Below are 120000 nucleotides of genomic sequence, written 5' to 3'. Positions count from 1 at the left end.
TGTTCCTCCTGTTTAAACCAAAGCCTGCTGATACGTGAATGGTCGACACGGACTACAAATGCACTACAAAACAGAGTCACATATTGTGGCTCCAAGTCAACACAAATCCAGAGTCCTCCCCAATATATGTTGTATACATACTGTACATTTTACAATTACTTAAAAGTCGACAGACTGACTGAATCCGTCAGTGAAAATAAAATCTTTCAGTTAAGTTTTAATTATTTTTATTTTTGATCAACTTAAATGAACTGTAAACATTTAAAATGAAGTGATGTTTCAAAGCTTCCAGTCCAGTGTGATTTCAGTGTTAAGATAAATTAAAGATAAAGTAACCTCTAGTTTCTTCTAAACAAAAAACACACAGAAATAAATTAGACTTTGAAAAAGTTTTATTTTCATTATTACAAAACACACGAATATAAAACATGTGTGTCTGTTTGGTAAAAAATAAAAGTTAATGGATTAACCACTCTGAGGACACATCTGAAGTTCAAAAAAACGTATAGAATAAAACTTAATAGAGAAAGGCATTCGAAGGTGTAGCGCAAATCCCTGATGGTGTTGACAGATGAACAATGTGAAATAGTTTAGAAAAAACAAAACATCCAGAATACATTTAAAGGCTTAATATGTGATTTTTCACTTAAATGTAATATAAATCAAGTATATCCTCTGAAAATAACTCTTGAGTCATGACTGTCTACAATGGGTGTAACACCCGAGTCCCACTGTCTGTGATGTTTTCAGAGTTTTCAGAGTCCTATCTTCACTTTGTTTACATCGCCAGGACGGCCGGCTGACTCCTCCCCTCGTGTATAAAAGTTGTTTAATTGAGGGACTAGAGAAAAGAAGAATAACATACTGTACTCACTGCTTAACTGTGTTTCTAGATCACGCTCATTTCAGGTAAATTTACATGCAGTGTGAAGATACCAGCATAATAAAGATCGCTATTTGGTTTCATGCTGGTGCTCAAGGGCGAAAAAAAAAAAAATCACATATAAAGCCTTTAAATGTTGATGTTTAGAGTCTATATTAGGATAACCTGCAAACAAACCCTCAGACTGCTTTAAACTCTGATCCAGTATCAGTTTCTGGAGAACCCCCTCCTGAACAGCGCCCGTCTCTGGGTGCTCTATAATGTCCGCTTTGCCACCCTGGTGTGCAGAGCCCGTCTCTGGGGTCTCTTACAGTGCCCCCCTGTGCCACCCTGGTAAACAGTGCATGTCTCTAGGGGTCTCTTACAGCGTCCCCTCTGCCACCCTGGCGAACAGCGCCTTCCTCTGGGGGGCCGTCATGGTCTCACAGCTCTGCAGCAGGTTGGCAATGATAAGGGTCCGCTGGGTGCTGGAGGAGCGGACCCACAGGCGGCCGTTCATCCCGACCACCAGCTCACAGGGGAACAGCTTCTGCAGGTCCTGCATGAGGTCACTTTGGGGGGACAGCAGTCTGAAGGGGAGGGGGGGGGGGCAGATTGGGGGTTATTAGGGGGTCTATTAGGGAGGCAGAGACAAATGTTTGAGTGTGATTTTTACCTTCTGACGAGTCCCAGAGAGACGGTGAAGAGCAGACCTCCTCCTCCAAACACCCCCATCCCATTGGCCCGACCCCCGCTGTCCACGCACACCAGCTCCGGCTCCATGTCCTTATTGGCCACCACGAACTGAGCGAACACCAGGTCCCCTACCTGCAACACACAGAGGGGAGGGAAGTGTTACATAAACAGGGTGAGGGAGGGAGCGGTACACCCCCTCTCACATTGTGTCCTTCACTGTCTCACCTGGACATTGGGGCGGTTCCTCTTGGTTGCTCCCTCAAACGCCAGGTAGGACAGAGACGCCTGCTCACTTCCTCCAAAGTCCACCTTGAAGATGTCTCCTGATTTGACTGTCACAATGCCGATGACTGTTTCTCCTTTAACCGGGACGTACTGAGGGCACACACACACACACACACACACTCAACTCCCAGCATGCACTACTCCCAACACCTGTCCAGAAAATTCCCCTTCAGGGTCCTCATCGCCTCACATCATCTGCTGAGGTCGTGCATGTTGTGCCAGTCGTTGTATTCCTCAGTAAACATGTCTTTGGTGTTGTGTGTTGTGTGTGCAGACTCACCCTCCTCTGCTGTGAGTCCATCCAGAACATGTTGGGAGCTTTGTGTCGCAGGACGCCGCTTTTACACACCTGCAGTCGGTCTCCGCTCCGCCTCAGACCCGGACCACACACCACCTTCTCCGGCTTCACGGGAGTCGTGAGGGAGATGGTGTCCTCGGTGTCAAAGGTGAATTCATCTCCTGGCAACAAAACCTGCCCGACTTTGTCTTTTAGAGAGGAAAACATCTCCGCTCTCCGGCAAGCTCCACTCACATGTGTTGTTGTTCGTGACGGACTGAAATCAATGTGACACCACACAGGAAACTGGAATCTTAGCTTACAGCGCCCCCTGGTGAGCTGGAGGAACAAAAAAAACTACAACTATTTTTATTTTTATTTTTATTTTTATTTTTATTTTTATTTTTATTTTTATTTTTATTTTTATTTTTATTTTTATTTTTATTTTTATTTTTATTTTTATTTTTATTTTTATTTTTATTTTTATTGACAAATTTAAACAATACAAAAAATGTTCATACAAATTCTTATAGAGGATGAACATACAACAGCAAAATACACAGGAACACGTTAATTCAAACTACAACAGTATTATGCCCTTAATATTTACAGTCTATGATTTTCCCTTTCTAAAGCAGACTGATTTCAATACTTAAGAATTTTTATAATTATAAAGAAAATAATTAAATTTAGTTCAGATCCTTGTATAATGTTTTTGTCTTTGCCATAGACGAACTGTATCAGAACAAACAAAATAATAATTAATGTGATAACTGAGAAACTTTTTCTATTAATTCTTGCACGTGTTTTTTCTTAATTAATTCTTCTGTCAATTGAATCTCAGTTCCAGCCCCGAAAGTCCCAACAAGTGCAACATATTTTGTATTTTGTGTGCGGAAAAAAAAAAAAAAAAAGATATCGGGGTAGGATTAGATAAATTTGAACTTCTTTCTACTCCTTTTCTGGCTAATAATGTTGTGTTTAGATTTTATTTTATTTGTTTTATTCAACATATTTTTAATTACAGCATTTCTTTGTTTGATTTTTTGTTTTTGTTATTTTTTTGTAAATAAAATAAATAAATAAATCGATATTAACTTGTCTGTACATATTCAGACATTGTTCAGACATAAAACAGAATTTTAAGACAGAAACAAAAGCTGGCGAGTTCTTTCACAATCATCAACAGATTTTTTTTTTTAATCTAGTGCGATGACTCCCTCTGAGCAGCAGGTGGCGCTCTGATGCCACCAAACGGAGCAGAACACTAACTATCTGTTTGAAATCATATTGATGAATATTTGATTTTGTTCGAACACGGTATGAATAAAGATTTGTTTTTTTGTGGGTCTCAGAGACTCCACGCGTCACAACACATTTCAGCAGCTTCAATCGGAGGTTTGGTTGGAGTTTTAAAAAAGGCATTTCACATAGTTCAGTTTATTTGAGAACAATATGGTTCCCATTTCAAACACAAGATGTTTTAAATTGAGTCAAATATTTCCTCAACCCTCACAGTATGACCAGTCAGCAGTGTGAGGCAGTGATATGAAATATTCAAACCAACACTGTGGGAACTTCAGGAACTTTTTTCTCTTCTGCACTCTGTTCATCATCTCAGTTTATTCAGAACATCCTATGATCCTTTTACTTAAAGTGGATTTAAAAAAAAGCAGGAGTTTTATGGGTAATGTATTCTTTTATATCGCAGAATTGCAACTTATAAGTAAAAGTTAAAATTACTTTACCCCTCATCTGCAGACTTTTTTTGTTCTAAAAGTTGCGATTAAACAGCCCTCTCCATAACTCTTTAATTGATGGAGAGTTTCTACAATAATTTGAATAAAATGCAGAAGTTCAAAATGGTTTACATTTGATATTTTTTTGCAGCCAGAACAATCAGCACCAAGTTGATTTAAATGTTGCAGAAGTTCAAATGTTCCTATGACTAAAGCTCGGTACTGTCTTTGTACCATCTCTATACTGTCTCTGTGTCTCTGTTTCCTGGTCAGAGTCAGATTTACGTCCTGCAGTGAGCAGCATCTGTGCTTGATTATCTGCTGCTGTCAATCATCTCTGCACAAACACAGGAGGAGAGCAGGAGCAGCAGCTCTGCAGCTGAAAGCGGCTCTGCATTAAACAGCTGCAGCTGAGAATCAAACAGACATCAGACTGACAGGCTGTCAGGAAATCTGCTCCCATGTTCTTGTTAAATAAAACGAGATGATTTAATAAAGACAGAAACTGAACATGTTTCTTTAAGCTGAAGTTACAATAAAAGAGAAGCTCAGAAATCTAATAATTCAAGAGATGATAGATCTGGAGTCAGTCAGCGTCAGCGTCTGCTCTTTTTCATTTAAATGTTGTTTTCGCACAAAGACATTGAAATCATCACCAAACCACTTTAAACGTGACATTGGTTATAAAAGCTCTTTGCCCTGTAGGCCCGTTTCAGTTTGTTCCAATCAGAAAATGTATATTTAAAAACAAGCAACAGACAAAAACACAGTCTGTAACAAAGCAAGAATATGTCTGCAATGAAGTCTGAGTATTTATCCAGCAGACATCAGTGATCTTCAGTTTCAGTTCATTCAGTCCAAACGGCTCTGGCAGCTTCTAAAGGAAATCTTGTAATCAATAAAGGTGATTGTGAGAGAGTTCAAGCCAAAATATTAAAAAAACAGGAATCAAATGAATTCTGTTCCTTTTACTTTCTAGCCTCCGATGCGTAGTTATTTATTGAATGGCACTTGATGAAGGCAGAGATGTTTAGTTGAAGTGGTGGTGGATGGCAGGAGCTGAGAACACGGCCGGGTGAGGCTCAGGACTTGAGATTCTGGATGAAAGATGATCCCGAGACAGGGAACGAAAAAAGTTAGTTTGCAGCAAAAAAAGATCCAAAACTTAAGAATTAGATTTACCACAGCAAAGTCACCACGAGGTGAACTGAACTCAGGCAAAGACTGGTGTGTAGAGCCGGGTATATATTCACACTGCAGAAGCTTGATGAGTGGATGGGTTCAAGGTGTGCAGCAGGAGTGAGTATCACACCCAGACACAGAAACAAACAGGGAAACAACCACACACACAAAGGAGGAGTAAAACAACAGAGGAGGAGGCACAGTTTGCACCTCTTACTTAAAAGAATGACTTGTCAATAATTCCTTTTTACACCATGTTTTGAGTGATAACAGATCCTGCATCCCAACTTGTTGACTATGTATATACAGTGAATGTTTGAATGTCCAAAGTTCTGATTGATCTTAAACCCATGTGTTGTTAATCTTTCTCTTAAATGGAGATCATTTCTGTTCTGACCTCCTGTCTTAAACTTCTTCTATTACACCAACGTTTTTATCACCTCCAAAATATATACAAAGCAAGAGGCTTCCTGTCAACAGTCAGATTCTAAATAGCTAGTTAATGCTTTATTTCTAGTCGTTACACACGGGAAATAAACTTTTCAGAATTCTGCAGTAAAAATTTGAACACAAACCAAAAGATCTGAACATATCATCCCTGTTTTAAGAAGTCTTTCCTCACAAGCGCTTTGTTAGGTTTTAATTAAGTGATTAATGGGACAACTACTATCCCATTTTTAAATATTTGTTGTTGTTGTTGTAATATTGTAGTGTTTTATCTTTGATCTCATGTTCTGTATCTATAGTATATGTCTTCTTATTGCATGGTTTTACATGATTATCATTACAGTATGTGTTCTTTGCCTTTTATCTTTCTGCTTGAAGCACATTGAGTCTACGCCTGTCGTATGAAATGTGCTGTATAAATAAAGTTATGTGTGAGATATGCTGTGAAATGATGCTCTTTCTCTGAGACGTGAAAGCATTGTAAAAATGAAACAGATGATCAAAACTGACTCGTGTGCATCCTGTTTCATAAGCTGCTCAGTTTTTAGTGTAACGCCTTCATCTGTAGACCTCCAGCGGACTGATGGAGGAACAGAAGCAGCGAACAGAAAGTGATGCTGTGTAAACACTGATTTTATTTTCATGCTTCGTTGTGTTTGCTTCATTTCTTCCTCAAATGTTGTTTTGTTCTACAGGTCTGGTTCGAGTTTAAACTCCTCTCCTCTGTTTTTTATTCACGATGAAGCCTGAAACACTTTCACACATCGTTAACGAGAGTTGGAACCGAAATCTGCTGCATGGATTTCTAATAAAAAAAGTTTTACTTCAATGTCGGCCTGTGTGTGACTGTGAATGAACCTTGAGTGTGTGTGTGTGTGTGTGTGTGTGTGTTGGAGGGAGGGAGGGAGGGGGGGGATTTATTTTTCCCTCCAGAGAACACTGAAGGTTCCCTTTGTGAGGTGTTCACTGCCTGACATTAAAACTCTGTAAAGTGAATCTGTGTTTCTGTTGGACTGCTCTGCTGTTGGTCTCACCTGGACCACATTAATATTTCATAACTCTGATCCTCCTCGATCGTGCTGAGGGAGTGTGCACATTCAGGAAACGTGCACGTGCAGGAAACGTGCACGGGATCACACATGATTTAAGTTGGCATGACGGCTGTGACGCGTGGACGCTCTGCAGCCTTTTTACAAAACCCAAAGAAAGAGAGAGATGTGAACCCAGGCTGAACCCCTAGGCCTTTATGTGGACACACACACACACACACACACACACACACACACACACACACACACACACACACACACACACACACACACACACACACAGACTCGATCACATTTCAGAGCTCATGTTCTGCTTTATTTTTTTACAAAAATCCTAAAAAAAAAACGTCAGCTCAGGTTCTACTTTGTTGGTTTGGAGCTCAGTCCTGCGACATGCTGCAGGAACACAACAATCAAGAGTACACAAACAACAACACACTTTACAAAAGTTTTACATGAGAAAAAGTTCAAACTTCAGAAGGTGACATTTAGTCAAAACTAATGTTTCTTTACAGTACACAAAAACAGTAAAAATATAAAATGTTTTTTTCTCATTTCTCCACAGACTAAACAATCCTCCTCAGATCCTCCAAGACTGAATCACATAATGAATACCAAGTTTACTACATTTCCCAGAATGCATTTCAACAATCCCCAGAGATGCTAAATGTTTGGTTTGACTAAAAAAAGCAGTTAAAGACACAGATGAATTTGTTTCCTGCAGTAATAAACATGTTTGTCAGTGTAACAAATGGACACTTGTGTTTTTTATGAATGAACTTTAGACTATGATCATGAACTGTGTATTCCACTGATGTTCTGTTTTAATCACACACCAATCAGCAGGTCAGAGCAGCCTGCATGAGCCTGAGCGCCTCCATGAATCACTGATGAGTTTACATTTGAAGTTTCAGAATGAAAATGTTCATCAAACACTGAACAGAGGTCGGCAGTGTTGGAGGATTTCAGGGGGATTGTTAGACATCTTGTACTTGTGACCTTTGACACTTTGTGATGAGCACAATGCTGTGTTCTTTGGTTTCCTCAGATGTTCTGTGCGACTTTTTCTTCTCTGTAGATTTACTGACTTTTGTTCATCGTCCTGCTGGAGCGACTCCGGACCACCTTCTGGAAAAGATCGTCTGAAAAAAATAAACCCACATACCCAAAAAACAATCATTAGAAACCTAACAGTCTGCCAGCTTTGATTCTTAAAGGTTTGCATTCATAACAAACTATGTGCACTACACACAGAGAGCAGGTCAAGACAATATCTGCTATTTAAAAAAACACTTAAAACATTTAAAAACTATGACAAACTCACCATTCCTGAAGCCCTTTGAGTCAGCCTGAGAGACCAAAGAAGGGAAAATTCATTAAAAACCAGAAATAAAAGCACTTAGATTAGTTTAATTTTCAGAGTTTTAAATGTGTGTGTGTGTGTGTGTGTGTGTGTGTGTGTGTGTGTGTGTTCTCACCCTGGAGGAAGCAGCTGTTCTGAGTGGAGCTGCGGGTCCGTCAGCCTGTTCTCGCTCCACCTTAGGAGCTGCATACGCACAAACACACAAACAAAAGCACACACACATTCAGCCAGTGTTCTGCAGAGAGCATGCACTTCAAACTTTGGAAGTATAAATAAATAATATAAATAATATAAATATCTGTTCCAAAGGTTAGATTTATACAGCTATAGCGCTCAGGAGGCAGCAGGATGTGGCGCTGTGACTCACGCAGAGGTTTGATGATACTGTTGACGGCGTGGACGACTCCGTTAGTCGCCATCAGATCTGCGTCAACAACGGGGACCCTGTTGACATATACGGTGTAGTTCCTCTGAAACACAGACAGGGCAGGTTAGGCAGTGTGTGTGTGTGTGTGTGTGTGTGTGTGTGTGTGTGTGTGTGTGTGTGTGTGTGTGTGTGTGTGTGTGTGTGCGTGTGTGTGTGTGTGTCTGTGTGTGAGGACTGACCACGCCCAGCTCCAGTCTCTCTCCCTGCAGAGGTTTCTGTCTGGTGTGAGAGCTCACTCCCCCACTGACCAGCATGCCGTCCCCCAGGTGATACCTGAGCAAAGCTGACAGCTCCTGACGGTTACCTAGGAGACAGAGATGATCCCATTCAGAGTCACAGAGACCAAAAAGCAGGGGCGGCGTTAGGGCGGGGCTACCGGTGACTGACAAGGTGAACTGAAAAAATGTTGCTGAGGGTTTTCAGCTGTACTAAAAGAAGCTCTGTTTATGTTTTCAGTAAGAACATATTGTCCAAGGAAGTGAACATATTTAAGTCAAGTGGGTGAAGCTGGAGAGGAGTAAGGGTTCTCCCACTTGACCAAATATGGTCACTTCCTGGTCCCAAAACAAAACAAAAAAACATGGCAGCGACCAACTTGTCAAACTTGATGCTTCAAAGCTCAGGTCCACAAACCAATGGGTGATGTCACTGAGGTCACGCCCATTTCTAATAAATAGTCTATTGCATAAATGGAATTAACAATACAATACTGTAAAAAAAAAAAAATGATCTGAGTAATTTTAGTTTATTATTTAAAATGTTGCTGACCTCTTAACAGCCCTGTGCCTGTTTTTATTATCCCTGTGCACACACTTTAAATAAACCTGATTAAATCATTCAGTCTGAGTCACATAAACAAAATGTTTCCGAGCGATCAGACCAAACAAGGTGCTGCAGGAGACACACACACGCACACACACACACACACACACACACACACACACACACACACACACACACACACACACACACACACACATGTCTTCCTGAAGAGAAAAATAAAAGTCTTAAACTGTTCTTCAAACCCTCCAGCTGTGAATCCATACACATTAGTTTCACTCTGAAGGGTTTTCATTGTACCAGAATTTTAAATATTTGGGATATGATTCTAATAATAAGCAGATGATATTGATACCTGTTTTGATACCATGGCAACAAAAAAAATAAGTCCTGAGCACCCAACATTAGGTCATTTCTTGTTGAGAGAAAAATTGCGGCAAATCCCTGCACACTGTCTAAATTGATAGATGATGCTATGCCAGTGTTTATGTACAGTGTAGACTCATCCAGATTCATCCCTCTCCCACACACCTGACCTCTTTTTAAAGGTTTGGTACTTTTTGATACTATCGATCATTGAAATAACAGAGATTGCATCGTTCTAAAAAACACGTCTCAAAAAACGATGTAATTATCAAACATTCAAAAATTCACACATAAACTCACGCATCAGCTTGTTGCGTTCAGGCGGAGACATGGCGCTGAAGGCGGCGTTGGTTGGAGCGAAGAAGGTGAGCGCCCCCTGCTGGTTCAGCAGCTCGGTCATCCCCGCGGTCTGGATGGCTCCGACCAGGACGCTGAAACCAGAGGAGGACGGTTTGACTCGTACATCGCTGAGAGGAAAACTTCATCGATAAATACAGCCGCCATTTAAAGAATAATACGATCCATCCCGTTTGTGTTGGTAACTGTTAAAATACACACACTTTGAATTTCACTCTTTACAAAAACATCCATAAAATTCAGGGACGCTGTCTCGAACTCTAAACATTCACAGTTAGAATAAAGATCTGCTTCCAATGCAAGAACTTCAGATTTCATATGCTGTCTCTATGAGATGAATGAATTTATTAATTAATCAAAAATAAGATATTTAGTCGCTGCAGTTAAACATTTGCTTGTCTCAGATTATTCCACGGTGGACTGAATATTTTGGGGTTTTTCTTACTGTTGTTGGAACTGAAGACGTCACCTTGGACTCTTTAGACATAACACTTCATTTATTCAACTTGAATTTCCTCCCTCGGCTGACAGCCTTCACCAACCACTCCTGCATCAGTTTCCATCCATCAGAGTTTCCACAGAATGACCGAGCGGCAGTGGGAGATATTTCTCCGCTACAACTATTTCAAAGAACTAAACAGCAGCGCAAGTACACCATCATTATGAAGTACCTCCAGCCCACCTAAATCACAGCTGGAAGCTTGATCATCACTCTGAGAGCCATTAGTGGGACGAGGAGGAGGTAGTGTTGGAGTCTGTTTAATCCATCACAGCTGAACTCTCCGAGTGCTCATCACTAATCCCAAAACCTTCTGTAGGTCCTAAACATGCTGACTCATCCGTTTCTGTTTGATTCTCTCACAGTCTGCAGGACGCCTCGGTTAGAAACTCTCTCACATGTTCTTCAGAGTTCAGCAGGAACACAAGCAGCTGTGACAGTATTCAGTCAGGCCGACATGAACTCACCTGAAGCGGTCATCGGCCTTCAGCACATCCATCACCGTCCCCATCGGGGGGGTGAGGACTTTGTCCACGGTGAACAAGGTGGCGTACCGGCCCGTCTTATCGTGAGCGGCGATGCAGGCGTTCTCGATGCACAGGTTCTACAAACACACAGAGGGAAGAAAAACCATGAGACCGGAGAGGATACAGAGAGAGAGGAGGACCATCAGCCATCAGGTCGAGAAGACAAACGGCTCATTAAATGTAACGTCTTCCACTAGCTACTTTCACTCAGAGCTACATATGTCACAGGCACAGAGGCTGAAGTCTCCCTGACAGCTGAGCCAACACATTAAAACTGTCATTTCTGAGCCAATCACAACTCATCACAACTCTGTGATCGACTGGTCTGTCCTTCAGCTCCCACGTGAGACACATTTGTCCAACGACTCTGGTTCTGTCTGAGGTCTCTGCCTTTCAAGTGGAAGTGTTTCTGTCAGTATTCTCTACATCTGAACTCCATTGAAAGTGTTTTTTTTTCAATGAGACGTGAAACAGGAGTGATATTTCTCTGGTGGGATGATGAAGAAGAAAAAAAATGGAACTTTTTGTTTCTTTGAGTAAATTCAGAAACAAAGAATCAGTGTGTGTCTGCTCGTCTGCTTAGCATTCAGCTTTAATGGAAAACATGAAGTCATGAGAGATGGAACAAAGAGATCATCAGAACGACATCATGATGTGACACACACACACACGACACACATGGACACACACACACACACACACACACACACACGACACACATGGACACACACACACACACACACAGTCTGGAAAGATTTAGCAGCCGTGGGAAGCAGGAAGCTTCTTGTGGTCTGCAGAGTTCATCACTGAGCAGAAATATGAACCACCCACAAGTCCGGGTCCAGGACCTGAAACATGTGGAGCCACGGGGGGGGAGAGGGGAGGGGGGAGACAGAGGAAGACCAGTAGTGCACCAAACCTTCATGAGCTGCATGTGTGAATGAGAACAGCTGAATTTACCCTGACTCTTTCCTGCTAGGGTGAAGTCGGCAGGAGCTGAAGTGAGAACGTTCTTTTAAACCTGTAAGTTCAGCTTTATAAGTGTTTGTTTACCTTCGTTGTTATGGAAATATCCTGATTAGCTTGGTGTCATCCCTTTAAGGTAAAACACGTGTTAGCTCCAGGAGTGGACACACACACACACACACACACAAACGTTCATGTCAGCTTGTACTGCCGTTAGTTTTTGATTCATGCCATGTTCATATTTTCAGTAAATATTCCCACCTAACGGAACTTTAACTCTCCTGCTCGTCTCTGCAGCCATCTCTCATTCCGACCATCGGATGACATCATCTGATGACATCATGCGGTGGCAGTAATGATCCTCTCAGTCATTCAGTCACCACATCTCATGCTGTCACGCTTTCATTTAAAAAAAATGCTTCTTAATTAAATAAAGTTTGATGTTTCCTCTTTAAACTCTCAGATGTGATTCACAGATTTATCCTCAAACTGAGACTGTTAAAGTTATTCACGACAAAACAGACAGAAACTCGTTGACCTCATGGAATCCCCACTGAGTAGGCAGAGACCACATTCATGACCAATGAGGACGGACCATCCTCCTTGTCTGCCTGGTAACAAGACAGACACAGTAACTGATTTGTTCTCACACAGCGCACAAGCAGCTGCTTTAACGAACTGACAGAAACGCATCAGAATCAGACTTTAATAACGTGGAGACAGTCTGATAGTCTGTGGGAAAATATCTCAAGTTACAGACCACTAAAGTGTTCTTATTCCAGGAAGCAGAAATCACTGTCTCATTATAAAACGAAAGCTGGTTTCATTTGTCGGGAAACCTCGACCAAACAGCTTCAAAACACACGCGAAAAATAATGAAAACCAAAATTAGACGCTGAAACCAAATCCGCTGCAGACGACCTAATCGTCTCTGCGATTCAGAGAGCAGTTTGAGTGACTAATGAGCCTGATGTTTGTTCAGCTTAGAGGGAAAATAAAGAACAAATAAACATATAAGTATCCTCACGTTTCTGTAGACGAACACTCTCAACTTGAGTCCTCCGAGCGTCTCCAGCTCCTGACCATGATACAGCGCTTTAGACGACAGCTGCTCCTTCAGGATGTGATTGGTCATCAGCAGCCTCATGCTGGGATTCATTGTCACGCTGCCTGTTACACACACACACACACACACACACACACACACACACACACACACACAGGTTTGTACTAACAGGTGAATAGCTGCAGATTATGTCGCCTGCATACAATGACAATAAAGTATCTAATCTTATCTGCAACAAGTAATCAATTAATTTGTCAATAAAAATAAATCACAAAATATGAATAATTTTTTTTTTAATCAAAAATGTCAAAAGATTCGCAGCAGGTCGGGGGAGGAGTCTGTTTACCTTTGAAGGCATCGTCCAGAGGAGCCAGCAGGGTTAGAGCCTCGGAGCCCGTCAGCTGGGGGCTCAGGCCTGCCTCAACAAACAGCTTGGTTGCCGTGGCAACGGAGGAACCTTCAGCCAGCTCCAGCAGAACCTTAGCTGCAAAAAAAAAAGTTAAACACAAAAATATGACAGGTACACACTACGATTACTAACGTTGACGGTTACATTTTTAGGTTTTATATTTTTAAAAAGGTACTTTGTGTTTGAATGCAGTAGAGGTGGTATAATGAGAAAGAGAGTGTGTAGTGTAATGACTGCACACTCATTTAAAGGTATCTAGTTTTTTTCAGTCGGGGATGAGCAGCTTGTTGATGTTTTGCTGTGTTTATTTTAACAGCAGTACTGTTTGTATTAGATGCAGCTCTGCAGTTTCAGTAGTATTTGTTTGTAGTAATAGTATATAATAGTATAAGTATTATTACCTGAGTCAGGGATGAGCAGCTCGTTGATGTAGTGGACGACTCCGTTTGTTCCCAGCTGGTCTTTCTTGGTGATGACGGCCTTCCCGTTCAGGGTCATCTGGTCTCCGTCACAGCCGACCTCCAGCGTGGTCCCCTGCAGAGTCTCCATGGGAGTCCCCGTCACGATGGACTCGGCACACTGAATGGTCTTCAGGATGTGGTAGTTCAGCAGGTCTGAGAGGAGCGGAGACAGGACAGGAGGAGAATCAGAGTCATGTCATCAGATTAAATAACAGAAATAAACAGAGTCAGGGCTAGTCACCTCTCAGAGCTATGGGGTCTCCCAGGATCCTGGTCAGGGTCTCCTGAGGAATCTTCTCAAAGGCCTCGTTGGTGGGAGCAAAGACGGTGTACTGACCCTCGTTCTCCAACATGGCGGTTAGACCCGCAGCCGCCATCGCCGTCTAACCAGAACAATAGACCAGGAAGTGAGTTTCTGCAGGTTATCATCGGCGGGGTGTGGATGTGGGCAAATTGATCGACGGGTTTACTCACTCGCAGTGTCTCCAGGTCATCGTCGACGTCGATGAGCGTGTTCACGTTGTTGGAAATGGCGGTGATGACGCGGTCCACCACGTGCACGATGCCATTGGTGGCGTGTTGGTCAGTTTTGATCAGACGAGCGCAGTTAACCGTCACGATCTGAGGAGAGGAGAGACAATCTGTGAACCATCAGCTCACACAAAGTGTTCGGTGTGTCACAGCGTGTAGCGAGTTGTTTTTTTTTACAGTGTGTTACAGTTTGCAAATTTTATGACACAGGCCTGATTGAGTTGGTGATTTTTTTTAGTGTGTTATAGTGTTTGTCAGTGTGTTACAATAGTAGTGCATGTTAAATATGTTGTTCCACTTTCTTGCAGATTTGAAATTGCCCATAGTATGTGTCTGTGACCCTGAAATGCAGAGTGTAACAGTATTCACTAGTGTGTATATATTGTGTTACTGATCCTGTGGCGGCTGTGGTGGATGTGCAGTGTTTTACAACGTGTGTGTGTGTTTCAGTGTTTTAAAGTGTGTTACAGTGTGTTGCATTAATAATAATAATAATAACTTTATTTCTATAGCACCTTTTAAAAACACAGGTTTACAAAGTGCTTTGACAAACAGCAAAACAAGAACAAACTAAACCAAACACAGAAGAACAAAACAAATGCAAAATACTAAAAATAATTAAATACAATTCAACAGAAAAGAACCCAAAGTGCACGATACCCAACAGACATATATAACCCGACCATCATAAGAACCATCACAAGAAACATCATAAGAACCATCATAAGAACCATCATAAGAACCCAGGCAACACGAGCTGAGACCAAGAGGACCAAAGATTTAAAAAGATGTAAGAAACTAAAAGAGGTAAAAGCAAATCAAAAGAGAACAGCAATAAGAAGGTAAGAGCAGAAAAAGAAATAGAAACAAGTGAATAAAGGATAAAAAAAATAAAAACTATAATATTAATAAAAATAAAAAGTAAATATAAAACATAAATAGACAAAGTAAGTAAGATAATAAATGATTGTGTTAATGCGCGTTGTAGTGTGTTACAGTGTGTATATATTGTGTTACTGACCCCGTTGGGGTAGTGGTGGATGTGGACGTCGAAGTCCTGGTACATGGAGGCGAAGGTCGATCCGTGTTTGAGCTCCTCGGATGTCAGGCGGCGGTTCACCATGTGGTAATGAAGAGCGTTCAGCAACTCAATGTTCACATTGCTCACCAAAGCATCCAGGATCTCCTGCAACACAACAACCACAACAACAACAACAAAAACACCAGAGAGAGTTTTAGTAGGAGGTTTAGAGAGTTTTTCCAACAGCTCAAGTGTGTGTGGGTGTATTTGATTGTGTGTGTGTGTGTGTGTGTGTATGTGTGTGTGTGTATTTGATTGTGTGTGTGTGTGTGTGTGTGTGTGTGTGTGTGTGTGTGTGTGTATTTGATTGTGTGTGTGTGGTCGTTCTGACCGTGGGCAGGGCAGCCCAGGCCTCATTGCTCGGGGCGAAGAAGGTGAAACTCCCTGGACCTTCAATCTCCTCCTTCAGTTTGGCCCGTTCAGAGTACATCTGAGTGGTGGAGGCTCCGACCACGCCCAGAGTGTTGTAGATGTTCACCAGAGGCAATGCTGCACACACACACACACACACACACACACACACACACACACACACACACACACACACACACACACACGCACACAAAAACACACACCAAATAATCATAATCAACAAACAAAGCACCGTCTGCTACAGCTAAAATAAACCATAATGGTCCTCCTGTTTGTCTGCACAGCTTCATCAACAACAAACTATTAGAGCAGAACACCCACAATGCATCTGTGACAGGCCTGTATGCAGGGGAAGGGTCAGACACAGCAGGACAGTTCTCAGCTCTTCTTTCTGTTTTTTTTTTTTATCTCTTCTATATTTCATTCATGAGCTGTAACACATCCATCAGTATGTTCACTCTACAAAAACAGTTTTCAGTATTATTGATGCAGTGATTTGCAGTTTCTGCTTGAGATGATGCAGACAGGCTCAGTACTAGAGTAATAGATGCGTTGTGTGTCAGTTGTGTAGACTCTTTGATGGGGTCAGAGGTCGTACCAGCAGGACAGCCCTTCTCTCCAGCAATCCTCTCATAACCAGGACAGCACTCGTAGGTGATCACCCTGCAGCAGGAGAGGACACATGAGGGGTCATTTTCTGTTCCTGACTTTGTCAAACGCTCATCAGAAATTCTTCATAACACCCCCCTCCTCTTCTTATTCAGCTCCTGGGTCTTCCTATGTGCAAAGAACAGAACCCTCCTCAGACCGGCTCTCTGCAGACTCCCACAGCGTCATGTCCTGCACATTTCAGCCTCAGGAGGAAAACGCTCGTCTGTCTATAAAACTTCTGTTTCCACCTGAGCGGCTCGTAACTGCTCACTAATATTTCTGCAGCAGACAGACACATAAATTCCTGTCTGCGTAATGATGCTAATAAAAGTGATTCTGCACAATAAGAACAGACTGTGGGAATCTGCAGGTACATTCCAACTGTTTCCATGACAACATAAACATGCAGTGTTTACATGAACAGTGAATGTTGTTTAATTAACCAGAGAACTGTGTCCCCACAGCTCTGACAAAAGTCTGGATCTGAACTCAGGGCAGCTTAAATTCACATTTTACCAGATGTAAGGTGCACACTTTGGTTATTCACTGACTTTCCATCCAATAACATTTAACAGAACATTTGTTTATGCATTCACCATTTTCATGATATCCTCACAGAGTCAATAGTGGGGCTGCAGACATTTACATGTTTGGAACCAAAGTTATATTCAACAATGATGTTTCTGCACAATCACACACTTCAGCTCCTGACTGGTCAAACTGTTTCTACTTAGAGTCAATAATATCGACTGTTAAGAAACTCTGCCTTTAAAAAAACAAAAAAAACATCTTAATTTCAGTTAGTTTTGTACTTGTGACCATTGTTTCCTGATGATTTATCAAGCTCCACAATGAACTATGCATAAACCTTTGAAGAACTTGCGTCAAATAATTATTTGTGTCAAATAATCTGTCAGTGTTTCAGGAGGACTCTGAGCAGTTGATGCTGTGCGTGTGAACACACCATGGAAATGCAGACTTTATCACTCATTTGATCAATCTAGAAAGCAAAGCAAGAGGTGAAGCTACAACACATCCACCTGTGGGTCAAAGAGGTCACACCCCTAATTGTGCAAATTTATGAATATCCTCTACAATTCATTAATATAATAGGAACAGGTGAGTGATATATAAATTCTGCCCATACAGTTTTCATGAACCAGCCTGTAAACATATTTACTTCTGCGTTAAAGTTGTACATTTTAACACGGGGCTGTATGGGGATTGACTCACTGCAGAAGACAGTGTCTAGTGGACACAAGAGGAACTGCAGTTTTCTGTATTAGCTTCATTTTTAAACACTGGAGGTTGCCGCTTGCCTGACACAGATGTGTGCTGGAACTTGTGCGTTTGTGCTGAAAAGTGTATGTGTGCTGTTGACACACACACATGTGTTTGCTGAAATGAAGCATGCATACCGAGCAGAGCCCTTTCTGACTTCCTGTAGAGATTTCCATAATAAAACTGTGTGAGTCGTCTGGGCTCATAAAGCTCATTTCCTCTGAGAGAAGAAAAATCTGCTGCCAGACGCTTTTGTTTTTTGGGGGGGGGGGGGGATTGAGTCACCCACTGCCAGATAAAACACCACACCTTTACCAGGCTTAACTTCCTGTTCTCTTCAAAATAAAACATCACAACCTCAGTGAGTAGTAGCTTTAAATTCATGCAGATATAATAGATATAGAAAAGAAACTGCTGAGTCAACATAAGATACATTAATCAGCAAATATAAGAAGACATCAGTGCTTTAACAGGGTCCAAGTTCAGGTCTCTGAGATCTTTAAGGTTTGTTTCTTCTTCTAATAAAACTGAATTTATGTTGTGGAGACAGAAGGTGGAGAAACTCTGATATCACAGGCAGTAAAATATTAACAGATGGAGATCTTTGTATGTGTGTGTGTGTGTGTGTGTGTGTGTGTGTGTGTGTGTGTGTGTGTGTGTGTTTTAATATGGGACTGATTATCAAACCAGATGGAAACTCGACTCCCGTTTGGTCTGCACATAAACAAAGATGGCCGCTGTGGGTTTCTGACTAAATAAACAGAGTGGGGTCGCAGCAATTCAGGCGAGCCGCTCTAGGGAAACGTTCCGGAAACTTCCCGCCAAGAGAAATGGGTGTTCAGGTTCAGTGTGCAGGCGTGTGTCATATGAGAAAAAAAAAAGTCTCTGATTCAGTAAGAGCTGAAAACGCTCCAAAATAAACTGAGAAAGAGTTTAAAGTCTGAAACTGAGATTTAAGGATGTTGAAGTAATCTGAGGGAGAGGAGGAGAGGAGAGGAGAGGAGGAGGGTAGAAAAGGTGAAGAGGAGGAGAAGAAGGAGAAGTAGCAGAGAGACTGAGGAGGAGCAGGAGGAGAGGAGAGTTAGAGGAAGAAAAGGAGAGAACTGAGGAGGAGCAGGAGGAGAGGAGAGTTAGAGGAAGAAAGGAGAGAACTGAGGAGGAGCAGGAGGAGAGGAGAGTTAGAGGAAGAAAAGGAGAGAACTGAGGAGGAGCAGGAGGAGAGAGAATGAGGAGAAGGAGAGAACTGAGGAGGAGCAGGAGGAGAGGAGAGTTAGAGGAAGAAAGGAGAGAACTGAGGAGGAGCAGGAGGAGAGGAGAGTTAGAGGAAGAAAAGGAGAGAACTGAGGAGGAGAGGGGGGAGAGAAACTGTGAAGGAGGAGGAGAAAGTGAGGAAAAAGAGAGAGGCTGAGGAGGTGGAGAGGAGGAGAGAAGTGGAGGATTGGAAAAAATCCTTTATTAACTTTTCCATGAGAAATCAGATCCCTGTCTCATCATTACTTCAGTGAAAAACAAATAAAAACAAAACTCTTAACAGCAAAAACCGCAGTGGTATCAAAACATGTATCAATAATGATTGATTTCTTCTAGAATCATATCAAAGTTAAAAAATCTGGTCTCGTGTCGAACCCAGTAAGGAGCAAATATTCTAGAATTTGAATCCCACCCTGGGGACTAATAAAGTTTTTTAAAATTGAATTTAGAATGAGTTCAGCTTCTGCCTTTAAGCCTTCTGCTTTCAAATCTTGTAGAACGTTAAAAAGTCGTAAAGGCTTTCAGAACTTTTCCATCAGTTTTTCTGTCCTGTTTTGTTTTATCTGAGTTCTAAAGGACTCCTGAGTCTGTCAGTAAAGATGATGATGTCTGAAGTTTAACTGAATGTGAACAAAGTAGCATGTTGGCACCTGTGTGAAACCAAACTGCAGCTTTGAGTCGCACAAACAGCGTTATGAAATGTGCAAGATTTCTGCTGACAGTTCAGTTTTTCAGGAGTGGAGGGCTGAGCTGAAGGGGACTAAGGGGGGGGGGGGGAGGGGTAAACACAACAGGGGGGAGTAAGGGGATGAAGGGGGGAGAAGGTCGGGGGTAGTCAGGGTTGTTGAGTTATGAAGGGAGTTATGAGTCTTCCTTCTGTTGACCTGTAACCTGCTGATACTCCTCCACAGAGACCCACTGACACACAAACAGAGGACACACACACACACACACACACACACACACACACACACACACACACACACACACACACACACACACACACACACACACACACACAGAGTCAGACTTCAAACACCCCCCACACCATGAGTGTAAATCTAATTAACCTGTCAGATAAGAGCTGAGTGTTTCCACAGACCGTACTGTGTGTGTGTATGTGTGTGTGTATGTGTATGTGTGTAAGTGTGTGTAAGTGTGTGTGTCCTCTCACTGCTTCACAAACGTCCTCAGAAACTCTCACTTCCTCTTTTTTTTTTTCCAGTTTCCTGATTCGCTGAAAGAATCTGTTTGTGAGAATTTTGTCTGAACTTTGAGCAACGTTTAAAGCTGCATTTAACATCCTGCACACACACACACACACACACACACACACACACACACACACAAATATGAAAAAATACACAAACTCATGCACTTTAACTGTACAAACAGTCTGAGACATGAAGGCAGGAAAGGGGAAAAAGGAAACTGTGTGTTAAAACCAAAAACAAATCTGTCTCTCAGCAGATTCTGTTGAGATTATGAACTTCTTCATAACTGCTTGTACTACAATTTTTTAACAATAGTCTGTTTTGTATAAATTCGTTTTTGGAAGGATCCGTTGCTCTGTCTAATCAGGAGCAATCAACTGTGTAAACATGAGGTCTCTGTAGCATCACAGGCTAAAATACCTCGTGAACATGAACATTTAAGAGGCGTATAGATCACTTCAGGTAAAATAAAGAAACGTCTGTGTACATAGAGAAACCAGTGTGTTTCAGTCAGTGGTATGAAGTGAGGGAAATACCCAATAATGCTCAATCTAAAAAAGTTTTTCCATTTATATACTAAACTGTTATCAGGATTAAATTTGGTCTTTTGAGGTCAGATGTGTTTTTTTTTAAAATGAAATGTCATTTATTAAGGCTTCATCTTCATTGAATCTAAGTGGACTTCAACAAACCAGAATCACTGATAAAAGTGCTCGTTAAGATTGTGTCCAAAAACACAATAAACATGTGAATGCAAAACATTTCTTAATGTAGAAACAGGGACAGAATACTTCTTGACGCTATGAAATTATAAAAAATCGGAAGTTTTTAAAACATTTTTTTATATTCTAATTTTATGATCAGAGTGCAAAGATCACGTACGTCTTAGAGTATCTATCCTAAAGTGTTCTCTTAAGTAAATGTAATCAAACAATGTTCTCCTGTGTCTGATTCCTGCAGGTTCATGTTCTGTGCATGTGTGAACAGTGCTATGGTTTATACTTCAGTAACTTAAGATAAGGCTGCTTTGAATAAACATCTGTGCAGCACACTCTGAATGTTAAACTGTCGGCTATTGTTGTTCTCAGAGAATTTAAAACTCTTAAATCTTCAGGATGTCAGGGACCTTCATCCCTCATCCTCATCATGTTCACGGCTCTGCAGGGAAACAAGGGAGGAGGTTGTGTGTGTGTCTGTGTGATTTACAGTGCGGTGTGTTTACACAGAGGGAGAGAGAGAGAGAGAGAGGGAGAGAGAGGGAGAGAGAGAGAGAGAGAGAGAGAGTTCCAGGATATAACTTCTCGCCGCAAAAATGACGACAACTTGAAAGAGGAAGATTTCATCTGATTAGTGCATTTACAAGAGGAACACACACACAAACAAACACGAACACACACACACACACACACACACACACACACACACACACACACACACACACACGCACACTAACAGTCTGTGCTTTAATCCTGTTCAGCTCATGCGGAGAGAGATCTGCAACCCAGCTGGCCCACTGCTGCCAGGGCCTCATTAATGTTGTGTGTTTATGTGTGTGTATGTGTGTGTACGTGTGTGTAAGTGTGTGTGTGTGTGTGTGTACGTGTGTGTGTGTGTGTGTGTGTGTGTGTGTGTGTGTGTGTGTGTGTGTGTCTGTTGTTGTGTGTGTGTGTGTGTGTGTGTGTGTGTATCTGCAGCCTTTACACAGTCTGAATCAAATCGTCTCACTCTTTGCTGCAGCCAGTCACAAACAGAAAAACACTAATCTAATTTTCCTGCAGTCGAACCTGAAGAGCAGCACGAAGCTGAGTTCTTGTGTTGGCTTCACTGAGGAACAGCTCTTCTAAACGTTGATATCTTTTGCAGAATAATCAAAAACTTCTGATGGTAACGGTGTTATACAATCAACTCAAAAGACGGGACATCTTAATTTCACAGGTAAAGAATGAGAGATGCACTTTTTTGTTAAAAAAAAGCAGCACGCATAGAAATGATTAAAATAAATCAGAATATTTGATCTTTCCCTGAATGTCTGAATAAATAGAATTACAGGCAGACTGCCCCCGAAATCTTCCTGAGTTGGTGATTCCCACTAGTCCCTCAAGCTGTCAGGTCATCCTCCACTGTAATCCAGAATGTCCAAAGTCACCAACTCATAGGTGATGATGTGGGTTAGATGTCCCCCTAAGGATGAATTCTTATAACTTTTGGAGATCCCCTGACTCTCTTGTAGCGCCATCAACAGAAATTTTAAACTGTCCAACACTTTTGAGTATGAGCAAATATCTGCAGGACTGATGACTGTCCCATCAACCTCAGCAGGTTAAGAGTCTCTCAGCAGTTCAGTCGAGGAGACGTCATGTTACATGTGTGTCATGTTTGTTTCCTGGGTTTGCATTCCTTTCAGTAAGCTATAGTTGTTGATCCAGCACAAGATAGTTTTCAATTTCTGTTTCTTTTTTGTTTACATGAAATTCAGTTTCACGTCATGTCATGCTCATTTCAAAGCTCAGTTTCACATCCTTAAACATTTGAATTCAAGTAAAAGGGAAGGAAATGATCATTTAGTCAGTAATTATGCTGAAAATCATCAATGTTTCAGAGTTTCTCTTGAGCACTTAAATGCAGCACCAGAGGGAGCTTTAAAGTTTCTGTTTACGTCGTTTCATTACACACACTCCCCTCTCAACTCAACTCCCGAAAGTTAAAATCCTGCCCTGTTTACATCTGGGTTTGCTGTTTGAAGTCTTTATTCTCCTCTGTTCCAGCTAGTGAGCAGCATTGAGACAGATACTGTAAGAACCTAATTACTGTACAAAACCAATCCATTAAAGTGTTTTCAGCATACAGCTTAAAAAAAACGCTGCGCTCAAAGGGCTCTCAGTTGAAAATATGTCACTTCTCACTCACCGACTGATCAAAAATCAAGAAGAGGAAGGACTTCTGATTTCAGAGGTGACCATATTTGAGTGTCCTCTAAATGAACCTCCAGGTCGCAGGTTTTCAGGTACACTAACGCTGATGACTCTGCTGCAGATTTTTCTTCTTCTGCGGTTATATAAGAGGCGAGGGGACACCTCCGGAGAGGGACATTCCTCCGTCCTCTAAACACAAACTCTCTCTCCGTCCGGCACGACTCGAGTCACACTGCACACACACTGAACACTCGACAGACTCTCAACAAGTCTTCCAGCACAGGAACACAGACGCTCAAATAAACTCAGGAAATGAAAACTTCAATCTAAAAGTCGTAAATCTTGTACTTACTGTGTTCTGTGTTCTGTATTATAAAAACAGTTTTAAAGTGAATATTAAAAAAAGTTCTTTCAGTCAGACTCACGTGGGTTTTCCGCAGATCTTGCGATGGTACCACTGTTTGCAGTTGGTGAAATATTTCTTGTCGGCACCTTTAATCTGCTGCATGGCACAAACATTTTGCCTGAAAGAGGAACGAGAAAAGAGACGCAGAGGGAAGAGTCAGGAGGATTAAAAACAGCCAAATCAGAAACTAAAAGACAACTTTTAAAATCTTTATTCCGTCTCTAATGACCTCATAATCTTAAAGTTCAGTTTGATTTAATCAACCCTGGGTAAAGTTATTGAAACTTTATATCTGAATATGAGATCATTTCAAAATCTGTTAAAGTTCAGATTGAACAATTATGCCACCCTTAACTGAACATTACTGAAAACATTGAAGAATTCTGATCCTTCGGTAACACATAGAAATCAGTCAAACAAATTGGCTGCTTTATATTAAATAAAAACTTGGGATTCTGCAGAAAAAGAAAACTCTCCCACATGCAGCATCACATCTAAAGTAAAAAAAAAAAACGGTGGACTCCCTGTCAGAAAGAAAGTGTAAACTTCCTGAACATGATGAGGGGTTTAATGTGATGAAGAAAACATGTGTGGTCTTCAATGGTCACATTAAAGCTGCTAAACGTTTGCATGATTCTCAGGTTTTCCCTGAAGGTAAAAGTCTCCACCTTAACATCACTTAAGGAAACATTTAAGGGGTTTTAAGGTGGAATCTTTGAGGAGCGCTTTTATTTAAAAACACAGAAAAAAGACCTTCAATACTCATAGCTGACACCCACAGAGAAACGTCTTCCTGTTGGATTATTATTATATATTAAAGCAACATGTGGTCAGTGCAGCCTGTTAACAGACATGGACAGGTTTAGATTTATGATACCATTTTTTAAACAATAAAATGTCTCTTATTTAATTTTCAATAGCATCAAAAATAACCAAAGCTTTAAAAAACCTACATTTAGGACAGGTGTGAATTCAGAGAGGAATTAATTAATCCAAGAAAGCTCCTGCACACTGTCTACATTTTATAAATATGTTGGTGAAATGTTGCTGGCCAATTTACACTGAAGTGTGCAGGAGTTGTTTTTTTTTTTTTTTGCATTTCTTGATAATCATAAACAACTACATTACCAAATGTGTGTCTAGGATTTATAGTTTTGTTGTTCTGGTATCATTGCAACTGCTGCAAAAGTTCTTTCAAAACATCTAAATATTTCCTGCAACAACATCTCCATAAAGTAATTATGTGTGCAGAATGAAACATGATCACTATTATGACACAAGATAATAACTGTATGTTGAAACTATTTCAATTCCAGTAGATTTCTCGTTGCTTCTTTGACCCGAGCAGAGATTCCTACAGACTCTGAGCTACACTTGAAGACTAAATGTGAAAAGTTGTATTACTTTTTTTGTTTTTTCTAAGAACCAGCAGCAGAAATCATTACAGAATGCACTAATGTTTCTCTAGGATGTTTATAAGTACAATCAAAAGTGAACATTCACAGACTAAGCAGAAATAAATGATTCGTCACTCATCACATCTGAGTTGTAATCAGACAGAAATCGATCAAAAGGTTTGATGAAGTGTCATGGGAGCGTTTCTGCACAGACCCTCTTCTGCAGGACCGACACTGCACGGCTCGGATCAAACTCACCCCTGCATCCGGCCTCTGATCCGGCTGTGCTGCAGGACCGCCTGGTACGGAGAGCGGGCCACACAGACCGTCAGGACCAGGGCAAGACCCAGAACTAGGACCAGGACCTTCATCTTCACTCAAACTGGGAACGCTGCTGCAGCTCGACAACAGCTACTTTTGCTTCTTTTATTCCTAGTTTGCACTTCTTCTGCCTCTTCTTACTCCTTCTCTCTCCGCATGCAGCCCCGCGGTTCCTCCAGGAGTCAGAAGGGACTCGTTTATAAAGCAGAGGGGGGAGGTGGAGGGAGGAGAGGGGAGGGGAGGGGCGAGACATTAGACACCGAAAAGAAGAGAGCTCCTTCAGTTCCATAAAACTTTTCTTTTAAGCTTCAGAGAAGTTTCCAAGTTTGACAAGTTCAAAGAAAGAATAAATTGTCTACATTTTTAATGCAGCAGCCGATTTGTGTCTCACAGTTGGCATGTTTACTTTTACTTTCTGGTTAAAAGGCTTCAAGATGAGGTTAAATATAGGCCTATAAATAGACTATGAAAACGTTATCAAGTCAGCATCTACAGTAGGCTAAAGGATATTTTGATTTGTTGATTGTAGAAGTCTGATGTTTCTTCAAAAATGTTTTGAATCAAGCACTGTAACCATTCAAAGCCTTTTACTTCTCTGCCTTACAGTGCTTTGCTGCAGTGCTCCTTATTAATCACCTGCATGCATCAAAAACAAACAGAGGAGGGATTCTTATGAAGGTTAAAAAACCACTTTGGCTGGGTGTCATTTCAGGTGTATCATCCTCTGAAGGACCCAGCCTTCGTCGCCTGATGTTGACCTCTCACACCTGTTTGTGTCACCAGCTGTACTCATCCTTACCCTGTTTTTTTATTTCAAAGTGCCGCCCCTGTCGCCTAGCAACCTCAACAGCTGTACCAGAACAGGATAACAACACATCACTAAAAAAAATAACTGTGTAAACTGTGATCTTACTGAAGTCCAGCAGTGGCTGACTCCACTGGTTGTCCAAAGCAGTGTCTAGTTTCATGTCTTGTTCATTTTGCAAATGATGGTCCCATTTAGAGTCAAATAGACCAGAAAGCAGAGGAGGAGTTAGGGCAGGGCTACCTGGGATTGACAAATCCTGACTATGGCAACCTGAAAAGTGTTTGGATTGTCCTTAAAGACACCACAGAGTCTGCTGCATGTCTACATTTTGTTTAAAACCTGTTTCATCCAGAATCAGCATCTACATTGTCACCGACAATGTACACCATATACCAAAATGATACCATAATAATAGTGAATGACAGTTTTATCATATATTAGTGTAATTGAACATTTAGTGACCCCTCCCACAGGTGCACACTTCTCGTCACTTCTGACTCTGGAAAAAAAGGAGATGGTGACAACCAAGATTTGGATTGCAAGGCTTTCAAATATTCGTCCACAAACCAATGAGAGACATCGCTGACCCCCAACAGACGAGATCAGACCAAGTGTTCACACAGCGCTCATTATCAACACGCAACCAATGACTGAAGATTTGAGGAGGAAGACGAGGGAATTATAAAGTGTCTTTCAATAATAATAATAATAATAATAATAATAATAATAATAATAATATCAGAGTGATTTTACAGAAAATCATCTCAGAAGAACATTTTAATGAAGTCAGGTAAAAGGAGAGGTTTATTGACACCTTGTGGTGAGGATGCACACAGCAGTTTGACGACCTGTTGTTGCCCTGAGGATTATAATGTTTAATAATAATACATGATAATAAAGTAAGGAACTGACAGAAGCCCTGACTGTAAAAAGAGAAATACTGCCCTTCAGAAACTGAAATCTGAGGTGCATTTGTCTGATTTAACTTTATTGTTTCCACAGCGGGGAAGCAAAGCGAAGCAGGAACACAAAGTGCACACACAGTGCACAATAAACGATTAGACATGTTATTGTTATTGCATTTAAGTATTGGAAAGGTTTTTTGCACATAAATTATAGCAGTGAGATTTTTTTAGTTTGTGAGTGTATAGTCGTCAAAAATGTATTGTCAAAAATATCTTGTTGCACTTATTGCAAGCCACATTCACCTGCCAAGTCCAGATAAACATCCTATTAAGAGATAGAAAATACAAAAAGACCTGAGTTGATTACTAACCGCCAATGCCGCAAGCAACATGTAGTTGTTGAGAGTCTTGAAATGTGATTCACTACTCGAGTCAGTACATGGCATTTCAAGACACTCAACAAGGGATTTATTTTTTAATTTGGCTAAGATTGAAGTTTTTTTTACAGTGTTAAATAAACAAGAATGAGTGAACACTGTCAGATCACAGGAGGGAAATAATGATGAAATAATAAAATACAAAATAAAAAAGGATAACAACTTACTCAATCATCAGGTCCATGTCAAGAGAAGAAAGAAGTATCTCTACCTGTTGGATATTTGTGTTTCTGTTGTCATGTTGTCAAGGATCCTTAAACACAACAAAACAAAAACAAAAACAGTGAAACATCTGGCAAAGAGAGAAACATTTAAAGGAAAAACAATCAGTCACACACACACACATTTGAAGCTGCATTCAAACACTGTTAGCAATCATCCTGCAGGATGTCTGATGATGTCATCGTCCAGGCGATGAGGCATTCAGGGACACAGACATCACTAAACCAGTAATTACAGGCCAGGTGCTGGTTCTTCATAAGGAGAGGTGTGAACCTCTATGAAAGTCCTTCTCATTCATCATAGTGAGCACTTCAGGCACATTCTGGAAAAGCAAGAACAGGCCAGTTTAAAATAGAGAAGTTAACGACCAGTTAAGGATTGGACGAGGAGTGTTGTTGCTCTTTAAGTTCAGATCATTTTTCCCACAGTTTTGAAGTATTTATTGATTTTTTTGCTGGTTATTTCCCTGATAATAATTGTCAACTTTACTGTGATACTTCAGAGAAAACAGCTGTAGCCTCCTTTAACTTTGACCAGAAGCAGATGAAACACTTTCTGTTTTTATTACCTCTGAGAAGTGGAACATATAAGCACTGATAGATTAACTGTTTCTCTTATTTGAGCCGTCAGTTTCCTCACTCCTCCTCCTCCAGCTCCTTCTCCATGTGGAGCTGAAGAAGCTCAGAGACATTCACTCATCCCTTAAAGAAATGGATTTAATTTTGGATTTCAAGGAAAGAGAGGATCTTTTCCCCCTTCTGCCTTCATGTGCCAGCGATAAAATCCGATATCATCTAAATCCCAGCCAGATGTCACACCGTGCTGCCTTCAAGAACATCAAAAACTAAAATGTGAAAGAATAAATTCACATTTAGTGTAATGACAAACACAGAATGAGCCTTGTATGCTTCTCACAGACACACAGAGCTGCTAGTTAGTTCCAACATGTAAATGAAAGAATGTTATAATTGAGCTGGTGGTAAAAGTTGAGCTCAGACTTGTTGGATGGTCTGGTACTACACGGACGTGCACATCAAGACTGATTACTTCTCCAAAATGTTACAGCAGTACAAACTGTTGGCTCTGTTCTAGCACATGGGCTAGATTCAGGGACTGAATTAACTGAGGTGACACCTAATCAAACCAGTCCTTTAATCCAGTCTGAAGACAGTCCTCTGCTGGGACAGGATGATTTTTTGATCAAAGTTCTCACAATCCTACTCGAACGTTAAATGATACAAACTGGAGGATTTTTCAGGACAAGAACCAGGATTAGATTTCCAGATCTTATCGGATAATGTCATCCTTTATTTGCTTATAATAATAATGATAATAATAATAATAATAATAATAATAATAATAATAATAATAATGATAATAATAATAATAATAATAATAATAATAATAATGATAATAATGATAATAATAATAATAATGATAATAATAATAATAATAATAATAATAATAATAATAATAATAATAATAATAGTACTAATGATAATGATAATAATAATAATAATAATAATAATAATAATAATAATAATAATAATAATAATAATATCTTTATTTATATAGCACCTTTAAAAATAAATGTTTACAAAGTGCTGTGACAGACAAAGCAAATACAGCAACACGACAACAGAACAGAGATCAACAGAGAGGGCAAAATTGTAAAAATGCAAATAACAGGAATAAGAGAGATTCAACAGGCAGGTATGGAGAGGCAGTTCAGTACAGTGAAGGAACATTAGTTTAAAATCAATCAGGAGAGAACAAAATGAAAATTGAGGGAGAGTGTGACGACATCACGTCACAGGCTGTAAACACAGAATGAAGATAAAAAGAAGGGATAAACAGGAAATTGGTTAAATGAATAAAGGAACAGAGAGCTGAAGAGTTAAACGATAAAAGGAGTAGGAATTTATAAAGACTAAGAGCAGTAAAATGAATACAAGAAGGGATACATTTAAAGGCTGAAACATTTAAAGAAGAAAAAGATAAAAAGGTTAAAAGCAATAAAATGAATAAAAGGAAGTGATAGATCTTTACAGGAGAAATCACATAAAAGCAAGTCTATAAAAGTGAGTTTTAAGAGGTGATTTAAAAGATGCCACTGATTATGAACAACCTTATTTGATCCTTTTTGACAGTTTTGATTGCTTTTGAACATCTGGGCCTTGGTGTTGCTCTTGCAACAGGGATCAACTCTTTTCTCTGTGTGTCTGTGAGGCAGACAGATGGGTGAAGTGAGGAATGTGTCAGAGTTTAACTTCAGTGTGGACGCTGCACTTTACAGACCATTTTAGCCTTTTTCACACTGTGGTGCTGCTGTGCACACACTGACAGCAGTGTGCATGTGTGAGTGTGCGTCAGAGCTGAAACAGGGTTTAACATTCAGTCTGGACACACAACACAATCACACACGCTTTATACACACACGCAGCTGGAGTCCCTTTCATCAGAATCAATAACTGATCCATCACTCACCTTTAGTTTCTCTCTGCCGCAGCTTGTTTGATCCATTATGGTGCGTTCAAGTCCTTTTAGAAAACTCAGATATTAGAAGGCTGAGATTTTGAAGGTAAGATGAACCAAGCTAGGGCTCTTCATAAAGATGATTACAAATGTTTTTATCTTTTTTGAACAGCAGCCGAAAGTCCACCCATGATGAGAATATACACACATAGTGGCCCATCATATGTTATGTAAGCCAACGGCTAACAGATCAGTGTGACCTGAATGTGTGTGACCTGGATTCTTCCCCCCTCTGACCCTCTGGGACCTTTTCCAGCAGTGAAACGTTTAAGAGGAGGAAAGTATTCCATGTTGACGCTCCTGAACGTCCCGCAGCTGGACGACAAACAGAGGGAGCACAGAGCTGAGTTCATGTACACAGCTTTCAAAATCTGTCTGATTGGTCCTGAAAACACTCAAACACACTCTGATATTAATCCGTTTAATCGTCATGGAGATAAAACTTCAGACCTCCATGCTTTGTTCTTGAGCTCCTCCCGCTCACCTGAACCAGGTCAGCTGGAGTCCGCCTTCACCTGGACCTGAAAATGTGCAATACCTTTGATTCTTTTTGGTACCACAAGTGATAAACCAGCCTCGTGGTTAGTGCGTGCGCTCCATGTATGGAGGCTACAGTCCTCCTGGCGGGCAACCTGGGTTCAAGTCCGACCTCTGGCTCCTTTCCCAACATTTGCATATTTTTGTGCAAGACAGTGTGCAGGAGTTTGCCTGAATTTTTGATTAATTAAAAACAAGTCATTGTCCGATACTGGGTGCCTAGGACTTCTATTTTTGTAATAGATTAATGTCAATGTTTAAAATGTTGGTATTGTGAAAACCCTTCCTGGACCTCTGAGTGTGTGACATTTGAGTGAGACCAATGGCTTGACTTGCTTGGAGTCATGTTGTAGATATGAACTTGGAGATTTCAGAATTGTTTGCATACTGGTAGTTTCATCTTTTGTGTCAATCAAATGGAGATAAAACTAAGACAGACGGAGAAACAGCCCCTCCTGGACATGGGTCAAACTATAAAATCAAAATGAAAGTCTGATACAATTTATTATCTTCATGATAGTTATAACGCAAATCTGTGTTTCTGTCATCTTTCATTTGGAGAGGTTTCTCTTTTGACGTTGTAAATCAGTATTAAATACCATCATTGACAGCTCTGTTGACAACTGGCTCCTGCAGGGCTGTGTGCAGCGGATTATCAGAGAAGAGGAAGGAAACGTTTTGAACGCTAACAAAAAAGACATTGAACTATCCATCAACGTGAATGTCTGCTTCACACCAACACTATAATCTGTTCTGTTGTGGACTACCCACCTCAGGGAAGTTTGACCTTTCATCCAGGGGAGAGAAAGGGGCCAGACAACAATGTTGTGTCTCTTTTAGCCGATCCCTAGTGCATAGGCTGGTTGCAAATTTGCAATTTGACAGCACCCCTCATGGCAATTTCTTTTGGATTCATCCACTTCAATGGAAGGAGGCTGAGGGATGCTGTCAACTTGTATACAGTTGTATACAGCTCAGATCAGAGAGACAGTAAAAAACACAGCAATCTGTTTGAGTCTGTTATTTTTATTATTATTTTTAGGGGTTTGTATCTGCTTATGAAACAGACTAAAATGAATATTGATATATATGTATTAGTTACAAAGACCATCAGCAGGAAGATACATTTTTAATCAATATCTGTTAACACAGGGTCCGTGTGAGGGGAGAAGCCTAACAGAATGAGAAATACTAAAGAAATCCACAAAACAAAGCGACGACACCCAAATAATGAACACAGCCAGCTCATTCAACTGCTGTTTCCAGAGAACAGTGAGTCGCAACTTTTATCTCCTGTTCTGCAGAAACCACGCACTCCAGCTGTGTGTGCGTGCGTGTGTGTGTGTGTGTGTGTGTGTGTGTGTGTGTGTGTGTGTGTGTATGTCACACAGAGCTGCTTTGTATTCTTGCTTAGTTCAGGTTTCCAGCAGATGTTCTCTGAGGTCGAAGGTCAGGAGCAGGAAGGAAAGATGAACACACACACACACACACACACACACACACACACACACACACACACACACTTACACACTCACACACACGTACAATCAAAGTGCAGAGCTCCATCTGCTGGCTGCATAAGCATCATGTGTTTTATTATCAACGTAAAAGGAAACTGGATAACACTTTATATTAAGTTGCTTGTAATAAGCATTAATAACAGGTAATAAGTCATTTATTAGACATTATTAGATTCTTATTAACACAAATAAGTGTTATCTAAGTGTTAATATAGGCATAATTAACACATTTATTATGTTTTAGAAGACACTTATAGGCTCTTATTAGAAACTTATTAACACTTTATATACCGCCATAAACATTAATACGATGTTTATTAACTTTAATAAGACTTCATGAGTGTTAATTAAACTATAGATTAATTTCTAATTGAAATATCTTATATGTCATAATATTGTCATATGCCTATGCTAATCAGTTAGCGTTTGTGTTGTGAAAAATGTAGTATTTATTCAGGCTTTTTGTGATCTGTAAGAGCAAATGTTTGACACCATGAAGGGTGAAAGTAGCTTAGCTTAGCCACAGTATGTAAATGAGTAAGGAATAGTTTAATGCAAGTTATGATGAAAGTTTTTCCTCTTTTGTTAATTTCACTCTCTTTTGTGGAGTCTCTCACACAGAACTTCAGTGTTTCATAGTACAGTTATTACAGTAAAGTATCCTATGTTGCCTAATCAATAAAAAGCTCAACAGTAAATTGATAAAGAAAATCTTTAACCTTTTTTTTGTAGCTGAGCTGTTAATAAGTGCATAATAAAGTATTTATTAATCTTTATAAGCAGTGTTCCCACTTTAGATCCAGTACCTGCAGAGGAGCTTTATTAACTCTTAATAATTGCATAATAAAGTATTTATTCATCTTTATAAGGCATTAATATGAACCTAATAAAGTATTATTAATGTCAATAAACATCTTGTGAATGTTGATAAGTGGTCTATAAACAAGTTTCTTTGTGTTATTTTATATTTTGTTCTGGCAAGCCGTCAACCAACGATCCGGTGGGGAGGGGGTAGGGGAAATATTATTGGAGATATTTTCTAAAGTAAGGAAGTGAACTTTACCTCTGTTCAGAGCTGCAATGATTAATCAAAAAGTGAATTAAACAAAATGAATGTCCAACAATTCTAGTGCAGATGAAAGATGTGAACATCACAGAAAATCTTTTTAAGATTTGAATTTTACTTATTCTTTTTTATTTGTTTAAAAAACATACGCTAAACAACTAAATGTATGTATTTAGCAGTGAATCTCAGACAACACAGTTACACACATTCAAAACCCCACTAGGTGGCAGCAGAGATACTCTCAAAATAAATGTCTGATGTGTCACAGTGGCTCTGAAATAATCATCTGACTTTGAACTACAATAAGACAGTCTCAATGTGTTTGTTTCAATTAAGAGAAAAGCAAATTAAAATGTTAAAATGAAAGATGAAAGATGAGTTCACATTTTGAGGTGCTATTTTAGACTCCCAGCTTAAGTTTGATAGATAAAGAAGACATGCAAAACTATCAACACAAATCTTAACTGTTTTTTTTTCCTTTAATAAGACAATATATTCCTCTAAAAGCAGTTCAGCAGTGTATGCATGCCATGATATTTTCTCATTTATCATACTGTATAATTGTTAGGGGCCCGTTGCCTGTTTATTATATAAACAGGCAATGAAATTGATGGATCAGAAATCAGTTAGATGGCACCATTGGCTTATTCTAAGGGGACACAATATACTTAGTACTTAAACTTATTCTGCAATAATAAATCATGTCATTGAACTTTTTGTAGTTTAAGGTCACAGAGTTGATGTTTTTCTGGAAGCTTCTCTCGTCGTCATTATGAGTTCGTCAAAGTCTCAAAGATGGAAACAAACAGGTGCTGATACCTGATCTGTTCACAAGTCTGACTCCAAAGACTCCACCCACTGTTCCACCTGAACAACAGGTATCATTTACTGATACTGAGGCTTTCAGGAACCGTCCGAAATCCAAAAACTCAGCTCTATACCGGTTCTGTTGTAGTGTCACATTTCTTCTCTCTGTTTGTTAAGAATCAATTGTTCAAGCTTTATTAAAGGTTTTTTAAACATTTCACTTATGAGTTGTTCTCAGGATCCTGATGCCATTTTTTTCAGGAGTACCTGAAGGCATCATTCTGCAAATACAACCTGTTATCAGAGATGGTCTATTCATAAGATGCGTCACTCGGTTAACACAGGTACAGTGACTCCTTTTGTAGTCCACATTTTAGTAGCTGAGAGCTGATCGTTAAACACCTGACCAGTCTGACTAATTATCAGTTTAATGTGTGGTTACACTGCTGAGAGGCAAAAGTGTGAAGAAGTGATCCGCACACTATCTACTTAACTTTGCAGAAGCTGGCATGTGCATGTTAACTTAACCTGAAGGTGTGCTAGTTACCTAAATGAGAGTTCTTCATGCATGCAGCCATTGTTCCATCACTGTTTAACAACTGTAACCCATCGTGACAGCATCTGCTATTGAGGGTGATTTATATATGTATTTATACATTAAAGTAATGGTAGGCCTATGTCTCTAACCTGATGAAAGGTCACTGTTATAATGATAAATGACCTGGAGGGGATTTTATTCCCTGCAATCGGTCTGCATGCGATTAGTACCATCTCTGTGCATGTAATTAAACTGCTGCATTATATTTTCTGTTCACCAGTAAGATCTTCCAGCTCTATGGTTTTCATTGTGATTGCAAATGCAAATATTCTCATCATAGCAGCATATTGCAGACTCTGTTGCTTCGTCCACTTCTCTCATCTGACAGAAATAGTCTCTCACTGTGAAGATTTCAGGAACCAGTACTAGTGGAAATTTTCAGACGTGCATGTGTGAAAACAGTATCTTGACTCATATGGCCATATTTTACTAAATGAACATAATGCTGTATTGAAAGAGACTTACAACTAGAAATTGAGACCATAAACTCGTTTAAAAATGTTTACTGAAGGATATTTTTTTTTAATCATAAACGGCTTCTATCCAACACCTTTTTCTCCTGCTGGACATGTTGTGGACCACTGATGTCGGTTTTAGTTTCCTGGAAGCGGAGTCAGAGTGAGAGCTCTTCGTTTGTGTTCTATCTGTTCAGTAATCAGAGGCCGCAGAGATCCTCAGACAGCAGATCAGAGCTGGTGCTGACAGAGCTCACACACTGTCATTGATTTCATTCAGCATTCGAACTCTTTCCATTTAAAACTCTATATGTGATAATTTAAACCCAGTTAGACCAGCAGCTGTGAGACTGCAGACTGATGTAAACCTGGACCCAAGTTCTTCTTCTTCTTTTTTTCTTATTGTCTTTTTTTTAAATCTACTTTCCGGTTTCGGGCGGAGATGCCGGTCCAGATCCCGGACGATTCGGACTTCTCGTCGTTCAAGGATCAGTGTTTGAGTCCGGACGGATGGGTCAGCCGGTACAGTAAGGGAGGGGTGACGGTGTGGTGCCGCGATGAGGAGAGCCGGAGCGTCCAGAAACTCAAGGTGAGAAAATACAACACCTGAACATCATTCAATCATCGATGAGAGCGGGAGATAAGAAGTGTCACAGCCTGCTATCGGGATAAAAACCACAAGTTCAGAAGAAAGAAAGTAAAGAAAAAGTAGGATACCTTAAACTAGCCTATTAATAAAAAAAAAAAAAAGTGCAATCGAGTGTGAATCAAATTAAAAGTCGACAATTCGTATAAGAATAAAATCTCACCATGGAGAAACTGTAAACTGGATTTTTAAATTAAAAGTCACAAAAATTAGAATGAAACTTTTCCTACATTGAATGTTTTATAGACTAAGAACTTAAAAACAATTTTCATGCTCCAGTTCATTTTTTTAAAACTTTCTTTAATCAGAGCTGTGTCCATGGCAACCCAACTGCAGTCTGATATACAGAAATAAGATTTTAGAAAGCTGACCAATCAGAATCGAGTTTTTTCGACAATCTGTTGAGTAAATTGCAGTCAGATAACACAAAGAAAATCTTGAACGCCATCAACTATTGTGATAAATATTTCAAATGTAGCCAGGTGAGATCAGGTATAGTGACATCTGACACATTGGCAAAGATGTCCTCTCTATCTTCTGGTTATCATCACTCAGTCTGTAACTTGATTTGTCAGATTGGAGTTGAAGTTTAGAGCTGAAATTTATGACCAAAATCTTATCAGAATTCACAACTCATATAGGCTACACATCTGATTATAGGAATGAATCAAAAAGAGCTAAGGTGTTGTCCAATGAAGGCTGATTCTCCAAACTGACCCACCAAAAGACCCCCTAAACAATCTTGTACAGTCTGTGTAGTCGCAAACATAAATCTTCCAATACCAACAAATGCGTCCTTCATCAGTAGATTCTGCATTTAGATATCTGTTCTGACTGTCTTCATGATTCTTTGGTGAACACACTCACATCTGCACTGCTGTAAACTGGAAGTCTAATTCCACCTTCAAAAACAGCAAAGTGAAGCACAGTGTTGCTTTTCCATCCCTCAGGACTGATTGGTCCAGAGAGGATGACAGTTTGGGAAGTCCTGTGCTGTTTTCTTCTGTCTCTGCTATAGCATTATGAGTTATCCACTACTGAGCAGCTTGTCACTGCCGAAGAGAAAACGAGAAGGAAAACATTTCCCTGATGATTTATCGATCAAACAAGGTGACTTATCATAAATACATAGAAAATTAACTTATTCACTTCATTTTACCTGCCTGTCACCATGGCAACAGTTATCAATACCAGCTGCTGATATACAGACAGCTGACAGAGAGGATAGAGACAACAGCTGATCAGAGGTCACAAGCAGCTTATCAGAGGTTGAAAAAAACAGCTGGACAGAGGTTATAATAAGCTGATCAGAAGTCGTAAACAGCTAATTGAGGTCGCAAACAGCTAATCAGTGGATATGAACAGCTGATCGTTGGTCAAAAAACAGCTGATCAAAGGTTACAAACTGATGATAGGAGGTCACAAACTGCTGATCAGACGTTACACACTGATTATAGGAGGTCACAAGCATCTGATCAAAGGTTACACATTGATTATAGGAGGTCACAAACATCTGATCAAAGGTTACACACTGATTATAGGAGGTCACAAGCATCTGATCAAAGGTTACACATTGATGATAGGAGGTCACAAACGTCTGATCAGAGGTTGTTAACATCTGATCAACAGCCACCTCCTACTCCAGAGGAAACAGACCGTTGCCCGGCGTCAGGGTGCTGAAAAATTCAGAGCGGAAAAGAAAAGGTAACAGCTGAAACCTGAGCAGGAGGAGGACTTGGTCCAGCAGAGAGACCTGAACCTGCTCAGACTCCAGACTGGAATCCCTCCAGTTCAGAAACAGAACCTGTAACTCTGACCGGACTTTTCCTCAGCTTCACTTAAATGCAGATGTGAAGCTGAGTTTTTTTAGTTGCACAGGTCAGCGAGTATGTTAACTTCACTCCGTACATGAATACAAAAAATGACCAGAAGTTTTCTAGCCGCCACTGCGATGGCGTTTTCCTCCATCAATTAATGCATTGAATGTGAGCTGTCCCAAGAAGTGAACACGGTACGGTAATAATACTGTATGAGCAAATCTATTGATCAAATTTGATCAGCTTAGAAGAGACAGAGACTCTGTTTTTTTGATAGTAACAGGACAATTTTATTACATTTAAAAACATTTTAGAGAATGATTAGAAAAAAGTTAAATAAGATAACAAAAAACATTAGAGTTTTAGATTTAGATTGTTTTGTGCAAAGTGAAGACATTTTATAGAAAAGTATGACATGCTTGAGAACAGGTTTGGATCTGGTTCAGGTTAATCCTGGACTTGAAGACTGGAGGAGCAGATTTATGAAACTTCAGTTGAAATGAAACTCTGAAATACTCCAGTGATCCCGACAGGAGGAGACAAATGATAAAGAGGCGTAATTCCTTTATGTAAGAGCAGACCGAGGAGATAATGAGCTCTCTGATGGACTCTGTTTTATTTATGACTCTGGCCTGAAGATGCTCACAGCTCTGTCTGTCTCCTCAGGGCGTTCAGTTTGACCCCAGGCTGACCACAGGAAGTGAACTACTGTGGAGAGTGTGTGTGTGTGTGTGTGTGTGTGTGTGTGTGATACAAACACAGAGGGGATGATGAGGATGTTGAAGGCTCTTGTGTTAATAATTCAGGAAGTCTTTGTGGAGCTGCTAGGTGCTTCTTCTCTCACATGAATAATTAAGATCTCCTTGGAGCTGATGGCATTACAGATTCCACAAGAGAGAAATACAAATATATGAAAATAATAAATGTTTTCAGAGTTAAGTTGTCGAAATGTTTAGTAGTTTTTAATACCACTGTTTTTAAACTGAACAGTTATTTTAATTATAAATAGCATCGAATAGTGCCATAGCTTTAAAAATAACAACATCTTTTTCATAACATGTGTGTAGGAGAAGAAAGAATCCATCAAAAAATGCAAACAAACTCCTACACACACTGTCTAAACTGTGTGAAGGAGTTTGCCTCCAATAATTGTTAATTAAAAGAAAGAAATTACCCAATATTGGGTGTCAACGACTTCTATTGTAATGCCGTGGTATCAAACAAGTATCGATATATTTTTTTACTTGAATCATCAACGTTTAAAATTCTGGTATCGTAGAATTCTACCTCAGAGCTGGATTAAACCATTCCTGGGTGAATCATAGTACTTAAACATGTTGAGCTTAGTTTAACACAAAGACCAGCACCAGTGGGAAACTGCGAGCTAAACCTCATCAGACTGAATTGCAAATGATTTTATTAAACCTTAGAGATGCCAATAAGTGTACACTTTGAAGCTCACCAGCTTTCACCTTGCATATCCAGTGTGTTATCTTATTAACAGAGTTATCAGATGAGATGAAGCCTTTGATGAAGAAAAACACTGGAGTACAAAAGCTAGCCTATTTCCATTAAAGGAGAGAAGCTGCAGCAATTTTTGATACTATCATCATTGAAATAACAGCGATAGTATCGTTCTAAAACATGTCTGATAACCTTTAGTAAAGACAGAGTGAAATTAAAGCAAAAAAACAAGAACAAACTCTAAAATAGAACTTTCAATTGGCTCTTGACTCTGATATCAAACGGTGAGATTTCTCTGTACGCCGATGATGTTCTAATCGTATATCCTCAGGCCCAGCTGGTATAAAGAACATACACTTTTTGGAGGGTATAAGATCAATGATATGGAGTATTTGGCATGATCACCTTTACATTTCAGATTTAAATAAATGTTTCTGAAGTAGCTAGGCTAACAGTTCCCCCATGTTTTAGTCTTTGTGTTAAGTTAAAGTAAAAATGTCTCACTTCATCCTTCTTCTCCGACCTAAGATGGGCAGAAACAAGGTGTTTTTTAATGTCCGTCTGTAAGTCAGTGTCATTTTCCTTCCCTCTTATGTTTGGATAATGCAGTGTATACATTTCAAAACGGGTCTAGGTGAAGGTCACAGCGTCGTCGTTCTTTCATGAAACATTTCACACTGACCTGAGGGACTGGGTGGAAGCAGCAGATGTAGAGAGAGCTGCAGAGTGACGGACAGACAAAGACATGAAGCTCAGGACTTTATGAATGATTAACGCAGCAGAGCCATGCTGATTGAGTTACATGGAGCACTTTTTCAGCACTGACCCGCACAATATCTGATGGCCGCCGCTCAGCCAAGCCCTGCGCTCCTGTAAGAATGCAGCAGTGGAAAAAAAGTGACGTTATACAGTAAGCAGCATGTCATGACGTCTAAAACACTGAGGAGAAAAGCCTGCGTCCCGTCTGTTCAGCAAGAGATCTAAAGTGTAAGAAAACTTGGCTGAAATCTGGTGAACAAACCTACCTGTTGTTTGAGAACTAAGGTGAATTCTAGTTTCCCAAAAATAACTTTTTCCAATTTTCAAAGACACTTACAGCAAAGACATTAATATGCAAAAATGGAAATTTCCACATTTTGATTTTAGGTTTAGAGAACGATTGATCACTTGAACACTAAACTGGAAGTTTTGCATTGCTGACTTAATTCCTTTTCCAATATATATTTATATTGAGACTCTACTGATCTTGAAAATATTTGATGTTGAGTAAAAAAAAAAGAAAAGTAAATCAATTGAGCTGTGAGAGAGCAGGAGATCTGCAGAGAGAACGGCTTACCAGGACTAATGACTTCTTCCCCCTGGTCCTGAGAATGAAACAGGAGGTTACAGTAAGAGCACAGAGCTATAAAAATAAATCAAGATTTAATAAAGTGGTGAAATAAATGGTGAGAGCTCTGCAGCAGCAGCTCCTCTGTGTCTGCATGTCAGACCTTGAGCTTCAGATGTTATACAACACGTCCTACACGGCTTCATTTATAACTCTGAATACTCACAGAGATCTCCTCAGAGACTCACTGCAGCTGATTTAATGCTCCATAAATAATTAAATCAATAAATAAAAACCATAAAAAAAACATCTTAACCATTTAAACTACAGCAGCTCAGATATTAAACCATCTTTCTTCACACTGACGGACGTTATCTCACATCTTTTGTGGTGATAAAGATGATCCCCTGAACAGAAACTGCATACTCTAAATGTTCACAACATAAGTTTGAAATGTAATGCAATATGATTATAATATAATATAAAGAGATGTAATGCATGGTTGAATATTTCTCATGATGATGATGATGGGGATGATAATTGACTCTGAAGAAACAGCCTGCTGCAAACTGAAATCCTTCTCAAGGTCTCTCACACAAAACATGTTTGCTTCATTTCTTTAGAAACACTTCGGCTCTTTCAATTCCAGTATGTGTGGAGAGCTGCAGAAAGGAGGAACAACCTCCTGTGTAATGTAATCCTGCGTCCTCGCTGCTATCACCTAACAATAATGTAGCTCTAATTAATCTCAGATATCTAAATGGTTGTGAAAAGCACACTGAGATGTCATATATGAGGTTTAACTCCATTCTAGCTTCTTGTTTGTCAGTCCTCGCTGTTAGTCTTTGTTATGAGTCGTTGGCTGCACCAGAAGCCTCACAATGTTTGTCCATTGCTCTCAGAAGGTGTAACAATCAAGGACCAGCGCTTACAGGAATCCAATGGCCCATTGAGTGCTGCCATCTGGTGGTGGCCACTATGACTGCGCTTGCATCTCAGCATCTGTTGCTGCGTGTCCACGCTCATACAGTGTGTGTTTGTTGTGTTTTTTATTGTACACTTGATTTTTGTCCAAAGTTAAAGTTTGTTTCAACCGTTAGAGCAGCTGAGATCAAACACTACACTGTAACCAAGACGACCAGAGTTTGTAGTCAACTTTTTGATGTAGGAGACTAAACTTACTGCACTTGCTCGCCGTTCTTACCTGATTTATTTATCTGAAATGACACATTTTATTCTGAACCATTTTGTATTTCTGAACACATCCCAGTATTATCACAACACATCATCATACAACAGTTTGTATGATATCTTATGAAAAGATATGTACAATTTTTTAGTGCAAATTCCTCCTCATGTCGTCGATGTAACGGCTGTTAGGGGTTATAATATCATTTTCCTCTTTTACAAGAAGGTCGATCTCTGTAAAGATCCTTTCTGTAATGTGGTCAGACACTTGAAGCTGTCTCTCTGTGTGTGTTTCAGATGCGGATAGTGTGTAAAGACGTGACGGCAGAGACACTGTACGACGTCCTCCATGACACAAGCTACCGCAAGAAGTGGGACTCCAACATGATCGACACGTACGACATCGGCCGGCTGACCGCCAATGCCGACATCGGATATTACTCATGTCAGTTAATCTCTGCTCATCAATAAGACTCTACAGATAACATGCATTTATTTATGTCTGAAGCAGGGATATTTGTGTCTAAACGCATTGTTACTGTTTGTTGAAGGGAGGTGTCCAACTCCACTGAAGAACAGAGACTTTGTCACCATGAGATCTTGGCTTCCTCTCGGCAACGACTACCTGATCATCAACTACTCCGTCAAACACCCGGTAAGCAGTAACGATGGCTTCGACCTTGCTACCAAGAAGCTCTCCACATAAATATTGATGGCAAAATGTTATGTCAACACACCAATGTTTAGCAGGGACCCCAAGAGAGAGCTCAACCCCATTCAAGATACTTGTTCACTAAGTAACTCTCCTGGACAAAAATTCAGAATAAAAGCATTGTGTGAACACACTGGTTACTCATCTCAGACAAAAACAAAATCAGGCTTTTACTTTGAAAAACATACCAGAGCCATGTCCGGTGCATGCTTGGTGCTATCCAACTCGATACCCAGAGCTTGGCAACTCTCGTCAGACCGTGAGCAGTCGTTCTCTGACTCCAGACTGAACTCGCTGCTCACTTTCTCGTTGATGAGTTCCAAATGTACTCGTTCAGTTCACTGTTCACCAAAGACGTGAGCACCTTCAATACGCTCAGGCACAGCACAGTGCTCTGAAAAAAGTGCAGGATGGAGGGACGGATTGCCTCAGAGTGAGGGGGTCCAAATGATTGATTTTAAAAAGTGGTAACCCTAAAGGAGACTTAAAGGCTTTATATGCGAGTTCAAGATCCAGCAGATGTCGCCCTTGAGCACCAGCATGAAACCAAAACAACTTGCGCTGCATTGTTGTGTTAGCATGCTAATGCTACTGATCTTTATTATGCTCGTATCTTCACACTGCATGTAAATTTACCTGAAATGAGCGTGATCTAGAAACACAGTTAAGCAGTGAGTACAGTATGTTATTCTTCTTTTCTCTAGTCCCTCAATTAAACAACTTTTATACACGAGGGGAGGAGTCAGCCGGCCGTCCCGGCGATGTAAACAAAGTGAAGATAGGACTCTGAAAACTCTGAAAACATCACAGACAGTGGGACTCGGGTGTTACACCCATTGTAGACAGTCATGACTCACAGAGTTATTTTCAGAGGATATACTTGATTTATATTATATTTAAGTGTGAAAAATCACATATAAAGACTTTAAAAGATCAAAAATGTTTTTTCTACAAAGCTGTAAACATGTTTATTTCTGCCTTGAAAATTGATATTTTAATATGGGACCTGATGGGGGTTGACTCACTTTTGCAGACAGACTCTAGGGGAAACTCGAGGAACTGAAGTTTTTACTCTTATTTGGACACTGAAGTCAATTAAAATCAAGGTGCCACTAGATGTATGCTCTCACTGAACAACTCCACATCATCATGTATAATTTTCTCTATCTCTCTTGAAAATGTTCTTTATAAATGTTAATAATAATTAAACACCGCTTCATTCAGTAACTCTTCTCTGTGTCCCGTCAGCAACACCCTCCTAAGAAGGACTACGTCCGAGCCGTGTCCCTGCTGACAGGATACCTGATCCAGTCCAACGGAGCCAACTGCTCCACCCTCTACTACCTGACCCAGGTGGACCCCCGAGGTGAACACACACCATATAATGGTCCCTAACAGTAAATAACCAGTAAGCCCAGTACGAAGTCTGTGTTCAGAACAGGAAGAGTGTCTGTTTCCTCCAGCCATAAAAAATGCTGAGAAGCATCCTTTAACAATTTGTTGATGTCAGCTTTCTGGGCACAACATTTCTTTGGGTGTGTCTTTGAGGGATGTGTGTGTTTGATTTGTGCAATCTGCTACATGGCACACATAGATGCGTTACTGCAAACAGCTGTACTTACAGAAAAATGTATGTGTGACTCTTTACAGCACGTTTACATATTCAGACAAAAGTGAAGAAAATTATTATTATTATTATTATTTTATTTATTATGTGTGCTGCTTCCCTCTTGGCTAGGTCACCCTTGTGAAAGAGATCTTGATCTAATTACCTCGTTAAATAAAGAAAGGTTAAATAAAAAAAAAAAAATAGGAGAAGGATTAGAAGAGATATACTTTATTTTCAACCTCGTGTTCATGTACACAACCAGCTGCATCAAGAACGTAATTGTTCACATACTTGACCATGTGAACAAGACATTCAAAGAGGTTACTATAATGTTAATTCTGAGATCAGACCTAACATAATATTAATATCAGTAATCAATAGTGACATCAGATCAGCTCAGCTCAGAACTGTCCTCTGTCTTTCCACAAGTGAAAGTGTTTATAGTATATGCCTAGTATTATTTTATCTCTATTGTAATTTCTTGCTTTATTTAATTAATGTAAATATGTTTGTTTTTCTACTTTTTGCTATTTTTACTAATTATACTACTGTTTTTGAGCTGTTGTAACAAAGAAATTTGCCCCAGTGGGGGATCAATAAAGTTTATCTTTATCTTTGTCTTTATCAGACTGCTGACTGGTGAACAGAACACACAGTCTGCACTCCGTTTCTCCAACATTTCAAATCAAACACACCTCCGACTGAGGTTTCTCCTGTTAGTCCTTCATGTGGTTTAGAGATGTGACTGTGACAAGTTCAGAAAATGACTTTTTATATCTCTGCTTTTCTGTTTTGTTCTCTATAATTGTTGTGCTCCCTCGTGTCATTTGAACAAAAGCGTAACACTTCAGCGGCTCTGCTTCTCTCAGACAGAAAGGTTCTGATTGGATGTTAGCAGACAGCGGTGTGGGTTAGTGATGTGTCCTTCATGTGTCTGCAGGTTCGTTACCAAAGTGGGTGGTGAACAGAGTGTCTCAGTTAGTGGCTCCAAAGGTAAGAAGAACTCTTCATTAAGTTGAATATGAATCATTCTGATCTCTGTAGGCAACACAGTCTCAGCTCGTCCTCTCTGTGTCGTCCCCACAGGCCATGAGGAAGATCTACAAAGCCTCCCTGAAGTATCCCGAGTGGAAGAGGAAGCACAACCCGAGCCTGAAGCCGTGGATGTTTCCGGAGCAGAACACTCTGCCGTGTATCAACGTGTCGGAGCTGACGGTGCAGCGAGCCGATTCCCTGGAGAACATCGACGAGAGCGGGCTGAGCGAAGAGAAGCAGCACAGCGACGACGAAGAGACTTAAACTGCAGAGGGGACTGAAAAAACAACAACAAGATTTATCACTGATTTATTTACTTTGTTTGTTTGTTTGTTTGTCTGAACAATGAGAGCTGCACCGCACAATTCTGACTCATTTTCTGTTCATTTATTCAACGTCTTGTCTAAAAGTTTCTTTAATCCAGTTTCACTTTAGATTAGATCAGTTTAGCTATTAGAACAACCTTCGAAAGGTTTAATCTGGATACAAATATTATCAAAATGAATACACAAGCTTGATCCATGACCTTGATGACTAAGAACCGACACAGACACAATCCAAATAATCCTGATTTGATAAACCACTTTTTTTTTGACCTGACTTACTTGTGTTTTTTTCCCAGAGTTAAACTAGATTAAATATTCCTCATCCAGATCCAGGCTTTAAAGGACTAAATACTTTATCTGGATTATCAGAGCTCTATATTTGATGATACACTTTGTCCACAGGGGGCGCCAAAGTCCACACAAACTGAGAAAGTTCCACAGCTGCTCTAAATGTAATATATATATGTTTGATAATGATACTATCTGGTGAATCTTAATGTCTTGTTTATCCACTAGTTCACTGTTTAAAGGTTTAAGAATTCAGGAATAAAATATAATAAAAGTCTCAAGCGTGGACATCATTGTAGAAGTGTTGTTTTGCTTGACCTAAAAGTTTGATCACATTTAGTCCCTGTAATCCAGTCTGAGTGTGTCCAACACACATTAGCTTATCAAAAGACTTCATCCTCCTGTAATATTTCTTGTATATTTAGATTTAGATTTTATATCATAATTTAGATTATGAAAATAATCCCGTTTTCAGTTCTTCATGATCCTTCAGATTCTCTCTAAACTCTGAACAAAGTCTCACTCAGACTTGAAACTTTTAAGCTTTTAAGAAAATGTTAAACAGATTTAAAGTCTGTTCTGTTTCCCACTGGTCAGTTTGAGTCTGTAGTCTGGTCCTGCTCTTGTTGGGTCGTCTCGTCTCTTTTTCTACACACTCTCAAACCTCGACTCTAAAAAGTATTCAGTGAAGTGTTTGTGTTTGGCTGTAGATTAAAGCTCAGCCTGACTGTAATTTAACAAAATAGTGATCAGAAAACCATCAAGTGAATCTTTGACCTATTAAAACTTTAAACAGACATGTAAAAAAGAGTTAAGTAGAGACAATGTGGAAGGTGTGTGTTTGTAAGCATGTGTGTGTCTGTTTGAACATGAAGTGTGTGAACAGTCTGTAAAGATCCTCCATGTTTGAGGTTTTATATCATGAATCACTTCTGCCTCCTGTTTGTGTTAATTATCTCTTAGATGTGACTTTCGGTATTTAATGCAATGACAAATGAAGTTATGTCAGCTGCTGTGTGTCTGCAGCGCCCCCCAGTGGTCAGAAAACTACACGGCGGCCTGAGAGAGAACAACATGAACAAACAAGTTTCATATTGTCATCTACATTCTGAGACAATCATATTTAACTTGTTTAAGAGAAGATGTTTCAACATTTGTGTGTCAGATACAATCTGTCCTGAACCTGATGTCTGCAGACTGAACCTCAGAGGAGTGGAGCATCATATCCACACAAACAATCTTTGTTCTTTCAAACCGCTTTAATCAATAAAGTTATTTTTCTGTCCCTGAAGCTCTCTTATCTTCTTCATGATCACAACAGATACACTCATTCTGTTTTAACAACAATAAATATTTAACTTTTTGCCCGAGTTTGCCCGTCACCTTGGATATCTTGTGACCACAGTGTTCTTTCTCAGTCATGTCTTTCCTCCTGGGGCCCCTCTTCCTGTCTAACCTGTCTAACAGTGAAAATGTAACAACAGGCAAGATTTCAGGAGCAGTCTGTCTGATATTTTGTGGAAATGTCCAGGAGTATGCGTGAAAACATCATGTATTTTTCAGACCACATGGTGGCGCTGTTGTTAATGTGTAAGGTCAGGAGGGGAGGTCAGGCCTCTGTACAGAGTATAAGAAGGTTTTATCATCGTTGTTCTCTGTGGAGGGAAACAGTTGAGATTAAAACAGAGGAGAGAGAGTCTGAACGAGGATGCTGATGGGATAACTGTTCATGTGTGTGTGTGTGTGTGTGTGTGTGTGTGTGTGTGTGTGTGTGTGTGTGTGTGTGTGTGTGTGTGTGTGTGTGTGTGTGTGTGTGTGTGTGTGTGTGTGTGTATGTGTGTGTTTTAATGCTGCAGGGGTGACTGTGGGGATGTCTTATATGGGAGAAGAAGAAGAAGAAGAAGAAACTGGCCCCCTCTCAGTCTGCAGAGTAAAATGTCTGAATATGAACTTGAGTACGAGCAGAAGTCGACGTCAGAGGCTCTGAATGTGTCGCACTGAGAGTTCCTGTTCTTCTGCTCTGATAAGAAAAACTTTATGTGAGACTGTATCCTCCTCCGAGCCTGAAACATGCAGCGAGCTCCGATCCTCTCTGAGCTCTATTGTCTCAGGCACGTCCTGTTTCCTGTCTGCACGCCGCTGATTGTTGTTTGGGCAGCGAGGAGGAAACGCAGCTTCTTACAGGACGCAGTGTTCACCACCGCTTCCTCACCGCTGTCCACTCGGGGACCTCAAACCAGAGACCAGAGACCCTGAAACCCTGACCACACAGGGGGCAGGAGGCCTTTTTAGACTTTCAGGCCTTAGGATTCTTCTTCTTCATCTTCATCTTCATCTTCTTCAGACACTCGCTGAGCTCACACTCATTCATCTTTAATAAAGTGAACCACACATTGTTCTTTTTTGAGTGACATGGTGCGTTCTGAATGTTTATGGAAGGGGTCTCTGACATCACATCCTGTTTAGCTTCTGTTTCTCATGCTTATGTAATTCACTTGTATTCACATGGCGGACATTTTTTCTTAGAAGCTCAACGCTATCATCAAAATATTCTGTCTTTTACCCATCAAGTTCAGATTTTGACCAATTAATTGAATCACTGATTTCTTAATGATCAGCAACTGAAAGGTATTGAGAAGTGATTCATGTTTTTCTAAAAGGTGCTGTATGAATAAAATTGAGGTGAATTTAATTCTTTTTTTAAGGATTAAGAAACGCTTACATTTGATTTTGATTTGACGTCAGAAGTGATGAAAAAGTTTTATTTTGAAGGTTCAAATTATGAACAATTCTTCAGATTTTTTTTTTCAATCAGTGTACGACCACAAAGGTACCTCGTGATTCAGTGTTGTACTCAGACTTTGTTGACGGTAATGATAATAAATAAAGGTTTATCTTATTTTGATCTTGTCTTGTAGACGATTGGGTCGTCAAATTAGTATTTTTTTCACATTTCCACAATAAATTGTCTTTAAGCTGCTGATAAATAGTGAGTCAGGGTTAGTAATGGTTAGTCAGACTGACTCATTTATTAGATCCATAACAAGGGAGGAAGCTGTTCAACTTTAAAAAGAGCTTCTGAGTATTACTTCCTGTAGTGTGATGTCCATCTGAGGGAAATATCTGCCATGTGAATATGAGGAACTCAGAATGACAGATTATTCTCTTTATTAATAAAACAAACCTGTTACTGAGGTTTGATTAGTTTGTATGTTCTTTACAAAGAACTACAGCTCCCATAAAGTCACACTTCCACCAACACTTCTCTAACTCTTTATGTTCAGTCTCTGCTCTCTCTGAAATAACGACCAAACAAACTCAGGAATACTGAAAGCTCTCTTCACAGTTGAACGTGTCTGATTAAAGACGTGACGGATTATTCCGGCTCGCCTCATTAGACTCTTTCAGAACAGCAGCAGCAGAGTTTATTAAAATCAGACTTCAGGGTTTAGACTCCGATTATAAAACGTTGATGTGTTTAGGATTACAGATTACAGATTAAAACAGCAGCTGACCGGATTCAGAGCAAACCAGCTGGACTCAAACTTTTAGACTGACTGGTTTCTTTAGATTCACATGTTTCATCAGCATGTTTGACTTATTAAAGACAGCCTGATGTGGACTCTAGATGAATTGCAGTGGATTATTTTTTAACAAAAATAGTAATAACAATAATATTAATCAAAATAATAAATGGTACTTGTTTTTTAAAACAGTTACAAAGTGCTTCCTACAGGAGAGATCATCTCAATGCACAGGCATATATAAACTACTTACATATGCATATCTAAAAATAATATTACATTCATCCCATATATCAGAACCTATATATATATATAATACCGCCTTTATGTTCTTTGTTTTACTGCACAAAAAATACCAAGTCTTATTCCTTAAATGGGGAGACATAGCCTACTTGGCATAAACCTGATTGTGATTCATTAAAACCTTGGATATTTGATCAACCTATATTTTTTATTTAATGTAAAATATATTGCGATATTTTGTGTTTCACGTTTGTTTCACTAAAACATATAACCAATACTATTACTGTCGTTTATCACGACTATGGAGGATCAGTCTATAGCCTAAATATGTTTTTTTATTCTGAGGAAAGCGGAAGCAGTACGTGTTCTCCAGATTTATATGCTTTTATTTTGAAGCGGGTAGCCGGAAGCTGTAGAAGGTGTTAATGTGTGACTTCGCAACATTACTGTGTGTTTGTATCCTCCCAGTCAGATCTCCCAGTCTGTCTTTGAGCCGCTCCTGACTGTACGGGAATAATCACTGGGACTGGACCTGCACAGACCGGGACATAGACCAAGACACAGACCGGGAACCGGACCAGGAACGGGTTCAGATCGGACTAAGAATCAGACCAGGAACGGGACCGAATCAAACGGGATCAGAGGTGAGACTCTGTTAACTGCTGGGTATCAAATTGAAACAGAGTTTAGTCCGGTGTATCGGTGTAAAGAGTGACCGTGTTAACTGGTGTCAAACATCCGAGTGACTCTTTGTTTAGTGTTTTATTACAGTGTCAAAAATAAATGAGCAGATATGTCATTCGTTTGGAAACTTTCCGTCTTCAGAAATCTGTCGAGACCACGAGCCACAGACACATTTAACCGAAAGTCACCAGTTAACACGGTCACTTTTTAAACCGTAACACCGGGTCTTTTTCTCGGTCTCTGTGCAGCGTCTGAGTCTGATTGAGTGACGCACTGAGCAACTTTTTGGCGCAAACTGGAGCTCAGACACATCGTGATGAGAGTGTGAGTGTGTGTAGGAGTTGTCCCAATACCAGAATTTGATCAATGGGATGATTCTAGTAAAAATCAAAGAAAAATGGAAGTGTCCTAGACGCTCCATGTCAGGTCATTTATTCTTTGTTTTAAATAACAAAAGCTGCAGGCATACTCCTGCACTGTCTAGATTGCAATAGAACATTTACAATGTTTCGGTACAGAAATGTTGCCAACGGTTTGTGCAATTTTGAGTGTGCAAGAGTTTGACCGCAACTTTTGACAGATTCCTTCTTGTTTCAGACAGATGATTCCTCTTCTACACACCTGTCAGTGAAATAAATGAAGGCCTAGTTTCTTTTTTCAATCTTCTGTATTGGTCATTAAAATAACATATTGTTATGTTTTAAAACATGAGGCATCAAGGAGTATCGTAGTATCAAACTTTTTGGCAACCTTAGTGCAACCTAAGTTTGTAGCAGGTTCAGAGATGTGACAGCTGCAGGTTGTTGGTTCGAGTCCTCGGACTGTCTGGGGGTCCGTATTAAAGATCCTGTGAGGTCATATTGTGTCGATTGAGGCGCCCCCTGTGGACGAAACAGGATCTTGAATAGGACCTAGATACGGATGTTAATTGGGGGTCTGGATTTCGGATCTGTATTTAAGGTTTGATCTGTGGCTCCATGTGGGACTGGTCGTAGTGGTCCCAGCAGGGTGGAAGTTCTCAAACTGAATCTTTTAAGATCTCTTTCAGATCTGCTTTAGTTTTCATTCGCTCATATTTTGTTGATGTTTAGAGACTTAAACTGTTACCTGAACATGTCAGACATCTTTTTCTATCACTCCTCATGTTTATGATCGGGCCTGCAGAAATAAGGAAAGTATGCCAAAACATTGTTCAATATTGTGATAATGATTTAATGTGCTACAGATACCCCAAAAACTCATCTTCTTTCTGCTGTTCTTCATGTGTCTGCAACATCATTCCAAATCTTATTGCAGCTTATTCGTTTATTTTGCTTATTTAGCTTTTGCTTCATCTGACTGCAGAACATTGAATCATTCAAGTCAGGACTACGTCTGGCTGTTAAAATGTGTACATGCCGAGTGAGAAAGGGTTAACTGTTAACATACTTTTCTTATTCATTACATTACATCCAGACATTAGCGATGTGTTTATTGTGGATGCTCTTCTTGAGATTACTGTGCAGAAGATCACACTCTTTCTGCAGAGTTCAGTGCTGGCACTCCCCAATTACTTTGCACTCCTTGTTTTCTTGCACAGTCTATCTTACCATGCTTTTTTTTACCAACGTCCCCCTTCTGCACCTATCCCTGACCTCAGACATTTGTTACCCGCTGTGCATTGATCACACATCTTGGTCAGAGTGCACGCACCTCCTTGGTTCTGTTTATTGACCTGTTCTCTGCGCGTCCATGAGAATAAACCGCAACACCACGCTGACACAGATACATCTGAACAGCTGAATATACTAAAGAGAGTGTGTGAGTCAGACAACCGTTTTCATGTTCTTAGAGGACAACATATGACGACTATCAGAGTTAAAGCTTGTTCATCATTCAGAAACCAAACACCTCTTTGACAATAACGATGGAGTCATGAGTTTAACCATCAGAAACATCTGAGTGCAATGAACATCAGAGTAAAGAGATTATAGAGGTTTATAGACTGTCAGTAAGATGGTCTGATTTCAAATTTTTTAAAGACGTATTTATGATTTATGGATTAAGTGACAACTGATCAACAGCTTTGAAGATAAATGAATATTACTGAGTCATTTTTTAAAGAAAGACAAAGTTACTCTCCTCTGCTTATCAAACTGTGAATAGTGTCAGTCCTCCTCTACGACTGTAAACTGAGATTCTGTGAAACTTTTCATTGCATAAAAATCAGAGCGATTAATTAGCCAGCCGATAATATCCTCCAATATTTGCTTATCCAGTGACTATCATTATCGGCTAATTATTATTGCAGATATGCGCCGATGATTCTAGATTTATTCACCAGTCAAATAGATTTTCATTTGAGTATTATTGTTTAAGATTAGCAGTTTTAGTCAAGCGGTGACACAAGTACATGCACATTTACTCTCCAGTTGAGTGACCATCTTGTCTTCATCATACATCTTTTCCACAAGTGTTTGATAACCGCAATTTGAGCGATCCACGCAAGAAATGTTTACATCTAAATGTACTGTATAATTATCTCAACAGATCAAAGAAAGATCTAAGCAAGATATCAGCCAATATATCGATATCACATTTTCTTCTCTCCCTAATATCGATAGCTGTATCAGACCCAAAAATCCCAAATCGATCGGGCCATAATTTCAAAATAGATTTTTTTCCCCCTGACATTTAAGAACTGAATGAATTAACAAACATATAATGAGAATGAGTTTTTTTATTTTTTACATTTAGCTTCATTATTTTGATGATTTTCATCCAAAGCATTTTTGCTTTAACTTTGAATTGTTGAAAGAAGTTTAAATCATTGATTTTAAATACGTTTGTAAATCAAAAAAGTGAAAAATGAATCATGTGATGAAGAATTAGAATCCGAGTGTGCCGTGTTTTATGAAGACAGTTGGACGTCTGAGCCGAGAAGCGTCGCTCTGTAAAGGTTTGAAACAAGTCAGACGATAATGTTAATAAAAAGTTGATCCTTTACAATAATCTCATTGAACTGGAGAGTAGATATTGTTCTTGGTTCTGTGCTCACATTCGAACACAGTGTTGGTGTGGTCAAACCTGAAACAGTCCTGATGCTGAGAGAGCAGCAGGCGTGGCATTCACAGGCAACACAAACATCCTGTAAAGAGGAAACTCGTCTTCCTGTTACAGCTGAAGCTTTACAATAAGACTGAATAATCCTCAGGAGGAATTCTTTGTCTCTCCTTTACTTCTTCTTTTTTCTCCTCCGTCTTGTTCTTCGTGTTCTTCTTCTCCTTTTGCAGCTTCATTTTGTTTAACTGCAGTTTTTGTGAAGGTTTGTGACTATATCAGAATTTAAATTCAACATGATTCTGATAAAAAAAATCAAACAATATAAATACCTTTTTGATACCATGGCAACAAAAATAAAAGTCCTTGGCACCCAGTAGCGGGTCATTTATTGTTTTTAATGGTCAAAAGCTGCAGGCGAACAAGCTCTTAGCTCAACTTGGACAAAGCATTTGGGTGAAAATATTCCTGAAGCTCTGAAGTTTGAGCCTCTGTACTTATCGTTAAATAAAAGATATTGTATCATTTCATATCAGGTCTCTCTCTCTCAGTCTGAAACAGTCTGTGACGTTCTGATGCTTCTCTGATCTTTGTCTGCTGTAATTTGAGAGAAGAAGTCTACAAAGAAGTACCTCTCAATCTTTCTTTGGCACTAATGTCACCATTCTGAATCCCTTTTCAGTGAAGATCCTCCTGACCCTTTGCTCTCTTTTTCAAGTGGAGATCAAATCTTATTTCAAGAAGTTTAACGCAGCACTGCAGCATCAAGGTCGGATGTCCGGAAAATCAAGTGTGTCACTTAAAACTCTTCAGGTTTTCGTACTTTATCCGGATAATTTGTCCCAACAAAAAGGCACAGAGCCGCTGGAGGATTTAAACAAACATTAGAATGTGTGTTTTGTTTCCTCCTTTTCACCTGCTGCTATGTTTCACCCACAAAACCATTGTCTTTACATTTTCGGTCCCCTACACTTACAGGTTGATTTGCTGCATGTTATAATAACTTTTTAAAATATGAATATTACAGTAAATTTGACATTTTCATGAAGATCAAGCTGTATTCAAACTACAGATTGAGACCATTACGTCATCATGAAAATGTTTACTGAGGGAATAAATCAGCTGACAAGGAGGAACATCAATCATGAATGACTGATTGATGTTTGATTGATTTTTAACATGCGGTTATCCGACACTGCTGCAGGATCTTCTGTGAATTCTTCATCTGTTGTTGTGTTCTGAATCAGTATTTTCACTTCCTCTTGGTGATGTCACTGCGATGATGTCACTGAGGTGACTGATTTTCTGTCTGTTAAGTTCACATCATTAACAGTATAACAGCAGTTACATCACACACACACACACACACACACACACTGTTCTCCTGAACAGTAACAGGATGTGGGACTCTTCTTCTTCTTCTCTCAGAAACAAACCACTGTGAAGTCATCAGCTCAGATTTAAAGGAGCGGCCCGCACAGTTTCTCTGTTCTCGTGGTTTTGTTGTCTTTGGTCATGCAGCAGACGTTGATTGGAGGGTTTTTCTGTGTTTTCTGTATCCAAAGCTCTGAGCTGGAACACTCTGCCTCACTGACCCAGATAAGGAGTTCGTTGGTGTTGAGACATGAAGCAGTGGTTTGTTTGTTTGTTTGTCGGTGGTCTGACAGATGTGTAGATTGTGGCTGCTGTGGTGGTTGAAGCTTGAAATGGTTTACATGGTCGGAAGCACACGGAACGTAGCTTTCTATCGCTGTATGTCATGAGTGATATTATTATTATTATTATACGATTGTTATTGTGAACTGTACCATAGGTCAATTGTAGGGCTGGGAAATATGACCTCAAATCACAATGAATTGAACATTTGACCTCGATTACGTTTGTTGAACGATGAATTCGTTTTTGTTTTTTGCCCTCATAGTCCACTGACGAGGTCTCTACTGTAAATATGCTCCACTGTTGAAGCTGGATTAGAGCTGGGAGTGCTGATGAACTATTTTGTGGTTATTTATTGAACTGAAATCAAAGCTTGAAATGAAAACGACACATTTTAGTTTTAAAGTAGAAATTAACTTCTCTACAACAGTAGAAAATAAATAACTTGCATTTCTTGCAAACAGTTTTTTTTCCCGCAGTGTTTACATTTTACTTCTTTTTGTTCGGCGTCGTCTTCCCTAAAGACAAAATGTGTCCAGACGACGGACATTGCTTCCATGCATGTCGCAGATTGGACGTGTCGTCACGTGACTCTGCCCTGAAAATAATCAAAATGATCTACATGGACTAGATTAGAGGTTCTGAATGTCGATTAATTTCCCAGCCCTACTCAATCGTCTTATATCAGTACTGTAACATCTGCATTGATACATATATTTGCAGGGAGCATATGACGATATATTGCCATATTGATTTTTTGGGGGCTTTTTGTGCTTTTAATGGAGAGATAGGACAGTGGATAGAGTGGGAAACAGGGAGAGAGAGTGGAATGACATGCGGGAAAGGAGCCACAGGCCGGATTCGAACCTGGACCGCCCGCTTGGAAGAAAATAGCCACCAGCGCCCCACCATATTGATTTTTTGAGCACAGCGCTAGTGGATATTAGTGATAATGACATCTTTTACAGGTTTTAACACATGTTCAGCAAAGGAGGAAGAGAGGACCATGCCTGCGGTAGCTGGTTTATTCGAGGTTGCGTTATACTGTAAAGGAGCACCAGAGTTCCAAAGAAAGCAGACCAAAAACTACCTTTTCAAGTGGAACTGGAGTTACTTTGAAACACATTTAGCAGGTTAAGTGTGAAAGAGCTGCAGAGGAGTCAGAGGAGGAAGAGAACATTTTCTATGAACTTGGTTGTCTTTCATATCCTCTTATCAGAGGTGTCAAGTATGTAGTATATGTAGTATATATAACAAAGTACAAATACTTTGTTACCTTACTTAAGTAGAAATTTTGGGTATCTATACTTTACTGGAGTAATTATTTTTCAGCTGACTTTTTACTTCTACTCCTTACATTTAAAAAAATAGCCTCGTCACTCCGTTTTCATTTCAGCTTGTTTTTATTCCGGCTTGTCATCATTCAAAAAAACACAAAAAAAAACAAAAAAACAAAACCTATCCAGATAAATCGTGCCATCCGGATAGAGTGAATTTGATTGTGGTTGGATGAGAAGTATAAACATAAACCATTCCTACACGCTGTGGTGCGGCCTAAGCTTTTGTCCTTAATGGCATTTTTTTCCTCTTACATGACTTTTACTTTTATACTTTAAGTAGTTTTGATACCAGTACTTTTACACAGCTTGAGTTGATACTTCAACTTCTACAGAAGTCTTTTTAAACCGTAGTATCTATACTTCTGAGAAATCAATGTGAATACATCTGACACCTCTGCCTCTCATATTTAATCAAAAATATACATTAATATCAAGGTTTATAAGGTTGTCAATATACAACAATCTTAAACTTTGATATGACTTTAGTAAAAAATGTAACGATATTGACCCTCGTTTGATACCACAGTAACAAAAACAGAAATCCTAGACGTCCATTATTTGGTAATTTCTTGCTTTTAATTTACAAATATTATAAACAAACACTCCAGCTCACTGTTTAAATTGTACACTTACTGAAATAGCAGAGATTGTATCGTTGTGAATGTTGAAAACTCTGCTGACCTTAGATTGTATAGATTGTGTAATCAGGCAGGTTGCTGTCAGAAGAGATGACCCACAGTTACGTTTGTGTTTTTATGAGAGTGCGGTGTGTTTAAGTGCTGATGTGAAGTTTGGATATTTTAAACTTCTGCTAGGCTCCCACAGCACCTGAACGCACCACCATGTGTCTGTATATGTTGGATTCAGATCTGATGTCTGCTCACATGTTGACTGTAACGTCCCAGTGTTCCCAGTGAGCCTCAGTGTGTGGTTCCAGTCACAGCTCTGAACAATCAGCCCTCTGTTCATCACAATAGAGCCTCACTGTTATTATACTGCTCGCTCGCCCACCCTCTCTCACTCTCTCCCACTTCTTTTTCATTTGTCCCAACTTTACTCTCGCTCTACTTTCCCTTGTCTTTTACTTTTTTTTTTTTAAAGCTTGCCCCCCTCCTCTCTCTCTTTCTTTCTTTATGGTATTTTCTCCTCCCTGCACTCTCTCTCCCTCACCCATCCTCTCTCTCTCTCTCTCTCTCCATCCTCGGTGGAGGTGAAGAATGAAGGTCACTCTTTTCCTCTCCTCCTTCCTGTCTACTACCCACTCTTTCGCTCTCAGGAGACAATGCTGCTCACAGAGAGCTGTGTGTGTGTGTGTGTGTGTGTGTGTGTGTGTGTGTGTGTGTGTGTGTGTGTGTGTGTGTGTGTGTGTGTGTGTGTGTGTGTGTGTGTGTGTGTGTGTGTGTGTGTGTGTGTGTGTGTGTGTGTGTGTGTGTGTGTGTGTGTGTGTGTGTCAGATGAGTGCAGCTGATGGAGACTGTTGATTTAAAGTACATGCAGACATGTTGTTAAATGTGTTTGTGAGGCTGAATGCAACAACATTAACTTTATATTTGAGTGTTTGCAGAGATGATTAAGTAACGAGCAGTGTTCATTCTTTTAACTCCAGACTTGGAATCAAAAATGTAACTTAAGCCAGACCTTTGTGTCACTCACAGTCACTGTGTCTATAAGGGATGAGATGTTAAATTAAACCTCATTAAAAAAAAAAAAACAAGCATTTTAAATTGTTTTCTTGACAATTCATGAATTTCAAACTAAAAAAAAAAACCCTCACCATGATGCAGTTATTCCAGCATCCTTTCAGCCTGTTTCTCAGTATCTTCTTTTAAATCACTTTTAAAAACACATTTTTATCGTAAGGCCTTCTTATAATCCTTGTTTCATCCAGGATGTTCTATTTGTTTTACTGTTAACTTTAGCCAATCTTTGTCTCGGCTGTTTCTCTTTTTCTCTGTTAATTGGATGATCGCTGCTTTTAATAGGATTTTATTGTTGTGTATTTGACTGTTGGGATTTTTTCTCTTTTCTGTAAAGCAGTTTGTGACGTTGGTTTTGGTAAGTGCTTTATAAATAAACTTTATTATTATTATTATTATTATTATTCATTGTAATTAAATCTCAGTAAAATCTGTTGATTTGGGTTCAGAGCGGTAGCTGTAGTCAGACGGAGTTCAGCTGACGTGTAAGAATGAGGAACAGAAAAGGAGAACAGGCAGTAAAATGAGCTTTTCTCAGAATGAAGTCTGGTGTCTGGTCGCTTCGCAGCGCTGTAGGAAGACAGATTTCATCCCACTTCAGTGTGACTTGTTAGATAAAGTGAAACTGTCACTCAGAAGAACCGGACAGTATAGCTGAAACAGAACGCTGGTCGTTGGTGTCCAACAGAGAAATCCTGGTTCTGATTCTATCAGGTCATCAAACTGGGACCTGATCAGTCTCAAGTAGTTGGAAGCAGCAGGAAAAGTTCATCCACACTCGGATCATGATGGTGATGGTGAAGATGATGGAGATTCTGAAGTTGAGAGGAAGGACCGGCAGAGGAAAGGGTGGGGTGGGCGGGGCTTAGTTCAGCTTTAATCTGTTTCATGTTCTGTAGTACAAAGACATTTTGTTCCTTTGATATTATACACTCAAATATACTATTGTCCTCCTGATACGTACTTAAACATAAATCACAGGGAGATCTCTTTCACATGTGTAAAATATGTTCCTCTCTTTTTTCAACACCTTTAAGAGTTTGTAAATCTGAGGTCCGAACGTTTCCGGATGTCTCCAGTCTCGATTAGTTCAGCCTGCAGCAGTGAAACAGAAAGTCATTTCGGCAACATAGTCCTTGATGGATCAAAGTGTGTCCACTAAAAGTTGTTTTTGTCACTGACAGGCTCAGGTTGTTGTTGTTAAGTGTCAAAGACACAACATTACAGAAAGGATCCCCAGAGGTCGACCTTTCTGTTCAAGAGGAAGATGATTATATAAGCCCAAACAGCTGTTCCATCACTCTCTACATTCACACCAGACTACATTGATTAAAACAAGAGTATATAGGCTGTAAGTGTTACTGCGTTAACCGTGATGTGATTATGCTCCAAACTGTACAGTATTCATGCACAAAACTGCTGACCTAAACAGAACAATCAAACATGTGGTTAAAATAGTATTTAACTGTTTCACAAAAAGGTGTTAAAGGAAAAAATAGGTGATGATCTCACTGATCATCATGTTGCTTTTCAGACAAAGCAGCATGATGTTCTGAAAGTGTGTGTGTGTGTGTGTGTGTGTGTGTGTGTGTGTGTGTGTGTGTGTGTGTTTCCTCTGCAGCAGTTTGAAGGACAGCTGTATCCTGTGTTTTGTTCGGCTGCAGATCCAAAGAGCTGATTACAAACACAGCACAGAGCTAAAGGAGGAGTAATGTAATGTACATGTTCTTGTTATGTAAGTCTTTATTTGTCTTTGTGATCAGATGTTAGCGGTCTGGATGGATGTTTAGACATCCTGATGTTCTGTCTCAAACCCTTTGGTTCATTGTTAAGAAAGTCACAGAGCTGCAGAGAGTATTCATTCTAAGTTAGTTGTTATAATCAGGAAAAGGTAAGAATGTGAAGTATTATTTATGTGATTGTCGATTTATAATTCCTCTGACATTCATATGAAACAGGATTTCACTGTTGGAGCTCATCTCAAACTATTTTTGTAGGACTCTTTCAGAATATGATTACTTGATTTCAGATTTCAGATATCCATAAAGTTATTAGGAATATCCTCATACTCTGAGAATAATTGGGAATACAGGTTTGACCTGGAGAAATGCTCATCATGGATATCTACAGTATTATTAGTGATATAAGTGTGTCTGCTTGCCTGTCAGACACAGCTCAGGGCACAAAGAGCTCAAAGGCTCTTCTCCCAACTCTCTGTTTTTTTGTCTGCTGTGTGTCTGTTCTCCCCTCGTTCTTTATCGTCAGCCCTCACCAGCTTCCTTCCTCACTCTCAGCCTGGACCTCCTCCTCCTCCTCCTCCTCCTCCTCCTCCTCCTCCACAGAGCTCCTTTTCTCTCTGAGTAGATTCTCCCTGCAGACATCTGCGTTCTCTCTGATCAGAGTTTCATTGTGTCACATTTGACGCTCTTTAAAAAAACAGAATGACCTGTTTATGTGCAGAAGGAGAGGAAGTCTCTGCATGCAGTCGAGATTGTGAATTTAATGACAATAGAGTTCTTCATTCCTGCAGATGTGAAGTGATTTATTGACTCATCGTCTTCATGGGAACGCTCCCTGACTAACATGAGTGACTTACCCTCCTCTTCAGTCTTATTTACACACAGCTGACTCTGTGAGTCTGATCAGTAAGCTGTCCTCCTCTTTGGGATCTTTGGGAAACAAATCTGTAAGAATCACAGGAATGATTTTGAATAAGAGGATGTTAACTATCTTACTCGTCACTCTTTATTATTATTATAATAATAACAATAACTTTATTTGTATAGCACTTTTAAAAACACGGGTTAACAAAGTGCTTTGACACATACAGAAGCATACACAACTACAGCTTGTTTGTTAGTGTGTCGTCGTTTTCTGTGTGACCATGAAGTCAGACTCAATTACTGTAACTCAGAAAAACCATCAAATCCACAGAGTCTGAAGTCTGAGCCAATCAGAGAGCTCCCAGAAGTCCAAGCCAATAAGAGCTCTCCTAGCAGTCTGAGTCAGTAAATAAGAAGCTGATGTTATCTTCTTAGTTTCCAAAGTGAAGCCAATACAGAACTGTCTTAGACCTGCATCCTCTCTGAAGTCTAGCAGGGGGCAAAAATCAGTCTGCTCGTATAGAGGTCTATGATAAAATGTTCCCACTTGTCACTGGATTTATTCTCTCAGTAAACATTTTAATTATATGTTTATGATCTCATTATCTTGCTTTAAGTCTTCTTTAATACAGCATGATGTTCATTTAGTAAATTAAGGTCCCATTTAGAGTCATCCAGACCAGAAACAGGGGAGGAGTTAGGTCAGACCTGTGATTGACAAGGTGCTGCCATGGCAGCCTGAAAAATGTCTTGTTCAGGGTTTAGTTGTACTAAAAGACACTCTGATGAGTTGAATGTTGATATATAGTAAGTACATTTTTGTTAAAAGCCCCTTTTTTAAAAGACATTCAAAGTAATATCACACTTTCTATGAATTAAGGTATTCAAAATATTTGATTGTTTTTAAGTTTTAAAACAGTACAAGCTGTTATTTTAATAATCAATAGTATTGAAGGGTACCAAAGCTAATAAAACAAACTCCAGATGAAGAGATACAATTTCCACAATTTCCCAGTTTGGGATCAATAAAGTCATTCTGTTCTATTCTATTCTAATTGTGTTGACATTTATTATTCTAATCCTGAATTTAGACTCATGGATCTGATTTTACGACTTCAGAATAGTGTCTGTTTTAAGAGGTTTTGATGCACATCTCTGACTCTGACTGTCTCAGGTGTTCAGTCTGCACTTTTTATAAATCAGGTGCTCTGAGCTGATCTGGAAGCAGCTGCAGGTTTTCTGAAGTTTGGAGGAGGAAAAAGGTCGACAGGAGGAAGTTGCTGTGACTCACTTCCTCCTCCTCCTCTTTTGTCTCCATGCTGCTGACCTTTGTGTGTGTCCAGCAGTTATTTTTACTCTGCTGTAACATTCAGGACCTGATTCACTAAAGGATTGCATGGCTTTTTGCGCCTGCTAAACCGATACAGAGCTGCAGAGCAAACGGGGTCTTATTCACAAACACCGGCTCAAACTTTCCATAATCACAAAAACAATTCCACCTCCGAATGACTTACAACCATTTGATTAAGACTGTAAATAACACTTATTCGATTCAGGGGTTAAATCAGTTCAGAGACTCACCGCACACACTCTGTCCACATGTGTGGAAATGGTCTGATGCTGTAACACAGGACTGGTGTTGGAGTATTTTTTTAATTGGGTTGAGCTGCCCTCGCTCTTTAAAGAGAGGGAGCTTAGCTTTCAAAAGAGAAACTTGTGTTTCATCTGTAATGACTACACTGCACTATAAACTGGAAGACGTCTCCCTTCCCCTCCCGTGGCCTTGAGCTACGGTGTGCGCCACATGAGAGCGGGAGTTTAGGACTCAACTTCACAATCGGGGACAAAACAAAAGCAAACTGCTCCGCACAGAAATATTTAAGGGGCGTGTTTGTGCTCAAATATTATTAGACCATGGAATCAGCAGATGGTTGGCACATCTGATGCACAATTTATGGAGCTGTCAACGGCTGCATTGTGAAATTCACTCTCAGTGTTGTTTTGGTGTCGGCCATGATTGTAGTTTTTTCTCTCTTTGGCTCCTCTTCCTCCTGCTGTTTCAGATCATTTGACTGAACACTGAAATATATATTTTTTAACTTATATTAATGTTTCATACAGAAGTGTGTTCATGTTTCAGACTGTCTTTGACCACAGCTGACGTTCACTGCTGGTTTCAATCACGCAATGATACAATGTCTACACTGAACACTTCTCACTTATTATTGCGACCATTATTCAAGTCATCAATTAAAGGAAAACTAGTCGCCAAATTGATAAACAGTTTTGGTGATTTTTTTCAGTAAGAACATCAAACATTTGTTGGTTTTAACTTCTTAAACGTCAGGTTTGGTTGTTTTTTGTCATGTGAACAAAGTTTTGTGTTTCTGACTTTTCTACCTCAACTCTGGATGATCGAGATCAAAAGTGAGAGCTGCAGTCAGCAATAAGCTGACACACACACACACACACACACACTCTCACACACACACACACACACACACACACACACTCACACACACACTCACTCACTCACTCAATCACGCACGCACACATACACTCTCGCGGAAAGTGAAACTTAACACATTCCTACTTTTTTGAGGAAATCTAGAGTTAGACAATCACTGCTTCACAATGAAGCATGCACAAGCGCACACACACGCACACACACACACACGCACACACACACACACACACACACACACACACACACACACACACACACACACACACACACACACAGTTTCACAGTTTTTCATTCTTTGAAAGCCACCCACCCCTCAGCCTCAAGCAACATGCCTTGCCTCTGCAGCAGGCACTCCCTTCATCCTGTGTGTGTGTGTGTGTGTGTGTGTGTGTGTGTGTGTGTGTGTGTGTGTGTGTGTGTGTGTGTGTGTGTGTGTGTGTGTGTGTGTGTGTGTGTGTGTGTGTGTGTGTGTGTGTGTGTGTGTGTGTGTGTGTGTGTGTGTGTGTGTGTGTGTGTGTGTGTGTGTGTGTGTGTGGGTGGGAGCTTCCTCACTTCTCCAGTATCAGTGTGATGTCATCTTTAAAAATAACATTAAACTCAAACCTTAATTATCATTTTGTTTATTTAACCCTGACTCTTACCTGTCAGGCAACAATCAATCTTCTCCGTTTGAAACCTGCAGTCAAAACAAGTCAATTCATCTTCTTTGCTTGATTTAGGGTCAACAAAAGTTTTAGACCTCGACTTTCCCTGAACTTGTTCTTCCTGCCAGCTCCCCTGGTAAATGTTTGATGTGAAGTCAGGGTGAGCTAATATGTGAATGCAGCAGGAAATATTCAGGAAAATTCCCAGTGAGCCAGCAGGTGGGGATGATGATGTTTATTTCCTAAGACTGGTGCGATCTACGTACACCTTTAGGGACAGCTTCATACTCTTTTCTACTCTGCGTTATGTTCATCTTCACTCTCTGTTTATTCTGTAATATGTCAAATTACACGCGTTGATTTAAAGACAGAAACGATTTCAGCCTGTCTGAGGTTTTGTAGAAGTTTTAAGGAGTGCATATGTGAAAACAGCTTCTGTCTGTTTGTGGGTCAGCTGATCTTTCTAGTCAATCTCCCCATTTCATGTTGCCCCGCCCCCCCCCCCCCCCCGATCCCTGTAACCTCCAGGGCAGTCTGTAGAGAGGTCAAAGGTCAGCCTGCTGCAGACGCTGAGAAACAATCCTGCTGCTGTGTTCCAGTGCTGACATCATGTTTTTTTTTTTTTGAGTCTGTGGCTTTAGTTGGCTGGAGGTTGTGTGTGTGTATGTATGTGTGTATGTGTGAGAGAGAGAGACCTCTGAAGGGTCAAAGGTCACCTTGATATGGTCCCAGGGCAGTAAAAACAGAAATCTCCTCTGCCGCAGATAAATGTCCCTTCTGTCTGTAAATTATCAGCATCTGTCAAGACCGTCTGTCACGGGATAATGGGACACGGCCCGAAGCGTCAGAGTTGCTATGGTTACCTATTGTTGTTGACATTTTCACTAAATGAATACCTTTAATACAATCTCTTTTATTTTCACTGTCAATAGTTTCAAAAAGTAAAAAAAAAACTTAAAAAGGAAACTTCAGATCTTCAGTCATGTTTTAACTAAAAGAACAAGCCAACTGCAGAAAACTTTATTATAAATAACATTAAAAATGGCCGCCTTACATTAAGTGTTTGTCTTTTGCAGATTAGTTTGCGAGTGTGTTTTGAACAGGAACAAAACCGTTTCAGTGTTTGGAGCTGCAGCTTACAGAATCAAATCAGATCTTAACTGCCCGTCTGTCTGTCCCTCGTCTCCCGCAGATGGACAGTCGGCCTTCGTCGTCGCTGTAGGTCAGTGATGGCCGCCGTTTTTCCTAAATGTGGAGGAGTTGCGTCCAGGCTCCATGTTGGTCGTCATGGCAACGCTGGATGGAAGCACGCCGGTTGAGAAGCTTCTGTCAGTGATTCACCTTGAGAGGTCAGAGATACATCACACTATACTAATAATAATAATAATAATAATAATAACTTTATTTATACAGCACCTTTTAAAAACACAGGTTTACAAAGTGCTTTGAAAAACAGCAAAAACAAGAACAAACTAAACCAAACACAGAAGAACATAAACAACAGCAAGAACAAACAAATGCAAAATACTAAAAATAATTAAATTCGACAGAAAAGAACCCAAAGTGCACGATACACAACAGACATATATAACCCGACCATCATAAGAACCATCATAAGAACCATCATAAGAACCATTATAAGAACCATCATAAGAACCATCATAAGAACCATCATAAGAACCATCATAAGAACCATCATAAGAACCATCATAAGAACCCAACAAGACGAGCTGAGACCAAGAGGAGCAAAGATTTAAAAAGATGTAAGAAACTAAAAGAGGTAAAAGCAAATCAAAAGATAACAGCAATAAGAAGGTAAGAGCAGAAAAAGAAATAATAACAAGTGATTAAATTATCAAAAAAAACTATAATATTAATAAAAATAAAAAGTATATATACATATAAAACATGAATCGACAAAGTAAGATAAGAAATGACCAAGTTAAAACATAAGAGGAGTTAAGATAAGAGCATAAATAAAAGGACAGTAAGAAGTAAAAGAAGATAAAAAAAAATAGTAAAACCAGTCAGAAAAGACATTAAGAAGACGACGTCACATAAAAGCAAGTCTGTAAAAGTACGTTTTTACGGGATTTAAAAGAATTGAGGGAATCTGCAAGTCTTGAGACTAGATATAAAGATGTTATATGTTCACTCAGGTTGAAACATTACACACGCACAGCAACAGAGCTGACATGTTACAATCATCCTTACTCTGTGAAATGTTCAGTTAACCCTCTCAGTGTGGGTTTATGTGCTACTGCAGAAACAACAGACTTTAGAATGTCAGAATCGAGGATTAAAGACAGCCGTTAGTCAAAAATCCAACTCAGCATATATAGAAAACATTTACATTCCAAGTGCGTTTCCAGTGATTGGTTATTTGAGTTTCTTCAATGCACTGCAGGATGGTCACATCTTCAGAACAAACGCTTAGGTGTAATGATTTGTATCCCTGCAGGTATCTGGACAGCTTCCATCGAGCTGGTCTCCTATTGGCCAAAGACTTTACACACCTGGACCATGAAGCCCTGGTCAGTCTGGGTATAACCGCCACAGGACACAGGAAGAGGATCCTCCGATTGGTTGTCTACATTCAGAGGACGGAGGCTCAGAGAGCGAATCAGAAGGTTGATCTGCCACGCGACCGCTGTCAGTCTGTGTCCGGCTCCTCCTCCTCAGAGCGAGTTCCCAGCACGGCGTTGCTTGGCGAGTCGTCGGGACCCGTTAACTTCGAGGCGTTCAGGAACAGCTCGGCTCCAAACCTGAGAGCCATGCTGACCAATGACAGCCCCCGCCCCGTCCTGAAGCCCATCCCCAAACCCAGAACTGTTTTTAACCGCCGCCGCACCACACCTGTCCACTTCTGTCCAACCCCAGACCCCGCCCCGCCCCCACCGAGGAGGCTATCCCAGGACTCCATCTGTTTCACCGTATTAGAGGGTCTGACCTCAGGAGACACAGCTGCACCTGAACACCTGAAGTCCACATCTGACCGCGACATCGAGTCCAGTTTATCTGGCAGAATGCCGAGTCAGGCTGAGAGGAGGAAACCGAGTCGGAGCTTCTCTCTGTCAGACACTGGAAGACTGTTACCGCCTGTTCCCCCGAGGCTTAACCGCGGGGCCCTCCCTGCCACATCCCAGGGGTCCCCACCCTCTTCGTCTTCTTCCTCACCTATACGGACAGAGCAGGTGAACCATATTTCACCCATGACTTCCTGTCCTGGTAGTGCGGACAGCAGCAGACTCTCTGGATCCTCGGGGGGGTCACCCAGAGGGGGAGGGCTGGAGATGGTCTCTAATGAGATCTACTGGGGCACCTTACCTGGTTCTACTGCCCCTGCTGGAGTGAGGAGGTACTGCAGCCAGCAATCAGCTCCACCGACTCCACCCAGACAAACAACTGACAGGAAAACACCTGACAGGAACCCCGAGAGGAACAGGTAGGTCCCTGTGAGGGTCTGTATCCAGATGGGGTGCACAAGTGGAGTTTTTATTTTTATAAACGCTAAACTTTATGTCAACAAACATTCAATTTTAACACAAAAAGAACAAGCTGCCTGTGTTCAACAAACCAATTAAAAACCTCCATGTGTCAACTCCTCCACTGGCTTAATGCATCTGTCCTTCCATAAACTTGAAAGATTTCTCAGGAATTTAGATTTACTCTGATTCCAATTCAGATCCTATCCAAGTCACAGGTGAATATTCACAGGGGGGCGGAATACAATATGTTATTTTAATATATCTTCCAGTCAAAATACCTTCCAAAATTGTGTTGACATCAGTGAATTGTAATCCATCAAACAACAAATGTTTGCAATATTGTGAAATATACATTACAGAAGCAGTCGCTGCAGTGACTCATTAAATTACTGCAGTTTGTCAGTAAAGCATTTATTGATTTCTTATTTGCTGTTTATCTCTCTTTCATGTGTTTTCAGTGGCAGCACTTTAAGTAACAACTCTTCAGGATCAGCCCGAGGTGAGACTAGATTTAAATACTTACCACCCATATCAAATCACGAGTCTATTTTAAAGTTGATTTTAATGTTCTCGAATTGCCATGATGTGATATTTTTTTATCTTTCAAACGAGACTCTCTCGTCTGCACATGGAATTGACTTTTTTGGGTTCTAATAAAGATACCTTGAACCTTGAACTTGATGTATCTGGATAAAAGTCTGCATATAAAAACTGCTCATGTCGATATTAGTCCAATTTCTTGGTTTGTTAGTTTTACCCCTTAAGATTTATTGGTTTGGGCACCAAAGCCATAACTGGAGAATAAAGAGGACATCATCTTTAAATACCAAAAATTAAATTAGCCTTATATGGTTTAATGACCATAAGTGTCCATGAATCGTGCTGAAAATGTGAATAAAACATGTTGCCTTTCCATTGCTGTTATGTGCTAAGGATTGAGTTTGACAGGATAAATTGCTTATTCTCATGTCAGCTACAGTCAGGATTTATTTTGAGTCTTCTGAAATTTCACTTCAACAAAATAACGGTGGCTGAAAACCCATCTGCTTGTTGAGTTTGGAGTTGTAGCACCCTCCACGCTCCGGCACTTTATTTACTCCGATCGTTTGTTCAACAGCTTCAACAGACGACCCTGAGGAGGAGATCAGTCCGTACTGTGAAACTGTTTTCCAAACCAGAAGAAATCCACTCATCTTGGAGGTGAGCCATAAATGCAGATAGATATATTACTTTATTAATCAAAAAGGGAAAATTTGATTGTCAGCAGCATAGAGGGCAAACTCCTGTTCTTTGTAAAGATTATTATTTTTTGGGCCTTTTAATATTACCTGTTCAATGTGTGATACTTACACCCCTGTGAAGTCTACCTTTCCATGTTAGAGGGGGAACCAAGTTTTCCCACATCTGCACTGCAATTGGAGAGGTAGTAACAGAGGCATTACAGGGGGGAGACAAGGTGTTGACAGGAAGGCTGCAAGAAGGAACTAAAGCTTAGTCAGTGAGAGAGAACAGCGCTGTGTTTATGCGCAAGTCCGAGTGAGGGTGTACATGGAGACCTTGTCGTTTGTTTACATGTCGTGCTCCGGCAGTGCAGTAAAGCAATGTGAATTCACAGAATCAGACACCAACAAACGCTGTTAATGTACAAAGACGGAATAACAGTGGAGCTTCTTACAGCCCTCTCACTTGTCTTCGGTCCTGCATTAAAAAAATATTATTCAAAACAATGATATAGAAGAAATGTTAAAAAAAAATGGCTGGAGAGAAATCAGCTTTCAAACAGTCTAAACAATCTTTAATTCAGCTGTGTGAAATGTACTAATTTAGTGTGCTATTCAGCAGAGTGACAAAGACACCAGGAAGGGGGAACATGCAGAGGATCATGGGTAAGTTCAAGTTTAAGTTAATTAAACTCTCATCCCATCCACATCGATGTAATACACTAACAGTGCAATGGAATTGTGCCTGAGTAACACAAAAACAAAAACCAGCAAGTCAATTTGGGGGTTTGTTTTTTTCTGTGTCAATGAATATTGAATACTTTTATATGGTGACATACTGTAACACAAAATCAATCAGAAAGTACAAACAGAATACACTGAAAGCATCAATGTAAAGTTAACAATAAGCAGCATTTACCTGCAAGTATTTACAAATATAATTTATCATATTGAGACAGCCAATTACGAACTGTTAAGCCAATCACAATTCAAATAGGAGGATATAATCAGAGTAAGTATAATGTTTGGGGAAAAACAGTATCTACTGATATTGTAGACAGTCAGGGGTGCCCCAAGGTTCCATACTGGGCCCAATTAAATTTTCCACATTTTGTAATAAGATTAACTATGTGAACTTAATTCTCTTTTGATTATTTTATGTGTTTAAACTTTATAAACTTTATCTTACATTCTACATTCTTCTTGTGGTGTAACTGTCATCTCAACTACTGTTATTAAAAGAACAAAACCACAAGTCATAATAAACCATTGTTGACTCACAGTGTCAGATTTCTCAATAATAGTACACAGGCTGAGTGTTTGCAGCAGATCAGTGTCCTCTAAAATCTTTAAATAAAGTTTAATTTGAACCGGCAGGAATCTGAAGTTCTCGTGGACGAAGCGTTTGTCTCAGGCTCTTCACCCCGGAGACTCTCAGGGTTACAGCACAGTTGGAGAACCTCCGCTACCACCCCTCCACTCCCTCTCCCTGCCAGCCCACACCTTCCTATCTGAGGGGGATGAGGACCTGACAATCTCCCCCTACGCCAGCTACACCTCCCTGACCGAGAGAGCCCCGCCCATCATCAGTGGCTGGCTGGACAAGCTGTCTCCACAGGGGTGCGTTTTAATCCAGCACTGTAGACCACTGCTGTGTTTGATTTAACTACCTGTGTGTGGGTCTGTGTCTGTGTAGGATCATGTGTTTGTGTGTGCTGTATTTGTCAGGAGTCAGAGATCAGCACCGGCTCTTCTGCTGCGTCTTCTCCTCTCTTCTCCTCCCTGTGTCTCCTCTCTCCTGAGGAGCTGCCTCTGCCTCGTCACCTTACTCTCCTCCTCCTCCTCTTCGTCTTCTTCTTCATCTTCTGCTCGGTGTGTTTGTCTTTTCTCCTGTCCTTCTTTTCCTCCTTTTTGTGTCTACTCTTTCAAAAACAAAGATCTTCTATGGATATTTTGTTTCACCATTGTTGAACACTCTTATTACTACACATAACATTCATACTGCACAATAACCAGCCATTGATTTTATTTTATTTATCTTTATTCTTTTCAATATATCTGTCTTCCAACATTTTAAAGATTTGGTTATTTTGTGTTTGGAGTAGAAACTAAAATGATAAAATAAAGATGACCTTTCACATGCTGCAAAAACTCAAATTTTACCAAATGTATTTGTTTAATTTCTCGTCAAACTATCTGATTATGTAGAAACATAAGCCACATTCACATGACCAGTCCAGATAAACATCTTATTTGAAGATATTACAAAAACAATATTGAAATATCGGGCCTTATCTGTATGTAGTTTCTTGAAAAGCAAGACATTTCATCTTATTTCACATTTGGTTTGTAGTCTTTGAGTTTTTACAGTGTAAGACAGATAGATTGTGTTTATCTTTGTGTCGTTGTCTTAAAAGTGTTCCTGTCTCCAGATCTTATGAGCGTTTTGTGTTTTCAGAAACTATGTTTTCCAGAAGCGCTACGTGAAGTTTGACGGCAAAAACCTGATGTACTTTGGCAGTGAGAAGGTAAAAATAAAAAAAACACTGATGGTTTATTTTATGATTGGTTTTAATCAATTGTTTTGTTTGGATTGTATCAATACTTCTACACTCGCTGAGTAGAAATATTGGCACAATCCAAACTCTAAGTGGATGTGAAAAATAATATACTAAAAGAATCATTTAAAAACAGAACTACAATTTCTTAACAACCTAATATGAGTGATTACAACAACAGAGAACCAATATTTATTCAATAATATCCCACTTGAAACAAATGATGATAATGATATGAAAATAATACTTAAATATAAAAATATCGAACAGCTCGCACATCCGAAATGTTGAGTACTGGGTGCTGGACAAAAAAACATCCAAAGACAGAGAAAGACTAATTCTGCAGGAGCTGCTCCAATTCAATTTTAATGGGAATTATTACCACTTGTAACGTCTCGGGCCTCTCTGTTGAAGGACGAGGGCCTGAAACGTTACATGTGGTCATAATTCCCATGAAAATATTACTGAACATTGAAAGATCGGCTCTTTATAATCCATCCTCTAAAGACCTGTTTAATACCTGATCAGCACCAGTCTGTAGAACTCTCTGTGAAGTCAAATTCAAGGGCAAGGGTTATTTTACTTTTGTTTCTTTAGACAATAAATCTGCTAGTTAAAGAAACTGAGAGGTAGAAAATGCATTCTGAAAATCTTGTTCAATCTCTGCCCACATTTTCTGATTAAGTCAAACAAACATCATATTACAGCAGATTAAAACGATATCAGCGATTTTCAAAGAAAGCTTACCTCCTGGAGAAGACACCTGCCACCCACCTGCTGTTGTATTGCTCTCGGTTCTTTGTCTTTGATCATTAACAGACAGTAACAAACAGTAATATTCAAAACTTAAACCAGCAGCAGGAGCCTGATTCACAAGAGAACTGTTCAATTTCATGTGAGACAGTCAGGTAGCCTATGTAACAGATTGTTCAGGTGTCCTGGAAAGAACAGAAATGTTTCCCCTACAGTCTGTTCATGGTGATGATCACGATACCAGAATTGTAATCTGAGACACTAAAAGCGATATCGATAAGAAGCACAACATAATAAAAAGTCATAGAGACCCAATATTGGGTGATTTCTTGTTTTTAGATATGAAGTAACCTCCGATGAATGTGACATATACAGATCAATAAAGAGGTTTCTGTCTGTATTCTGTGTTCCTGGTTTATTTATGTGGCATCAGATCTTTTAAATCACCTGTTGTGTTTCAGGACGTTTACCCCAAAGGAGTGATCCCATTGGCTGCCATCCAGATGGCCCGCCCCGCCAAAGACAACAAGTTTGAGATTGTGACGAGTCACAGGATCTTTGTTTTCAAGGCCGATAATGAAGGTAAACACATACACCTACATTAAACCCTACATAAGAAGATGCACAGTAATTTATAATAATAGGCTAAATGTAATTTATAAAGTGATTTTCAGAATGCTCAATAACACTTTATAAAATCACATTACAGTTTTAAATATAATGAATGAAACAACACATTAAAACAAACTTTGAAAAGTTGGATTTTGAGCAGTGACTTGAGTCTTGGCCGGTTGGTAAAGTCTCAGATGTGTTTGGGGAGAATCTTTATGAGTATATCTGTTTTGATGTCCAGAGCTGGTTAAGTTTCCGTAAAAATGAAACTTTCTCACACACAGGTGTTGTGTTTTAGGCCTGCAGTCATAAAATCAACCTTGTGATCACTTTTCACAGGAGAAAAACATTTACACGTCTACATTGCACACACATACAGTATAAAGTAACACACAGCAGTCTATAAAGCTTTATAGACTCGTCTCCAGCTGGGACAGACAAAGACCGACCCAGTGACCGACTGCACTCAGACAGACCTGAACCAGGTCTTTATCAGTTTCTATTAACAGAGTCTGGTGTCAGATATCGTTGAACAAACACACAGCAGTTCAAGTCTGACCTGTAGCTCATTTCCTTCATGTCATTCCTCACTCTCTCTCTTTCCCAGACACAGGTTAAAAAACAGAAACATTTCTGAAGTTGACGTTGTAATCCATCCTGTGTTAGCTGTTGGAAAAATGGTTTAAAGAGGTCTTAAAAGGAACGACCGGATTTCAACCCGTTTCCAACCAAATATCCGAGTGCTCACTGGGATGTCGGCTTTAAAGGGAGAAATGTTATCATGTTGCAGAGCATGAAAAATAAGGAGGGTGATAATGATGATCTGTTTGCTGTGGGTCAGTGCTGAAGCGGCGGTGGGTGGGCACGCTGCAGGAGCACGTCAGGGATCAGCTGGTGTTTGGTCGGAGGCGGTTCGGTCCAGGTTCTCACTGTCAGAAACACGGCGTGCTCGAGCTGAAAGGAACCAAGTCCAAAGTTTACGCCGCCATCATGACCGACCAGATCTGGCTCTACAAGAGTGAACAGGTGACAACTTGTACACACTTTTACACCGTCATATGTAAACATACTCAGTCAGTCAGTAAATGTCAAAACTCCAACTTCAAACTGCTTCTGTGATAATTAATCTTTATAAGCTTGGTGTAAAATAATTATTTAATACTTGTATTTTTAAATAGAAAACTGAATTTTACACCCTTAATAAAACCAAAAATGGATTATATGACGTGTTTCTGTAGTGTAGTATTTTTTATACGGCTGCTGGGTTTGAATCCTCACCACTGTTTGGATCAGATTTGTATTGATCTGTTTGAGCTCTCATCATGTGATGATTATTGTTCATTTTAAATTACAACTGGTTGATTTTATATTCTGTTAGCGGTAACTTTTCATCCCAGAAAGAGCAGAAGTCAAATACAACTGCAGACGAGTTTCGTTCAAACACGCACCTCTGTCCTCTGAAATGTTTTCATCAGCTTCATGTGTGTTTCTAAAATGTCTCCCTGCAGTGTTTCCGTAACGGGATCGGCATCACGGTGATCGAAGCTCGAGGATCGACCATCAGAGACGGAAAACACAAGAGCTTCGAGCTCATCACGCCGTACAAGAACTTCAGGTATCACTGATTCTGCAACAGAATGGAGAATAAACATCACAGGGTTCACTTAGATCATCTTTCTGTTATTATTAATATTATTATTATTTGTATTCTGTTTGTTTGTTGATCTGAAAGCTATGAACTAGAGATGTTCCTCCTGAAACAGAAGCTGCTGTAATCTGAGTGTTAGAATCTGTAGCTTCAGCTCTGTGGACGAAACCTAAACCAGACAATCTGCTCTGACAGACTGAGCTGTGTGGTCTGAAAATCAGGTCACTAAATCAGAAAAAAAGCTCCTTTTAGCAGCTGGCTCCCTGCAGCTCTGCAGCGTGTCCACTCACAGCTCAGTGCAATCTGATGAGTTTAACAGAAACAGGAAGTGATGTCACTTCAGTCTCTGGTTCCCAGGAAGTCTGTTTCTATTGATGTTGTAACTAAATAAACCCCGAAAATGATCAGACTTACAAAAGGGAAAAGGGGTTCATGTCTTAAAAATGAAGTCACCATGGCGACTTGTCACAAAACCTGACTGCAGACCTTTGACCCCCCCCCCCCCCCCTCTCAGCTTTACATCAGAGTCGGAGCGGGAGAAGCGGTTTTGGATGGAGGCTCTGCAGGAGTCCATCGCTGAGACTCTGTCGGACTATGAGGTGGCCGAGAAGATCTGGTCCAACCGCTCCAACAGGATGTGTGCCGACTGCAAGGCCCTGAACCCCGACTGGGCCTCCATCAACCTGTGTGTGGTCATCTGCAAGAACTGTGCAGGTACCGAGTGGCTCACTAATAAACTGATAGCAACAACATAGCAACTACAGCAACGAACAAACAAAACTTTACCTACCATTTACTGAATTCTCTTCTCTTGTAAGCTCACATACATTTTGAACATGGGGTTTAAAGTTTACTTTCTTTGAATACAATCTATATCTAAAAACAATGCGGATACTTGCTCATGCACGTACTAAAGCATTCTAAATTCTGCAAGAAATCATCCATTAAACTAGAATGTAGAGCAATCAGCACCTGTTGTTACATTTTCTTTGCATGCATGGAGTCAGTGTCTTCAAACAGATAACAAACTTAATATTATTATCTGATTATAAAACTTATAAGCTTAAATGTCACCTGTTGGCAGTATGTTAACACACCTGCTCAGGTAAACTCAGTGTGTTTATGCTGTGTGTTGATTTTACTGCGAATACCTGCAGGGACACGAATCACTGCATGACAAATTCTCACTGTGCAGGTTCAACCACATTTTGTGTGTGTGTGTGTGTGTGTGTGTGTGTGTGTGTGTGTGTGTGAGTGATGTCATCCTCCAGGTGTTTTGTCTCTTGTGTCACCTGAATCCTGTCATCACTTTGAATGTTTTGTGTCTCATGTGAAACTGATCTCTTTATGTTCAGGGTCACGGAGTCTGAAGGGGAGTTAGGTGTCCCTGTCACGTTGCTTGTACTGACTTGTAGCTCGTTGACTGGACGCTTCACTGTGATGTCATTTCTTTCTCATCAGAGTTTTTATTGACGGCCCTAAATAGGGTTGTGACGTTAACCAAGTTTTTACATTTCAAATCGATTCTGTGAAAATCAAACAATATCGATAATCTGTTTTCATGCCACAGTAACAAAAAACTCTTTGGGTGCTTGTGTGTTTTTATGTGTGTGTGTGTGTGTGTGTGTTTTTATGTGTGTGTGTGTGTGTGTTTTTGGTGTGTCTCCCTGCAGGGCAGCACAGAGGTCTCGGGACGATGGTCTCAAAAGTTCAGAGTCTGAAACTTGACACCAGCGTGTGGAGCAACGAGATCGTCCAGGTGAGACCAGAACCAATAATATTGAATCAAACAATATACAATACAACTTTTTTTGTATACTTTTATATTTATATTTACGAGTTATCAAGTTAGTATTCCTACTGTTCTAAGCAAAGAGTTAATGTACTGGTTATAGAGTGTTGATATATCTTATCGATCTTATCTTAATCTATTAATAATAGAGTAAAATAAGGAGATACTCACTGAAGGTATCATACCAGACAGCAATCATTTTATAGATGACGAAAAAAAGAAATAATCAGCTGGTCCAGTCTATCACCTGGAACACATCACACTATCAGAGCTGAAGCTTTGTTCTGTCATCTGATAGATATGAAGGTCAAATATGGTGACCTCTCAGTCTCCTTCTGTGTTCTGCAGTTCTGGGTCCTGAAGCGATCATGTTTTTTTGTTTGTTTGTTTATATTAGCTGTTCATCATGCTGGGGAACGACCGGGCCAATGAGTTCTGGGGGGCGGGTCTATCTCCGTGGGAGGAGATGGACTGTGACGCGTCGCCCGAGCAGAGACGAGAGTTCATCACCCAAAAATACAAAGAGGGACGATTCAGACTGAAACACCCGACGATAAGCAGCCAGGATGAGCTGCTGAAGGTCAGAGTCACCATCGATAACTCACATCTGTGCATCACTGCTGATACAGTCTATATCAATGTGTGAGACAACAAGTGCTACATTACAAATAAATACTGTTAGAAGAATATGGTTTGTGAATTTAAAAAGTAGTATTATAAAATAAAAATGTTCCTTAAATACAATAAAAGAGAGAGAGGACGTTATTTTAATGCAACATAAACTATATCGATATAAACGATATTGTCTTACCCTATATCTTGTTTGAAAATATATCGATATATCTTAAAAACTCGATATATTTCCCAGCCCTACACGGACCAGAGGTGAAGTTCAGTGACTGAATTAGCTGAGGTGACACCTAGCAGCTCCCACCTGTCACTCAAAGAGGCCACGCCCCTAATTTTACATCACCTGAAGCCTGAAAGTATATTTTAAACGGGTGTGTTGAATTTAAATTCAGCCAGTACAGTTGTAATGAATGAAGAAATGATCTGTAGATACCAAAACTGTTTTTTTTTACCAGGCTGGAAACATGTTTATTTCTGCTGTAAAGTTAGACATGAAAACATGGGGCTCTATGGGGATTGACTCACTGCAGGAGATTGCCTCTAGTGGATATTAGAGGAATTGCAATATTTGTCAGTGTTGGCTTCTTTCATAAGCTTGCTGCTTTTTTCAAAACCTGGACAAAGACATTTTTTCCCAGAGTGCACTGGGACATCAGAGAAATAAAGATAAAAGCTGCTGGAGGCTCAAAGAAAAAAAGAACCACACAGGGAGTAAATCTCTCTCTCTCTCTCTCTCTCTCTCTCTCTCTCTCTCTCTCGCTCAGGTTTTGTGCTCGGCCGTCTCTGAACAGATTCTTCTGAAAACCGTCACTCAGATCTTCTCGGAGGCAGAGTCAGCTCGGCTCGCCAACGACTCCAACGGCTGCCAACGACACCTGCAGCAGCTGAATCACTGCACGCCGTCAGGTATCTCTGCTCCTATCTACTGCAATCTACTGCAACCTCATTTAATTTACACTGTATCAGGTGGCACGAGGGCCGTGTTTATGCAAGACTCTATACACAACATGGTGTTTATTAGGAAAGCACTGGGCAGACATTCATCAGTACATTTTATTTAATAAACAGTACTTTTAGATCTCAAGATCTAGACTTATCTCAGAATAACAACGCTTGTTTTCCTGTGATAAAAACTTGAGTTCAGCTGCGTTCTTGAGCTTTTCAGAATTGAACTTGTTATCACAGAAAAAAACAGTGTTGTTTTCTCGAGATAAATAAGTCAAGATCTCAAGAAAACAAGTGGAGTTTTATCTTTATCATGAGAAAACTGAGTTTTATAAAATGTTTGGATGAATGTCTGCTGAGAGCTTCTGTATTTTAACAACACAGGGACATTTGTTGGTATATTTGCAACATAGTCTATAGCAAACCATGTGTATCATATGCATCAATCTGAGTTAAAACAGTCAAAACATGTTTTTAAAGTTTTCTTTTTCATGTCAAAGTTTGATATTCGGGTATTATGACAAGCCTAAAACTCTGGGTGTGTTATTCACCTTTACTCTGCACTTTAGATGGAGCTCCAAACACCAAACACATACAGTAGATATGAAGCAGTCATTTTTATTTTATTCAAATAATTTACAAGAATCAGTCATTTTCTTATTGAAGAGACGACATTTATTCCTCCTGTGAAACTACAGAGACTGCAGTCTTGGTGCTGAAGGTCAGCCGTGTGTGTGTGTGTGTGTGTGTGTGTGTGTGTGTGTGTGTGTGTGTGTGTGTGTGTGTGTGTGTGTGTGTGTGTGTGTGTGTGTGTGTGTGTGTGTGTGTGTGTGTGTGTGTGTGTGTGTGTGTGTGTGTGTGTGTGTGTGTGTGTGTGTGTGTGTGTGTGTGTGTGTGTGTGTGTGTGTTGTTCCCGCAGGGAGGCTTTCATTGTGTTACATTTTGCTTCAGTTAGCAGAGACACACTGATTCTATTCTACCGACTGACCCAGAGTCGACACAGTCTGAGGACCACACATCCGTTTACTTCTGTTTAATGTATGATCTTAATTCTCAGCATGTTGCCATGTTGACTGATATTATGTTTTTGTTTTGTCATCTGAATTCTTCCTGTCAGACCCCGATGTGTACGATGAGATCATGCAGCCCGTCCTGCACTCCGGTTACCTCTACAAGTCCGGCTCGGCCCACAGAGGAACACTGTCGAGGAAAACCAGAGAAGGTGGGAGGAGGGAGGATGAGCTTTGGAGGAGGAATTGTCCTCTGAAATAATAAAAAAAGAAAAGGAAAACAAAGAGGCTTTATTATAGAAAATGTTCCATAAGTGACTCCTTCAGATTTTAAAACCTACAGATGAATTTCCATTTTTTTCTCTTGAAGCCTGTGAAATTAAATGTGCAGATTATTATTATTTTTTGTCAGACTTCCAGAAGTTCTGGTGTTCAGTGGATCAGTCTCTGCTCCTGTACGAGTCGGATCGATCAGCTGATCCCTGCATGCAGATCAGCGTCAAAGACATTGTGTGTTTGGGTGTCAGTCGACCTGACTCCTCCCACAGCAGCAACGGCTTCATCGACAGGTACGCGCTCTCTCTCTTTATCTACAGGATAAATGAAGCTTTACATACATAGAGAAATAAATATTTGTGTGTGTTGGCAACATTTTCCATACTTTGATACATTTTTATACCACATGTTTTAAAACATAAAAACTGTTATTTTAAATGATCTCCAGTATCAAAAAGTCACATTCTGAACAGCGGTTGTCCTGTGTCTTAAATACACATTATTTGTCAAATAACGACATTCCTCAAGTCATTTTGTCATCTCATGAAATTGCAAAAAAAGAGCAGAGGAGGAGCCACTGTCTAAATTGCACAAATACATCAGCGACAATTCAGTACCGAAACATTGCCAACATATTTGTGCATTTTAAACAGTGTGTGCGCACCCCATGTACAGAGGCTGCAATCCTCTGGACAGACAGTCTGGGATCGAACCCGGCCTGTGGCTCCTTTCCAGCTCTCTCTTTCACTGATTTCTGTCCTATTTATAAATAGAGGCATTAAAAGCCTGAAATTACCATTAAGAAAAAGATACTGTATATATATATATATATATATATATATACACACACACACACAGGCCTCTAATTTTTGTTGCCTTGGTATTGAGGTGTAGAACTCTTATGTGTGTGATTGTGTATTTATTTCAGGTTTCGTTACACCTTCGAGCTCTATCTGACGTCAGACAAACTCCATCAGTTTGGTTTGGAGACGGCTGACACTCTGCACAGCTGGACCAGATCCATCGGAAAGGTCTGAATACACACACACTCATTACCAACACACACGCCATACTGAGTCTTTAATCAGTCATTTTATAATAAAGAATCTTTTAGCTCATTTCAACCAAAACATGTTTCATAGTAAAGTTTAAAAGTTTTTGTGTTACGTTTAGATATTTTGAAGAGACGTACAGCTTACATCGTGGTAAAATATGCAGTGATAATGAGGGAATTCTAATGAAACGGTAGAAAATTGGAAAAAAGTAAGATTTAATATTAGAAAAAACATTTAAATTCACACAATATTCTCAATCTTTGGATCTATGGATTCAAAGATAAGCTGACCTAAACTTCCTAATTGAGATTAGAATATGAAACACAAATACCACGAACCTTTTGTGTCTTCACAAACTGTCTGGTCGTCCTTGGTTAGGCAACGACCCCCCTCAGCTGTCACTGCCTCCTGACTCGGGAGTTTGAGCGCGTGGGGCTGCTGCGGTACAGAGCCATGTTGGACGCTCAACATTGGAAGGAGGCGTTCTTTGTCCTGCAGAAGTCCAACCTCTTCATCTGTCCCCGGAATGACGGAGCGGCCGAGGACATCATCAACCTGAACCGGCTGCAGGAGCTCAGTGAGTCCTGGTCTACGTAGACTCCAGTCTGTCTGATCCACGGATTTATAAAACAATACATATTTCTAAATATATTCATTGAAACGCTGCGTCTGTGTTTCAGGTATCACCTCGGAGACGGAGAACCATGAGAAGAAGGACATCCTGGTTTTAGTGGAGAGGGGAAGGTGAGCAGAAAAGTTTCTCTGCTTTGGTTTTCTTTCTGTTCTTCCTCCACTTTGACCCCTCCCCCCCTCACTTTGGCCCCTCCCCCTCCTCAGGACGCTCCACCTGCAGGGTGTGGGCCGCACAGACTTCACTCTGTGGTACTCGGACATCCAACGAGCGGCGGGCGGGAAAGGAAACACTCTGAGAGAGCAGCAGCTGAGCAGGAACGACATCCCCATCATCGTGGACAGCTGCATCGCCTTCATCACGCAGTACGGTGAGGAGCCGCAATTCAATATTCACTTTTTTATCCAGACAGATTCAATGAGTAATGATTTTATATGAACAACAAATCAAATTGAATCATTGTCTCTGCAGCTCTTTTTAGTCTCTTTTTGCTCGTAAGCGTAGAACATTTGAAGTTTTACCACATGACACAAGACAGAAACACTGATATTGACTGATATGAAAGAAATGACCATGTTTATTGTGGAATAAGACGTCTGGCTGAGTCAGCAGGTAAGACTTTAACCCTCTGGAAACTTTCCATTTATTACATAAACCTGTTTAAATCTGAAACAGAAAATAAGTTCTCATGCCTCGTTTCTTTTTGCAAATGAAAGCTGTGCTGATTTGAGGTGAATGAATCATTTCAATCACCTGAGTGATGATCTGAGCATGCTCCGTAGGTCTGGGTCACGAGGGGATCTACAGGAAGAATGGAGCCAAGTCCCGGATCAAACTCCTGATGGAAGAGTTCCGGAAAGACGCTCGAAATGTCAAACTGCGGATCGGAGACCACTTCATTGAGGACGTGACTGACGTCCTCAAGAGGTTCTTCCGAGAGGTCGACGACCCCGTCTTCATGTGCGACTTGCACCCCCTGTGGCAGGAGGCCGCCAGTGAGTCCTCTTTACACCAGACCAAAGTCTTCTTGAACAAACAACAAGAGTCCTGGTCATCAGGTTCAGAATCCAGAGTCAAGACTCTCTGAGACACTTATTCATCTTCACTTTATCAGATTTTTCACAATTAATGTTGACCTCCAACAAGCCCAAATCCACACACAGTAAGTCATCAATAGATTAGAGTTCGTAACAGGCCATGATGACTTAGAAAACTCTAAATTACACACGTGGAAAAAAAAAAAGCGTGAAAAAAACGTGAAAAAGCGCAGACAAATAAAGAACAGATTAACAGATGTATGCCTAGCTCTGCTGATCGAAGAAACAGAATAGCACATGATACAAAAAAATCACAAGATCATACATGACTAATTTTTAAGAAACACATTTTTATTCTTCCAGTGGTCGATAAATCATTATTAACGCATCATTAGTTATTTAGACTGCTTTTTCAAGGCACAATATTTCCCTGTGACGTTTCACCTTCAATCTGAATGTCGCAGAGGCGTAATGGGGGGACGGTCTCTGTAGTAAGAGAGACCTGACAGATGTAAATCAGTATCAGCGTTACCAGCGGGGGTGTTTGTGTATGTCTGACCATGTGTATGTGGAGCTCCTGATGTGCCGTGCTTCCCCAACACCCCAATGCATAGACTGGGACGAGAATACTACGCTGTCGTTGAATCAATTTGAACGTACAAAGACGTAATGATGGGTGAGCTTATTGTGGCTCGTTTGAAGAAATGCAGTCTAAAATGGGCCTTTGTAAAAAAGCCTGTTGAGTCTCAGGTTAGGTTGAATCTCAGGTTAATTTAATCCCAGGTTGGGTTCAATCTCATGTTAGGTTTAGTCTCAGGTGTACCTAAAATGTCTCCGAGTTTAAAATCTGTCCTGTTTTTAGAAATCCCCCAGAGGAGTCTGAGGCTTGACCGCTACAAAGAGATCATCCGGACTCTCCCTCGAGTCAACAGGACCACCCTGGCTGCTCTCATCAGTCACCTGTACAGGTGAGCCCACAGCATCACACCTGATTCACCTGCAACATAATGTCACTTCCTGTCAGGTTATTCATCATTTATCAAATATTCCAAATTTGTTCTATTTGTAGAGAGGCATGTTTGGGGCTGCAGGACTCCCTTAAGTATCTGATGAGACGCTACATGAGTTGTGATTCTTTGCTTAAAATCAGGATTATTTTTATGTCATTGACCTGTTTTTTTTATGGGAAAACGAGAGACCATGCCCACATGCAGACATTTAACCGCTTCATGTACTTTGTGTAGCTTGGGAGTCATGGGGAACCTTTACTGACAGTCCATGTTGTTGATTTAGTCGTCGTTTCCTTTCTCTTGTCTCAGAGTCCAGAAGTGTGCTGATCTGAACCAGATGTGCACAAAGAACCTGTCGCTGCTGTTCGCTCCCAGTCTGTTTCAGACGGACGGGAAGGGAGAACACGAGGTGAAGATCGTAGAAGACCTGATAGACAACTACCTGTACGTCTTTGATGTGAGTATCACCTGAGGACAGGTTTACTCCAGTCTATTTGATATCATAAAACACCCCACACACTGTGAACGTCTGCTCTGTTTCAGATTGACGAGGAGCATCAGACTCAGATCGAGCTGGAGATCAGCCTCATCACCACCTGGAAGGACACGCAGGTACTGGTGCCACCTCACACCTGAGGTTTAGTCACACACAGAAACACAAAACACAAAACACAGATTTAGTTTCTGTCAAAGAATGACATTAAATGATTCATTTATATAGGTCAGAGTGTAATAGGAGTTATTAATGAACTGGTAATGAATCCACTGGGTGAACTCCATATAGAGTGGTGAATATAACTGGTTATTAAGTTAAACTGACAGAGGGGTGTGTGTGTGTGTGTGTGTGTGTGTGTGTGGTGTGTGTGTGCAGCTGTCTCAGGCCGGTGACCTCATCATTGAAGTTTACCTGGAGATGAAGATACCAGACTGCTGCATCACTCTAAAAGTAAGTCTGATCATCGCTTATTAATTTAATACTTCTCTGTTTCTCTTGAGTGAAGACTTAAGTTTCCGGTGTATTAAAGGGTTATTCTGGTATTTTTAAACATGGACACATATTTAGATATTTTTCAGTTTAGTTTAGACTTGCTGAAACAGGTAAAAAAACGTTTCTGTCTGTCTTTAAAAAAAGATGAAGATGATTTTTAACCACAGACAGTTGTTTCATCTCTCCAGACTACATAGAGAAAAACTGAGATTTTACCACCAGTGTTTCTATCTCTTTGTTTGTTTGCCTCACTGTGCAAACTAACAGGTTGATGCAGGGGTAGACAAACAGCTCCTGTGTTCTGTGAGGTAAACTGACTGTTTCTGTCAATGTAGTCTGGTATGTTTGGAGATAGTGATGTAACCGATGTTTCTGAGCCTGTCAGTGACAAAAGAAGACCTTTCAGTGCCTGATATTGTGCCTTTTATTAGTTTATAAAGCATTACATGGCCTTGCACCAGACTACCTATCAGATATGATTTAAGTTTATGAACCAGTACGGCCCTTAGTTGTTCCACAGAGCAGGACAAAAACCTTTGGCGATGCTGCTTTCAGCTGTTACGCTCCGAGACTGTGGAACAACCTTCCTGAGGGTCTGAGAGGAGCCCAGAATATCGAGATTTTTAAACGCTGTCTTAAAACTCATTTATTCAGTCTGGATTTTATATAGTGATTTATATCAATTCAAATCTTAACATTTTTGTATTGTCTTTTTTATCCTACTACAATTTTAAATATTCTTCTCCTATGTATTAATTTTAATATCTTACTGCTTTTATGTGTCGTATTTTATTTTTTATTTTTGGTGTGCATTAGTCTCTCAATGATATTATCAATGATTTTATAAACTACTTTTTTGTCAATAACTTTTCTGCACTCTTGTAAAGCACTTTGAACTGCAATTTAATTTATCTGAAAGGTGCTAAATAAATAAAGTTTGTTTGATTGATAGTCATTGAGAACCAAAAATAGGTGTTGCAAAGTTGTAACATTATTAGAGAATTATCCTTCAACAAGGAGGCAGAATTGACTTCCCAGCTTTGTGTTACATATGACCTGCGCAGGTGTCTCCCACCATGTGTGCCGAGGAGCTGACCAATCAGGTTCTGTTCATGAGGAATGTCCCAGCCACAGACAGAGACGTGTGGATGACGTTTGAGGCCATCGAGGAGGGACAGCTTGGTGAGAAGGAGACACCAGCACCTGCACACCCGCCCCCCTCTCTCTCTCTCTCTCTCTCTCTCTATCTCTGTGACACGCCTGGATTGATGAGTTCAGGGTGCCTGGGAGATTTCACTCTCTTGACTTGTCTGTTGTGTTGTCTCCGTCCATTCAGAGCGTCCGCTACACCCCAAAGAGAAGGTGCTGGAGCAGGCGCTGCAGTGGTGCAAGATGGCAGACCCGAGCTCCGCCTACCTGGTGGTGAAGAGAGTTCCTAAAGGAGAGGGCATCAACATCCTCACCTGTAGGTCACACACTGAACACACACTGCCTCATTAAAGAGCGTCAGGTGTAGCTCCTTGTCTTACAGCTGCAGCTTTGTAAATGTGTTCAAATTGTTTCTCTCCCAGTTATCAAACCTCTATAGTGATGTTACTATTAAACTTAATGTAATGAGAGTGTGGTTGTGTTATCTTTCCATCAATCAGCCTATAAGAGTGAGATCATGAAGGTGGGTCTGCTGAAGTGTCGGGAGGAACCTCCGAAGCTGCTTCAGGGAAACAGGTTCCAGGAGAGGACGTTCCAGATCAAAGAGCACAAACTGCTGCTCAAAGACAAGAAGGTAACACATTCTCACAGAACACCAGTAAACACCAGTAAACACCAGTAAACACCAGTAAACACAAGTAAACACCAGTAAACACACTGACACTGGTCCCAGCCTCTAACTGGTCTCTGTTGTTGTCCAGAGCATCAAACCGGAGAAGGAGTGGGCTCTGAAGTCCATGAAGATCTACATCGGCATCCGCAGGAAGCTCAAAGCTCCGACCAGGTGACACACACACACACACACACACACACCTCCGCTTCTTACAGCTGTGACATCCTATCTTAAAAGTCTGTGTGTGTGTGTTTGTGTCTGTGTGTGTGTGTGTGTGTGTGTGTGTGTGTGTGTGTGTGTGTGTGACAAAGATGTAACAGTAAATGTGTGTGTTACCTGTCTCCTCCTGCAGGTGGGGCTTCACAGTCATGTCAGACAAACACCAGCTGTGAGTTTCCTTTTCTATCTCTTCTCTTCATTGTTTAGGAGTCAGGAGTGTTCAGAGTTTAATCATGGAGTTTATTTTGTTCATGAAAAGATGTTTATGTTGTTCACAGCAAATACCAGCAAAATTTAAATCTTGAATCAGGTTGAAGCCTTTTCTTCTTCTTACCCTTTTTCCTTCATTCTCCTTCCTCCTCCTCCTCTTCCCCCTCCCCCTCCTTCTCCTCCTCCTCCTCCTCTTCCCCCTCCCCCTCCCTCTCCTCCTCCTCCTCCTCCCCCTCCTTCCTCCTCCTCCTCTTCCCCCTCCCCCTCTTCCTCCTCCTCTTCCCCCTCCTCCTCCCCCTCTTCCTCCTCCTTCTCCTCCCCCTCCTCCTCATTCCTCCTCTTCTTCCCCCTCCTCCCCCTCTTCCTCCTCCTTCTCCTCCCCCTCCTCCTCATTCCTCCTCTTCTTCCCCCTCCTCCTCCTCTTCCTCCTCCTTCCTCCTCCTCCCCCTCTTCCTCCTCCTTCCTCCTCCTTCCTCCTTTTCCCCCTCTTCCTCCTCCTTCCTCCTCCTTCCTCCTCCTCCTCCTCCTCTTCCTCCTCCTCCTCCTCCTCCTCCTCCTCTCTTTCAGGTTTCTGTGCTGCACCAGTGAGGCTGACCTCTGGGACTGGATCACGAGCTTTCTCAAAGCTCAGGTGAGATCATGCGTCCTCCTTAAACGTGTCAATCAGCTGATTCAGGATCAGGTTCAGTTCAGCAGAGGACTGACAGCTGGAGCCTTAACGCAGCGTACTTCCCTCAGCTGTGGGCGTGACGTCTGTTGGAGTTCACTCCATGCCAGAGTGCGAGTGTGGAGGGATCAGTTTGAGAAAAGCCCCTTCTCTGTTAGAGGACGTATCATATATAAGACAGTGTTTAAACTCCAGTTCCCAGAATCCTCTGGAGCTCTGAAGGCCATCTGCTCACCGTTTCCTGCTCTCTCTTCTTCTTCTTCTGTGGTTGTTTTCAGAACGAGGACCCTGGTCCTCCGGTGCTGAGGCGTCACTCCTCCTCTGATATCTCCAAACAGAAGTTCGGCACAATGCCTCTCGTCCCCATTAGAGGAGACGAGAGCAACAGCAGCCTGCTGTCGGCCAATCAGACGCTGGTATGGTCACCTTAAACTTTGTACCGTTTTGATTTTTCAATCCATTTATCTGATGAAAAAACTAAACTGATATATATGATGGTTTATTTTTTTAGGTATTTAAACGATTTCATACTCTAAAATGTTTCTTTTCTTCTCTGCAGAGAAAGTTACACGACAGAAGGACTCTCTCCATGTACTTCGTGAGTATTTATTTTTCAGGACTAAATACTTTTATTTTTACTTTGTGTTTTTTATTCTACTTTTTATTTCTATTAGTTTGTACTTTTTGGGTACTTAAAGTCTTTAAATGTGATTTTTCACACTTAAATATAATATAAATCAAGTATATCCTCTGAAAATAACTCTGTGAGTCATGACTGTCTACAATGGGTGTAACACCCGAGTCCCACTGTCTGTGATGTTTTCAGAGTTTTCAGAGTCCTATCTTCACTTTGTTTACATCGCCAGGACGGCCGGCTGACTCCTCCCCTCGTGTATAAAAGTTGTTTAATTGAGGGACTAGAGAAAAGAAGAATAACATACTGTACTCACTGCTTAACTGTGTTTCTAGATCACGCTCATTTCAGGTAAATTTACATGCAGTGTGAAGATACGAGCATAATAAAGATCACTAGCGTTAGCATGCTAACACAACAATGCAGCGCGAGTTGTTTTGGTGTCATGCTGGTGCTCAAGGGCGACATCTGCTGGATCAAAAAAATCACACATAAAGCCTTTAATGATTTTTTTTTTCTTTGTTGGCATTTTGAGATATTTTTTCAGTTTTACTTTGTTCTTTGTGATTATGTTTTACTTTAACTGCATCATGGTGAGTATTTCGGGGGACGGCTGTGGCTCATTTGGTAGTCGTCGTCTCTCTACCGGAAGGTCTAGGGTTCGATCCCCAGCTCCGACAGCAACATGTCCGATGTGTCCTTGGGCAAGACTCTTAACCCGGAATTGCTCTCGATGCTTTGTCGGCGGCAGCATTAGAATGCGTATGGATGGGATTAGTTACTTCTGATGGTCTCACTACATAACAACCTGTACCATCAGGGTGTGAATGTGAAGGTGGGACATGCGGTGTAAAAACACTTTGAGTAGTCAGAAGACTAGAAAAGCGTTATGTAAGTCCATTTCCTGTGCACTTTGTGTGATTCAGTGGATAAATGATCGTCTCTGTCTGTTGATCGGCAGCCCATGAAGGTGCAACAGGACTCGTTGGAGGAGCGCCCTGAGTCTCCGGACCTCCCTGAGCCGCTCTACGAGGAGGTTGGGGACTTCGGCCTGCAGGTCCTGAAATCTCTGGAGACCAGCTTCCTGTCCAGCAGCACTTCAGAGACCCAGGAGGTCCTGGACCAGCCGCCGCTCAGACTGGTTCCGTTGGAAACGGGACACATAGACCACATCATTGTCCCCGAACCGGTCCTTACGGACGGGGGCTGCGTGGACTCTGAGGAGCAGAGAGGAGGAGGAGATGGAGGAGCAGACTGTCAGCAGCTCGCAATGAGGAGGAGGAGGAGGAGGAGTCAGCTGACGGGGGTCTGTACGCCGTCACAGGAGCTGCTGCTGCAGGAGCTGTCGTCTGCCTTTAACAGGAGGACCGAGGAGGGGGAGGGAGAGGAGGTGCAGGAGATACAGGAGGAGCGGAATCAAGACGATCAGGAGGAGAAGGAGGAGAAGCCGTATGATGTCTGAGAGGGAAGAAACTTTTATCACTACTCATTTAATTGATGAAAGTTTCCACAGAGTCTGCTTGAGTCAGGAGGAAATCTTTAACACCTGATACCTTTACATCAGATTTCTTTTTATTTCTGTTTCTGCAGCCATAAAAACAACACACCGACTGTCTGTTTAGAATCCTGCAGTATGTGACCGCCCACCTCAGTGATGGGCACGTTACTAAAAACTAGTAACTAGATACAGTTACAGTTTCAAAAAGTAAGTGAGTAACTTCCTGAGTTACTCATTTCCTTCATTATAAGTAACTGTAGCGTTACTTGTTTTTGCTTCAATGCTCATATTCATTTTCACATTATTCAGTGTTGCTGTTTGAGAGAAAACAACTCTCACATTCCTATAACATTAAAGCCAATTTAAATATGGAGGTCTTTTCTCTGAAGGCCACAATGTCTCTGTCAATCAGTCCTGGCAAACAGATTGTGGAGCTGGAGCTACAAACAGACAGAAGCCTTGGTCTCCTCGGTCTGCCGAGCTAAAGTGAGCTTCAGCTGGGTCTCGGGTGTCTGCAGTGGCGGGTTCTCTGACAAGTAGTTTAGTAGAAGCGTGTTGTTTGGCTTGGTGAGTCATCCTCGAGAAAGGAAGAATAATGTCGGTATTTCCAAGACAGAAAGTTCACGTCTGAATGATGATCAGCCTGTGTGTGTTTACTGCGCAGTGATATTCTTTTCCCTATGGATGCTATTGTACTGACTTTAGCGTCACCTCGCCCCATTTTTACCTCGGATATATTCATAAAAAATCACATCAGTATTCAAAGACCTGTCAGATCGGATCAAGTTGTTAAATTTGATTGATCATCTGACATAACACTGAGGATACAGGATTGATCTCAGGGAGCTGGTTTCCTCCTGACTCTTCAGGAGAGCCGGAGTTCTGACACGTGGGGTGGGATTTGAACTCCCTACCTGCCACTGTTGGTACCTTGCTCTCCCTTCAGTTTAGCTCGGATCCGATTATTTTGTTTGTCTGTTCACATAACTTTTAAAATGTGGCCTGTATCAGACTCCTGTGGGACCTGGTCACGGTCCTGAACTGACCCGCATGCCCAAAAAAAAAAAAAACACAAACACGTCGAATGCAGCACGGTGTGAAGAAAGATTATTTCATAACAGGCAGAACGATGATCTACAAGCTCCTGCAGAAGAACACATTTCTGTCCTTTTCAGTTATGGAGGTAACTTAAGGGTTCTGGCTTTTCAGTGGTTCCCTTGTAACCAGGGGAGATCACCGTGGTAACTGATGCTGAATATAAAACCAGCAGGATATGACACACTGAGGAGTCAGATCTCTTGATCACAGAGATCTGTGAGCTGATCAGGAGAGGGGAGGAGGGAGAGACACCGACAAACATTACCTGTTATTATTTTGAATATGAAATATATGATTGTGATATATATTATTAATGCTTCAGTTATCATCCCACAAGAGAGACTGAAGCACTGACGTTTTCTACTTTTTGTACGTATAAAATATCAAATTAGGTCTACTTCCTGCTTTCAGTTTCATGTTAAGAGCGCTATCCTGCTCCGTACAGCGCCACAGCTGAAACATAACATCTTAAACATTCAGACATGTCGCGTATGATACAATTAATAGTTTAAGGAAAGAGACAGGGGATATTATATTCAGATCTATTGTGCACTAAGAGATATTATAAGCCTTCATTTGCACATTCACTGTAAGATTTTTATTTTTTAGTTCTTTATGCATTCGTCGCTACATCTGTGCTTTTATTTTGGATTATGTGTTCAACTCCATCATATTTCTCTAATATCAGAGTTTGCACAGTCTGCTCATAGGATAATTAACCATGAATATCTGACCTGTGTCATATTTGGATCCACATGTGAAGGTAGCTCAAAACTGATTTGAGAAGATATGTTTTCATGTGACTTGTGCTGTTCACACTTTCATAGAAAAAATCAAAAGAATCAGATTCCGGCCATTTTTACCTGCAGTGTGAACGCAGCCAAAATCTCTCTCAGTTTGCGTCCCTTTCTGTTGTTGTGAAGTATCAGCGTGTGTAGATTGACTGCATTTTGAATTTTAAAGGCTCAGCTTGCAGCTTGAACCTGCAGAAAGTATCACACTCTGCTTTTAAAAAAGTTCTAATCTATGCAGACCCACAGATATCCTAGGGCCTACATTACCCACAATGCACTCTTCCTCTTACAAGTGTGGTTACTAGGATGGTAAATGATAGCAGCAGCTACAGCACGCAGCAGAGCATGAGCGTGGAGCTTAAGACGTCTCTGACCTCTCTTCTGTCTCCCTCCACACGAACACTAACGTCCTCAAACATCTTCAGCACACACACTGACCAACATGACATCACTTGGGGACATTTCACAAACATAACGTGACTCTTTCTGGAGACGATAAAGGGCTTTCAGCTTTGCTTTAATAGAATATAAGGTTATATTTTCCAAACACATGAAGACACCTCATGCAGAATCACTAGAGGTCATCTTTAAAGCCGTTAAAGTCATGTACTTAAAATAAGTTAGATGTTATGGTGCAGCAGAACTGCTAAAGAACAAACTGGTTTTAATGGGGACTCCTTGTGATGGACTTATACACAGTACTGTTGTTGTTGTAAATATAAGAGGACTGCATTTCATTTAACCAAACTGTACATTTTTACTCATTCATCATGTAATTACTATATCTTTATATGTTAACTTATTTTATAAAACTACAAATGTCCATGCCCCCAAACCCCTGGACAGAATGTGATGCTCTGAGTGGACAGCAGGGGGCAGCACGTTCATGTTTTTAAATGCACAACTGTGTTAGAACTCGAGGTCTGGATGAGCTTTATATAAAGTAAAATTAATACACTGAAATACAACTTTATCCATTTAAGATTTATTGACATGAAACAAGAATAAAGTAGAAAATGTAAGTGTCCACTCGTTGTCCCAGGCCTCAGTGTAACTGGTCCCACTGTGTCTGTATCCGTGTTCATACTGTGTGTATATCTGTTCTACATTATTCCATGGAGCCGTTTCTCTCCTGGAAGGTTTCATATCATAAAGGATGATATTAAATATATTTCTGGTTTGTAATCAGATGTTCATGTGTCTCCTTGTGAGTGTATGTGAATGATGCAATTTCCTTTATTTAAATGATCAGTGATATATCGATTTTTTAAAGTACTGAGGCATTTAAAAAAAAAAACGTAATTTCCTCATTCACTTTAAACCACAAAGCTGGCAGGAGAGAGAGAGAGAGAGAGAGAGCACAGTCTAAATTGCACAAATACATTAGCAATTAGCTTTTGCCAAGTTATACGTGCAATTTAGACAGAGTGCATGGATTTTCCTGCAATGTTGGTAAATAAAAGCAGGAAATTATCCAATATTTGGTGGTTATGACTTCTATGTTATTGTCACAATTATTATTAAAAAAAAATTATTGTTTAGGTGAATCCAGCTGCTGCTATCACAAGTTGACCTGATTGATTTTAGATTACCGGGCCCCAATATTCCATATTCCCACATTACCAACCACATGACCCCTCAGGGGCCACGATGGTAGGACTTCTTTCCCAGGAGGCTGGACAGTGTGATACCCTGATAATCAGAGCACACCCTCCAGTCCCCCTTTTAAAAAAAAAAAATGAGAACCTGCTCTCAGTCTGCCACTCTTTCAAGTATTTAACCAGACCTCTACTGAAGAGGTGTGTCAGCCAAGACAGCCCAACAATGTCCAGAACTTTCAGCATCTCAGGGGATTCTCTCACCTGATACACACCTCAACAACTCCTGTGAAGGATATAGGTGAGTCCTTCCCTGTTCTTCAAACTCCAGGGGAGAGAAAGAGATAGACAGACTGAAATCATTCTTATTGTAATTATGCCAATAATTTAAGTAGAAGCACCTTCTGCAGTCAACAGTCTGCACTAGTATGATTAAAACTGATGCTTGAGCATAATGTTAGAGCAGTGCACTTCATTCTGCAGTGATTTTATTAACTGTTTTCATTGTTGCCATAACGCCCATAGTTGTGACATCCAGCCACTCCCTGTCCTCAAGTTCAGTTTCACTCTGTGAGGTCTTCGTGTTGCAGCTTCTTCTTTCTATGTGAAGGTTTGTGAATTACACTGATCTGTTTGACTCTGTTTATGTTGTGTGGTTTAGTTCAGTAGAAGCCACAGTAGGAGTTCAAAGCTCTGCTTATAGTCGTTTTTCCTTCAATGGATGTCAGATTCAGCAGCAGCTTTAACAACAGGAAGTCCTGAGAGTGAAAAAAAAACATTTACTGGATCAGTGAAAACGTCGCGTTCGGGCTGGCTGATGAGTCATTTCTAAAGAATACAGGTAAGATTCACTTTTTTTTTTTACAATCAAGTAGAAGAGAGGATGATACCTATACCTGCATATCATAAACAGATCATGATTACAGTTGATACCAGATCCATTTAAAAAAAGATCATTTTATAAATGATCACTTATAGCCGATAACAGGTTTTTGTTTGTATTGTAGACATTAATGATTCTGGCATCAGTATCCTAAAAACTCTTAGCTATTAAAGCTATTAAAATTAGGATCATGTGACTTATGTTATGTCACATGACATGTTTGAACTGTAGATTCAGTCATAGTCATTGGCCATATGGCAATTCGAATAATATTTTAATAAAATGGGCAGCCCCTCAAAGAACACACCTTGTTCAAAACTAATCAAAAGAGCCTCTGTGTGAAATAAGTGGAGAGGTCACATTTACTGCTGCAGTGAACAATGATATAAAACACTCAGAGATGAAGCAGCTGAAGGTTTTGATTTCTGATAATGAGCAAGAGTAAGTGTCGATGAATGTTCTCAGTGTTTTCAGTGGTAATCCATGATTGGACTTAAAGCAACAATATTTTACTTTTTATCTTTAAATAGTAGTTTCAGAGGTTGATTTATTAGCACAATAACTTTCATCAGGCAGAATGCCCCCAGTGCACAGTGAGGTCTGATGGCCTCTTAACCGCAGTATGTAACTTTGTATTGAGTTTATAATGTCTGTATTTGTATAGCATCACTGTTTGTGTATTTATTTTAGTCTCATAATTCAGTTTTAATCCTAAAAGCTTAGCCAGGGACAGGAGTTGCAAATTAGCCAATAGGCTAGAAACTTGTATGCTTGGCATCTGCATGTGTCCCTGTTAAATAAATAAATCAATTAAATAGCAGCTCATTAAATAACACCAAATGATTGATTTGGTGTCACTAGATGAGCTGACACTGCAAACTCTCACTGGATTTAATAAGAGTTAGATAAATAGAAAAAACACAGCTCATAAAAAGCTTTTTAAATTGCAATAGAAGTAAAGTCATTTCATCCATAAAGAAAGGCTTGTAAAAAGTATCAGGACGTGTTTCCCTCTAGTCTTCAAACAGTTTTGTGAATGTGGTTTTATAGATATAACACTGCAGATCAAAGTGCAACAACATCTCCACAGTCATGTTACTGTATTTAGGTGAGTGAGCTTTGAGTGTTTGTCATGTGGAATGATGAGATGATGCGTGACCCCTTCCTACAGGTGTTTATTATAAGGTGTGGCTCTGATATGGATCAGTGTGAGGAGGGAGAGGAGAGAGAGGAGGGAGCCCCTCCCTTTAAAACAACTCTCTGTGAGGAACCTGAAGCTCAGAGGTGAGTCTATCCACAACTATTCTACCTGTCAGACTGTCTCGCATGATCCACCATCCTTACTCTAGAAACTTGTTGTTTTAAAGACCACAGCAGCACTCAGCAGACCCTCTTGGACCTGAACATTTACCCAGCTGTTTGTCCATAAAGAGTGATGCATCAATGATACGTCCTCTTAATTTTAAACAATCTGCTGATGGGAGGTAGTCACTTTCTTCTTCCAAAAATAATTGTAATTAGTTTTCATCCAGCATGAATATTAATGTGTGCTGGTCTTGTTTCAGGAATCAGCTGCAGAAAGTAGACTGTCCTCATCCAAGCTGTCTATCCCTTAAGAGCGACTGGTCAAAGGCTGAAATCTTAAACTTTGATGGAGGACATCCACATGTTTATCAGCAGTAAGTTCTAACAAACGATGGAGTCAGGTTTTGAAAGAAATGGGATATTTAGTATAATAATAATAATAATAATACATTTTATTTACTAGAGTTTTCAAAACTAAAAGACACTGTACATTTGTTCAAAAAAGACAGAAGGGTCAGAACAGTAGGGACAGACTGACAGACATTGCAACATTACACACAAATCATAAAGACAACAACATAAAGGTAAAGCCACAAATAGTATCACACATCACAATCATACCTGCCAGACATCTGCTTACCAGTGTTTCTAGTATTTCCCTTGTGGCTCCTTGTTTCCCCTTTGGAAGTTTTCCTTTGCCTTTTTTTGTTTAATTTCATTTTCATTTATTTATTTAAAGGACAGTGCACATTAATCAACATTTCTGTAAATGTTGAATTTCATTTTCAACTGTAGTCCTTTGTTATATAAATAGTTTTCTTTTTGGTTCTGCATTTTGCGCCCAGTTCCTATTTTTACATCCCATGATAGCGTGTGCATCCACCAATTGCAAGCACTGCCTCTCAGTGTCTCCTGCATGATGACTTAATTAATTTTATTTTATTATTGTGTCATGCATGCATTAGCATGCCCAGCCCACAAGGGCTTACAAGACACCAATATAAACACACAAACAAACCAAAAACCAGAAATTGATGCCAAACAATACTAACAATATAAACCATCCTGGCGTTTCCTCCAGGCTTTAGTGACAAAAGAGGCCAACTTATAAACATTGAACGTAAACAAACATTCCATCCTGACATTGTCATTACTCCAAAACACTTGAGAGTCTCGAGCAAACATTTCATCAAAAAGAGGTACTCTCAGTTCCTCATAAAAGGGACAATACAAAAGAAAATGAGATTCACTCTCCACTTCTCCTAAATCACAAAGTTCACAAATTCTCTTAAATTCTTTTAAAATCTGCCAACTTCAAATTCAAATGGAAGGATTCCTGTCCTTAATTGAGCAACCAAAGATCTTTGATTTCTTGGTAAGTTTGCTTTAACATCTAATTCGGTATCATAATTATGCTTTATTTGGACACATGTTCATAATTTAGGTTTTAACAATATTTCATTTAACCATTTTTCAACAAGTACAACAAGTAACTTTTTTCTAATCTTATTTACGCATGATAAATTATTTTTATAGACAAACTGTAAATCCGCTTCTTCAGAGACAGCATGAAGCTCTGCAACCCATGGAGAGTTCTGAACTTTACTCCAGAGAAAAACTTTCTTGTTGATCCTGTCATCAGACATAATAATAAAATGATTCCACAGTCTAATCATGTCGCATTTCCTCCTAATTATACCAGGAATCCAACCCATGTCACCCTGAGCAGCCAAAGAGGGAACAAATCTATAAATGCCCAGAAAACAAGGAATAGCTCTGTTTTGTACTGCATCTGAAATTCTTCTTTCTTTAAATCCTCATACCCCAGCAGCATAATTCAAAATCGGAGAAACACGTGCATCATACAGTTGAGAGTAAGTAGAATAATCAAAGTCTTTACATAGTTTTAATTTGTTAACAACAGCCCCCAAAGCTCTGCTAGCTGAACTAGCAAGGAGTTCAGTTCCATTGTCATAATTCAGATATTCATCAAGTGGAAATCCCAAATATTTATACACAGATACATTTTCTAATGGCATATCCCAAAAAGTAAAGCTTTTTTCACTTCTTGGGACACCCTTTTTTCTAAAATGAATTGTCTTTCATGATCTGAAAAAAAGACTGAAGAAATGTAAACCTCGGCGAGGGATGGATAAGAACAGCTACAGCATTCTGCAGATCGGGGCTCATGCTCTAGGCCTTCTGCGTATATTTAACTGCTTTGTAAAATTCTTTGATATCTCCACAGAGTCGACCAGGAGAGCTCAAAGACTTCCAGGGGTCAGTCTGCCCTGCAGCATCAACCTGACCTACACTCAACATTTATGGTCTGTACTGGCACAGTGACTTCTTTTACATTGTTTGTACTCACTAACCTCTTTATAAACTAAACGATTGTCTGTCTTCCCAAGCTGGATCTGATGTTGGTTGAATCGCTTTGTCCGTCTATCATTCTGTTCCAGCTGCTGGAGGAGAACATTGTCACTTTTGTGAAGAATGAGCTGAAGAAGGTCCAGAGAGCTCTGAGTCCAGATTTCCCAGAATGCTTTGAGAGTCAGAGGGAGTATGAAGACGTTTTGGGTGGTGAGGAAGAACAGCAGAAGACAAATATCAGAGAGGCATTCCTGAAGATCACAGTAGAGTTCCTAAAGAGAATGAAGCAGGGGGAACTGGCTGAATGTCTGCAGAGCAGTAAGAGAATTTAACATTTTATATTGCCTTGTTAATCTACTATTTACTAATGGGCATTGAGATCAAAATATATCTTATATTATAGCCTCTAAGAGCAACAGCTAATTTCCATGGCTTCTCGTTTAACAAGATATTATTTGGAAAAACACTTCATTTTGAATCATTTATAGTCAAACTCAAAACTTTAGACATAGAGTGGACAGTCTGCTCTATGCATGAAATCCTTTCATTACATTCCAACCCCTTCTCTAAGGACTTCGGGTCTGAGGGGTCATTTTGGTGACCCCACATTGGTCCAACATGCTGTGGTTTAAAACTATTCCTAATCAGATTGACTTTCGTACTCCGATGACGGGGACTTCGATTCACCCTTCTGGCATAGTCCCTACACTATTCAAGTGCCCCGATACTTTTCATTTAGACAATCAATCCTTAGGGGACTGAGGTTCACCAGCAGGTCTCTCTTCTACTCAATCACCCTTGTGATCCACATATTTACTGCAAGAAATTTTAGTAGGGAAAAAAAGACAGTTCATGTCTCAGCGCTCATTTTAGATAGTTATTATCCCAGTTCCTCAGAGGTCTCCAGTGCCTTACGTTTTGCAACTGGCAGCATATGGCACTAATTTTTTTATTGGTTATAGTTAATAGGTAGACAATACAAATGTAACCAAGTCCCCTGACTTCAAGGGAATGATAACCACTAAAATATATAAAGAGAGATTATTTTACTTCAGGAAAACAAGGTTGAACTGTTAACAGATGATTTTATTTCTTGTGTGTTCTTATAGAATTATTTGTTCCAAGTTGTCAGCGTAAAATCAAGTCTAATTTGAAGAGGAAGTTCCAGTGTGTGTTTGAGGGGATTGCCAAAGCAGGAAACCCAACTCTAATGAATCAGATCTACACAGAACTCTACATCACAGAGGTAGGGACCAGAGAGATCAATGAAGAACACGAGGTCAGACAGATTGAAACAACATCCAGGAAACTAAGCAGACCAGAAACAACCATTAAACCAGAAGACGTAATCAGAGCCTTACCTGGAAGAGAAGAACCACTCAGAACAGTGATGACAAAGGGAGTGGCTGGCATCGGGAAAACAGTCTTAACACAGAAATTTACTCTGGACTGGGCTGAAGGCAAAGCCAACCAGGACATACACTTCACATTTCCATTCACTTTCAGAGAGCTGAATGTGCTGAAAGAGAAAAAGTTCAGCTTGGTGGAACTTGTTCATCACTTCTTTTCTGAAACCAAAGAAGCAGGAATCTGCAGGTTTGAAGAGTTCCAGGTTGTGTTCATCTTTGACGGCCTGGATGAGTGTCGACTTCCTCTGGACTTCCACAACAGTGAGACTATGACTGATGTAACAGAGTCCACCTCAGTGGATATGCTGTTGACAAACCTCATCAGAGGGAACATGCTTCCCTCTGCTCGCATCTGGATAACCACAAGACCTGCAGCAGCCAATCAGATCCCTCCTGAGTGTGTTGACATAGTGACAGAGGTCAGAGGGTTCACTGACCCACAGAAGGAGGAGTACTTCATGAAGAGATTCAGAGATAAGGATCAGGCCAACAGGATCCTCTCTCACATCAAGAGATCCCGAAGCCTCCACATCATGTGCCACATCCCAGTCTTCTGCTGGATCACTGCTACAGTTCTGGAGGATGTGTTAAAGACCAGAGAGGGAGAAGTGCTGCCTAGGACCCTGACTGAGATGTACATCCACTTTCTGGTGGTTCAGTCCAAAATGAAGAACATCAAGTATGATGGAGGAGCTGACACAGATTCACATTGGAGTCCAGAGAGCAGGAAGATGATTGAGTCTCTAGGAAAACTGGCTTTTGAGGAGCTGCAGAAAGGAAACCTGATCTTCTATGAATCAGACCTGATAGAGTGTGGCATGGATATCAGAGAGGCCTCAGTGTACTCGGGAGTGTTCACACAGATCTTTAAAGAGGAGACAGGACTGTACCAGGACAAGGTGTTCTGCTTTGTCCATCTGAGTGTTCAGGAGTTTCTGGCTGCTCTTCATGTCCATCTGACATTCATCAACTCTGGTGTTAATTTGATGTCAGAAGAAAAAACAACATTGTGGTTTTCTTGTTTCATGAAAGACAAACACAATATCAAATATGTACACCAGTGTGCTGTGGACAAGGCCTTACAGAGTCCAAATGGTCACCTGGACTTGTTCCTCCGCTTCCTCCTGGGTCTTTCACTGCCAACAAATGGGATTCTTCTTGGAGGCCTTTTGGCAAAGACAGCACGTAGCTCACAAACCAAAGTGGAAACAGTCCGGTACATCAAAAAGAAGATCAGTCAGAATCTGTCTGCAGAGAAAAGCATCAATCTGTTCCACTGTCTGAATGAACAGAATGATAGCTCCCTCCTAGAGGAGCTCCAGCACTCGCTGAGATATGGAAGTCTCTCCACAGATGAACTGTCTCCTGCTCAGTGGTCAGCCCTCGTCTTCATCTTACTGTCATCAGAAAAAGAGCTAGATGTGTTTGACCTGAAGAAATACTCTGATTCAGAAGAGGCTCTTCTGAGGCTGCTGCCAGTGGTCAGAGCCTCCAGCACAGCTCTGTAAGTACAAAATCAAATTATATAATTGAAAATAAATACACAGCTCTTTTGAACAGGAGACAAAAAAAGGCGCATTTTTGTTCAATTCTGTGCACTTTGTGGTTAATAAGATAATGAGGGTCCTTAGTTTGGCCGAATCTCAAAAATATTAAAAGATGAGCTGCCTGAGATTAAAACTAAAAACTTGGGTCAATGGATGCATTGCTAAGCGGACTTTGACGATTCTGCATTGATACAGTGGAAGAACATCATCGACGTTTAGGCTACTGACCAGGGTTGGACATTTGCACTGCCACCTGTTGAATGCGGATGTTTTTGTGCAGTGTCGGGTGAATTTGCTAAACCTACTGGCAACGGTTAAATAATAGTAAGGTAACAGAGTGATTTGTGAGAAAACAAAGTACAATGAATCCCAGGTATCTGTTTTTTCTGCTCTGACTGATGCCTCTCTGCCTTAAGTCCAAGATGATTAAAAGAATATTGCTGCCGACAGCCTTATTGAAAATCACAGGTAAGTGAAGCTGCGCTAAAACTGAGTTACATTCATAATATATTGTATTTTTCTTCTTGTTCATTGTTGTCTCTACAGGCTGGCTTACTGTAACCTCTCAGAGAGAAGCTGTCAAGCTCTGTCTTCAGTTCTCAGCTCCCAGTTTTCTTCTCTGAGAGAACTCGACCTGACTAACAACAATCTGCAGGATTCAGGAGTGGAACTGCTGTGTGAAGGACTGAAGAGTCCACACTGTTTACTGGAAACTCTGAGGCAAGGATATATATGTTTTTAATTGATATCCACACAATTGCATGTGGCACATGAGTGTAAAACCTCTTTAGCACACAAAAACAGTTGTGTTTAAAGTGTCAAATTAGTCAATGTTTGCATAAACTCAGCAATTGATATTTTTCCACCAATGCTAAAACATTTTGTTATTGCACTGGTATTGAAGCAATACTTGGAGTAATTAAATATTCAAGTAGAGGTATCTAAATCAATGATAGCATGATCATAAAGCATAATATTTTAAAAAATTGACATTGTGATATTCCTTCTTTCTGCGATATATATATATATATCTTGTGATATCTTGTTTTTGTCATTTCGCTTAATGATGGCAGCCATTTTTCAGAATGTTTTAACACTCAGTCTGACTGAGGATGAATAGTCCGGTGAATGAGTAACATCAATGTATTGGTGGAACATCTCTATCGGTGATCAAATTAACGTAATATTAGTAACACCAGATCACATGTTCTTTTTTGGGTGTTTGCAGGCTTTCTGGCTGTATGATCCAAAGTAAAGGCTGTGCTTCACTGGCCAAAGCTCTTAGCTCTAACCCCTCCTATCTCAGAGAGCTAGACCTGAGCTACAATCATCCAGGAAAACAGGGAGTGAAGCTGCTGTCTACTGGACTGGAGAATCCACAATGGAGACTGGACACTCTCAGGTATGAAGAGGCTTTCTGCAGCCACAGACAACCAGCCTGATAAAGGTATAATGAGGGAGTTTTTTATCTCTCACAGTCAGCTAGAGCTGGTTGATGTGGACCAAAAATTATACCTCGATATTTTTTAGCTGAATGGCGATACACAACTCAAGCTTGATATATATTTTTCTGCACTGAAATAACCAAAGTATGTTCTAATCTAATCTAATGAGCCAAATGCCAAATGTCACAGAAACACTTTCATTAACAGCCAGCTTCACAATGTACATGATCCTCGAAAAAGGACATAAAACAAATAACCATTTATGAAATAAAAAAACATGAAAATGAAATAAAAGATAGATATGAATAGATACATCAGAACAGGGACAGGTACCTCCTTTCAACTCAGGCTATAATTGGCTATTACCGGCTGGGAACAGTCAATGGAAGGTCGTAATTGGCCAAAAAGGTGTCAATTGTTCAAAAGGTCAGGGTGCGTCCGCCACTTTGATGTGTCACAATTGAAGAAATTAATTAAGAAAAATGAATTCTTACATAAAATACAGTGGGATATTGGAAACAGCGGTGGCAAATTTAAAGCGTTCTCTGGAGCTTTATAGATGTAATGTGTTTGGAATTAAATATTTCACTGGATTTGGATCATTGGGACCCTTGCTGACCCTTGCTGACCCTTGTTCCTCAACTCAGAGGAAACAAGTTGTTTGTCATGGACAAAAGTTGCAGTTCTTCTGTTATTGTTTCCACAGATTTGTCTCATATCTAGAACAGCAGTTTAGAAAACACAATGCTTAAAGTGGATTTGCTTGTCTGAACCTCCAGGTGGAAGCCTGGCAGGGCCCGATGGTTGAAACCAGGTCTGAGAAAGTGTAAGTGTGATTTTTACTCAAGTCATGAAAAGCAGCACACATTCTATCATCTTCAAAACTTGATACCACTCACATATTTCAACCATACTTTGCATCTGTGAACAGCTGTTTGATGAGTAACTGCAGGTGTGTTGTGCCTTGTTCTCTCCATCAGATTCCTGTGGACTCACATTTAACACAAACACGGTGCACAAAAACCTACAACTGTCCAACAACAACACTATGGTGGTTTTTACTGAGGATAATCAGTCATATCCTGATCATCCAGACAGATTTAAAACCTGTCCTCAGCTGCTGTGTAGAAATAATTTGACTGGTCGCTGTTACTGGGAGGTCAAGTGGAGTGGGGAAGTTTATATATCAGTGAGTTACAGAGGAATCAGCAGGACAGGACCCAGTAGGGTCTGTATGTTTGGGGAGAATAATCAGTCCTGGTGTCTGTTCTGCTCTGATAAAGGTTACTCTGTCTGCCACAACAGCATCGTAACATCCATCCCATCCACTTATTCCTCCGTCTCTGGCAGAGTAGCAGTATATGTGGACTGTCCTGCTGGCACTCTGTCCTTCTTCAGAGTGTCCTCCGGCAAGCTGATCCACCTCCACACCTTCAACACCACATTCACTGAAGCCCTTTATCCTGGGTTTGGTCTTTGGTATGAAATGATTTGGCACTTTACAGACATCACTGGGTTCTCTTCTACTTGTCCTGGTTCTTCTGTGTCTTTGTGTCCTCTGTAAGAGGGACAGACTCCTCAAGAGTGTTTTGGGGACTCATGGACGTCAGTTTTTCAGAGGGAGGATCAAGGTGTTTTTTTTGGGCTTTAAATGCAAGTGTGAACCAAACACTCATTTTTTCAGGAGTTCAAAGTTTCATCAACTTGCAGAGGAAATCTGGTAAATATGTAATCAGACCTCCTGTTTGAAAGCATTATTTCTCCTAAAGGATACACTGAGCGCTGCATTATCCCTATGGATACACATTTACAGTATAAGAGTGACTTCCATTGTTGGACCTCCCTTGAAAAAAAGAAAAAAAGACCAGCATCTAGAAAATCATTGATGCTAAGAAATATGATTATAATAAACAATTAAACTAAAATCAGAATAATAGAAACTTAACTCTCAGGGAGATCAAACTAAACACTCTAAACTGACAGCCAGTGGCCAGCAGGCATGTCATAAATGAAAAACACAAACAGGTGCCCCTGCACTGAGATTATTTCCTCAGCAAATCCATTCAGTGGCAAGAGTTAGGCCCCCTCAGAGACCCCCCTCCCTAAAGAGCGGAAACAGGACCTTTCAGCTGCTGCTGGAGTGATGGTGACAGAACTCCTGGATAAATTCGCTCAGATAAAAATAATCTAGACCACTGCTGTTCAGGAAACTAAACGTTCAGGAACAGTAGGGAAACACACTTAAAATGAAATAAAATGGCTGCAAGACATACCTTTAAACACAGAAGGCTGGGTCAGAGACCACATACCCATCACCAACAAACTACACTTTAAAAGAAAATGGAAATGGTAGTAAATCACAAAGACAGGTTAGGTCTAGTGCTGCTTCTGGGGGGCCCTTATTTATCACAAAAGACAATTCCAGGTTGTGTCAGGACCAGCTGATCTTGCATCATATAATGTACAACAAGACTGAAGTATCTAGAGCCATCGTTAGAGGACAGAAAAAAAAACTGTTAGCTGTTATTTCTAATTTAAAAATGATGCCTGTGAGACAGTGACTGTATTAAAGAAAAAATCCACAAAATAAATATCCTTCAGTATCCTGTACCTAGGGTTTTGTGATCCAAAGAGTTCAGTTTCTGCTTTTTCAATTCTTTCTACCCAGGTTGTGCTTATAATGTGTTTGTGCAATTCTTTGGATCCCCACTAGTATAAGACTAGAGTGACTGAAACATGACCCTGCACCTCTGTTAGGATGTGATGTTCTGATTGAACAGCAGGTGGCAGCACACACTTAATAATCAACAGGTTTCACTGCACAAAATCTCTACATGTAGTTACAGTAGAACTCAAATTCAGTCTGTACTTTAGTTAAGGTACTACCTTTAAAAATGTTTTTGAAGTGCATTTCAGCATTTAGAATTTGACTTGCTCAACTGAAAAGTGAATATCTTTTCTGAAATATTCTATGAACTGTTTCCTGATTGTTCTGAAATGTTTCATGTTCCTATAGGATGACATGTAAATACTAGGTTTACATTTTGGATTTAAGGTTGTGACAGTTTTAATTCAGTAGAAGTTGTTAAGGCTAACTATCTTTGGTCATAGATGAATACTATTTATTTTACTCTTTGTGTTGATATTGGTGCTTCCTTTGGACATAGCAGTATTCTATCTTTGCTGATGTTGTCCTGCACATGTCTACATGTTGTTTTCTGAGTAAAAATCACATTCTGCTGTCTTTTAACAGTCAAAAGTATCACTCACCGTGAAAATGTAAAAAAGCCTATTGTTGTTTTTAATCTGCTCGTCTAATTTCAATACAACATTTTAAAAACCAAACAATCTCTGTTATTTTATTGATCGACGATTGTATCAAAAAGTACCAAAACTTAAAAAAAATACATCTATACCGTAAGACAGGTGTGTAGGAGAGGGATAACTATTAAAAACAAACTCCTGCACGCTATCTGTACCATACCGAAATGTTGCCAATGTTTTTGTTCAATTTAGACAGTGTGCTGGAGTGTGAGTGTGAATATGTGATCTCACTCTCTCTCTCTCTCTCTCTCTCTCTCTCTCTCTCTCTCTCTCTCTCTCTCCATCTCCATCCTTCACTGTAAAACTCTCTTTGGCATCAGTTACACTCTTGTCCTCTGTGGGCCTCTGTAGCTCACTGAAGCAGAGCAAAAGGAAGCAAAAAGGCGAAGAAGGAGCCGGCGGCAGGAACGGAGCGCTGAGGTGAACAAAGAGGATAGATTTCAGAGAGGAGACTAAACCTTCCTAAATCAGTTAGTCCTGATCCATCCTGACCCCTGATCTGCTCATCCTGTGGAGCGTGCAGCTCAGGGGAGGAAACCGATCAGCCAAATGTCTGTCCCTTAAGTGACAAAATGCCCTGAGGTGACAAACACACACACACACACACACACACACACACACACACACACACACACACACACACACACACACGCACTGACAATGTGTGTGTGGACAGCTGCAACTCTGTGATTAGACCACCTCAGTCGAGTTCAACACAAGACCAAGACCAGGTCCTTTTTAGAGTCAAGTATAAAGAGAAGTCTGAGTTCAAATTCTTTGTTTTACAGCTCCTGGTAACAACACAGATATAGAATTGTTTTTTTTTATTGTCTGACATCTGAAAGGAAAACTGTAGAAAATGAACATCCTTCATCAGAGCGCACCAGATCAAACTCAGGGGGGAATTCACAAAGAATGGATTGCCGCCATTAGAAGCACAAAAATCTGTCATAATTTAGCCCCATCATCAGCTCTCTCTCTCAACGTCTAATTCACAAAAGCATACGGCTGTGATGATATTCAAGCACAAAAACACTTCAAATGTTTTCCTGCTCTGTGGAGTTCGCTCTTGTTTTGTGTCTGAATGTGGAGAGAAGCTGTCCGCACCTTTATTCTGCACGGATCATCACTCTCATGCTGACGGAGCTCAGTTCTGTCCGCATAAAGATGATGAGCTCAGAGGGGAAACTCTTTCAACTTCGTTGTGAAAATGAAAAATGTGAAGTGAGTTTCAACGTTTAAAACAAATCTTTCTCGCTGAATGGAGCGAGAGAGGACGACTCAAAAGACAAAAACAACACATCCTCATCATGATGCATGTCAGCTCAGGGTATGAGTGTGTGTGTGTATTTTAAACTATCAAACTATTGGATGACATCAACATATACACACCCCTTCTGACGTAGCGGTCAGAGTCATGTGGGCTCTTGCTAGTGGCTACGTATATCACATGTCATATATGCAAATGTGATGTAGTTTATGGGACAGTCCATTTTGTGCGGGGTCAATTTTTTTAATTTTTTGGAGAAAAACTTGTGAATTAAGATGCAATTTTAAATGTATTTAAAAAGATGCCTTTGTCGTGTCAAGACGTTATATGTTGATGTGTTAAGACGAACAGAATTAACGTTTTACCACGTGTGCGAGGCTAGATGTTGTGGACCAATCGGTGTTCAATAGCTCTGTGTCTCCAGACCAGCAGCTTCATCTCATTATCAGCTTTTCATCCCCTCGGCCTCGTCCTTTCTCTGCGACGTTTGCCTCCAGTATAATCTCTGATGAGAGAGCAGATCATCACACTGGAGCCTCCTTCATGAACAAACAGAGCCGCTTAAAGCTCCTCGCTCTCTCACATGAGGGAAAAGATCTCACAAGGATTCATTAAAGCCGCTGAGAGAGAGAGCACGTTCAGGTCCTTTCTACTGACACGACACCGCTGTGAAGTCACCAGGAGAATACCCGAGAGGTTAAAGTGTCAAATGAGTACAAATTATTTGCTTCTAATGTTACTGAGATATCATTTTAAATTCAGTAATTAATGTTTTGTATTAAACTAATCTGAGCCTCCACTTCAGGATCACTGATGGGTTTTTTGGAGGAGACAGTTTGAGCTTATTGGAAATAAATGTTTGAAATAAATAGACTACATAAATTCATGTTCAACCACACAATTATTTTTCTATAGCTCATCGTTAAGCCTACAAACCTGCAGTACCTCCAGTGTCCACTAGACACTGTCGCCTGTAGAGGGCCCATTTTAAATGTCCAGTTGACCCTCTGAGTGAGGGGTCAGCAGACTCCCTCCTATAGCAACCGTTGCCAAGGGCTGCTTCTGGTAAGACAAACTTTTGGGTTGATTTTTTTATACAACTCACCTGTTTAAATTACATTAAGGCTGAAAGTGATGTAGAATTAGGGGCGTGGCCTCTTTGAGTGACAGGTGGGAGCTGCTAGGTGTCACCTCAGCTAATTCAGTCACTGAACTTCACCTCTGGGCCGTGTTTGTGCCTTTTGGAAATGTTTTCATGTGAAGTACTACCAGACAGTCCAACAAGCCTGAGCTACAGCTTTAGAACCTGTCAAATTTGAACATGATTGTATTTACATGTTAGAGACCAGTTAGCAGCTGTCTGTGTCGGTGATCAAGGCCCGTTAGCTCATTCAGGGTTTGGAGTTTTTACAATTCTTTATCAGAATGAAGGGGCCCGAAATATGCCAGCCACCTCCTCTAATGAAATGGGATTATGTTGGAAATCGTACTGTTATGGTACGGTACAGCATGGTTGATTCAACTGTTCAACACTCTTACCATGGGACATTAAACATTTATTTATACTTCCTCTTATTTTTCATATTCAAACTGTTCCTGCAAATGAATGTGTGATAATTGTTATTGTTTGTACCATGTACATTTTAGTTGAATGTTTGCGTTTACGTTTACGTTTTTGAATCTTATTTAATATGTTTTCTATATATACAGTAGCATTATACTAAAAAACATTTTGCCATATTGTTTTCTACCTGCTCATCATTTTGTTAAGTTTACAAACACATTTCTCTCTAATCAGAGCAAACTGCGAATAAAACTCCAGAATAAACAAAGTACTTCTTATTCTGATGTGTTAACGTAATATGAAGTAGACGATCTGTCTATATATGTCTCACATCGTAAACATCATCAGGCTCCAAGGGAGGAAAAAAATGTGTTTGAATGAAGTCTTGATACAAATCTTGACTCTCTATCACTAAGTTAATATGTGTGTTTTGTTTTTAACCTCGGCAGGGTGTCTAGTGTGCAACTCTGGCTCTAAACGTTGCCACCAACACAAATATCAGTGCCTATGATGGGGGCATTCTGCCTCATTTTATGTACAACAGGGGAGGCAGAGAAGTGTTGATTCTGTAGCTGATTAGAAAAACGTAAAGAGTGACACATCTCATTGTCTTCCCATCTCTGCTGAGAGTCACACCTGAGGTACACTGAGTTAACTTTAAATATGACTGTGTGTGTGTGTGTGTGTGTGTGTGTGTGTGTGTGTGTGTGTGTGTGTGTGTGTGTGTGTGTGTGTGTGTGTGTGTGTGTGTGTGTGTGTGTGTGTGTGTGTGTGTGTGTGTGTGTGTGTGAGAGAGGAGCAAATTAACCCTGTAACACACAACACAAACTCACTGTGGGATTCATCAGCTCAGACTGTCCGACCCGGTTAACAAAAATAACAACAATAACACACACACACACACACACACACACACACACACACACACACACACACACACACACACACACACACACAGACTACAACAAGACGTTATGAGTCTCTGTTGTTGTGTTGAAGTTTAAACTCATGTTTCTCCTCCATTTTTCGTCGTCTTCTTTCTGCAGACGGTCCAATAAGAGCCGAGCTCAGCAGGAATAATCCTGCTGATGACCCTGCTTTGTCACACGAGGTCTCAAAGTGTGTGCATGTGTGTGTGTGTGTGTGTGTGGGTGTGTGTGTGGCTCGCATTAAATCCAGCACACTGCTCTTCTATACGCTGACCTCTGACCTCTGCAGAGCGATGTATAGTAACGTTCCTCCTCCTTTTCTTCTTCTCTCCTCCAGCTCGGCTTTCGCTTCTCACCTCAAAGGTTCATTTTACTCTGACTACTTTTATTTTAAAAATTGTCCACCTGTAGGTTTACTTATCTAACTTTTAATAATGTCTGAGAATCTCCTGTTGAACACTGAAAAAAACAACATTTTTCTGTTAAATGGCTTTGTTTTTATATTGAAGTAATGCTGTACCTAATACCTCACAGTTTGTGTCACAGACTCACAGAAGTGCTGCTGTTATTGTTTTGTACGTTTTTTTCAAATAGTACTTTCAAGTTCTCAGAGTGAAACTGTATTTATTGAAGTATTTAAATACAAAACTTTGTTCAATGCTTTTTCACACAAACACAAAACTTCTGAAGATTTCACAACATTTTTGGGTGAGCTGCCGTGTGAACACAAAGACACAAATATTTAATCCTGTCAGCATCCAAACATGTCTGCGTGAAGTCAGGGTGAGCTGATGTGAGGGCGCAAAATGAAACATTCAGGAAAATTGTAAAGGGAGTGTGCAGGGGTGCTGAAGTTTATATCACACATCATGCCCGACTGGTGAGAAATTGGTGCAGTGTTGTTGCACGTAATGAAACCGCCTCAAACTCTTTACAGTTTGCCAGTATGTTCTTTTATACTCTGTTCATGTGAAAATGTCCATTTAAACGTTTAAATACGAGGTTAGCAAAAGGAAAGAAACAAATACTGAGGCTGGGGTCATCCTCACATTAGTATGACCACCTGTTATCATTTGACTGGATACTGAGGGCATGTGTTTAAATGAATCTTCATCACTGATGAAGGATTTGAGATGAGATGTGACTGAAAATGTATTTTCTAATGTTTTTTATTAATCACAGATTCATTCAAAGGTCTGAGAGTGAACACAGCAGCATCCAATCACAAGACAGTATCATCTGTTGCTATGGCTTAAAAACAGACCATATATCGGCGTGCAGCCTGTGAGATGCACACACACACACACACACACACACACACACACACACACACACACACACACACACACACACACACACACACACACACACACACACACATACACTCCTCCATTGTAATGTGATCCTCCTATATGTCTAACTCACACGTTAATATCAGGCAGAGAATGTATGTGTGTGTGTGGCTGCATGTCTGCGTGTGTGTGTGTGTGTGTGTGTGTGTGTGTGTGTGTGTGTGTGTGTGTGCCAGTCTTAATTGCCTCGTTCACCGTTCTCTCTCTCTCTCTCTCTCTCTGTGCAGATGTCTCGCTCCTTAATTTGCGTAGAGAGCAACAATCAGCCCCATCTGTCCCAGTTTTTACTTTCCTCCTCCCCCTGAAAAATCACCTCTGTTCCCCCCCTTCACTAAATCTCCTGGCTAAGCCCACCACACACACACACACTCACACACACACTCACTCACACACACACACACACACACACACTCCTTCTATACAGAACTGTGTCAGTGGCGTGGGGATTGAAAGCCAATCAAAAAGCTATAGAGAAGTGCTTTAGTGTGCAGGGACACAATCGGGGAGCAGGGTGGGGGGCGGGTGGGGTTGGGTGAGGCTCTGAGGTGCCCCCCCCCCCCCCCCCCCAAGCTCTATGTTTGTGGCTGCAGGCTCCTGTCAGAGCTGTGAAAGAGGCTCAGGCAGAAACAGGGACAGATGGGAGTACTTAGAGGGAGGAATAATCACAGCATCCTCCCTCCTCCGTCTCTGTCCATCCATCCCTCTGTCCTCCGATGTCCAATCCGTCCATCCGTCCATCCGTCCATCCAGCCCCCGTCCTCCTCCGTCAGTCCCGTCTTTCCATCCACACTGACAGGACGCAGATTCATAATGCTTGTTTCCCCAACAACATGTAAAGTCAGTGATTGTTCTGCAGACGACAGCAGTTCTGACTTACATGTTTCATGATTCTATAGATCGCTGCTTTAAACTGATATTTGATACTCTTAACACTTTTCATTACTTTCAGAAGTTGATTTGCCTTTTCTTCTTTTGTTCCCTACAATCATTCAACATGTCGTACCTGCAGGTGCACAGATGCTACCTGTCCTGTGTCCTCTCTCTCTTCACTCACAGATGAGCCACTGCATGTTAAAGCCATGCCATATGTCGCTTTTCAGACGTCTTCTTCAGCTGGCTGCTGAGTTAAGATGCGACGTCCAAGTATTGATTATTAGCTGTAAGAAGCTGCAGAAGTCTTTTGTGGAGATTCATGAAAAGGTAAATCAGAGGATGGCTGAAGTGTTCGGAGTCTCTTGCTCACACACAGACTTTTACCGTTCCCATAGAAACACTATGTGGACAACTTCACTCTGACTAAATGTTTAGTGCATGCTAAAAACCTGCAACATTTTAGAAAATTTCAGGGTTAGTGTCATGTTTAAATGCAAACAGCTGGATTGTTAACCATGGCTCTAGACCCCGTGTTGGACAGGCAGGCAGGTAGTGTAATGAGTTAAATGGAAGAAGAAGAGCTGAGAGTGCGGGTGGGTGTGTTGATGTGCAGAAGTTCAGAGAGTTACAGAGGAGCGAGGTTATTGATAGCCTTAAAGGTGAGGAGAAGAATTTTGAAGTGGATGTGATATTTAACCCGGGAGCCAATGAAGCTGCTGAAGGTTAGGAGTGATGAGATTAACAAGAGGGCGTTCTGGAGGATTATGCGAGCGGCAGAGTTCTGGACCAGTTGAAGTTTGTTGATAGACTTGAGAGCGAGACCAGAGAGAAGGGAGTTGCAGTCGTCAATGGGAGATGTAACCTGCAGGGTGTGAACGAGGATGGCGGTACTGTTGGATGTGAGGGATGGGCGGAGGAGATGGAAATAAGCGGACCGAGTGACTTTACACGAGTGGTGTCGAGGATGGCACCCAGACTCTTATTGAGGGGAGGGAGAAACTGAGGAGTGGTCAATAATGAGATCACCATTGGGATCTCCCCCCCCAACATTACTTCTTCATTGTACTGTCCTCGTCGTTTTTTGTTTTGCTTTATTGTTTTTTGTTTTTGTCAAAGCGTCTTTGAGTTTTTAGAAAAGCGCTATATAAAACCAATGTATTATTATTATTATTATTATTATTAATATTATTATAAAATCTGTCAAGTTTTGATATTGATTGATATCATTTACATCACCTCACAACAACAGAAAATAACAGAATAGAATAGAATAGAACTTTATTGTCCTTGGCTTCACAAGAACAAGCACAGCAGGAAACCAGGAGAGCGTCTGTAGTCCTCGACAACATCACAGTCAGCATGGGTCGTGAATTTAAAATAATAATTTAGTGTAATAATAAGCCAGAGTTTTTATTTTTTTTATTTATTTATTTTTTTGGGCCTTTCGTGCCTTTCTTTTAATGCAGAGATAGGACAGTGGATAGAGTCGGAAACCAGGGAATGACATGCGAAAAGAGGCCATGGGTGGAAGCGAACCCGGGACTACTAGTTTTAAGACATTTCATAAAGTTATAGGTTTGAAAACAGTAATTTCATAAAACAATGTGCAGTTATAGTTGAGGGGGGTCGTTTAAACTGCAACTTATATATACTGTGTGAAGAGTCCTTCCCTTTACACCACCACCAGGATGAAAGTCTGCAAAATACAGACAGCTTTATGTATTTTTGATGTGGCCGGGTCGATAATGTTGGAGTTTTAGAAGTGAAGAGCAAGAAATTCTTCATCATCATCAGCTGGACTAAATTGGCAGCTTCATGTCTAACCATGTTTCCCCCTCACTCTGCGTTCAATCACACACCTTCTAAACTTTCCTTCCATTAACACACACTCTTGTGTGTTAGTGTTCAGAGTTTGGGGTTTATTGTGAGTGTATGCAGGGGAAAACATTGGAGAGAGTTCTGGGGGTAGTAGAAGAATTCAAAGGAGAATTTTGGACGTTTGATACAAAAGTGGAAAGAGTCGGAATTCAGGGAGAGAGATAGCGGTGAACAACATGCGGGAATTCTGGAATTTACTGAATTTCCTGTTGGGATAAACAAAGTGTTTCTGATTCTGATTCTGAAAAGAGCCACCGGTGAGATTTAAAACCAGGCTGCCTGCTTGGAGGTCCCCAGCCTCCGTACACTTACCACTACGCCACTGGGGCCCGCAGATTTTTGAAACATTTAAGGGAGAGTTCAGAGGCGACAGTGGGAGGTTTTAAAGGCTTTATATGTGATTTTTCACACTTAAATATAATATAAATCAAGTATATGCTCTGAAAATAACTCTCTGAGTCATGACTGTCTACAATGGGTGTAACACCCGAGTCCCACTGTCTGTGATGCTTTCAGAGTTTTCAGAGTCCTATCTTCGCTTTGTTTACATCGCAAGGACGGCCAGCTGACTCCTCCCCTCGCGTATAAAAGTTGTTTAATTGAGGGACTAGAGAAAAAAAGAATAACATCCTGTACTCACTGCTTAACTGTGTTTCTAGATCACGCTCATTTCAGGTAAATTTACATGCAGTGTGAAGATACGAGCATAATAAAGATCGCTAGCATTAGCATGCTAACACAACAATGCAGCGCGAGTTGTTTTGGTTTCATGCTGGTGCTCAAGGGCGACGTCTGCTGGATCAAAAAATCGCATATAAAGCCTTTAAGGAAGAGTTTAAGGAAGATCAAACACGGTGTCATTAGACATTTTGGATGAGACAGAAAGAGGTTTAGGTGGGGAGTTGATGGAGATTTTAAAGGAGAGGTTGGGGGACATTGGGAGGGAGTGTTCAGGAGATGACAATCATTCTTTGCATTTGTATGATATTGAAATTGATATTGCTTTTTTTTTTTTTGCTGGAAACTTTGTATAACAGTGGAGTCATTGTGGAGAATCAAACATGACCTGCTCCATGCACTGTATAAAAAGGTTCATTGGAAGCACAAAGAGACGTTCTGGAGTCCTGATATAGGACGATCAGCTGCAGTGATGAGTCCTCTGAGGACATTCCTTCACAGTGATTGATGCTCACATGTAAATCAGGTCATCTGAAGCAGGACTGATGTGCTGATTGATGACGTCTTTAAACACGGAACACAATCCCCGGCGATGAGTCCCTCAGACTGGAGTGCTGCTCCTCTCTGCGAGTTTTTGCTCCTTTTGTCTCGCTCCCAAAGTGAACCATTGAGACGAGTGAGTCCTGTGTCCTCCTCAGCCGCCTTTGTGAACCTCACAATGACCATTCAGCTCTGTTGGTGGTAGAGCCGCTTTTCATCTCGAACACTGCAGCGGCCGAGCGTGAGGCGGAGACGAGCCTCCACAAAAACACAGAGAGGACGGCCGGGTATACGCAGAGAGAGGAGAGGGTTAAAAATCAGGAGACTCAGAAGGACTTCAGATCAACACAGCGCAGAGTTTCAGTTGTATTCTGTTCAATATGAACACTTCAACCAGCAAGTCTTAGACATGAAAACCATATCTGTAATGTTGACGTCCTGTTTGAACTCAAAAAGATGAAACACGCCCATGAGAGGAAAAATAACTTTCTGCTACATAAGAACATCTGATTAGATATTTTCAACCATTTTTTTCTGCCCTTGCATGAACTTTAATTTCTCATGTGGAGTTTCCTCCTGCTGACAGAAGGTATAATCTGACATAAGTGTTTGATTTACTTTCCCAACATCATTTAAATATAACGTGAGAGGTGCTGCAGTGTGCACGGCCGGTCAGCATCCGTCTCTGATCAGACTTGAAGCTGTTTGTTGGTGCTTCATCACTTTGCTTTCTCCCCTCTACTACCACGCTTGCGTTGTTCTTACCCTCAGATGTACGTCGCTTTGCACATAAGCGTCTGCTAAACTGAATTGGCATTGTCAGACTATTTGACAATATATTTTTTTTTTGCTTCATGTTTTTGGAAAGAGTGTTGCACCTCCTTGTGATATCAGGATGAATTGTTTTGTTTTAGTTTGGAGCTAAATGCATTGATTATGATTTATTTTCTTCAGCTTTGTGTTCTGATCCAGACTTTCATCCACAGGCAGCAGATCTATTTTAACTTTTTGTGTGAAATTGAAAGACTCATAAAGTAGCTGAAACCCTTAGGATGACTGTGATGTCACCGCGGATGTAGATGGCAGAGCTCACACTTTTCTGTCTTCTGTATTATCAAACATTGAGGTTTCCCTCATTAACAATGATGCTGAGATACAAAGAAAAGTACAATCAAAACCAACCAAGAAAAAGATGATTGTCAGTTAAAGTGGTGGACTGGTTTGACCTCATCGCCTTATTTTGTTCAAGAGAAATCAGGGCATTGATTTGAGACGGCGTTGGAAATTATTCCACATTTTTGGAGCACAAAAGCTAAATGCTGATTTTCCAAAATTAAGAGTAAGATATTTCTCCTCCCCACTCCTCTCCTCTCCTCTCCTCTCCTCTCCTCTCCTCCCCACTCCTCTCCTCTCCTCTCCTCTCCCCTCCCCTCCTCTCCTCTCCTCTCCCCTCCTCTCCTCTCCTCCCCACTCCTCTCCTCTCCTCTCCTCTCCTCTCCTCTCCACACTTGATAGTTGTCTGCTCTGCAGTGAAGGCTCTTTGTTGGCGACTGCTGTGGCCTCGTGTCAGTCTCAAGGTGTGAGGAGGTGTGAGGGTCCTGAGGGGCCAGTGACAGACTTTGCCTGGGGGCCCTGGATCTAGCCGGGACCCTGGTGCTGGCCATCGGCCCTGAGTGGCCTCTCTCTCCGGTCACGGTCTCCTCTCTTTCACTGACAGTTTGTTCTCAATTAGAAATCTTTTGTCGCTGAGTGAACGCTTTCAGCTCTGCACTGCCATCTGAGGAGGGGGGGTGAAGAGATGCTTCCACGCCATAATGGCGATGTTTCGCCTCTTCACGAACCCCCGCCGCCACCCTCTTTATACTCTCATTTTGGCTTTCTCAATGCTGCGCCTTTCACTTTGTCTGAATAGCACTTAACTAGCTTTTTAAAACTTCCTCGATATCTAAATCTCATTCAGACGCATTCAGACGGTCAGGAATGTTCCTGCAAAGCTTCAATTCAAACTTTATTGTTCACAGAGTCTGAACACTTTCACTGTAACAATCTCCATTATTCTCATGAGCACCTTTTAATATTAAATATTAATATATATGTCTGTTATCTGTGGGCAAAGACTAATGTTATGCTGTTTTAATATAATTTTAGTTTATAAAACATTATTATTGTGTGCAGTGTTTTTAAGGTTTTGTTAAATTCAATATTTCCTGTTACATTAAAAAAATATTCATATCATAAATAATGCATACTGTATTTCATTCATGATTTAATATTATTAACATTCCATCTGCATATTATGTGTTGGTATTTTCAAGTGTTGTGGAATATTATATATTTTTATATTTCACATTATTCTACATCAGAGTTATGAAATGTAGTGTTTTGGATTCATTTTTTACCCTTTCACTTTTTTCAGTCAAACCATCATAACATAGTACAATTTGTAGAATTAAAAATAAATGTTTAAAACCAGAAGCCAGCACTGACCCTGTCTCTGAACACACAATCCAACAGAACACAAAATTACACTCAACACTGACTATAAATTAATTCTATAAATCATTAGTTTGATTAAAGGCCTCAGCTTCAAAGGTATAGGACCCTGTCAGGCCTCAGCTGGGCCTCCTGCGGTCCTCAGCCCACACTTTAGAACCAGTGCAGATGTAACAGATGGCTCAGTGTGCAGTGTGTTTTCATGGTGTTTTGCAGGTCAAACGTGTGCTGTGTGTGTAAAGTGTTCATTTGTTGTGATAATTCTGTGGTTAAATCTATTGACTAAAACACGCTTGCTGCTCATCAGTCTGTCAGAAACTTGCCCCAGACTTTAAACACAACAGAGTGACGTTAAGTCTGACATTTATTACAGCAGGAACATTTTAATGAACAACAGCACTCTTTAAACATGTGGAAAATAACATGTATGTAAAGTTTTCTAAGTTAACTCAGTATAATGAACCCGAGCTCCTGTCTGTAAAACACAAACAATAGGGCACTGGATTAAAAACACAGCTTCATTACTTATTCACTTTTACTTATGTTACTGTAATTGAGGAGCTTTTTTTTGTAATTTTTAAAATCAATAATTTTACTTTTACTCGATTATATTTTGGGGGGAAAGTACCGGTATTTTCCACGCCTTCCATCAACTAAAACTGAACTAAAACAAACTGAAACTGGCCAGCTACTTGGCCTATACACACGTAGAATCATCCACCTGTTAGCCTTGTTTGAAAACAATCAGGTTGACATTATAAAAGAAGAAAAAATTCATGTCTAGAATTATTTTTATTATAACCACTACGGCATTTCACTAACCAGACACACACCTTTATCACAGCTTTTTTTTGACATCTCCTAGTATAGTTAAATTTCATTTTTGCCTTTTGGGGGAGAGCTAGGATTTCTGTTAGTGACAAAGTTGATTTCTTCCTCCAGCTACCTCAAGGTGTGACACCTGGGCATCACACCATAAACATGAATGTCAGAATATTTCTGTGTTATTTTGAAATGACACACTGGCTTTTTTTTTAAAAACTACAAAGGTCAAGCTGCAACCTAAAATATATAAACATGATAATTAATGTTTGGAATTTGGTCAGTCTGTTAAAAGCTTCTTTAGAAAAAAACAATACTTTCGAAGGTCCATGTTATACAGGTAATATAACAGAGGAAGTTTGGTTGTTAGAAAACGTGTCAGTAAACAAATTTGTACCACAAGATTCTGCATGTGGTGGTTTTGTTCCTAAATCAACTCAACAATAATGTGAGGAATAATATCATTCTATATGCAGATGATACAATGTTATATACACAATTTATTTTTAAGTTTTATGGTCGGCCCTTTAACAGACCAGAACCATAAACCTTAACTGAGTCAAACTAAAACTGTAATCCTGTTTTATAAAACTTACTGCTGAAGAATGAACTGTGAGTTTGTTTAAGCAGGATACACACTACAAGATATTCAGGCCAATGTTGGGCCTGTTCCCTTCCAGTGAATCAAAAAAAAAGTCCACATGCATTTCAATGTTTTTAAAGATGATTGTGTCAGATAGTCCTGTGATGTGAGGCGTGTCAAGGGTGTTCCGACCAGCGCCAAAAAAAGGGCGGGACTGCGCTGATTTCAAATCCTAAATATTGAAAATGTATATTCTGACCTCCTGCTGTGTGGGTGGAACACGATCAGAGCCGAGCGCGCACTCTGAGGTTTGCCACATGAACAAAGGATAGCTAATTGGGAAGCAAGCTGACTGAAGAAGGAATCACAATGACAGCGTCAAACACCTTCAGCGCGCTCTCTGACATGTACAGGCCATGTTCACATCGTCTCCACGACTTCATCCATAGTTTTAACTTTATTTTTGTGAATTTTCAGTTAATAGTCCAAAAACTATCGCAACCTGTTCCTGCCCATCGATCGCCATGTTTGTGTACTCTAAAGTGATGTTTGTTGGTAAGAGATTTAGTAAGAATTCCAGTTTCTCTGGTTGTTGGTGAATGAATATGTTAGTATGATGTTTTGGTCTACAGACAATAGGAACAAAACTGTCATTAACAAAAATGTATCATTCCTTGTCCTCATGTGTGGCCTTCTTACATATTAATTTCACATCTGGTAAGGCTTTAGAAAGCAGACTGAAGGCAAAATTATTGTCTTTAGAAGAAAACATCTTTAGTTGAACTGAATCAAATGTTTCATAAAACCAAAAAAAACACTTGGAATAAATTTATTGGTATTTAATTTTAGATGTTTCCAAAGGTTCCCAACTATGAAGTAATATCATTAATGTTCAGGTGTACATGTGTTCAAGTGGAGTCAATCCTCTGAGCGTCTGATCTTATTTGGACACACACACACACACACACACACACACACACACATCTTAAAACACGCACACCCACATACACACTCACACACTCAGCTGAATAATAAAAACACAATCCAACACTAAGGCCGACGTTCGGTCACACGACTGCAGCGACGGATCATCATCACATCTGATCCCCAGAGAGCGAGAGAGAGAGGGGACAAGCGGGGGGAAGAAAGGAGGTGAAAAGAGGGGGAGACTATAGAGTGGGGATTAGGGCCATGTAGGGGTGAGGGTGTAGGGGTGACGGGTGCAGGGGGAGATGGTTTTAAATCAACAGAATGAGAAAGGAATTAGACGTCTGGGAAAGTTTGGAACAAGGAGAGAGTAGTGAACAAAAATCAGGTTCAGATTAGAGGGGAAGTAGAAAAACAACATAAACGGAGTTCTGTATTTTTATGTGTTCCTTTTATTTATTTTTATTTCATTTAAAATTAATAAAATGAACTCGAGTAGAGGCAGTCGTGTGACAAAGTGTAGAGCTTTGTTTGTGAGGGGATTTTTGTGTTTTCAAAAAGAAGAAAGAGAAAGTGAGATCCATCGAGTAAATCCTCTAAAACCCTCAGTGATCCAAAACCTCGGGTCTGGACCCCCCAAGAGGTCCCCGGATAAATCCAAGGTCACACATGACGAATAAAGGCAGTGGACAAAACACACTGACCAAATCAAAATTAAATTATATATTCAAGTAAGCAACGTTTGATTTGAAAAAAAAATGTATTAAAAAAATGCAATAAGGCAAATTAACACAATCAGAAAAAATGGATTTCAGTAAAAAAGTCAAAAAAATTCTTGATTTTTTTCTGCAGTGGCTGATTCTTTACATCTGTTTGTGAGACAACAAATCTTAAAGGGTATGCTGGGTTGATCGTGATGGGTACTATGGAAAATGTATTGTAGCATTCCAGGGAGACATTTTTGGGATATTTTGAGGGAAGTTTTGGAAGATTTACCGAGGTGATTGGAAAGATTATTGGTCAGAAATTGACAGATTTTTAGGCTGAGTTGAAGGCAGAGAAGTAAGGATTCGTTAGACTTTTGTGGAGACCGTTGGATGTTTAGGTGAAGACGAGAGGGTGGGGGAAATGTCATGAGATGAGATGATTTTTCACTAAATTTGTGAAAGATTATGGAAGGTGTTACGGCTGAGTTTGAGGGTTATTGTGGAAATATGTAGGGCAAGTCCTGTGGAGAGTTCGGGGATATTATTAGATGCTTAAGGGAAAGTTTGGGGATGATAGTGGAAGTTTTTTGGGAAGAAATTAAATACTTTATGGACTTAAGGAGGGAGGTTGTAGGGTGAGTTGAACTCCAACTGTCTCACCAAACATTTTGGGTTAGGAGCAAAGAGGGGGTATTTTGGGATTTTTCATGAAATAGTTTGGGGGGAAATTGAGAGGGTTCAGATGATTTTTTGAGGTTAAAAGGGAGACGTTTGGCTGGATGAAGGGAATAGCCAGGGGTAAATTGGAAGAGAGAGTTTGGGAGATAAGAGGAAATAGTGAGACGTTTGAGAGGAAAGCATGGCGAAACATTTTGACAGTTAGAGAACAAGTTGGGGGAGATTTTTAAATAAGGGATAGTTTGGGTAAATGGGAGTAAACGTTGGAGAAATCACAAGAAAAAGTACGATGTTAGAGGGGCCATTTTGGCATGTTGGAGATATGATATTTTCTGGGAGAATATTTTAGAAAAATAAAGCATATAAAAAAATAAACTTTAGGAAAAATAGGGGAAGAGTTTTGAGGAAATAGTGGGAGATTTAATGTTTAATGTTTCGGGGGGACAGAGGAGGTTTTGAGTTTTAGGGGGAGCACAGCCCCCCCACGGCGGCAACGGCTCGGCTCTGAAGCTATACGGCTTTTGTTATCCATTTGTTTACCTTGCTCGGCCGAGGTGTGGAGGAGAGGCACAATGAGCTGGTAGATCAACAGTTGGTCTGAATGGGGCGGTGCTCCTTTATCCTGTGCCCCCTAGAACGCAGCACCTCAGAGGGCCGGTGATTAAGAGCCCAACAGGCCACCTCAGGCTCAAAGGCACAAAGGAAGCCGCTCCACTTATCCAATAAAAAAGTGTCCTGCACAATCAGAGCGGGGTGGCGTCCTGCTGACATCACACTTCAGTGATCAGTGGACGGGTGGAGGATAAAGAGGGAGCACTCCAGCCGACCCATTCACACAGAGAGAGGGAGAGAG

At 40.4% G+C, this 120000-nt stretch overlaps 5 protein-coding genes across 8 annotated transcripts; 3 read left to right on the top strand and 2 right to left on the bottom strand.

The window, feature by feature from the left end:
- Window positions 1–374: 374 nt before the first annotated feature.
- Window positions 375–2388, bottom strand: exosc3 (exosome component 3). The gene is made up of 4 exons (XM_020656059.3): window positions 2124–2388; window positions 1784–1933; window positions 1539–1690; window positions 375–1452 (listed from the first exon to the last, which is right to left on the bottom strand). Exons 1-4 carry the CDS (start codon window positions 2346–2348, stop codon window positions 1245–1247), a joined length of 735 nt encoding a protein of 244 aa, XP_020511715.2. The 5' UTR covers window positions 2349–2388; the 3' UTR covers window positions 375–1244.
- A 4443-nt stretch (window positions 2389–6831) lies between these two features.
- On the bottom strand, window positions 6832–25356 carry tgfbi (transforming growth factor, beta-induced). Its single transcript, XM_020656057.3, has 17 exons — window positions 25113–25356; window positions 23477–23575; window positions 16341–16405; window positions 15702–15859; window positions 15311–15475; window positions 14233–14379; window positions 14000–14141; window positions 13699–13911; window positions 13235–13372; window positions 12850–12992; window positions 10797–10933; window positions 9774–9904; window positions 8507–8631; window positions 8268–8370; window positions 8016–8083; window positions 7862–7886; window positions 6832–7679 (listed from the first exon to the last, which is right to left on the bottom strand). Exons 1-17 carry the CDS (start codon window positions 25223–25225, stop codon window positions 7618–7620), a joined length of 2034 nt encoding a protein of 677 aa, XP_020511713.1. The 5' UTR covers window positions 25226–25356; the 3' UTR covers window positions 6832–7617.
- Window positions 25357–35264: 9908 nt separating this feature from the next.
- Window positions 35265–45763, top strand: stard15 (StAR-related lipid transfer (START) domain containing 15). Its single transcript, XM_020656064.3, has 6 exons — window positions 35265–35654; window positions 41805–41952; window positions 42059–42162; window positions 43468–43585; window positions 44769–44821; window positions 44915–45763. The coding sequence occupies exons 1-6, from the start codon at window positions 35508–35510 to the stop codon at window positions 45125–45127; spliced, it is 783 nt and encodes a 260-aa protein (XP_020511720.1). The 5' UTR covers window positions 35265–35507; the 3' UTR covers window positions 45128–45763.
- A 3948-nt stretch (window positions 45764–49711) lies between these two features.
- On the top strand, window positions 49712–91159 carry arap3 (ArfGAP with RhoGAP domain, ankyrin repeat and PH domain 3). Of its 3 annotated transcripts, none has more exons than XM_065958749.1 (36): window positions 49712–49888; window positions 64567–64723; window positions 65836–66819; window positions 67321–67361; window positions 67980–68062; window positions 68705–68748; window positions 69460–69702; window positions 69811–69954; window positions 70541–70610; window positions 71855–71975; window positions 72847–73031; window positions 73514–73620; window positions 74168–74367; window positions 75327–75412; window positions 75843–76025; window positions 76840–76981; window positions 78138–78242; window positions 78443–78599; window positions 79235–79337; window positions 79740–79938; window positions 80042–80105; window positions 80199–80362; window positions 80775–80987; window positions 81892–81997; window positions 82349–82496; window positions 82583–82651; window positions 82911–82985; window positions 84092–84209; window positions 84364–84492; window positions 84677–84810; window positions 84938–85020; window positions 85202–85237; window positions 85846–85909; window positions 86224–86361; window positions 86505–86543; window positions 87541–91159. In XM_065958749.1, exons 2-36 carry the CDS (start codon window positions 64650–64652, stop codon window positions 88039–88041), a joined length of 5352 nt encoding a protein of 1783 aa, XP_065814821.1. In that variant the 5' UTR covers window positions 49712–49888; window positions 64567–64649; the 3' UTR covers window positions 88042–91159. The 3 variants fall into 3 exon arrangements, with proteins under 3 accessions (XP_065814821.1, XP_065814820.1, XP_065814822.1); XM_065958748.1 differs by having other exon boundaries at window positions 68702–68748; XM_065958750.1 differs by lacking the exon at window positions 69811–69954 and having other exon boundaries at window positions 49713–49888; window positions 68702–68748.
- An 819-nt stretch (window positions 91160–91978) lies between these two features.
- LOC110000724 (protein NLRC3-like) lies at window positions 91979–106861 on the top strand. Of its 2 annotated transcripts, XM_020656065.3 has the most exons (12): window positions 92100–92177; window positions 92296–92408; window positions 93622–93734; window positions 93818–93934; window positions 94016–94129; window positions 96004–96082; window positions 96218–96446; window positions 97238–99041; window positions 99631–99804; window positions 100313–100486; window positions 101309–101355; window positions 101510–106861. In XM_020656065.3, exons 3-12 carry the CDS (start codon window positions 93649–93651, stop codon window positions 102091–102093), a joined length of 3408 nt encoding a protein of 1135 aa, XP_020511721.3. In that variant the 5' UTR covers window positions 92100–92177; window positions 92296–92408; window positions 93622–93648; the 3' UTR covers window positions 102094–106861. The 2 variants fall into 2 exon arrangements, with proteins under 2 accessions (XP_065815028.1, XP_020511721.3); XM_065958956.1 differs by having other exon boundaries at window positions 91979–92408; window positions 101482–101675.
- The last annotated feature ends 13139 nt before the right edge of the window (window positions 106862–120000 follow it).

Source organism: Labrus bergylta, chromosome 9 (genome assembly GCF_963930695.1).
Source record: "Labrus bergylta chromosome 9, fLabBer1.1, whole genome shotgun sequence".
Taxonomy (NCBI): domain Eukaryota; kingdom Metazoa; phylum Chordata; class Actinopteri; order Labriformes; family Labridae; genus Labrus; species Labrus bergylta.
The sequence above is the reverse complement of the archived record's forward strand: the minus strand, read 5'-3'. Positions and strand labels throughout refer to the sequence as shown.

Coding starts and splice junctions, on each gene's coding strand:
- exosc3 (XM_020656059.3), bottom strand. CDS start 2,348: ATGTTTTCCTCTCTAAAAGACAAAGTCGGGCAGGTTTTGTTGCCAGGA. Junction 1,934..2,123: donor TGGACTCACAGCAGAGGAGG/GTGAGTCTGCAC, acceptor GTGTGCCCTCAG/TACGTCCCGGTTAAAGGAGA. Junction 1,453..1,538: donor TCTCTGGGACTCGTCAGAAG/GTAAAAATCACA, acceptor CCTCCCCTTCAG/ACTGCTGTCCCCCCAAAGTG.
- tgfbi (XM_020656057.3), bottom strand. CDS start 25,225: ATGAAGGTCCTGGTCCTAGTTCTGGGTCTTGCCCTGGTCCTGACGGTC. Junction 14,380..15,310: donor TCCACCACTACCCCAACGGG/GTCAGTAACACA, acceptor TCCTCTCCTCAG/ATCGTGACGGTTAACTGCGC. Junction 13,373..13,698: donor GCTGCTCATCCCTGACTCAG/GTAATAATACTT, acceptor TTTTTTTTGCAG/CTAAGGTTCTGCTGGAGCTG.
- stard15 (XM_020656064.3), top strand. CDS start 35,508: ATGCCGGTCCAGATCCCGGACGATTCGGACTTCTCGTCGTTCAAGGAT. Junction 35,655..41,804: donor GGAGCGTCCAGAAACTCAAG/GTGAGAAAATAC, acceptor TGTGTGTTTCAG/ATGCGGATAGTGTGTAAAGA. Junction 41,953..42,058: donor CGACATCGGATATTACTCAT/GTCAGTTAATCT, acceptor TGTTTGTTGAAG/GGAGGTGTCCAACTCCACTG.
- arap3 (XM_065958748.1), top strand. CDS start 64,650: ATGTTGGTCGTCATGGCAACGCTGGATGGAAGCACGCCGGTTGAGAAG. Junction 76,982..78,137: donor GAATCACTGCACGCCGTCAG/GTATCTCTGCTC, acceptor TCTTCCTGTCAG/ACCCCGATGTGTACGATGAG. Junction 86,544..87,540: donor GGACTCTCTCCATGTACTTC/GTGAGTATTTAT, acceptor GTTGATCGGCAG/CCCATGAAGGTGCAACAGGA.
- LOC110000724 (XM_020656065.3), top strand. CDS start 93,649: ATGGATCAGTGTGAGGAGGGAGAGGAGAGAGAGGAGGGAGCCCCTCCC. Junction 94,130..96,003: donor CATCCACATGTTTATCAGCA/GTAAGTTCTAAC, acceptor ATATCTCCACAG/AGTCGACCAGGAGAGCTCAA. Junction 99,042..99,630: donor AGAGCCTCCAGCACAGCTCT/GTAAGTACAAAA, acceptor TTGTCTCTACAG/GCTGGCTTACTGTAACCTCT.